General features: G+C 41.7%; 1 protein-coding gene across 3 annotated transcripts; it reads right to left on the reverse strand.

Annotated features, from left to right (window-relative positions):
• Positions 1-439: 439 nt before the first annotated feature.
• Positions 440-79,983, reverse strand: UBE3C (ubiquitin protein ligase E3C). Of its 3 annotated transcripts, none has more exons than XM_084859288.1 (23): positions 79,314-79,983; positions 70,294-70,347; positions 67,922-67,996; positions 66,622-66,768; positions 65,951-66,066; positions 65,404-65,561; positions 64,526-64,679; positions 63,907-64,127; positions 62,509-62,657; positions 58,466-58,653; positions 49,426-49,512; positions 47,187-47,347; positions 43,847-44,079; positions 36,289-36,393; positions 35,490-35,577; positions 33,488-33,585; positions 31,102-31,234; positions 27,477-27,724; positions 15,724-15,936; positions 11,841-12,029; positions 11,656-11,722; positions 6,509-6,639; positions 440-2,476 (listed from the first exon to the last, which is right to left on the reverse strand). In XM_084859288.1, the coding sequence occupies exons 1-23, from the start codon at positions 79,377-79,379 to the stop codon at positions 2,306-2,308; spliced, it is 3,252 nt and encodes a 1,083-aa protein (XP_084715414.1). In that variant the 5' UTR covers positions 79,380-79,983; the 3' UTR covers positions 440-2,305. The 3 variants fall into 3 exon arrangements, with proteins under 3 accessions (XP_084715414.1, XP_084715417.1, XP_084715416.1); XM_084859291.1 differs by having other exon boundaries at positions 67,922-67,992; positions 79,314-79,790; XM_084859290.1 differs by lacking the exon at positions 79,314-79,983 and adding an exon at positions 78,814-79,147.
• Between the last annotated feature and the right edge of the window lie 64,196 nt (positions 79,984-144,179).

Consider the following 144,179-nt stretch of genomic DNA (forward strand, 5'->3'; position numbering starts at 1 on the left):
AAAGCTGCCCAATATCCAAAGTTCCCTGGGATGTGTATAAACTCTAATTTTATTTTGGGCAGCATACAATGTCTGATAGAAGCTGGCCAGAATCTAGAGAACTATGCAACCAGTTCAACACCTCCATAGGTGCTTTTCTTGAAGACTAGCTTGTTGTGCCACATGGAAAACCACCTCTGAAACAGAATTAACAAAAGTTTGCAATGTGGCGTAGGGGAGAAAGTAAAGTTAAATAATTCATTGGGTGCATCTAAGTAGCTCACTGGCTCTTGTCCGGTGCCTTTATGTGCCATATGCTTGTGGAACAGGCGGAACTACAATTTCCAGCCATTATAATAATGTGGCACAAGTCCAATAAAATCTTGAAAATATTATGACTCAATAGAAAAAGTTTAATTTGCATTTTACAACTTACAAACATGACAATTTTAATCAAACAAATGAACCCAGTTGAAAAATAATTCCAAAAATATTTAATGCTTCGGATTATAAAATAAATAATGCTATTAAAAAGGAAAGTGTTCACGTTTTGCTTTTAAGAGAATGCAGCTGCCCTGCTAAGGGTTTCTACAGTCTTTCTGTATTACTTTCCACAGTCTATATATGTTTTTAAAAAACACAAGGCGGGCAGTCAACTGTCTTATTATTAATCTATGTAAGCCACTCTAGGAGCCTTTTTTGGCTGAAAAGCAGGGTAAACATGCTGTAAATAAATACACAAACAAACCATCAGGAACAGAAAAGGCAGAGTAGTGTAACAGTTGCCATAAATAAAACAGCTTAGGGCAAAATCAAAAAGAAAACAATTGTTTTATTTCTGTACATGGAGACTACAAATAGTATTTTTAACACTTCATTTCTTATCCAAATCATGAAATTATACATTTTTATACTAACACTAGTAAACATCATAAAATCACTCAGAGCTCTTCTGCACATTTAAAATATATTGCTGTTTACTGCTAATTAAATATGAAATTCAGGAACTTCTCCAGCAGTAAAATAATTTTCCATCTTGGGGACCACCGATGGAGTGGCCCCCGATTGTAAAGTATTCAGGTCTCTTTAAACTGATGATAAAGGATGCACTTGATTCTACCTGTTAATGATTTAGGTTCCAATTATATTATAAAAAAATAATTTAGTGAGAATTGCACGTGAAAACAAATGCTGACCCAGTGCTGTGACCCTTCTGAACCACCTCTTTTCACATGAAATTAATGTTTCCCTTGGCAATCAAACATTGTCAAGTAACACACTCCCATTCCCCATGTCCAAGCAGACTTGCTAAACCAATGGATTCACAGTTGCTTATTCATGACAAGTAACAAAGGACAGCCCAGTTTTTACACAAAGCAAGTTATTTCAGGTGAGGAAAGCTAAAGAGGGTATGTGAACACCTGCAGGCTTTCATATATATAAAAGGTAAAGCCTAATGCTTCAGTTCAAATTTATTTTAATAGCTGTTACAAGTATTTCTTTTCCAAAGTCACAACTATTGTATGTATTCTATTTGCCAAAGTGTGATGCATAAAAAAAAAGACTACAGGCACAGAGGAGAAAACGGAACAGAGCAAAGAAAAAAACAGTGCTAGTTACATTGTAACACGTTTGATTGATCATGACACAGGTTAAGGTAGTAACTGAAGAATAGGCATGTCCACTCAGATTTACTGAAGGTGTTTGTTTTTAAACAGAACACAAGTGAAATAAATTTCTCTCTCAATGCCTACCATTTACTATCATGGTAATAAAAATGCATTTTCCCCAGTTGCAATAAACGGCAGTTGCAGAAAGATTTGTAAACAATTTCTGCCTCTTCAAAAGACATGGAACTACTTTTACTAATCATATTTTAGTTCCAGGACACTTGCAAATTGTTTGCTACCCTCTCCAAGGACATCACCCTATTTCTTCCCCATGGGCTGTTTTGTACATTGCTTTATTGCCAGCTTGTGGAATTATTTATATTTGAACAGCAAGAAGCCAATGCTTCATCTTTGGTTATTTTCACTAAGATGTTACTGTGCCCAAATACACTCTTTCTCAGAAAGCCTACCAAATTGCACACAGCATTCCTTATTTGAATCAGAACAAGGTAGCGTCACTGCAGTTAAATGCTAATGAATGACAGCAAGCTAACATCTTGCTTTAAAACTGAAACCTACTTGAGAGTATTTGATCGCAAATAGGAATTGCAGAAACCTGCATGGAATTCCCTTAATCTGCTTGGTATGGGTACTGCTTATGGAGTAGGCACTGATTAGTTCCTCAACAGAGCATTCAATTAAAACTTCAGTTCAACTCAGCTTAGCTCAAATCCAGCAGCACATTCAATGGCATAAAGAAGCTTACTCCTCATAAGGTTTTCATCGTAAAACTCTGGAAGCTTTAATAAATTCATGCAGGTACTGGCAGTGGGTAGTCGCTCTAAATCAGAGCCTCCATTGTGTATGCAAAAAGCAGGATACAATTCCTGAGGGGAGGGGGAAAAGGAAAGATGAAACAGCAATTACAGCAAACTTCCCAAAAAGGAGAAGAAATAATCTCATCAGCATTTCTAAGCACCGTTTTCTTTACGGCTCTAAAGAAACTCCTAAATCCCAAATAAAATTATATGAGAAGGACAAAATATTAGTTTCTGGAGATGCAGTAACCCCTAATTGTGGAATTAATGTGAAATCTTGAAAAATGGATGACTAAAAAGTGTTTTTTCCCTATCAGGTAACTTTTATATGTCAGTTCTTCAACAATGTGATGGCTCACTAGCATGCTGCCCAATTGAGATTTTGGAAAGTATCCAAAGAACTGTGAAAATAGTTCTATGAGTGTGTTTTAGACTGTTTCCTCCCCCCTTAATTTTCCTTAACAACAGTGCAAACTGGGTGATGCAGCATGGGGGTCAACTATTAAATGCAGAATACTTAACTGGACTAGCATAAACCTCTGTAAGCTTACACAGCAATGGGGCCCCCAGCCCCTTAATTAATTAATTAATTTCTATATCACCCAATAGTTGAAGCTCTCTGGGCGGTTCACAAAAATTAAAACCAAAAAGCATAGGATGAAACAATATTAAAAAGCATTAAAACCACAATATAACAATACAACCAGAATAAAACCTAGCAGCAATGCAGAGATTTAAAATACAGATTTAAAACACCAAAGCTAAAAGACTAGGATTAAATTAAAAGAAACACCTTGATTTCAGGTATTACCGTGTGCTATGCAAACAAAACTTCTACTTGCTTGAATATTTCCATCAATTGTTGCTCAGCAAGAACATATTCCCTATAAATTAAAGTCAACTATAACTCTTTAATACATAGTACTTTGATTGAACAGACTGGATCCAATCCAGATTTAGGCATGTGAAACTGGGCTGATGAAACCAGATCTCCCTGCCCCCTTCTCTCCACAGCTGCCCTTCCAGCCCCCTGAAAACACAGAGAGACCCTGCTGAATGGGGTGAGCTGTGCGTGGGAGGAAGGGAGGTATCCCCTGAAATTGGGCAGAGGCACCTTCCATAAACGAAGCCCTTCCATCAATGGAAGGCAGGTCCTGGATCACACACACACTTAAGGTATTCAAGGCATATTACAGTGCAATTTAAAAAACATAAGAGAACTACAATAAACGAGTTTATCCACACACACATTTAAAGAATCTTAAGACCATTTTTCAAACCATTTTTCTCTTACAGGAGTACAACACTTACTTACAGAAAATTTGGGATGTCATTCTGAACAAAAGCTTAAGGACTGTTGTGGTAGTTCCAGATGTTGGGGGAGTACTTATGTGTTTATTTATTTGTATGCAGCCTTTCTACCAAAAATGACACTCAAGGTGGCTTACAGAACCAATTAAAATTGATTAAAACAATACATTAAAATGCAATAAAAACATAACAATTACAGAATATTCAGAGCTCTCACAGAGTGACAAAGGCTACCCTAAATCTTCCCAACTGTTAATATTTGTGCCCTTTATAAATGTAAACAAAAACTTATTTTCATACCGTACCCAGTATCCTGGCACTCCCAGGATACTGGAGTTAATGTAAATACATTATTTTTACAGAATACTGTAAACTTAAACCACACACAAGTTCCTTGGGGATACATGTTGGTCAAAGCCCATATGTTGCTCATTCCTGCTTTACAGAGACCACTTAAGGCAGCCTTCCCCAACCTGGTGCCCTCTGGAAATGCTGGGCTACAACTCCTAGCCATCCACTAGCCATTCCAGGTTGGGGAAGGCTGACTTACGGACTCTGCCTCTGATAGAATAAAAACATTGTGAAGTTGTAAAGGAGTTTCTCTAAGATTTTAAGTATAGTTTTTCTCATCTCTTAGAAAATATCTCTCCCTGAAACAGCGGCGTAAAATACATTTACATGTCATGTCCAAAGCTCTACTTTCCTTGGCAAGAGTATATCGATTTCATCAAATGCTTTGGTGAGTGAAAATAGATCATCTGGTTTTAGAAACTTCAAAAAGAAAAAGAGAAGAAAAGGAAAAAGAAAGAGAAAAAAAAAACCCTAACACCGCAAGCCAGTAGGTTAATGAGATTTTAAGTTAAATTATTGTTTAAATGGAGGCTTTAAAATGTATGTCATAGCTAAAATGCTGTATTTTTAGTGTTCCTTTCAAAATGCTAATTGAATTTTCCTACTTTAAGCCTTAAAAGTGTTAAAAATGAAGTTCTATATTGAAATGTCAAGCCAAGGGCACCATTTGTTGCATAATTAAATACTGTGCAACGGGAATTTGCAATTGCAGGGAAGCGAGAAGCATCATCAATTTATTGTGTGACCTGATTAGAACTTAACAGTTTCCAACTGCACTTTAATGATTTTTTTTGTCTGTAACCATCTCATTTATTAAACTTATTAAACTTTAATTAGCTTTAGCATATGTTATTGGGAGCTCAAGCTGCTGGCAGACTCTCTTTTTTTTAAAAAAATGGTGCAAGTCCTGACTGCGCTATTTATAAGTAAAGTACTCGAAGACACATCGCGTTTTTCGAAATGAGTCTGAACTAACTTTAGCAAAAGGTGAAGGTTCCACGATGTAGTATGGACAAGATTTCAAAGCCAGCCTATTAGAAAGTTATGTTCTTAACAGTAACATTTAATTATCTTCTATTTTAATACAGCTACGTACAATTAATTACTGAAGGCAGTTTGCTCTAATTGGTGCCCTCAATATGTTTTTTTCAGTAAATGAATTCACTTATTTCATGGCAAATGCTAATTACTACTTACAGTACATGGTGCTCTTCATCTTCAAAGTACTGCAGCAGCATTTATTATAGACACAGAATTATACTACTTTTCTGAAGATTCCTATACTGCTTGGGTACAGCATGGTAACACTACCTCACTTTGTGGGCAAACAATGGGTTGGATCTAGGAAGTGCTGTGCTCACAGAAAGTGCCACTGCCCAGTTTTCAGGCATTCCCCTGTGCAGAGCTCACCCCATTCAGCAGGGGCCCCTGACCCTCTGTGTAGCATTTTAAGGGGGCTGGAGCAGCTGCTGTGGGGAGGACGAGCTGCTTCCACCAGCTCAGGTGCACGTGACTGAATCTGGATCCAACTGAATAACTGCTCTTGGTATTCGACAGAAGAGTGTTATTCATCAACCAAAGTACTCATCAGACATCAGTAATAGCTACCAGGAATCTCTCATCATACATAGAACCGCCCAGAGAGCTTCAGCTATTGGGCAGTATAGAAATGAAATAAATAAAGAATGGAGGAAACAGTTCTTCTCTGCTCCACTTCCCCATGCCAAATAAGGCATGTGTAGCATTGTGTAGCTTTTACCAGGTAGGTACAAGTCCCTGTAAGGGAGTAACCAATCTCTCTTCCATAGATCCCATTCATTTCAATGGAGCCTGGTGTTACTGAAACTGCTACCCACATCATCAGTCACATAGAAACACCTATACATGGTGTCCCTCTCCAGATGTCTCTTGTCTGTGCATTTTCCGCTACAGCCCTTAGCTCTCTTTGACTGGCTATCATGTTTTATCATATGCTCATGGCTTATTTCCACCCCATCCTCATTTGGGCAATTGAAAACAGTTTTACTTTCACCCTCTAGGGCTGATTCAGTCCAAACAGGATGCTTCCCAGCTCCTGTCACCTTTCCCCTAAGATTCCGTTAAAAGCAGCTCTGCCACCTTTTTTATGTTAAGCACCAGCAGTCTGGTTCCATTCCTTGCACTGGGCCTAGAATGCTCAGTTTCTTTACAGAATGAGCTTCTTAAGCACAAAGACAACTAACAGCACAATCTTATACCCGGCTACTTCAAAAGTATTGTGTTCAATAGAGCTTACTACCAGGTGTATAGGATTGCAGTCTTTTATTTAACACACACACATAATTTCTAACACTTCATCTTGCAAATGGTGTGTACCCCCTTAGGGTATAATTTCCTTAATTCTTAAAGCATTCTTAGATTGCTAAATCATGATTGTGGCTGTAATAGGAAAGCAGATACCTTAAACCCCAAGAGCGGAGGTCGTGAGCAGCTTGTGACAAACTTGAGTAATTTACGTTTTTCATCATCAGTGAAACTTTCTACAACTCTCCAAAAGATTTTGATTACTGGATGATCTGCAGAATAGCCACCTGCAATTTTTCAAAAGTAAATCAAATTGCATTAAAATTGAGTAGCACTGCTATTGTACATCATCAGAAGGTAACAATAGTGTATTCTGATCATACTGATACATTTCAACAATTTAAATGCGTCACACAGATGCTCATTAAAGGTTGTTGCCATGCAGCATGTTACCTTACTATTCTCTGTGGCTTTTGTTCATAGTTCTTACAGTACTCAGTCCAGGAAGCCAGATGTGCAGTATGTAGTCTATACGTGCCAGCAAAGCAACCAGCATGTGCTGAGCCATCTGCCACATCTGAACTGTGCGGACTGAGAACAATAGAATGGCATATCCCATGCCATATAATTAGAACTTGTGGTCAGCTTTTTCACGGATGCACTGAATTAGCAACACTGAGATTCTACACATTTTGGAAACAGCCCAGGGTTCTGAAAAACAGCCAAATCAAAGGGAATTGATCTGCACATGAGTGAGGGAAGGGACCTCAGGTAGTTAATCTCCAAGCCTATGTAGATCTGACTCAGACCAATATTAGCAAGGGAGATAATCCTGGAACCTCAAGTTTATGGGTCTGAGCTCCATGAAAAAAAGGTTCAATACAAAATAATAATATACAATAATTAGGACTTTCAATCAACTAAATTAAACAAAAATTTAAACAGCAAAGAACTCCAAAAGGATTGCTCTAAACTAGGGATGTATGGATTTTTGTGCATAGTTAGCAGCAAAAGTTTATAGATTTTTTAATTTATTTAATAAAGGGAAACCTCTCTCCTATACAGATGTTTTGAAAACAACTGAACTAACTGTACTTTTTACCAGTATCTGAAACTGCATCACTTTCTTATCCTGAATCACATTAAGAAGGCAGCCAAGTGCCCATTTACTTCCTTTGAATCTTTTATAGAAGCTGCTGTTACTTCACATAAAGGTTCAATATCATCTATTTATAAAATCCTCCAAATGCCATTATTGGATGACAAGCCATCCCATGTGCGGGCATGGGAGACTGACTTAGGTGAGTCTTTGGAAGAAGATGATTGGCAGTGTATCTGGACTTCTTTTGCATCTTTTTCAGTCAACACTAATATAAAGGAAGAACAATACAAAGTTCTGAGTAGGTCGTACATTACTCCTGCAAGGCTTCACCTAATACATCCAAATTATAGTCAATATTATTGGAAGGGGTGTGGTCACACTGGTTCATACTTTCATCTTTGGTGGGAATATTCTACAGTGTCGGAATTTTGGAACATAGTTGCTGATTACTGTCAAGAATTTCCTTGTGTTAGACCACTGGTAACTCCTAAAGAAATGCTGCTTCATCTTTTTAAATCTAATGATCCTGGATTCCTGCATAAATACCTTCTTAAGCAATTATATACAACTGCATAGTTATGTATAGCATGTAAATGGAAGTCTTCAAAGCAACCAACTAAAGAGAAGTGGATTAATAAAATTTGGGAGACTATGAATATGTATAAACTTATTCAGCAAGTGCAGTGGGCAAGGAATCCTAACTTGAAGAACACTATTATGGCACCATGGGTTCCATTCATTTCATACGTTGAAGCACTTCAAACTTTTGATAAAGTTCCAACCAAGTACAGTTGCCTATATTTCTTCTGATTAATATATTCATACATACAAAATGACATACACTTGCACACGGTCTTTTTATATGTTGTATAACTTGTAGTTTTACTTTCATTTGGTACTGGGCTCCTACTTAGGCTATTTTATTATAGATGTTCCATATGCATATCAGTTAAAGATTAAGTTTTATAATTAGTGTATTCGTTTGTTTCTTTAGTGATTTTGATTTATTATTATGTATGTTCTTTTTTTGTTGCCTTTATTTTGTTAACCTTATTTTGAAATAAAATTTCATGATGAAAAAAATTCTGTTACATTTGCATTTCAAGGATTGTCAGGTGCCTTTTGTTCTGTTGTCTGCTCATTGACAGAATCAGATCTTTCCCAATTTCCTGCATTTGCGCAAATTCTCATTTGCTCAAATTCACAAGTGTGAAAATGCAAATATCCCCCCCCCCAAATGTACACATCTCCTCCAAATTCACATTTTCATGCTTTAGTCTAGGGCGAAATGTGCATTTTCGGCTGGTGTTTTTTTATTTTATGTATTTTCCTAAAGCTAAATTAGCATAAAATTCTGGAAAGTAAAAAAAACTGGTCCACAAGTCCATGGAATCTGTGCAATTTGGGAAAAACCACTCCACTGCAGAATCCACGGGTTAGATTCACAGAAATCTAAGGTCATTTGACTCCTTTGTGGATTTCTCCAACATTCCTACTCAAAAATGGGGGAATGGGGATTAAAATAGCAGATGTGGTTCAATGTAAGCAAGTGTAAAATGATGCCCATTGGGGCAAAAAATCCTAAATTCACATATACGCTAACACAGGAGTAGGCAACCTTTTGGGGCCTGTGGGCACATTTGGAATTTGAGAAACTGTCCTGGACACCACCACAAATGAGTGTACTGCAGCCACCTGCCTTCTACATTTCCTAAGAATGTCTCTGAGCCCCATGTGTAGCCCAGAAGCATTCATGAGAAAAAGAGACAGGCGCAGCAAGATCCCCTCCGCTTTGCTTTGAAGCAATCCCAGCTGCCAGTAATATTTTTTTAAAAGTAGGAAGGGTTAGGGCACCTCGGTGGCTGCCAAGAAACATTTCCAACTGGGGCCAACAGGCACCATGTTGCTTACCTCTGCACTCATGGGATCTGAACTGGCTGTAACTGACCTAGAAAGAGATCTTGGGGTGGGGTGGACAGCTTGATGAAAACTTTGACACAGTGGGCAAATGCTGTGAAAAAGTTAATTCCATGTTACGGATCAATAGGAAAGGAATCTGAAATAAAATTGCCAATATCATAATACTTTTATACAAATCTATGGTGCGACCACACCTGGAATACTATGTACAGTTCTTGTCACTGCACCTCAAAAAGGAATACTAAAAAGCTGGAAAAGGTGCAGAAAAAGGCAACCGAAATGATCAAGGGGCTGGAAGAACTCCCCAATCAGGAAAGGTTATACTTGGGGCTTTTTAGTTTAGAAAAAGGGTGAGGAAAGGGTAGGGATGTTGGAGAAATCAGCAACGGATTCAAATGAGTTCGGATTTCTATGAATCCAACCTGTGGATTCTGCAGCGGACAAACTTTTTCCGAGTCATGTGGACTTGCAGACTAGTTTTTAACTTTTGGGGAGGAGGGGGGGATTTGCACAAGTGTGCGTTTGTGCTAATGTGCATTAGGGCCAATGTGCATTTGCAAACAGTAACGAAATTCTCATACATCCCTTAAAAAATATATCCAATGCCATCAATGAGTGGACAACAGAATGAAGGATACCTGACAATCCACAAAACACAGATGGAATAGATTTAACAAAATCCGTACATCCTTAGTAAGAGAAGGATAAAGGTAAAGGTGTCCCCAACCAGTCGTGTCCGACTCTAGGGTGCGGTGCTCATCCCCATTCCTAAGCCGAAGAGCCAGCGCTGTCCGAAGACGCTTCCGTGGTCATGTGGCCGGCATGACTGAACACCGAGGTGCACGGAACGCTGTTACCTTTCCCGCCGAGGCAGTACCTATTTATCTACTTGCAATTTCTTGCTTTCGAACTGCTAGGTTGGCAGGAGCTGGGACTGAAGACGGGAGCTCACTCCGTCACGCAGCACCAGGGTCTCGAACTGCTGACCTGCCGACCTTCCAGTCTGCAGTTCAGCGTCTTAACCACTAAGCCACCGCGGCCCTTCAAGAGAAGGATAGAGCTATATAAAATTATACACGGTGTGGAGAAATTGGGTAGGGAAACATTTTTCTCCCTTTTTCATAATACTAAAGTCCAGGGTCATCCAATGAAGCTGAATAGTGAAATATTTAGGACAGATAAAAGGAGGCACTTCTTCACACGACACAGTTAATCTATGGAATTCACTAGCACAAGATGTAGTAATGGCCACCAACTTGGATGGCTTTAAAAAGGGATTAGCCAAATTCATGGAGGATAAGGCTAGCAATAGCTACTAGTCATGATAATGATGATCTTTATTTCTATACTGCCAATAGCCAGAGTTCTCTGGGCAGTTCATAAAAATGATGGCTATATATTACCTCCAGTACCAAAGGCCGTATACCAGTAGCTGGGAATACAAGGAAGAGGGTGCTACTGCATTACTGTGCAGCGTGGGTGTCCCACAGGCATCTGATTGGCCACTGTCGGAAGAGAATGCTGGACTAAATAGGTTTTGGTCTGATCCAGCATGGCTCTTCTGATGTTCTTAAGAGTTTCAAGATGATAGGTCAGCTGCCTTTATAACCTTTTAATTATATACAAAGTTAAGGGGTTGGGTCCAGAGAAGCTCAAGTGGAACTCTGCTCATGCAACAGTTTCCTGCTTTCTCTTTTCCACTGCAGTCTCATGTGCCCTACCACCTAGGACCCTCTGGAACCGTGTGGGATGGGGCACAGTGAGTGGCAGTGAAAGCAATAGAGGTGTGGCCTCTCAACCGAAAACTTCAAATGGTTTTTAGAATACTAAAGCTAAGATAATTTACACCTTAAGGAACAGAAGCTTCCAATCATGGTGAATGGGGAAGGACATTTTTTTTAAATATAGCATTAAAAACACAATCAAGCAACCCCCTTACTTGAAGACCTACTAATTAACATGAAAATATCAAGGCACAATGCACCAGTACATTTTATCTTCAATATTATGGCAATTGATCTCCCATTAAAACTCACTAAATTGTAACTGGGCCAGTTGTTTGAAAAAAGCAAACCTGAATATTTTTCTTAGAATTTGTGAACTGGGACATGATCCAGTTAAAAACTAAGCAGGTTTAAATCTCCTTATTTTCTATGGGAAAAAGTTAACTATTTTGTTCATTCTTCTACTGAAATCAACAAGAATTAATTGTGGTGGATTTTCCCTGGGTCATGCCCTTGATTTTGGGTTGTAAGAGCTCGTTTAATTACAGTATACTTGCCTGAATAGTTTGTGAAAGTTTTAAGGTCATCTAGATTAATAGGAACCTGTGCACCAGAAATCAAAACCTAGAATGGATGGGAAAGAAAGATATAGTTTTAGTTTCTGGCAGGACTTTCAAAACTTCGTAAAAAAACCCTGTATTACTAAAATAATTATTTTCTCCATAGAGTTATGCAATAATACCTGAATTTCTTGCTGATCAAACATTCTAAGCCATTCAAGATTAACAACGTTGGCAAGACCCTGTCTAAATGCAAGGCAATGTTGTCTTATCTGTTTGTTTAACCTGTAGTCTGCCACAAGATGGATGTATGCAATTCGGTTAGCACTAGTGACAGGAATATCTTTTCCACCAGGCTTCAGTTCAACCACCTATAAAACACAAAAATTTCTATGAAATAAATGTCACACTCTCTAGGCAACGACTTGTTCTTTTCACCCCAAATCTTAATACCATCTTTCATTACATTTTGAGGCATAGCAATCCATACATCCCAAACTTAATCAATAATGAATGTAAATTTGTATGGAATACTATTAATACAGATGGGAATTTTGAGAGTAACAAACAAAAATCAGTCCTTGCTTAGAAGTGCATACAACTTAAATTTTGGTAGTGAGGGAAACCAATGTGGCCTATTTTGTCACAACTTCTGCCACTAGGTGGCATAAGGTAACTATAGAGTCTATTTAAGACTGTGCAGGAGAACGGGCATATACTTATCTTCAAAGCTTTCATTTTCATTTTGAACACACTGAAGCCAAAAATAACTTCATCCAAAAAAGAACATTGGAGGCTTTACCAGCAAAATGCAATTAAAGTATACATGCAACATTGTTAAGAATACACTTAAAATTTTGACCACGTATATTTTAATATATAATTATGGATGAACAAAAGCCAGCAGTTCCAGTCAGGAAAGCTTTGATGGAGCAAGGAATCAAATGGTTCTACTCTAGAAAACTCCAGAGAAGATTCATGGATCTGTTATGGATTTCCCAAACATTTTAGATAACTGCAGAGGTCACATTCCAGTGGATTCTGCATCTATTTCAGGATATCACCAGGTCATGCTAGGCTGTGCTTTGTATGCTTCAAAGTTTCTGGAATAGTAAGGGCTCAGCAAAACCACCACCATGGGAATCTCAAAGCCATGTCAGATCTTGCCTCAAATGGGCCAAGGGCTTTGGTGCAGCAACTTCTTTGCAGCAACACCGTCCTTTTGCATGCAAGCACACGAAGGGGGGGCTCAAGTATCCTGAAGAAGTACCCTGAACACTCTCATTCCTGTTCCCTCCAGTCATATATTATTTCTGGAACAAAACCAGAATCTGCTGCGACTGGCACACATAGGTAGACTTAAAACTACTCACAACCTTCTGACCCCCTATCAAACAAATATGAGAACACACCCTGGCCTAGAAGTCTCCAGGGTTGGATTTCTTTTGTATAAGACTGCCAAGAAAAATATAACCACGTTCATAGTAATGCACATTTATTTGGAGCTACTGTTCTACTAAATAAGCTCTCCATAGCACGTTGGTGAGTTCCAATCAACACAATCCAAACACACTCAACTTTTTTATGAAGCCAAGTTTGTCAATACATTTTACAACTTGTTTTCCTTAAAAAGGGTAAGACTTTTAAAGTAATAGAAGGGCTGTAACGCAGTGGTAGAACACATGCTTTGAATGTAAAAAGTCCCAGATTGAATCCGAAGCATTTCCAGGTAAATATGGGAAAGCCACTTTTTTGAAACCCTAAAATGCCATTGCTGCTCATCATAGAAATAGTGGGATGGTTCACATGACGTGACAGCCCACTGTGGGTTATTTAACCCATGTTGAGGCTGTGGTATGCATGTGGCTGCCATTCGGCATATCCACCCCCCACTCAAGGATTGTCGTGTCATGTGAACCTGGTGAGCATGGGTTAAGCAAGGGCTAAACAACCCTCACATAACCCTAGAACAGACCAAGGATTATGCGAGGGTTGTTAAACCTTGGGTTTGCATGACAAGACAACCACTGAGTGGGAGGCTGGATATGCAAAGTGGTGCCTGCAGCTGTTGCAGCTCGTTGTGCGTTCAATAACCCATGAGGAGCTGTGCCATGTTGTGTGAACCATATCAGAACTTAGTCTTAGCTAACTGGGCCAGTGGTCTGATTCAGTATAAGACAGCTTTCTATATCTAATGTCTGAGAACTATCATGAACACTGCAATTCATGATGGTAGATTTATAGTGTATTTATTAGGAATTTTTTAGGAATTTGTTTATTAAGCAATTATTTATTACGCAATAAAGCTGGTTCTTAAATGAAAACCCAATTATGAGCACTCAGTATGCAGTGTAATTAAAGTATTCAGTTATTTCAAGACAAAGGCCTGATTCCGACAAACTGTGGTTCATTGTTGGAGTGTAGTATGGAACCTTTACAACTGACAAAAATGCATTGAATGCAGTCTTTTTGTACAGGCAGTTACAATAAGCATTCTTACAAGCAGCAGTACCATGTCTAAACCCTAAACAAGTTTAGGCCGGTGTGAACAGGGCTTCATTGCTGTTCTTGTTAGCTTTGTTTTCAATAGCCTTCCGTTACCTCTGATTTCTCTACCAAACATCTGATAGACTTTCTGGGGATAGATGGTTTTAGAACCCACTCTTACTGGGGTTTACTCAGAAATCCCATTGATTTCAATGGTACGTATCACCAAGTAGGTATGATTAGGACTGTACCTAAGACTGGCATTCCTCCAAGTTATAACAGCTTTTCTTTAATGGTAACTGAACTGCTTCCTTATAAATACTGCCATTTAACATATGAAATTATTCTCGTTCAATTCTTTCACAGAAGATATCCTCAGAAGAACTCACTGGAAGCAATTACAATGGGTGGGATTCAAAGAGGTGCTTTAGGTGTACCCAAGAGCTTGCTCAGACCCCCTTGCTATCACAAGCTTCTTTTCAAACTCCCCTCAGATTCAGAAAAAGTCTGCTATGCAATATAAAGGGGCTGGGGTCTGCACAAGCCCAGAACATGGAACCAATTGTGTGGTTCTTTTGGATCCAAGCCAATATACTCTTTGCAAACTAAACCCACGATTGAAACAGAGCTCAATTTGTGAATTGGCTTATTCCAAACTAACAATGGATTGAATCCAGATCAAATAAGTTGAACTTAGATCCCACTGAAATCAATGGGACAAGTTAATCATGATTTGAGTCCCACTGATTTCTACTAAGTACAAGTACAACTAACTTAGTCTGAATCTTGCCCTTAAATGTGAAATGTCTTGTCCAGAAACAGAAAATGGTTGTGGTGTTAATGTCCCAAAGATATTTACTAAATGTCTAGAGATACTGACTACTTGTAGCTCACACATTTCACTTCAGACTGCTCTTTGATAAACATAAACTTAAATGTGTATTTCAGAATTCAAATTGTTGTTGGTCATCTCAGGTTCAAAAGCTAGGACAGTGTGGCTATATTTCACATAGTGGAGGGCTCCTTTGGTAATCTAATGCTGTGTTTTCCATTCTGGTCATTATCTACCATATAAAGTTACCTATCATGTTGTTGTCCTGAATATCTCTCAATTCATTATTTTATACAATCCATGTCAGCATTTTAGAGTCATTAACTACAATAACTACTCTCTGAAGACAATTCAACAAATAATGAAACAAACATCTTGGCACTAGTAAAGAAGTATTTTCTGTATATCCAAACATATTAAGTGCTTCTGATTTAAATTGAAAAACATACCAATACAAAGCATTCTTCATCTAATCTCATGTACATCATGTAATAATTTCCCTTTTACAACAGTAAAACTTGGTATAAAAAAGCAAGCGCCCCTTGCCACATTTGCTGACTCCCTTTGGTTTGATGAGTGTCAATCCAAAGCAATGAAATAATCAGAGTCTGTATGCTTTGACTCCATGTTGCACAAACAGCAGTTGTTGCACACGTGCCTTATCACTATAACATCTGAATACAAATGTTGCTGTGAAATTAATAGTTAACTGGCTACACTAGGAATGGAAAAAAGAAGTTGCTTACTTGTGCCTCCCCCAGGTCATTATTCACCACAGTAAAGTTCAGCCCAAGTTCTTCAACATCCCCTTCATAGCTTTTCAGGAAAAGCAGGTTTTTGTACATTTCAGGATCTAGTGAAGCCAAGTGATGAATGTCCACATCTGCACTTGTCCCCAGCAACTTCGAGAGAAAAAAACTGGCAAATGGAAGCTCAACAAGCATGTTTTCATATAAAGCCTTTAAAAAAAAAAGTAGAGTTGAACATTAATTCACCCATTTTGATATACCTGAAGAATCTGAATATTTAATACATTCTTTCATTTCAGAAACTTCCATTTAAATTCACCACTAAAAAGACCAATCTTAGCAACATGGTAATTTTCTGACCTTAAAAATAATATAAGGGTCTCTCTTCCTTTATATACCCTCACCAGGCTTTCACTTTGACAGCCCTACCATCCATATATTCTAAAGCAGTCATCGTTCCTACACATTTATAGGAAGTTTTGGTGTTAAGACTGAACCATGTGCCACTTTATGTGTCAATGCTAAGAATAAAGAGCTTTCACCTAGAGATGCCCCTATCTGTGCACACAGAGTCATGCTAATGACAATGTTTAATAGAACGTTGGAAGTTGAGGCTGACCTGGTTTGCATGTTAACACCAATTCATGAGTTGTTTAACCCATGAATTGGTGGGGCTCCACCAGAGTGAGCGAGTGCACTCTCTCCCATACGCTCACTGTTTTGCATACGCTTTCATAAACAACAACCCAGGAACGTTCCTGTGTTCTTTCATGTGATGTGCGAACCCAGAACTCTGGGTTGTAGTGGGACAAACAACCCGGAGTTTTTATCCAACAACAAAAGGCAAAGTGGAAGTGGTGAGCAGGTGGAAGGCAGAGTTCTTGATCTCTGCTGCGCAGCCCCATAAGAACATAAGAAGAGCCATGCTGGATCAGACCAAGAGTCCAGCATTCCGTTCACACAGTGGCCAACCAAGTCATGGTTTGTTTAACCCATAGTTAATAGTTATTTGCAAATCAGGTCACTGTTGCCACTTTAGGTTTGTTTTGAATTATTTCTATGCTACATATTTCTAACTCCAACCTTTTAGGGGGTTAGGCATACCCCTGCACTGCATATTAATGTATATGAGGGCAGAAATGCTACATCCTATTATTTCAAAATCCAACAGTTCAAAACTTTCTGCACGCAAGATCAAGGCAATGATGAATTATAGAACCTAAAATATCAGCAAAGAGCACCAATCATCCATTGATGCCCCATCAAAGGTATCTTAACACCTAGATGCTGTGTGACACTTTAGACCTACCACCAAGGATATATGGACAACGAGATGAAAGCCAAAGAGGCATTCCATAAGCACAACTAAATGATTTGGCACAGGCATGGAAACTGAAACCTTCATTTGTGTAGATGAATTTAAAAAGTAAACTTCTAGTGTAAATCATTAATTTACAATCTGTATGGTCAATGTTTGCTGTTCTGAATTAGAAACACAAAAACGCACACACTACTACTTTGTTAAAGATATCAAAGCTACCGGAATTTAAAGTGGAATTTCATCTATGACTCACCAAATATTTCTGCAGTTGTACTATTCCCCCCCACACACACGCACACACACTTTTAAAAACACAAGTCAGGTTTAAGCCTTTAGGCATTTAATATACAAGAACTAATAAATGATGGCCCTAGACACTATGATCACATCAGCTAAATGGATTATAAATTAAATTTCCATAATGTATGCAACTGAAATACAAATGTAGACATAAATCAAGGTATTTTCTAAACACAGGTTAATTACACAGATTCAAGAACCGTCTATTTTTTATGCAAAATAATCCACTTACCATTTTTCATTTGGGTCTTAATTCTTAACCATATGTAACACTGGCTCCTAGAAGCCTATCAATAACTCCATGTCAAGGGAAAATAGCAATAGGTATATTGAAGGGACCTGCATGTTATTTTTCAAGTGTCTGTCTTTTATGAGTGTTTATTGCTGGAAATTGTGCCAAAATGATTTGAAATAAAAAGGATTAATTATAGTAGAAGCCTTTTAATATAAGTGAGTGCACTAGCAATGCAATTAATGCAAATTGTGGTGCTATCAGGAGAATAAATGTGAACAACATCACAGGCCATTTCTGTTTGCTGCCAAATAACTTTAGTAATTTACTACATTAAGAATCAATAAAAAAATAATGCTTTTCAAATGCATCTCTATCAATCTTCAGGTAGCTCCAGAGCAAACATTTATAACTTAATCTAAAAACTATACAAAGCATTTTTAGGCCACCTTGATTGTGCAATCTTGATTGTCATTTTAATTAAATACAGCTTTCCATAGCCAAGTTCTTCCAAATAAAAAAGAGGAAAGAAACATTCATAATCAAGGTAAGATGAATCGTTAATATTCCAATTAGAGTAAAAGCTAAGTTTTGTAACGAACATCTCTCAAATGCACAATAATTCTTTGTTAAGTTAATCACAGTTGAGCTCTAGTCTTTCCAGGTGGCAAAATACAACAAGCCTCACATTGCATAAATGCTCTGACTTTTGGAGTTTCCTTGGCCAAGTCAAGCTCACCTTGATCCTTTATGTTTAAGTTAAGAAATAAAAATTACATGAGAGAAAGGAATCTCATTCAGTGTTTGGACTGAAACAAACACTATACCATAGACACAAGCCACAGCCCCATTTTGGTGATGCAATCTTCTTCTAGCCCTACCAGCAACAGTTACTGCATAAAAACTGAGTTACATTGTATCTTTGCTCCCAGTACACATGTGATTTGCTAGGGCTTGCTTGCTCGCACATAATATGGTCTGGCTGAGGAGCAGCAGTGCCCTAAGACTACAACTCTAGGCATACCTAGAAGTAAATTATATAGTATATTACACTGAAAATCAAAGCAACTTGATTATGAGCCAATCCACTTCAGACTGAGGCACCTACCCCTTTTATGTTCAAATTTAAATCCTATATTCACCAGGGCCAAAAGATGGTCTTCCTAACTCCCATGGCAAGGGAATCCAAGAAGCTAGTACTAATATATAGGGCTCTAAAACCACTATGACACCCATGTCTATGGTGCTTATAATTAAAAACACAAGATGATCTCAGAGATGATTTTGCATGACCAGAAAGTTAAGCAGAACATAGGAAAAAACTGAACACCACATCACACAATCCAATGATTGCAGATGAAGCAAATGGAAAAACTAGGGCTGGAGAGTAATTAGGAGTGCCTGGGGCTCTTCAGCATGTTATGTCAGGCATGTGCACTGAGCAGGGGGTTGGACTCGATGGTTTTATAGGCCCCTTCCAACCTTACTATTCTATGATCCTATGATCACAGCAAGAACACAATGACCTTAGTTAATGACCAGATGAGCAAGATGGAATATTCCCAACTGGCAAGGGACAAGAATGAAGCAGTATGCCTTGCTCATACCTGTACGTCATTCTGACCTCTGCCAGATTCAAAAGAACTTTTCCTCGAAAAAGGAGAAAATGTGAGGATCAACTAGATCAGGCTTTCCCAACCTGATGCCCTCCAGATGCTTTGGATTCAACTTCCCAGCCAGCAGGCCAAAGGTCAGGAACGCTGAGAGTTGTAGTCCAAAACATCTGAAGGGCACCAGGTTGGGGAAGGCTAAACCATGCTTTTAACATTTTCTAACACACATTTCCCTGATGTATCACATTGCTCTTCCTGACTAATGAATAAAAATGGGCTTTATCATCTATATCCTTTTTCTTAAAAACCCAGTATTTGCACCTTTCTCCAGCAAAAAAATTGTTATCTTGTTGTGGTGCTGGAGCTTGAGCACCTCAATGACACCATGAGCTAAACTGTGAAGGGACACCCAAGACGGGAAGGTCATGGCAGAGAGGTCAGACTAAATACGATCCCTGGGGAAGGTAACGGCAACCCACTCCAGTATTCTTGCCATGAAAACTAAATGGATCAGTACTACCAGAGATATGTCGGTATACCATCGGAAGATGGGACTCCCAGGTCAGAAGATGGTCAAAATGCTACTGGGGAGGAACAGAGGATAAGTTCAACTAGCCCCAGATGTGATGACGCAGCTAGCTCAAAGCCAAAAGGACGGCTAGCAGCTGACGGTGCTGGTGGTGAACGACGAATATTCCCAATGAATATGCAGTGGAAGTGAAGAACAGATTTAAGGGCCTAGATTTAGTAGATAGGGTCCCAGAAGAACTATGGACAGAAGTTTGCAACATTGTTCAGGAGGCGGCAACAAAAAACGTCCCAAAGAAAAAGAAAACCAAGAAGGCAAGATGGCTGTCTGCTGAGACATTGGAAGCAGCCCAAGAAAGAAGGAAAGCAAAAGGCAACAGTGATCGGGGGAGATATGCCCAATTAAATGTAAAATTCCAGAGGTTAGCCAGAAGAGATAAGGAATTATTTTTAAACAAGCAATGCGCGGAAGCGGAAGAAAATAATAGAATAGGAAGGACAAGAGACCTCTTCCAGAAAATTAGAAACATCAGAGGTAAATTCCAGGCAAAAATGGGTGTGATCAAAAACAAAGATGGCAAGGACCTAACAGAAGCAGAAGAGATCAAGAAAGGTGGTAAGAATATACGTAAGATCTGTATAGGAAGGATAGTAGTATTGGGGATAGATTTGACGGTGTGGTCAGTGAGTTAGAGCCAGACATCCTGAAGAGTGAGGTTGAATGGGCCTTAAGAATCATTGCTAATAATAAGGCAGCAGGAGATGATGGTATCTCAGCTGAACTGTTTAAAATCTTGCAAGATAATGCTGTCAAGGTGATGCATGCCATATGCCAGCAAATTTGGAAAACACAAGAATGGCTAACAGATTGGAAAAGATCAACTTATATCCCCATACCAAAAAAGGGAAGCACCAAAGAATGTTCAAACTATCGAACAGTGGCACTTATTTCACATGCCAGTAAGGTAATGCTCAAGATCTTGCAAGGTGGACTCCAGCAATTCATAGAACAAGAATTGCCAGATGTACAAGCTGGGTTTCGAAAAGGCAGAGGAACTAGAGACCAAATTGCCAATATCTGCTGGATAATGGAGAATGCCAGGGAGTTTCAGAAAAACATCTATTTCTGTTTTATTGACTGTCCTAAAGCCTTGGACTGTGTGGATCATATCAAATTGTGGCAAGTTCTTGGTGGGATGGGGATACCAAGTCATCTTGTCTGCCTCCTGAGGAATCTGTGTAACGACCAAGTAGCAACGGTAAGAACAGACCACGGAACAACGGACTGGTTTAAGATTGGGAAAGGAGTACAGCAGGGTTGTATACTCTCACTCTACCTATTCAACCTGTACGCAGAACACATCATGCGACGTGCTGGGCTTGATGAAGCCAAGGCTGGAGTTAAAATTGCTGGAAGAAACACAATCTCAGATATTCAGATGATACCACTTTGATGGCTGAAAGCGAGGAGGAGCTGAGGAACCTCATGACGAAGGTGAAAGAAGAAAGTGCAAAAGCTGGGTTGCAGTTAAACCTCCAAAAAAGATTATGGCCACCAGCTTGATTGATAACTGGCAAATAGAGGGAGAAAACGTGGAGGCAGTGACAGACTTTGTCTTTCTAGGCGCAAATATTACTGCAGACACTGACTGCAGCCAGGAAATTAGAAGACGGTTACTTCTTGGGATGAGAGCAATGACAAATCTTGATAAAATAGTTCAGAGCAGAGACATCACACTGACAACAAAGGCCTGCATAGTTAACGCAATGGTCTTCCCCGTAGTAACCTATGGCTGCGAGAGCTGGACCATAAGGAAGGCTGAGCGAAGGAAGATAGATGCTTTTGAACTGTGGTGCTGGAGGAAAATTCTGAGAGTGCCTTGGACTGCAAGAAGATCAAACCAGTCCATCCTCCAGGAAATAAAGCCAGACTGCTCACTTGAGGGAAGGATATTAAAGGCAAAACTGAAGTACTTTGGCCACATCATGAGAAGACGGGATACCCTGGAGAAGATGCTGATGCTAGGGAAAGTGGAAGGCCAAAGGAAGAGGGGCCGACCAAGGGCAAGATGGATGGATGATATTCTGGAGGTGACGGACTCGACCTTGGGGGAGCTGGGGGTGTCGACGGCCAACAGGAAGCTCTGGCATGGGCTGGTCCATGAAGTCACGAAGAGTCGGAAGCGACTGACCGAATAAACAACAACAACATGCAGCAATAGAAGTAAGTCTCTGTCACTCCCTGACTATGAAACTGCGGCACTTAAACTCGTTGAACACTGTGAGGCTGCTGTTCTCTCTTCTACTGCATTCTCTGACTGGTTCTTTTTAGACATCCATAGTGTTTTCAGTCTCTTTCCTCTCTCAAATCTCACTCTGCCCTCTCACACACAGAATCTCCTCATAAAAACTCTTAGAATATCCTCAGACCCAACCTTTCTCTCTCCTATTGCAGCTCCTAAGGAGGCTATGCTTTACAGGCTTGCACCAACATTTTGTGATATGTCTGTGTCTTTAAGATATTGGAATGGCTTTCTTGGCTCTTCCTTTACCCAAGCAACAAGCCACTGGCTGCAGCCATTTTGTACTGAACGAATAAACAACAAGTTTGCTCCTTTGCACTAAAGAAACTATTACTCACATATATAAACAGAAAAACAACTATGTACCGCTATAATAACATTGAAGAATGATATGGCCTATTCTATATTGATAGCACAAATTTGTTATTTTAAGCCATTGCTCTTTTTCTCTCTCTTTCCACCCACCATTAAAAAATAATAATGAAAAGGATATGTGTCTATCAGCACCATAGTGCCAAGGCTATGAAACATAGACACCTGAAACATGGCATGCATACTAAGGGGACCCAAGGATTGTGCACCTGGGTGTTACTTTGTTTTTAAGATGCATTAATTTATTTTAATTAATTAAAATGTGTTCATCTGTTTGAAGCCTGCAGTGCCATCTTCAGTCACTAGGTGGCAGACATCCCTAATCAGCACACAGTTTTGCACTTGATACAGTTTGAACCCAGAGGAGAGGTCCAAGGACTGTTATACAGCGGCCCCCTCCCCCCTGTTGTGGGGCAGTCCCCCCTCAAGGGAATGATGTGGACAGCCCCTCCCTCAGGGGCCTATAGTAGTGCCCCATGGCAGGGGCCATGCCCAGGTCCCTGCCATGGTGCACCTGACAACAGCTGACAGAGTTGGACAAACTGTGACCATGCCATCTGAGTGAAAGTTTCAATTATCAAACTAGGAACTATTCCAGCTGATGTGAAGCTTGATCCATTCGCTAGTTCTACAATAAAGGCTGTCATGCTAATGTTAAAAAACACCATCATTTGCTCTGTGCTGGTCTACAACCAAAATGAACGATCTGAACCATTTGCTCTTGCTACCTCCCTAGCAGCTTCTGGAGGCATCTCAGTTTTTTCCAACCTGAACTACAACACATCTTCAGACCACAACTGGGAAGGCTGGTCGATTTGTACAAAAGCAAACACACATCCATATTATCATCTTCCAAGCAAAAGCTTGTAAGTCATTTCACACACCTGCACATCTCTTTCTGTGCACATAACAGTCCCAATAAGTGTAAATGCCTATATCAGTCTGCAGTTAGGAAGGTATCTTTTTATGTGCTTTGGACAACCCTGCATATATAGCAGCTGATATTCTAGAGCATGAGCATTAATGGATTAGTGTGTTCAAAAGAATTCTCCTCTTACAAGCTCATGCAGAAACGAATATGAGCTCTTAGAAGGAAATTACCGGCACAAAGTATAACTTTGTTAAATGAATCATTTAAAAAACCTGTGTGAAGGTAACTATCATTAATCTAAAACAGTGGGGACACGTATCCAGACAAATCAATATCTTCAAATCAGCAAAGTACTAATTTTCAGTAAGAGTTCAAACACGACAATTTATTTCAGTAAATATTCTGAACCTAATTGGCTTAAATGGACCTAGGTGTTTCCAGAGGCAAAAAAAGATCAGGATGCCATTACCACATACTTTAACTGTTTATTTATTCCCTGTCTAGGAAGCCTGATTTAGGAGCTATAAAATGCAATCAGTACACAAACCAGAAGCTGGAATCATCTGCTAATGGAACTTTTAATTGAGAAGTGACCACTGACATGAGGTAATTCTTTCAATGTAGAATTGCTTGCAGAGACCTTTGTGCACTTTATCACAGTAAACAATCACTAACATATGCATTAAAAAAAATTTAAATACATTATGACCCAATAAATATCACAATCAATAAATACAATCATTTCCCTCTCAAAGATTTACTGTTAAAATACCACACTTTTAGTAGTCTTTTAGTGCTGGACACATATTTGTAAATGCTGGTACTAAGTCTAGTCATTTGTAATGAAAAGATAATTGGTTATGTGAAAGAAACTAGTCTAAAAAGGACTACCAGTTGGGCTAACCATTTAAAAAATAAATGTGTATGAGGAAATAATTAAAATCTATTGAACAACATTGAATTCTCAGACTTCTGAATCATTAGCCACTTCATATTACTTGGAAATGATTTAGCTGTATTACAGAAGGACACTTTTCTTTACACAATTAACAACATGCAGGGACTTTAATCAACATAGCTAGAGCAAATAACTGAAGTGAAAGGTCAAATACAGTTTACCTAAAGAAATTAAGGTATTTTGGGGATTTATTTTAGGAGAATTAAACACTTTACAAAAGGATTTGAATTTTTATTTGATATTTGCTTCAGGTGGGAAGAATGAACCACAACCCAGGTTCTCAAGGCACAGGACAGGCTTGTATCTCTAACCTAATTCAATTTACTACAGCTCCTGTTACCTTTAGGACTGCCCATTCTTCAGTATTGGGGAAAGTTTTTGCCTATCATGAAGCTCTTAAAAGGCATAGGAGCTCTGTCACAAAAATAAAAGAAAAGAAAAAGTGGCAATTAAGGCTGTCACCCGATTAAATAAATCTTAGTTTATTAGTTATATGGGTTTTAGTCAAGTGCTTAAATCATGTTTCCATACAAGAAAAAAAAAGAGTTCTGAAACAAAAGGCTATTTTATTTCTAGATGATGCATATGTGTGTCATAGTTGGCATCATCCTAGAAGAGGCACTCCCTGCTGTGAGAGAGGGAAGACGTAATGCAGCCTTTCCCAACCTGGTGGTACCTTCCAGACTTGTTGGACTGAAACTCCCATCATTTTAAAATCTGTTGCCCAATAAATCCAGAACTCTTTCAGTCAATCAAAATGTTTCAATTATTCTAACCAATTTATCTATTAAGGCTGCAATCCTATACCGTCTTACCTGGGAGTAAGCCCCACTAAACTGAATGGGATTTACTTCTAGGTCAACATGTATAGGAGTGCTTTGTACATATCTTGCAAGCCTGGTGACAATCCTAAATAGTTAAGACATCTACGTCACAGAGATATTTTGGGGTGATAGGGTTAATATTTTTTTTTCTAAGAGCCATAAGTAGTTCTTTCAAGACCTGAAGAACATTGAAAAAAATTGCAATCACCAGAATGAAGGGTTTTTAAAGGTCTTTTAAAATTATATATTGGCATGGATTAAGTACAATCTCTTCAAAATAGAGCAAGCACAAACAGAACATTTATTATGGGTAAGAGATATTCAACACTAACTAAAACATACTTGATTATCACCACTGAGGGCGATCTGAACACAGAATATGTGTAAATTATTTGATTTTAATATATTTGTTTTCTGATAACATTGTAACATATACAGTTCTTAGCAGCAACACTCTTTTCCTTTTTGTTTTATACAAATAAGAAATTGCTGTGGATGCCAGACTGCTTCCTTTGCAACATATGCAATATATTTACACAAAGGCTTTTATTTCACATATTGCTGCATTTTAGAAATTATTTGCAAATGGATAAAATGGAGGCATTTTTATAAATGGATGAATAAGTATTCAACAAGGTCTTTAACTAAAACCACAAATCTGGCAAGGACAGAATACTAAGGCAGGGATTCAGTCGAAAGGTCGTGCCTTATCTTGCTGTTGAATTCATCAACTTTCCAAACATGCCAGCTAGAGGATATTTCTGCACCTGGGTGCAGCTAATTATTAAATAACACAGTCATTTTGTGCCTTGTGTAAATACAGGACATGCACAGCAATAGTTTGCTGCTTTCAAAATGACAGGCAACTGGGTTCCCTCTAATTTCAAAGTATACAGCAACATTATTCAGTCTTTTGCAACCAGACGTCAAGTTTGTTTTAATACTTTTAAGCAGTTAATATCCAGGCAAAATGTAATGGCTGCTGTTTTAGCTGTTGGCAACTTAAGTTTTTACAAACTGAACAATTTACCAAGTTTGAGTTACAGGTAGCTGCTTATATAAACACCATTGTGTGGAGGTCTTGATTGGGCCAGATGTTCTGGTAAGGGCCATTTCACATACCATGTAGAGGCAAGCCAAGAGCAAGGAGCTGCGACTCATCTGGGCTACCTGATGAGTGCACCTTTATTCAGCTCTATTCAGGTGTTCTTACTCACACCTTCCTGTTGGGTGAGAGCTGGACTACACTTGCTGCCCTCACATCCACCATCATGGCCCCTGCCAGCCCCACCCACATCCATCCATACCTTGGGGCGAAAGTTCTGAAACAGAGAGTTTCACAGCAAACCTACATGAGATCTAGAATCTTGATCATGCAGGATTCTAAATTGTGTGGGGAGCTTACATGTGTGGAACATCTCCCTACGATAGAAGGGACGGAGCCAGAGACTGAGATTATGTTCTCTCACACAGTGGGGAACATGTAAGAAAACCTGAATAAGACTTAAGACACACGGCTGCAAAGGTACACCTATGGACCTCACAATTTACATTTTTAGATGGACACTTCAAACATCTTAGGTGTACACCTAAGAATGAAATGTATGAAACAGACCTGATGCACCTGTCCCACTCAATGCAACCTGAGTCATTGTGTGGGAGCATACTGAATTGACTGAAAGTTAAGGGGGCAACCAGAACTCTAGGGAAACCGAAAGGCTGTGGTTAGTAATAGAATCCTGCTCACATCATGGACCTATGCTGGTGTAGTACTTCTGCTCTTCTTCCATGTATCAAAGGCAAGAGCAAATGTTACCAAAAAAGCCATCTTGATACAAAATCAAACAGCTTTTTCTTGACTTTGGAAAACGTATCACCATGAACAGGTATGAAATTCCATGAATGAAACCACACCGCAGAGTTTAGCATCGTATCAACCCATTATTCAGGTAGTAAGACAATTTGCCTGATACAGAAATTTTTTTGCAGCTTTACAATAGTGATCCTTCAGACTCTGTAGTCTATATACTGCTTGGATGGACTTTCTTTCAGTCAAACCCACCTACACAGACATTAAAAAAAACTTTTAAACTCAGTACTTTTACTGAGCTAAAAATCTGAAAAGCTATACTGGACTAACATGTGCAGCTTTTCAATTATACCTGGAACTTTAAGTAATCTTCATGGACTCAGAATGTCAAACACATAGAATGCATAGATGTGTCTACACTACAAATACTGTCAAAACAGCACTGCCATCAAAATGAAAATGTTCTTTTCCAGAAACAAAGAGGGAAGGAATGTATAGAAACCTGATACTGTTTTCCAGGTTCTCTCCATTTCAGAGAACACCCATAAAAATCTCCACTTCTATCCCATTTTGTAGCATGCAAGCAGTTCTTATGTATACGTATGCAATTTCTTTTACCTTTCCAAGCATCCTCCCAAGGAAATAGTAGTGCCTTGCATAAGAATCTCCAACAAGCATCTGTGCAGCAGGGTTAGGGTAAAGCAGTCCTTCATTAGTGGTCTTAAAAAAACCCTGGTTAGGGTTAAATCCCGATTTAAGTAGTTCATTCAGAAATTCTCGGAATATTCCTCCTCCATCGATACCAGCTTCATCGAGACCATGGGCATTAAGTAAATGAACACGAATTCGTTTTTTCAAATCCGGTTCTGGAGAAATGACAAAAAACAAGTCACATAAGAATTTGTAAACACTTCCCCCCACCACTACTATGTACATCCATCCGCTTAGAAACAACTTCCTGAAGAAATCCCAAGCAGTTATGAGCCTAAACGGTTAGCAAAATATGGAATATAAATTTTGTGTGTCCCAACTCATCAACATCATCCCCATCGCAGAACTCAATGAACTGCATAGCACAGTTACCTCTTGTTGGTTATTCATAGGAGTTACCCCACTTCCAAGCAGCCCCTTTAAACCACATTGTGAAATCCTTTGACTGGAGCAGCTTACCATATAGAGAAGTCTAGTGTTAGCAGCCCCACTAAATGAATAATTTTTGAAAAGTAGATTTGGGGCCAGACGGTGCAGATTTTTCTGCATGGCTGGTTGTTCTAGAATGATGAACAACTTCCATGCAAAAGGAGTGTTCATGTAGCCTGACTTAAAATGGCTACTATGCAAGGGCTGTTCATATGTACCTGTCCTGTATGCATCACCACTCTGTATTAGACTTGCAGGGCTTACTTCTCCCGCCTTTATGTCCAGAGCTTTATTTTAGCTCAGGAATTCATCTGACTCACTGAATAACACTATTTCATTTTTAATGCTCCCTGAACTTTTTAATATTTCAACAATGCCTATCTATCCACATTTTTTGACAGAGGGCAAGTATAGTTTTGCCACAGAAAGATTCTCTTTCCCTTTCATCTTGAAACACTGAGCAAAACTGTCTGTTATTATTATGATCTGGAGCTCCTTCCACAAGTGTTTGTCCATCCACTAGTAGGCTGTTCCAAAGACAAGTTTCTTAAACTAGAGATAGTGGGCACCCAGCTACTTATATGGCCATCTAAGAACTTACAGCAGGGGTGCACAACGTTTATGGCCTCATGGACAGCATGCAATGCTGGTTTGGGGGGCTACACGCATGCATGCACACACACGTCCCCCACCCAGTGATCCTGATAGATTGCTCTTTACTTTAAAGAGCAATTTACTTTAAAGAACAAATACTCTTTTACGTTAAAAAGGGCTATCTGTACGAGGATCTCTGGGGAAGGATGTAGACTCTATGCTGTAGAGAGTCAAAGCAGTGGGGAAACTGGTGGTGGTGGGAGATTCAGCAGTGCAGGTTTGGAGCACCCTTGGGGACACAGTAGGAGACTTAGAAGGCCGCATGCAGCTACTGGGCTGCAGGTTGGGCACACCTGTCTTACAGTATACTGATACTAGATTTCACAGGGGAAAACATTAAGTTCCCTAAACATTTTCAGAAATTTGAAAATGTTAACATGTGTGTTTTCTGTATGTGTACTAGATATTTTAAGAACTACTTGGAGATAGGAGAGGGAAAGTAGTCAAAAACATCTGGATAGCCTGAAGTTTGGAAAAGCCACACATGCCACACATACAGGGTTATGATGCCATGCAACTATCAGAGAAGCACAACATGTTTTAGATATCTAATATTCCAAGTACCAGACACACTTGCACTGCTCTCAATCGCAAACAAGCCTTTGGACGCAATTCTGGGATTGTGACAAATGGAAGCCACATTTATATGCATTTAAGAACTCACACAATTTATACTAAAGTTACCTGTGTCTTAAAATGAACAATGAAACATTTCATTTAAAACTGCTTTCTTTTACTCAAGTTCATAGGGACTGATTGCCATCATTTTTCAGATGGTGCTCTGTGATTTCTACACACAGCTACAAATCAGTTCTATGACCTAGTTAGTGTTCACAGTGCATTCAATACTCCAGACCCATTTAAATAAATTCAGTCTATTGTTTCACTACTAATCTTTGTAGGATTTCCAGGAATTTTCTAATTGTCATATTGGTAAGGCTACCTTATCAAAATCTATTACATTTGAAAAAGCATAGCCACGACAGTAAACAAATGAATTAGGGAAAATATGAGTAAACTGGGAAAAGGGAGCACATGAGAATTGCTTATGCTCTCACATACAAGGAACCTGGGATAAATTAACATGCAACAGACTTTTTAAAAAACCAAAACAAAAGCTTTGAGAACATCCTGACTACACATGTAAGATTTCTGGAAATTTTGAACCCATGGAAAAAAAACAATTTTCCCTGGGTGTTTTTTGGGGTGTGGGGGGGGTGGGGGTGGAAATTTTGGGAAAAATAGACAAATAAACAATACTTATATTTTTAGCACTCTTTATAGATCTAAAGTCACTTTGTTGCTTTAGCACAGCCTTCCCTGACTTGGTACCCTCCAGATGTTTTGGACTTCAGCTCCCATTAGCCTTAGGCAGGATAGCCAATGGTCAGGAATGCTGGCCATTGTAGTCCAAAATATATGTAGGACACCAGGTTGAGGAAGGCTGCTTTAGGAACAGGAAGCAGCCTTTATGTTCCTAAATTTATACTATATATAACTTAGTTTGCTCATAAAATTATCATTATAGCTGAACACTTTTTAAAAAGTGAACTCAGTTAGTAAATATGTAATTATTTAATATACCAAACACGATAATTTTATGAGCAAACCAAGTTATACATAGCATATTTTAAGTTCCTAGTTTATGTCTGACCAGAAGGAACTTCGGCAAGCAATCCCTGAAATATCTGCACCATCCTAGAAGCCAGAAGAAGCAGGAAGAACTGGAGACAGAGGAAGACAAGTCCAGAAACACAGGACTCAGTAGAACAAAACCCAAACTGTCAAGAATGTACATTTTCTTGCACATTATGATATGGTGACTCTATTCACATGTTGGGAAAGGGAGCATGACTTGGAGCATCCCCAAATGTCTATAAGTAAAGGTACATTGGATCAATAATTTTAATAAGACATGGAAGAAATAACTATGCTGAGAATCTTACAGAGAGGATTAAAAATACATTTTCTCCATGGCTTCATTATTTCCAGACATTTTATATCTCTAGTCTGTCTATAAAAGTCCTCTTATGACATAGATTTTAGAAATCTTGGGGGTGGGGAATAAAGGCTTGATAACAATATATAAACACCTTGCCTTAAATTCTAAAAGAAAGTATTTCATAGTCCAAAACTGTTCAATTTTTTGAATTTTTCAGAAAAAAACAAAAACAGTCCTTGGAAGAAACTGGTTTTTTTTCCAGCCCTTCACATCTCTAATCCTGACACAGAACACAGAATGGAATGCTGAATTAGAGCACACATTTTGCAGGTCTTTTCAAGACAGGAATTATTCATCTTCATATGATGCACTAACCAAAGTGGCCCACAATCTAGAAGCAAGGTTTGCATGCATGAACACAGTATATGGCTCTTATTTTTATAGTTCTCAAGACAAGTGATTTTATTACTATGAACTTATTTCAGCATTAGTTGATAAACGCTGTACCGTTTTCAGGGGAAAGTTTGTCGTATGCATCTTCATAAATATAATTTCTTCTGATAGTGACATTAATTCCATCCAGAAATGGACCTTCTCCTTGAACCTCCTGTTTGTCAGCATAGATCAGTCTTTGAAAGATCTTGTATAAAGTGAGTAGTGAAGGGAGGAAAAGTAATCCCATTTTAATATAGATTTTTAATATGCCACAATTCCACAACATTTCAACTTGCATTTACACGATAATTGCGTTACATGATAATAAAATACTAGAGAGTTTGTGAAGGCATGCAGATCAGGAAGTTTGGATATAGAATGGTTAAAAACAAGTACTATAGACTGCATTAAGAAACTGGCATGTCATATGACTGGAAATTTAAATTTATAATTCTATTTTGTACCATTTCTAAGTCTCTCACCAATGCTAAGCAACACGTTTTCCCTACATTTATCATTGTCCTTTTGGGAAACTGTGATTTATTTCCCCCATGAAACTATCTTTCATTTCCTTGATGGTACTAGCACACATCAATGGCAGCACAATTCTGGGAATTCAGTTTGCTAATTAGCTGAAAGCTGTAGAGCCAACAAAAGAACCTTATAAAGTTGTTTTTGTTATTTCAATGAAAAAGATGAAGAGAGCTTCCTTCAAACAGCAGACACTCCAAGGAATACTTCAAAGGACTGGTCATTTTCAAAGTTACAACCAAATTATAGGTTGAGGTCAGGATCTCCAAAACTGCACAATCCATTCTGGAAGCCTATTAAGGCTTTATACTTGTATTTTTCAAAAACTACCTGCGCACTGCAATCAGCACAACAAATGACTTTTGAAACACAGGGTTTCAAAAACATAGAGTTACAGCTGTGATCACATACATAAACTTGGATCTAGATTTATGCTAGATCAACTGCTCTGATGAAAGTGGATTTCTCCATACCTTCCTTCCCACATCAACCCATCCAGCCCCCTGAAAATGCTACTCAGAGAGACAGGAGGCCCTGATGAATGGGGTGAACTGTGGTGTCGTTGGCGGGAAGGAATCTTCAAAAATCAAACCAAGAGAACTTCCGCAAGCAAAGCCCTTTACTCAGGGAGGGCAGATCCTGGACCTATAGATGGCATAATATTGCCTATTCCATCTGGAGATTAAGCATAGCAATTGCAGCTTCCAGGGATTATTTATAATATAATGAGGCTGAAAAGTGTGGAAAATGATGCTAAATTAATTTAACCCATCTTCAACACTTCACAAAGAAGGTAAGCATTCCGATTATTTCCAACCTCCAATACCCCTTTTGAAATGCTAAGCTTGTAAAAGTTCAGTGCATCCTTACAAGTTTAACCATTCTTCTCTCTCAAGGAATGAATGAGCCAGCAAAAGGGCAGGTATAACCTACCGGATGGATTGCCCTCCTTCAGGGGCAAGCAGGGGAAGGAAATGCTTAGTGCAGGGATGCGGAACATATGGCCCTCCAGAAGTTGTTAGACTGCAACTCCGATCATCTCTCACCATTGGCTATGCTGGCTAAGGCTGATGGGAGTTGTGGTCCAAAAAAAACTGGAGGACTGCATGTTCTCTAATTCTTGCTTAGTGTTAAGTTCTACCATTCCTTTTTACCCCAGTATCTCAGTAGGTGGACACTTGAGCTCAGGTGAATCAAAACTCTTTTATCTGCCTGCCCAAGGAAAAGGAGAAAGAAAACTAACTGATGAAGTTTCCCTTTTTAGCCTATATTTTCACAGACTAAGAAAAACCAAACCAGAATATTAGCCACAAGAATTTTAGAACAAGAAATTGGTCTAAATTTAACCCAGGCTTATGATAATGACTAAAGTGAAAACCATCTGTTCTGCAACTTCTCATTAATATTAATCCCCAAAATGTAAGATAAATACTGGGATGCAGAAGAATTCTATATTTCCAAGATATCTTCTGAGGCCACCCCTTTCAATAATAGTCCTTTTTGACTTCCAGCAAGCCAGTCTGGAAGTGCAAGGAAACTTCAGAAGCAGCCTTCAGTGTAAATTACGCAACTCCTGATCAGGTAAGACAACCCCCCCCCCCCAAAAAAAAAAATGGAAAGCTCCAATGTGTGAGTGCATGGAGGGACCAGTGCACACCCAAAGATATCTTTGTATCCAGGACTTTAAAAAAAAAGAGAGAAAAGAAAACATACTCTGGAGCACATACATGCATACTTTAAAACAAAGATTGAAACTGAAGAACCTTTAAAATGGTAGCTGGAACAACAAGATCAGATAGAGCATTCTTGTGGGCAAAGAGGCACATTATCTTTCACGAAGTATGCAGTGCAAAGTAGCATACTTAGCAAATACATTAATTGGTTTATACTTACTGTCAAAAATACAAGCGTTAAAAAGATGAAGTACCTTTACTCTTTCTTCAAAAGGAACCACAAAAGGTAGTTCAGTCAATATTGCAAGTTGTCTTTCCTCAGATACAGAAAGAGGTGCCGGATCCAAGCCCACTGTTAAATGGGAAATGAGAGAGCCTTACCATTCTTCTCTGAATAGTGATGTCACCACCCCATACAAAGCACACAGATTTCCACTATACCAAGCTTACTGATCGAGCATAGCAAACATCAGCTAGAATCCAAAGGTCTGTCTGGAGAGCTCCTGCTCGCATAGCTGGACTTGGCCTCTCTTCCTACTGAATTCTCCACATACTTAATGCTATTCCCAAAACAAGGCACACTGGGAGTAGCTTCTGATACAAAGCAAGGGGCTGCATTTGGGAAAGGAAACTGGGTGAATTCCTAATGGGTGCATAGAAGTATGCACAGGAGGCCAAGTGTCTCTTAGTGAGACCATAAGTCTCTTTAGGTCCTGGCTATGGTCACAAGGACCTGATATTCATTTAGACAAGACAGATGTGGACTGGGTAAAACTGCACACCTCAGATAAATTTTGATGAGACCTAATGCCAACCAATATAGTTGGAAACAAGCATTCTCAAAACAAAAAGGTGCAGGACACTCAATATCTCTGTATACAATTAAAGATCTATTCTTAAGCACATATCGGCAGTGTCTGCAAGAATGGTAAAACACTCTTGGAAGAGCTGGTATGCATGACTTTGATACTAAAGCAGAGATAATGCTCAGAGTGACAATTCTTTGGCATCTTTTTGCAGCAACTGCAAACAGCAGTAGCAGCAACTGGCTGGCCTTTTGCAACAACCATCAACAGTTAACAGATGCTATACTTTCAAGCTCCAAGTTATTTTTAACTAGAGGTATATAAAAATTGCTTATTTAGCAGAACTAGAACATAACAGAGCTGAGAACTTTTGGCAAATACTAATACTGTAAACCCTTGGAATTTCTGAGTGTTTTGATAACTTTCAGTAAACATTTTTAATTACAGTCAATGTATGCTATCTATTAAGCTAAGGGTTAAAAGCATTTTAAAAACAGAAAGTGCATGTACAGCAAAGGTAAACCACTATCTAACTTCAGCAGTTCAATTATTCTGGTCAATTAGTCAATTTTATCTACACTGCCCCATCAACATTTCCATCTTTAAAGAGAAATATGGGATGGAGTCATCAATACACAGGACATTTAGAACTCAAGAGCTTGACATTTAAGTAAATGAAAAAGCGCAAATAAACATGGCCATATGTGAGTCAGTGGCTCTTTCTAATTGATTTTAGCCCATATGGAGTCAAGTGGGATTAGACAAATCATAAGCACACTGTTATGTGCCCATCTTCACACAATCATGTTGATCACATCTTTTTTTTCGTTTCAAGGGCATTCACTGATCATCAAGACAGGAGAAATGACCTCTGGAGGATGAAGCCTTTATTTCACCAAGAAATGGATGTGGGCACAAAGTGCAGCCAAAGACTGATCCTGGCTACAAAGCTATCCCCTGCGCAGGTGAGAGGACAGCTCCATAGACAAATTCTTCCCATTCTCTCCAAAATCTTGAAATGTATGCAACAGGAGATTCTCAGTCTTTGAAACTTATAAACTACCATTCATAACGTCTTCAGAAACTTATGAAATACCATTAAAGTATACTGTATGGTTGGCCTTGCCAATTGTTACATTTCAACTTACCATTGGACAGTACAAAATGATACAAGTCTTTCACGGGGTACACACACAATTTCCTATGGCTATCAAGAGTTTTACACAAGTATTACCACAGAACAGCATTATGAAGGAAGCAGAAATCCTCCTAAATTTTATATACCAACAGATTGGGAAACTTCAGAATCTGGCAACAAGCTCTCCATTTATAAGAGCTTCAGCTATTGGGTGGTATAGAAATGAAATAAATACCAGACAGACAGACAGACAGACAGACAGACGTGACATCTGAAGGTGTCCGAGGCAAAGTGGTAAATATATTGTCTTACCATCCAACGTAGACTGCAATGGTCCTATTCTTCCCATTCTTCTCACTCTCCATACATGTCTGGCTGATGGCACATAAAGCTGTGTAACCTAGTAGTTCATTAAATGTCATGGTTAGATACCTCAAATTAAAAGCCTACAATATCTCCTATAATTTAATCATTGCTAGAAACAAATTTCCAAATACAGTTACATATATATTAAAATATCACAAAGCATGTTTTAGGAAAACTGACACCACATTTTATTAAAAGGTATTAAAATAATGTTCCACCCAAATAAAGCAAATCAAATGTAAGTACTGAAAATGCAAGAATTCAGTGCTCAGTCTCCTTTAATAATCATATCCCTTTTTCTCACAGAGGCTTAGAGGGACTTTACAACCACTCCTGTTCTGCACATTCTGATTAACTGGACAACTGCACTTGGCCTTAGAGTAAGAGATCACAAGGTTAGAGGGGATGGGACAAATACCTGCAATCCTGCACACACCTACTCCCATGTACCACTGAACTCAGTTGAACATTCTTCTGAGTAAATATGCATAGGATCAGATAGTGTACTCTCTAATACTTTCATATTATAAATAGGGAACTGAAAGCAAAGGGCATCAATATTCAAAATGCCTCAAGAGGTCTGGTTAACACCTGCACTAAATTTTATAAATGTACACATATGTGGTGATTAATGCCAGGATTTAGAATGAAAAATAAATGTAAATTTAAATCTATAAACACAGTTTGATAAGACCCGCCCCCACCCACACAATTTTAAAAAGTTAAGCAACTATCTTAGTATTACCTTGTCCGCTCTAATGTTTTCCTGTTCTGATAGCCAGTGATTTGGTGGACAGAAATTCCTTCTTGTATCTCTAGATTTCAACATTTTCACTAAGTTAGTTATTACCTGGATGACAGGAATAGTGCAATATGGTTCAATATAAAGTAGTATTACACAAAAAGAAAGAAAATTACACTGTACTATAAAAGACAATACTATTATTGATCTAAATTACAGGAACGCGGCTATTGTATTTTTATTCTTAAGGGATGTGATTAAGTAAATGAGAATTTGGCCATTGTTCACTGGATAGTTTGAAGCTCAAACCTGCTTCTTCATGGAGACTACTGAAATCTCTCAACACAAAGTTAGCAGGAGTTCAAGGAAAGCCAAAATAACTAAAATAATTATTCTTAAATAGATAATTTAGAATAGGAAAGCCAATTGTAAGCCTTGGGCTCACATGTTCTCCCTCCTCCTCTGGCAAAACTGAGTGGAGGAGATCAGAAGCTCCACTTCAAATGTGTGTTGTCCAAACTCTAAATTGTGTCATCACAAGCTGTGGTGAATCTAAAACAGAAACAAACGCTTTCATGCTGCTCCTTATGGCCGCACAAGAGGGAGGAGCCAGAGGCTTGCAGCAGTTTATTCTCAACAAAGTTAGAACCTACTCATCATGAGATCCCTAGACATATGTAGTTAAAACCAGACAGAAAGCTTATAAGTTTGAACTGTTCTCTTTTACATTAGCACCTGGTAATATTAAGGTTGGTCAAAAAAGATTAAGTATATAAAAAAATCAAACATTGTCAAATAATGGTAAAGTATTTTTAAAACATGACATTTATTAGGACAACAAAAAAGATACACCAGTATACGATTAATTTCAAAAAGAAAAAATCTTCAACTGTTATTTTGTGGGGAAATGAAGTTGATTTTAAACAATATTATAATACATAATTACAACTTAATGCAACAGTGTTAGGTTTCTATAAATGTGTACAGTTCAGTGAACTGTGATTTAAGTTTCTGAGCTGTTATGCATGTGGGAACTTAAGGGGTCTTGGGCTAGTTGAGGGCAACTATTATGCTATTGAGCCCAGCACAGCCATATCCTGTTCTTGTCAATTTCATCCTCCACTTCTAGCTTCCCTAAGCAAAACTCCCTCCCCCCACATCAGATCACCAAGGGGATTTAAGTTTCTGAGCCCTTATGAATGTGGTAACCCATTCACAACCTAAAAAAATAAATTCCAGGCTCTTGTGCAAGACTGCCTGTCCAAATTTAGCCCAGCATGCTGATTAAGTCCCTCTTGTTAATGTCCTTATCAACTTCATCCTCTACTTCAGTGCTTCCCTTGCTAGTGAATACCATTTTGTTTTTAAAGTTGCTTCAGGTTCCACTGAAGTAATACCACCTACCTCTAAAGCTCCTTCTCTCCTGAATCTGCAAGCTGCTTTTGGTTCCCATCCACTCATGCACTCACCCACCGACCCACCCTTGATACTTGCTGTTTCCCTCCACTGGTCTCAGTTGCTAGCTGTGAGATGTACACAGGGTTACAAAGCTGTGAGTTGGATCGCTAGACATGCGCAAATTTCAAGGCAAGGTGGGGACTGAGCGGGTAAAGATATGCAAATTTCAAGGAAAAAAAGTAAGGTGGGTCGGTTAACATATGCAAACTACAAGGCAGATAAGTGAGGTAGATCACCAAAAATATGCATATTTCATGGCAGAGCAATAAAATGGAGAGGGAAATTGCAAAGATTTCAAGGCAGAGTGGTAAAACTGAAGGAAAAAGTATGCAAAATTCCTAACAGTGGACATTCACTTCTGTACACTTGCGCAGGACGTAAACAAAATTGTGAACGTGTTCAAGCCATTCTCCAGTGTCTTTTCTTCAAGATTTCTATTTTTTAAAAAACTCATCCTAAGGTGGAGGATGCTGAGAGGGGATGAGGGAGAATGGTGGTGGTACTAACAAGATCCCAAGGAGTGGCAGGGGTTTTTGCTGCTCTTGCTGGACAGCTCTCTAGCTGTTCCCAACAACCCACCAAAAAATCACCCTGCTGGGTTGAGACGTCATGACAAGCCATCCTGAGAACAAGCTAGGGTTGTAGTAAACAACCCTACTACAAGCCATGGGTTTCTCAGAGTGGCTTGTTTGCGAAGAACAACCACGACAGAAAAAATACTCTGCGTTTGGTCGTCACCCATGGTAACGACCCACCATGGTTTAGTGTGACATGCAAACCACATCAATATCTGATCAAAGAACTGACAGGCATCATGCCAACTTGAGTTTCAAATCATCTAGACAATCAGAAACACACAGATATCCAACGTCTCCAATGGTGAAAGATTCTACACATGACTCCTGAAAGCAAGGTTTCAGAAGGTTGGAGAATTATCTGTGCTAATTCACAGGCACATGTTGGAGCTAAGGAAAACTGTAGTAAAAGAATAGGCATCTTCTTCTCTTTTCCTGGGACTTTCCACAGGTTCAAGTATGCACGTGATGACACAGGACCAAGATTGCAGCTGAAGATTTTAAGACATTCATCTGTAGATTACAGGACTGAACTAAATCCTTGATCTCCTCTTGAAGTTGTATCAAGTTTGAAAGCAGTACAGAAGAAATATGGCAGTATGCTGAATGAGACTATGCCAGTGGGTTTTTCTAGTAATTACTTCAGTGGTGTGTGAATTGGTGCATTAGTGGGCAGATGCCAAAAGTAGCAAAAGAACTTAATGGACATTCAGAAGGATTTCCTTTGCACATATTGAAGGGTGTCTTTTTTTTAATGACCTGGTTTGATAAGTGAGGTTTTACATGCTGGAAAAACTATTTTTAAAAAACCACACCATTAGGAGATCTGTATGATTATGCAGAAATTATTTCACTACCTTGCCCTTTGTAAAATTCGATACAGGTTAGCTAAGTTGGTCACTAAGGCACTAATTCCATTAGGCCCTAACTGCTCATACCAGGAGGAGCTACTGCATGTGAAACCTTTCAGGCATCAAGGGAAGTAATTTGAAAGACATTCAGAGAAATTAAGCTGAGGCTTAGATTGCCTTCATTGCTTTTTTGTGGGGACAAAGTCTCTACAAACCTGCTCAAACACACTACTATAAATGAGGGATATTTGCAAAAGGAACCATTTTCTACTATGAAGATGACGTAAGCATCAATTTAACTTTTAAAAATTTGTTCCCCAAAATATTTTTCCCCCAACTTGATGTTTTAATAATATTTTGCACCTTTGGAAAATTGGAGGAGAAAATGCCTTTTTGATAGAAACAAAATGATTTTGTAAACTTGAAACTAGTGATGAGGTAAACAAGGGGATCACCACTGGTGATTCCTTTTGCTGTCTGTGGAAAGGGACTTACCATTTCAGCCATCTGTCAGATTAAGGGGCATGCACAAAAAATTGTTTTGAAGCTACATGATGCCTCTCTCTTTTGGCAACCCTTTGGCACAAAGGCTGACCTTGTTGCAAACTGCCTCCTTTAATATGGCAGTTACCACTTCAAAGGAGGCAAAGCATAGGATTCCGCCCATTCCCCCCACCCCCTTCCAGCAACAAAATGAAAAGGAGCAGTACATGGCTGGGCACATAAAAACTTTTTTTGGTTTTTGTTTTGATGAGGGGTGGCTTGTCTTTTAGTGGCAGCTTTACACACCCACCCACACACATTCATGACAATGTTTGCACCAGAAATGGAAACCCATGCAAATTTGGTTTAACACTTTAAGCTCTCGTTCACTTTTACTATATGATCCTACATTCACAGAATATCACAGAAGTGAAATTATAATAGAGGATTTGGTTGTTCCAAAGCTGCCAGCCCCGCCAATGGTCATAGAAAACTTTGAGCAGAATCCAAAGGGACGCTTACACCCCTGCTGGTTCTTTTATGCCCTCACCACTTGCGCAATGTTGATTCAGCACTTCTGGTGCAACCTGAAACTAGTGGAAACACTCATTTATGGAAGTAGGCAGGTCAGCGGAGCTAAGCTAAAGGAGTTCAGCCAACCTGCCTCTTTCCAGAAATGAGCATTTCCGCTTGTTTCAAGGCTTCCTCTAGGCTAAATCTCCCTTGCATAAGCAGCACGTCCCCCTTGTGCAATGGAATCGGCATGACCCACCACTCGCAGAATGGAATCAGTGGGGGCATAAACTCCCTGCTGGATTCTTTCCCTAGTTAATGTTTTCCTTGATTTAAAGAAAATCTACTCATTGCTATAGTTTTTAAAAGGGCAGGGAGAGATTTCAGGGTCATTGCCTCCATATTTTTCACTGGCTTTTAACAAATGAGGCTGCAGTCCCCACAGCACTGTGACCTCTCCCTTTTCTTTTAGGCCACCTGTTCCCACACACAGGATGAAACCAATTGTCAAATCTGCCACTTTTTGTTTGAGCCACATTAATAATGAGGAAAAAGACTGAAGTTATTTTTCTTAAAATACAAATGGGCTTTAAAAGTTTAAGTACTTCAGCCTTAGCTCTCTACTGTTTGGCAGCAGGGCACTTGAAGGACCATGAGTTCCATACAAACACACCTGTTCTTTAAGAACTTCTTCAAAGGTCCTGCTCCGGGTGTTACCATGTTCTATGGAAAGGTGGGTACTGACAAGGGGCCTTCTCTGTTGTGGCAGCCTAGTTGCAAAATTCTTTTCCCCAGGCAAATACGGATAGCTCCTACTCTGCAAGACTTTAGGCACTACTTAAAACAACGTTGTTCTCCCAAGCATTTTACTGTGCTTTCATCACCATTTAGTGCTCTTAGTGTAGCCTTTTATATTGTGATAGGTTTGCTAATATGCTGTTTTATTATGATTTAATGTTTTTGCTGAATGTAATGTTCCTAATTTTAATTAGTTTTAACTTTTTCCTACTTTATTTTTGTTTATTTTGGTACCTGGGAGACCTTCAGGTTGAACACATTTATTTCAAAAGGATAAAAACCTTTTGAAGAAATAAGAAGCTGAACTTCACCCTTGTATACACATGCTATAGAAAACTGTTTATACTAGTCAAAAGTTATAGTTAAAAGATGAACTGCGAGATGTGTGCAGTTCATCTTTTAAATGACACAAAACACATGCATATTAAGATAAACATACTGTATATATTTCTTCTGGTAAGTCCTTCTAAATTTGGTAACATTATTTTGCGACTTGCTTTACTTTGTATGCTTTTTCATTATCCAAATTCAGTGTCACACATGAAATGATTCCAAATTTTAACTGAACACGTTTGTAAAAAAAAAAAAAAAATTGGACAAAGGAATCATCTTTGTTGTATGTTTCAACACAAGAGAGTTAGCAAAATGGATGTAGTAATGCATAGTGCAAAGATATAGCATGTTTTCCTAACATACAAAACCAAGTATATTGGGCCTCTTTCGTGGCTTCAAAACTGCAAGTTTACTGGATAATGAAAGGATATATAATTAAATAAAATTACGCAAACACATATTAGAGCTGCAAAAACTCGAAGGTTAACTATGCATTAGTACAGCATTCAACACAATCAAAACATTATCAGTTACTCTCATCACTAGTAATGTCCATAATGTTCATGCTCATAAGTGAAATGTGTTGTAAAAATCGGGCAAAATGGGCGGGATAGAGGCTATTGTAGACTCATAGAATGAATAAGCATTCCTTAATTAGCCCATCAGGTTAAGTGCAAGCATTAATGGGCCTTTCCTAAAGTCTAGCATGACATCTTTCTCCAAACATGGCCAAGAAGAAAGTTCCATTAGCAATATTAATACAAGCTTAGTTGATCATTTTCATTCAATTAACTTCTTTCAATTAAATAGATAGCTTGACAAAAGCAGTGATAAAAGACCTGAAGGGACGGTTGATGACTCGAACGGAACATTAGTGAGCGAGAGGTCGCCGGCATTAAACGGACTGTAAATCTAGCATTCAATTTGGAAAATGCATTTCTTCTGCTTCCACTCCTTTAATGAGAAATTTTAGCTGACTATATGTGTTTGCTGCAGAAATTTCATGGCAAATCAAGCACTTTTTTGTGCAACAGTTATATTCTTGATTCGTACCCCACCTCCAGTGTTCCTCAACCTTGGGATGCAGAACTGGGTAGGATACTGGTGGTTATTTTGAAATGTTTAATACAAAGACCACATTCCTCTACAATCTTAGTTGTGAACAGTCCCCTGAAAAACTGTGGCTAAGAGGCAAATTGTCTTTTAGGACTGTAGATAACATTGGCTGAAACCACACACCAGCTGGGCTCTGTAGTGTGCAGTTACTATTTCTACCCTACCTTTCTCTTCATAAATACTCAAAATGGTTTACAAAATACCACACACATACACAGAGGAGTACATGAAGTCCGTTCAAGATCACCCAAGGACCAACTGGGGTCAGCACAGGCTGAAGCATCTAGATGTCTAGACTATTTAGAGAGAAAGTTATTGAATTTCCGATAACTAAATACTAGCTAGGTTTAGACTCAAGTAACCCAAATCTAGCCATATTTGAACTCAACTGAACAGATATTCATTCTCAGGTTAGGTTTGTCTCCACAGCAAAAAGCAATCAAGGAATCTATTAACCTTGTGGACTCAATCACTAACAAAATGGTTTCTAGTTCTTAAAATAAGTGGTCCAGTCAACATAATTTATTTTTGTAAAGCACCCATCTCTAAAGTCCTACCCTCCTTGGCCCTTTTTGATGCATTGCTCCCAACTACCTGAAAGCACAGTAATAAGATCTCTCAATATGTCCAAATAGTCATCGATAGGACAATGACTGAAGATCACAGAATCATATAGTTGGAAGGAGCCATTTAGGCCATTGAGTCCAACCCCCTGCCCAGTGCCAGAATCCAGTTTAGCGCATCCCTGACAGATGGCTGTCCAGTCTCTACTTGAATACCTCCAGCAAAAAAGGAGCCCACCACCCCTAAGCAGTTGGTTCCATTGTCTGACTGCACTGACTGTTAGGAATGCTTTCCTAATGTTCAAGCAAAATCTGCCTTACTGTATCTTAAGCCCCTTCTTTTGGGTCCTACAGTCTTGGGTGAAAGCGAACAGGTTGTGGCCCTCTTCTGTGTGATTCTCCTGTGGTATTCATTCCACAAGGGCATAAACTACCTCTTAAAATATGGAAGAAGTTCCAGGAATCATGACGTCCTACCCATAAATCAAACATGACCTGCTGAATCAGAACCAAATGTAGCACCCATGTTCTACACCAATTCTCTCTTCTGCATAGAAGCTTTTCAATAAAAAGACTTGTTCAGTGATACAATCACATTCTTCACAATACTAGGATCTAACAACATTTGCAACTGCCAAAAATGTATGTTTTGTAACAACTACTACAACCAGAGAGAAAAACAGTGTAAAAGTTTAAGCATTTATATATTGTAAAACTGTAAGCATTTGAAGTTGAATGTCTATTATCTTTGTCATAGAATCAGGTGTTTACTGTAATTTTAGATTGCCATCAGCCATGTTTCTCCATGTTTAAAGTGCATCAAAAGGGAATTTCTGCCATTTCTTTTGGTCCATTCTATAAACCTATATACCTTAAAGAGTTGAATCCACCGCTTCTGTTCTGTTTGGATACACTGTTGCATTTCTGTATTTGTGGTAACTCCAACACTTCTAAATGCTGCAATGTATTCTTCACGAACCTCTGGCTTTGTTTCTGGATATGCCAATTTAATAATTCCTAAGCACGCATCTCGAAGGCATCGTGATAATATTACCAGTTCTTCTAATGTAAAAGGCATCATTGATGATTGTCTTTGACCTACAACTACACAGAATACAGACCATCGTTAGGAATTAACTTTTGTTCTCTTGGTCCCAAAATATAAGGAAGAATAGGAAAGGTGATAATTTGGATCTCTGCTAGCAAAGCTGTTTAGAAGTGTACATCTTTGTTTACAATGTAGCTGAGAATTAGTTACCTTTGGGTAAAATCCAACACAAGTCCTGCTTAGAGCAGACCCATCAAAATGAATAGGACTTATGTTAGTCATGACTAACTTAATTTATTAATGTATACATTTATATTTTACCAGATAAAGAATTAAGATTGAATTTAAAAGTTGCATATACCTATGCTATGCAAGCACCTAAGTCAAATAAAATCTTCCCTACTGTATATTATCTATAACATTTTAGTAATTCAGTTTAGTGATTTATTTATTCCAGCCCTGCACAATTTATACGTGAACCACTCAGAGATTTTAAAAAATATTACATGGTATAGAAGTATTATTAACAAATCAAAATAAGCACATAAACTTGTAATGTAACAAGCGAAACACAGACCGCATTCACACGACACCCACCCTGCAAATAAGCTACACAGTGTGGGTTATTTTCACAACAACCCACAGTGCACTCAGCAGACAATCGGGCTCACCGTGGGTTGTTCTCCTGCTCCTTCCCCCTCAGGGTCCTGCACAGCAGAACCTGCCTTGTCTGCCCATCCCATCCCTCTCCCCTCTCTGATCACAACCTCTTTTCATTCCCCAGCTTTAAAAAACATGGGCCAAGATTTGAGTAAATGGAGCTGTAATATATATTTTTACATTTTTTTGGTTGCAAGAATTTGCGCAAACGTCTTCGTAATTTTTATTATTGTTGTTGTTATTATTATTATTATTGGTTGGTCTTTCGCAGTTGCGTAAGTACGCACTTGAGACTGTCAAATATATATAGCTTTTCCTTGCAGCTGACACTTGTGGGTGCCCTGCTTTCATTCCACATTTCCCTGAGTCTCCAACAAGTCCTTTTAAGAGACATCTATCCTCCCCCACCCCTATTCATGGCTCCCATTCGGGGAATCTTGTCCCTTTTTCTCAATATGCCACAGCCAATGGCTGTCAAATCAGCCTATATGCAGTCCCATCTTAAGAACGTAAGAAGAGCTATGCTGGATCAGACCAAGGGTCCATCTAGTCCAGCATTCTGTTCACACAGTGGCGAACCAGCTGTCAACCAGGAACCCACAAGCAGGGCATGAGCACAACAGCACCCTCCCACCCACGTTCCCTAGAAACCGATGTACATAGGCTCACTGCCTCTGGTATTGGAGGTAGCACATAGCCACTGGGAGCCATTAATAGCCTTTTCTTGTCAATTTCCTTGTAAGTCTGATACCGCACTTCATTCCCTTTGACAGGCAAAACATACAAGGGCATTGACAAAGCAAAGCTATATATATTTGACAGCCACAAGGGTGCACTTGCGCAACTGTGAAAGACCGACAAAAAAAAATTATGAACACATTTGCACAAATTCCTAGGGCCAAAAAAATAAAAATATATATTAGGGCCCAATTTGCACAAATCTTGTTGGCTCAATTTTTTTTTAGGGGTTGGCAAATAAGTGACAGCCCCTCCAAAGTGCTGTTTGGGCATTGGTGCAGGGTCTGTCACTGCAGCACAGGCAAGATTGCACAGGAAGACCAGGAGAGTTTTTTGCTGCTCCTGCCAAATGGCTCTGTACCTGACCACCACAACCCATGATGGGTTGGCTCTGCTGGGTTCAGATGATACGCTAACCCATTGTGGGTTAAACAACCCCTAGAACAAGCCATGGGTTGTCAGGCTGGCTTATTTGTGAAAAATAAGCCACCTTGTGGGAAGCAGTCCAGGTTCAGATGACACAACAACTCACTGTGGCTCATTTCAAACAACCCACGATGAGTTATCATGTTGTGCAAACCCAGTCACAGACTACTTGCCATGTATGGCAGCCCCATACTCTCCCTTTACTTCCTGCTTGCTTGGGATTGCCAAAAATGATGGTGGACCAGGTTTGCAGCTTGGGTGTACTTTTGGAACCAGCATTGCTCATGGAAGGCCAGGTGGCTGCTGTGGCCAGAAGTGCCTTTGCCCAACTTCAGCTGGTGTGCCAGCTGTGTTCCTTCCTAGGGAAGGTGGATCTAGCCTTAATCCCCTGTCATTTAGACTAACGGTAATGCAGTCTACATGGGGCTGCCCTTGAAAAGTGTTTGGAAACTACAGCTACTGTGGCAGTCAGGCTGTTGTCTAGCGTACACTTTAGAGACCATATATCACCCGTCTTGAACAAGATGCACTGGCTTCCAATTTGTTTCAGAGTCCTATTCAAGGTGCTAGTTTTGACCTAAATGGCGTGGGGGCAGGGTATCTAAATTACTGCCACCTCCAATATGAATCTGCCCATAATTTGAGATCTTTATCAGAGGCCCTGTTGCATGCCCCCCCATCAAGAGAGGTTAGGTTAGTGGGTACATGAAACAGGGCTTTTTCTGTAGCAGCACCTCAGCTGTGTAACTCCCTGCCAAGGAAGATGAAGCTGGCTCCATCCCTACTGGGCTTTCGACAGGCAGTAAAACTGTACTTTCGCCAAGCCTTTGGCTTTTAACATTGTATTTGGCCTGTTTTTAAAGAATGCTCTGTTTTTTGTTTTTATGTATATGTTTCACATCGCTTTGAGGGGCCTGGTGGGCATTAAAACAATATACAAATACTTTGAATACATTTTTTAAAATGGCTATCTGGTAGGCTATATTTGGCTTGATGGGTCACAAATTGGGCAGGCCTGATATAAATCCCTAGAGTGAATTCAAGGTAATTTTTCCTGTGTTTACAGGAGACACTAAAAAGGGAAAAGGGAGAAAACACAAAAACAAATGAATAAGGGTGTACTGCAAAATAGAGTAATTATTACTTTTTTACTGTATAATTATAGCAAAAAAAGAATATATTTGTAGCACACTCAAAAACATTCTACAATTCCAGCCTGAGGGTTGATATCCTCAGGCTGCAAATTCACATAAACACACATATACCTGTCTTAATAGTAATATGAGTTTTGAAAGGAAATAGTGCTCTAGACAAAACCTACAGATGATGATGCTCTTACCTTCTATACTAGGATCACCAAAGAATTCATTATCATGTATAGAAATAAGTGAATGACTAAACAAAGAACTAAAAAGGTAAAAGAGAGGGATGATCCGACTAGAATCTTCTAAAGACATAGGTGAGCCACGTGATATCACCTGAAGAAGGGGCACCATAGACCTTAACAGAACAAAACAAAAGATACAGAGTGGTCATAAATTTAGACATATGACTGGGGAGTGGAAAGAAAGGACTTGAGGGCAATTTTTTCTGATGCCGCAGTATGGAACAAGTTACGAAATATTCTCTTTTAAAAAAACAACACAGAACCTTTTTTTAATATTTAAAAGGCAGCCTACAAAAGTTAGACTAATGAATTCTTTATCTTGCAGCAGCGATTCTAGTGAAATAATGCTGACACTTTACTTATCTGTTTATATTGTTTATATTATTCTCATGACAGTTAGTACACAGTTGCTTACTCCCTATGGAACATTAAGTATAGAGGGGTACCTGTGTTAGTCTGTTGCAGCAAAACCAATAAAGATTCTTGTGGTACCTTAAAGACTAACGAATTTATTCTGGCATAAGCATTTGTGGACAGTGTCCATGAAAGCTTATACCAGAATAAATTGATTTCATTAAGGTGCCACAAGATTCTTTGTAGGTGAATGAAGAATTTAATACTGAGCCAGGCATTAGAAACATTAACATTCATTTTATGAACAGCCACAGAGAAGACACTACTATACAAGATTTTACAGATACTCACACTAAGGCATCTTAAATGGCATGTTCTAATTGGAAAAATGAGGCGTGCTGAAGTTAAGGCACAAGTTAATTTTCAGAGGGGTATGTGACTATTATGGGAATATTACTGTGTCATAGTACATGCAGAGATAGATCCAACTTTGAGATCAAGACCTCATTCTCATGTAATGTGAGCATGCTGCAGGCAGCACGCCTAGTCTTTTCTGCTCATCCCCAACAGCCCATGGTTTGTTTAACCCATGGGCTGTTGTTATATGTGAACAGACTCCAAGAGTCAATGTTTATTAGGCCAAAATATGGTTGGGGGAGTAACAACTATAATTTCATTTCAACTTATCCAAGTTCAATTGGGCCAACAGAAGTAGCGGCTTGCTCACTGCTGAAATTCTATAAATGGTAAAGGACCGTCACTCAATAAAAGAAATCTTAGGTGATTAATTGTGTAAGTTTTAGTTGATCAATTAGTAGTAGTAGTAGTAGAAGTAGTAGTAATAGTATTTTAACACTTATAAAGCACATAACATTTTCTAAGCACTGTACAGATATTGAAAGATAAGATATCCCCTGCCCACAGGCTTGCAATCTAACAAACACAATACAAAAGAAAAAAAAGGAATGGGAAGGGAAGAGGAAAGCAAGGCTGATAGATGGGGCCAGGTTGGTCTCTCCCTGATCATGACGTTATTTCTGGGAGGCAGGAGAAGCACCCTTCCTATGGCCCAGGGTCTCCTGGCCAGTGTCCAAGGCCAGAGTGACAAGTGCATCAAGCTCAATAAGCTTATGAAGCTTATGAAGCTGCCCCATCTTCCTTGGTACTCCCCCCATCTTCCCCCCAGCATCCACATACCACCAATATCAAAAAAAGATACAACAAAATATAATCATATCTGGTCTACCACCTGGCAAAGGGTCCTGCCCACCAAACCTGTTGCCCTCCACAGGTTTTGGACCACAACTCCCAGAATTCCTGACCGTTTGCCATGCTGGCTGAGGCTGATGGGAGTTGAAGTCCAAAGCATCTGGAGGGCACCGAGTTAGAAGAAGCTGCTCTAAAGCAAGATACATTCCAAAAACAATAAAGCAGCAAACAAAAAAGCACATCTTCTTTTCAGATGATGCACACGTGTACTGAAAAAGCAGTATTTTAGAAGAGGTATTCCCCCTTCTAACACACAGGCAGGAGAGGGAATGCCCCTTAAGAGGGCACTTGCCATCTTCAGCTTGGATAAGTATTAAAAGTAATTAAAAAATTAAAGCTGCTGCCCAGTTAATAATGGGCACCTTCTTAGTCAATCAGATTTTATTAAAAAAATAAATAAATAAACTGCTGCAGCCCTAATAAAATTATTGATAATCCTTTATATAGCCCTGTTTAGCATAAAGTAATTTTGCTACTCATCTTTCATTTATTCTCACAACATTGTTTCATTCTGCGTAGCACATGCTACTTTATTTACATTTAGTTTTTTAATAAGAATACTACATACCCAGTAATCATTCGTGTTGTCATTGAGGAGATTAAATACCAAAGATGCCTCAGGAACCTAGCATTAAAAGCTAAGCTGTACAGAAGTCTAAAACAGAAAAAGCAAGAGTATTGAATTACTTGGGTCATATAAAACATCTCTTAACTTTTCTTTCAATATAACATTCAAAGTAACATTCAAAAGTAAGTACTATTTCCAGTATTAGTCAACTAGTTTTATTACATATCAATCCTGATGCTTTTTAAAGTAAAGGCTATAGTGCCCATTTATCATGCTAAAAGTAATCAGAGGTGACCTGCTTAGTTAACCTGTTCTTCTATGCTTCACCAATCATTAAGACAGCTCTTCCACAATATAATGTAGTTATTCAAATGTAAAACCCTACAATTATTTTAAGAAAATATCTAACTATTAAGTAAAAACTGCATTCAATATCTTAACTGAATGCAGGTTTTACTTAATAGTTAGATATTAGTTAATAGTTAGATATGTTAGATAAGGGGAAAATCTATAATAGAATTTAGACTTCTTATAACTTCTCAAAATTATTAATATTTTGCTCATAAATTCATTCTCATTCACATAGTCTAGCACAGGAGTGTAGAATCTCAGACCCAAATCCAGGCCGCCTGGGGGCCAAATTTGGCCCTTCAGAGTTCCCCAGATGGCTGTTTGCTGGCTTCCTGGCTTTTGTGCAGTCTTTTCCTAATTCTAAAAGGTTGAATGGCCTCTCCATAAGGCTTTGCTACTGGCAGTAATAGCTTTAAACTAAAATATGCTTGTCTTTTTTTGTGTGATTTTGGTCCCACTTCTTTTGCCCTACCCCTTTTGCCTTCGGGCCCACCACCAATGGAATCCTGCCCTTGAAAGCTTCTCTGAAATGGAATTTAGCCCCCTGGCTGAAAGAGGTTCTGCACCCCTGTTCTAGCAATACTACGTATGTAAGTTTTTTTGGTCTAGTAACCCATAAAATCCCTATGAGATTTCCAAGAACATTATCACTAGGAAAACCAAGACCTTAAATGTTACACATCCAAGAATGATTAATGTAAATCTCCTGAAAGAAAGAAAAAGTCCAGAAAATCCATAAATCTCTTCCACAAAGTATTTGAATTTCCAGTGCTCTTCCTACTATTACCAGTTCCAAAAGGAGAAGTTCCAAAAGGAAATTCCTGGCAAAGTTAAATCTACCATTTTGACCTTATTTACAACCACAGCTTTATAACAATTAAAATTAGTAATTGGATTCCAAGGAAATTAAACTATTTTTAAATAGTTTTTTTCATTTCTGGAAACTATTATAAAGTAGGATTGGCATGCCACTGAATTTTATAATTATATACTTTCCAATTTGCATGCGTTACAAAGTCATCTTTGGAATTTCCTTACATTTCTTAAATCCCTAAATACTTAGGTGCAACAATAAAATACATCTCTCCCAGCACATATTATCCTGATTTGCTAGCGCATTCTCCCAAACTGAAGCATCAATCCTTTTCATACACACGCATTTGTAACTAATAATTTCCTACTTGTATAACTTTTGCTTTACAATTAATAATGAAGTAAAAACATGCAACTTCTCCTTTGGAACTCCCTATCCCAGGAAATCTGTTAACCAACTGCCATCATAGCATTTAAGTGACAAATAAAGACATTTTTACAGTACTTGATTATATTGCTGTTTTATTACGGGCTGCTAATTAAGCCTGTTTTAGTGTTTTGATTTAATTGCTGCGATTTTAATATTCTATAGTTTTTAAATGTTATTAGCCAACTTGAGAGATTTTTTTAAGTTAAAGGGTCCTGTAGCTCTGTCCCTTTATACAAAACTGCCATTTTATGAGAACTCTGCAGATTCTCTAAGCAGGCATCTAATTGTTCGCAAACAGTACATGATTTATGTGTATTCGGCAGAATGGTATTTTGGACACCCTTGGCTTTTCTTTAAAAAAAAAAAGTGTCAAATTCTTTCTGGTGCAATGGGAGAGATTAAATGACCCATTAAGCTTTATTTAGCTGAAGCACAGCTATAAGTTAATTAGTTAAACACAGGATTTTCAGTCTAGGTCATAAATTGGGCCCAGTTTCCCACTGAGACCATTTAACTTAATGAAGAGAATACAATACAATGAGACAAGCTCATACAGTTGGATAAAGGTCACTACAGCAGGGCAACATATTTCGACACTTCCTTTAAAGTGGAAGGTGCCACAGGTAGAAGGTAACAGATGTGACTGCAATTACATGAGATTAAGTGAGCCATTCAGCTTCACTGCCATACAATTGTAAATGAATGTTGCTTTTCTGCTAGTGCCCCTCTGGGACTTCTATCCTGCACAAATAAGCGAAATGCATGCTAAATATTTTAATACAGTAGCATGGAGATTTTACAAAAAAAATGTTATTTGCTTTTTTTAGATGTCAGAAGAATAATTTCATGATACATTGTTAAATGCCATTTTCAAGGTGAAAACATTTATAGGAAGTACAACTGCTCCGCAGGGGTCCTGAATATCTTCACCGAATACATGGGCGTAGATTCCTTATGATTTAACTACCTTGCCAATAGTCTAGAGTCTCATCGGCCTTAAGGGGGGAGATCAGGAGTTCTCTCATAACAGAGGAGTAGCAAATGTATTAGCATGAATCAGGTACACTGAAATTTAATTATTCAGAAGATGTATAATGATCAAGGTGCAAATCCTAGTATTCAGGTACTTAAGGAATACACAGTCTCCTTGAATAAAGGGGCCAATGCTTAAATACAATGTTGACTCACAAGTGGGCGCAGCATTGCAGGAAAAGGCCACTACTGCAGAGTGATGACCTGAGGAAGGGCTCCCACACCCTTACCAGTGAGTGTTGCAAGGTGCCAAAGGAACTTCTCCAGCAACACTGTGCAGCACACAACTGTGCCACACCCACACCCTCTTGTGAGCACTTGCAGCTTATAAATGTTAAGTCCTTGAAAAGAAGGGCAGATCAAGATGCAAAGCACATATTCACTGACCAGGTTTGGACGACACACCGGGGCTTGTCATGAATTAAGCCATGGCACCCAGTTGAATATTTATTTAAAATATTTCTTGGCTGCCTTTCAGGGCAGAAGCCCTCCCAAGGCGGCTTACAGCAGCAGAATACATAAAAACAGTTCAAATATTAAAAGCAATAAAAACAAACACAATAAAATATGTAACCCCCAGTCAGGGGTTGTTGCGTTGTCCAAACCCGGCAACCATGGGTTATGCAAGGGTTGTTTAAAGATCCTTGCATAATCCACGCTCACCAGGTTTGCATAACACAACCCCCAAGTGGGAGCTGCATATTCAAAATGGGAACCGCACATGCTACAGCCTGTTCGTGTTGTGAGAATAGCCCCATTAAGTCACAACACCATTAATCCTCATCAGAATGACCAGAAGAGGCCTGTTAGATGCTCATTTAATGCAGGACCAGATTACCTGAAAGACTGTCTTCTCCCACATATGCCTACCTGAACCTCAAGAGCCTCTTCGAAGACTCTGCCTTGTGTCTTTGCCAAGTGAAATCAGGTGGGTAGCGACTAAGAAGAGGGCCTTATCAGTGGTGGCAACCCAGCTTTAGCATAGCCTCCCTACAGAGGCTTCTCTGGTGCCTTCTTTGTTGTCTTTTCAGTGTCAGAAAAGACAATCCACCCAGGCCTTTTAAACAAACTTGTGTTTTAAACAAAGCTTGAGCTCTTGCAGTTTTAGGATGGCTTTTAAGCTAAGATACTACTAATTGTTTTCTATCCCCATTAGAAGAAATACTTTATGCTGAGTTTTTGTTGCTTTTAATTATTTATTTCTTCACTACATTTCTATACCACCCATTAGCTGAAGCTCTCCAGGTGGTTTACAAGACAAATTATTGTATTTTTTAAAAAATATTTTATGTTGTATACTTCTGCTCTGAAAGCCACACAGGGAATTTTTGTTGGGCAGACATCTAAGTTTAAATAATATGAAATACTATTACTACTATTACTACAGGCAGCTGCCTTCTAACAAATCAGACCATTGGTGTTATCTAGCTCAGGTGTGACTACACCAGGGGTATGCTATCTTTCTGGGCCATGGGCACATTTGGTAATTTGAGAAACTGTCCTGGGCACCAAAACAAAATTTCTGCCATGGGAGGTGTGGCAAAGGACAAGTAACCTGCACAAAAGATTGAGTACAAGGCAGAGATGGGGTCTGAGCTCCAACAGACTGAAGAACTCCTTTAAACCCACAGTTTTCAGCACCAACAGAAACCTATTTCACAGCAATCCCAGCTGCCAGTAATAAACTTGTGTTAACACTTTTTTTTAAGTGGGAGGGGTTGGATACCTTGGCTGACGCCAAGAAAGGTGTTTGGGGGGCACGTTGCCTACCCCAGGTCTACACTGACTGGCAGCAGCTCCCCAGGGTTTCAGTCTTTTCCAGCCCTACCTAGAGATGTCAGGGATTGAACCTGGGACTTTCTGCATGCAAAGCACGTACTCTACCACCAAGCTATAGCCCTTCCCTCCACTGAGCCACAGTTCTCCTAAAGTTAATCAATATATACATTGCTCCATGAGCACAAATGCTGCCCCATTCTTCTCTGAATCTAGGACTGCTCTAGCCTTGATGTGTGAGATCTCCATAGTCCCAGGAACGCCAGAGTTTGAATTGGGAATCTCACTGTCTGGAACGACCTGGGAATTTGTACACTCAGGCCTCAGAGCTTAGAAGAGAAGGGGTGGTCAGGTCTCATACTGGTCAGGTCTCTCATAAACATGAGAAGCCAGATCTTCTGCTTTTGCGTGGTCAGTAGAATAGGGCTGCCTTCTGCCTTTCAAGCTCCATGTGTTGCTGACCTCCAGCACAGGGGGAGCACTTCCTCAGGTCTAAATTTGGTTATAGCTACCCACAGCTCCAGCCTAGCCTTGACACAAAGCAGGTATGGCACCGGTCTATATCTCACACTAGAGAATAGAGCACATATAGAGCTTCATGTCCTCATGGAAAACTGTCCTATGCCTCACACTTCCACACATTTTTCCTTGGGAAGCAGAGGAAAACATAGTGAGGAATTTCTGAAATATTCAACTATTTTGGAACAGTATAATGTGCATCTAATTTTAAGTAAACAAAAACTACTGCTGACTTAATGAATAGTAGCTGAAGTATGTACATTTACCACTTCAAACAAAGTTGAAGTTCAAATTGCTGTACCTCATTAAATAGAATAAAAGCAGTAATTCATATTTTACTTCTGGGTTGATGTTGTGGAAATATAAATTTCAGCCTAAACTGAGTTTCTCTCCACCTAGAGGCAATAAGTAGACATGAAACTAAACTAGAAGGCAGACAATTCCAATTAATTTTACCCCCAAAATGGAAGAGAACTCGAGATAAAATGAAATTAGCAAGCAATCCAAATAATTGTCACATGGCTTTTATAGTTTTATGAGCAATGAAAATATTCAGTTATTTTAACTAGAATGGCAGGTTGACAAAGATGGATTATAGGCATAAGAATTAACTGCTTAAGAACAAATGGCAGCTTCCTTTAAAATGTAGTTTATCTCATAGTCATCTGTTTTTAAAAAATCCTTCTCCCTGAGCACGTGGTACGTGATAATGCTGAAGAACTGACACGCAATTAAATGAATAGTGTGATATAATCTAACTTACTCTGATATCTTCTTAAACACTGGTAGGAAAGGAGGAGAACAATCCAATGTCCCCTAGACAGCGTCTGGGGGACATAGGGTATTTTGGATTCCTGGATCTGAGGCTGGAGACAGCACTCTGACCTCGGAGCCAGGAAACTAAGCTCTCCACTCCCTCCCCCTTGCAGCTGACACAGAGAAAAGGGAGCGTGTCAGTGGGAGGGGAGGGGAGGAGCGTGGGGACGCGGGGATCTGAGCTATCCCCAGCCTCCTTCCCTCCCCAAAGCCTCCACTAGCAGGGTGAAAATGCCTGTCTAGCTACAATGCAGAACGAGAGGTGCAATGCACCTCCTGCTCTGCATTGGATACACGTAAGCCTCCGAGTTCAGAGGCTTATGCATATCCAGGGCAGATCTGATGGGATTATGCCCGAAGGCTACAATCCTATAACCCCTTGCACGGTAAGTTCCTTTTTTTCACCAGTTAGAAGGGTGTGAGTTCTAAATTTGAATATTCTACTTTTAATTACAGGACACATATTTTGCTGAAATAAGCCCACGTTAACATTACTCTAAACTGCGTAATTCACAGTACAATCCTACGCTTAGGTTTAATGGGGCTTACAACCAGCTAAGTGTGTTCATGATTACAGTTTGTATGAAGTTTTGGTTTCTGAAAAGGTTACAACTGTATTCTCATGGAATATTCAAAATGAAAAGTTCTCCATTTCATCCCAAGTTACGATCCACAGGTTTCCCTCGAGAGGGAAGCCATTACACTTAAACCAAGCTCAAATCTGCATCGTATACCGATATAGTGTGGATTTCAGTTTGCTTTAAGTGCTACGGCTTCCCTCTCTAGGGAAAACTGGGGATTGTAGTTTGTGAGGAAGCTGAGAGCCCTGTGTGCCTTCCCATCACATGGGAATTCAATTTCTATTTGTTACATTTATATCCTGCCTTTCTTCAGGAACAGCAGGCTGCAGGTATCTAACTGGAGCTGCAATATGCTGTAAGCCCCGCTCTCTGTGCTTATATTGGCCCAGCTGCTAAGGTAGTAACAACAAGCCTTCCATCTACTACATGGTTGTAAAGATGAGGAATTTTAAAAAGTTTCTCATCTTTACAACCATGTTTTGCAAGTTTTGCAAGTGTGAGTGCAATAGAGTTTATAAGGACTTCATTCTTAACCTGCTCTTTTGTGTAGCTCTACTTTCTGCATAAAGAGTAGGCACATTTCTACATACCAAATAAAGATAAAAATCAAAGGTCTTTTTATAAAAAGTGCTTAGAACAAGATTTTAATCTTCTGGCAGAAAACAACATTGCCAGAAGCTCAACAGGAAAATCTGTATGTTGCTCTAACTTAATACATTCGTCTTCGACTGGTGGGCTGCACTCCCAGCTAGGGTGGATTGTTGCATCAGTAGTACCGACACCATTTTCTCTTTTGTTTAGGATTCTGCCCTCCCCCCAAAGTAAAAACACAGACAGAGGTGGGGGAAGAAGGTGGACAAAAAAGGAGGATAGTGCTGTTACTTTTATTTATTGCACAGAAAAGTGCATATAAGCATACATACACTTCCTGTGCCAAGCTACACCTGCCAGAATTCCTTCCTTTGTCACCCTAACTAAAAAAAAAACCCAACCAGATAAGTGGTAACCTTGTAGCAGCTTTGGGTTAAAGATGAGTCCTGGGTCTGAAAAGGTTGCTAGCTTAAAACACAACACACTTAAGTTAAGCAGTTCCATAACCTGGAAGGAAAACCAAATAAATTCACACAAAGACCTGCAGAATGTTAAGCACAGGTTTCTGGAGGAAATTGAGGCTGTAGTCACACAATTAAAGCTATAGAAACATCACTAATTAAGCACCTTTCCTAAACAGTTCACCAATAAACCACAAGTCAGAGCTATGGTGCATTTAAATCCCGTAATTACTATCTAAGGCAATAGAATAGTTGCAATAAAGGCAGGCATACTAATTCAGCTTCTGCTATGATCTCCAGATCTCACATCCTGCTCTAATGCAATTAGTTGACAAAGAACTAATTACCCTAATCAAGTGATCACAGTTTCACTGACATCTTACTTCCTTGAACAGCTATAAACACCAGTAGGCTAAAGAGACAGCACCAATTAGTTTTCTGTACCATTGTTTACAAAGCAGTTTGAATTAATTGACTTTTATGGCATTCCAAAAATACCGGGAATATCTACATTATTCCCAGTAACACTGTGTTATTCACTCTGCAGTTCACCATTTCTGATGCATTAAAAAGCACGAAGACGTAGCTGCACCATTTATTTTTGAAGACCTTTGACCACAAGCTACCTGACGCTAGTACACGCTTACATTTTTCGGTATTTTATGGAGGCCCCACACATTTAATATTTCAATTGTCTAAATTAGCATCTCTAACATTCAGCTAGTTTCTTAGAGATGAGGATCTGCATTTTATACTTTTTTTCTGTGAACAGCTGACTCCGCTCCCAATGCTATAAACTGTTTTTGAAACTTCCCCCACAACGAGGCATTTGAGGCTGCTGTCTGAGCAGTCGAATGCCCACTTGGGCTAGCAGAATTAGCTTCATGGTTATTTAGATAAGGGCTGCAAATCTCCATCTTCTCATCTAAGCGTAACTGGCATTTTTAGAAAGCTTGTAGTGCTGCATCTTCAATCCTAATGTGAACAGGCCATTCCAAAGAAAGCAAGAAAAGCCTTGATATAAGCAGTGCACACCTGCTTTATTACGCGAGTCATACGTATGCTTAATACAAATGGGACAGTTTCCAATGCCAAACACACATATGTTCTTCAAAGGGCTTGGGATCGTGTTCTTCTGCATGACAGGACAGGTGACACATGCTCACAGTGGCTTAACTGCTGATCTCAGCAAAAAATTAGTAGTTTATAAAGCAGAAAAGAGGCATATAAATCCTGGAATAAGGAATTTCTACTCAGGCACTAGAAAGTGAAGAAAAATGCTTAACTACATGGAAGGTGCTACTATTGCCATTTCAGGTATTCAAAAGACAAGCCTATGGAAAATATTCTAAAATCTAAAATATTGTAAAGGTGGAAGGCTATTTTCCTCCTGGTTTTCAAACATCTACAGAACATCAGTGCAGCCTTGTTTTCAAGATTCTCTCAGCATGCATATGGTAAATAAATAGCTAATACAATGTTCTCTTGGGATATAAAAAACTAAATGTCCTCCATTTTATAAAAGTCTCTAAGCCAAAAAAAATTGTCCTTTCCTCTTGTTTATGGTACTTGGAGGTTTCGGCTTTAGGGCTTCTGGACCGTAAACTGTGATAAAGTCATCCTATGATTAATAGGTTTAGGTCTATAAATGTACAAATCTTTTAACTTGCCTGACTTTGGGCACCATCATTCGGTGCTGCACCATCAGCGTGTGACAGATGGAAGCCATCAAAGTGAAGACTTCTTCACTAGCTGAATCTCTCCAAACCATATTTAGCAGAGTGTTTGTCTGCTGTTTTGTATCCAGCTTCGAAAGACACTCTTCAGTTATATATTGGACTGATATTCTTCCATCTCCCTGTAAAACAGAAGAGGGCTTACATTTCAATGAGTCAAGTGTTTTCAATATTGATTCAGTTTCTCCACTCCCCCAAAGAGGCTGCTTCAATGTGCAAGACTCAAAACATGTACTGCCATGTCAAATATTTTCTTCCACCAACAGCAGCATACCAGCTCTGCTTTTTAGATAGCGCCAGAAATACATGGATATACTTCTGAAGCCAAGAAGTGGCTTCTGTGCTAGCCCCCTTTCTGTACCTGGCAAGCCATACCACCAAAAAGAAGTGGCAGAAGAAATCAGCCACAGATCAACAGCAGTTGTGCAGTCTGCCTGAGCAGGTTTCCTCAAGGTGAGGAAAAGACAATCTTCTTTACTAAAGAAATATTTCAGTGTCCTTTCTGGGCTTCCAGACTAGTGCCATTGTACTAAAGCAGTAATACAGAAGGCTGCTATGCAGATAAACCCTACAATACTTTATAACAATTTTGCAGTTTACAGCAAGGTATTCCATAGTACAGTTCCATAGTCTGGTCCTCTCTGCTGCACTCCCCAGTGTTTTTCAAATTTAATCTAAGTGGGCTTCAAGCAAGCATTACAAGCTTATTTTACATGCACATAAGTAGATGTGGGCAATGAATGCCTTTAAGTATCGATTTAGCCAAATGCAGTGATGAGATCATGGCTCTGCAAACATGTCTGGATAAGTAAAGAAGAAACCGTTATATGGTCAACCTAATGGCTGAAAATCTTAAGTGGTCCATACTGCATTGTGGCTCTTGTTCTACAAGATTTCACCTAATGTTTTGGTTAATTATTGAAAGTTATTTACCAGATACACTATTTTTTCAGCAAATAGTTTGATTGTAAATCCCTTTAATACATACAAGTTTTCAATTCTTTCAGGTTTGTATCCTTTTAGCATTTAAAAAACAGTATCTGAAGACATGTAAGAATGAACATACAGCATGTGAGAGACAGTGTGGTATAGTGGTTAGAGTGTTGAACTGGGACTCAGAATATCTGGGTTCTAGTCCCCTCTCAGCCATGAAGCTCACTGGACGACTTTGGGCCAGTCACTGAGTCACAGCCTAACCTACCACACAGGGATGTTGTGAGGGTAAAATGGAGGAGGAAAACCACGTAAGCTACCTTGGATTCCATGCAAGAGGAAAAAGGTGGGACATAAATGTAATAAATAAGGCTCCAAAACTGGCAGACTGATCTTAAGGTGTTTTTAACTGAGTATTTTCAAGGCAAGTTTTCCATAAGCACATATAAGAACCTAAGCCCACAAACCTATGCACACTGATTTAGAAGTAATCTCCACCGAACTCAATGGGAGTTACTTCTAAGAAGACATGTATAGGACTGTGCTGTTAATCATGGTTAATAATCCTCAGATTGGAACAGCTGTTAAAGTAGATACTAAAATTGAAATAGTAGTCATGAGCAGTTCGTAGTTGTCAAAAAAACGCTATCTACTAGCATATGTCCAATTGCAATGTCTGATGCTAATACAAATAGCTTTAATATTTCTTCACCACCTGAAATTGACAAATCAGAGTTCTATTTATGAATCAATATGAAGAACAGTAAGGCTTTTATATACAACCTCATTGCTGATCTTTCTGAACAGCCATTAAATTCTATGCTTCCATTAGAATTCCATTCTCTTCCACAATAAATCACAATACATTATGTAGCCACCTGTGTAATGTTCTACTTGACTGCAATTGACATGCCTAGCTATATAAAAGCTATTGTAAGCAGCCTGAAACAAAACATCTTGGGGGGCTGGGGGGCAGGGAGAGAAGAGATGGTGTATATACTATACAAACACACACACTTAAACTTCTGTGCTTTCCACTGAATACAGGGAAACCTGCACACTGTTTATTTGTGAATGGGACCAAATCAAATATAAATTAAGAGGACTATTGCTAATATATTTCATTGCACCCGCCACCCCACCCCACCCCAGAGTTACAGCAGAGGAAGTCTGCTCCAGCTTGAGTATTGCCATTATAAAATTTCATCAAGACCATTTTAATAGTAAAATCATCCAGGGTGGGTTTGAAGACGTGGACTTCAGAGAAAGTAAATGCCTTCTTGAACAAGGATGTGGTCCTTGCCATTCGTATAGATGCAGTTGTGCAGCCCTTACTAAAGAAACCAACTTTACCCTCAAAACCTGGATAGCTACCATCCAGTCTCTAACTATCCCTCTCTGGGTAAGGTGTTGGAGGGAGTGGTGGCTTCTCAGCTCCAACTGGTTTTGGAAGAAACCGATTACCTAGATCCATTCCATTGTGGGTTCCATGCTGGTCTTGGGATGGAAACAGCCTTGGACACCCTGGTGGATAACTTACACAAGGAACTGGAGGGTGGGAGTGCAACCCCCTGGTCCTACTTGACCTCTCAACAGCATTTGATACCACTGACCATGGTGCCCTCCTGTCTCAACTGCCTGGACTGGCCTTAGGAGGCACAGTACTAGAGTGGTTCTGGTCCTCCCTAGATAGTATGTTTTAGAAAGTAGCTTTGGGTGATGTTTGTTCTGCCCCCATTGCCTTTGTTCTACCAGGTACCACACAGTTCTATCCTATCCCTAATCCAACATCTGTATGAAGCTGCTGGGACAACTCACCCAGAAGTTTGGGCCTTGATGTCATCAATATGCTGGTATCACACAGCTCTACCTTTCTTTTCTACCTAAAGATTCTATGGAGGCTGTGGAGCTCTTGAATAGACATCTGGGTTCAGTTCTGGGGTGTTGGAGGGAGAAGTTAACTTAATCCTGGGAAGAAGGAGGCTCTGATTGATTGATTGATTGATTGATTGCATTTATACGCCGCCTTTTTTCCTCTTGCAAGGAACCCAAGGCGGCTTACATTATCCTCCTCCTCTCCATTTTATCCTCACAACAACAATCCTGTGAGGTGGGTTGGGCTGAGAGTCTGTGACTGGCCCAAAGTCACCCAGTGAGCTTCCATGGCCGAGTGGGGACTAGAACCCAGATCTCCCAGCTCCTAGTCCAACACTCTTGCCACTACACCACACTGGCTCTCTGTGGGTTGGGAAGCCAGCTGGTCGGGATAGAGGTGTACAACAGGTCCGCTACACTCCCCATGAAGGACCAGATGCACATCTTGGGGGTACTCCTGGATTCTCACTTTTGGGAAGGCACAGATGGAGACAATGGTCAGGAGTGCTTTTAACAAAAACCAGTCTGGAGCAGCCAGACCTGGACATGGTTGCCCATGCTCTGGTTACCTCCAAAACAGACTGCTACAATGTGCTTTACATGGGACTGTCTCTGAAGATGGTACAAAATGCAACTGCCCAGATGCTAGGGGGGGCCAGAAAATCTGAACACATAACTTTAATCTTGCATCAGTTGCACTGGCTACCAGTATGTTTCTGGGCCCAATTCAAAGTGCTGGCCTTGACATTTAAAGTCCTAACAAACTGATACCAGGTTATCTGAAGGACCACCCTCATCTAGACCATATGCTCATATGCTATGATCTAGCTCAGGGGCCCTTCTTGAGTGCCTGCTGTTAAGATCAGTGAGGCTGGCATGCCCTAGAGACAGCCCTGCTCAGTGGTGGCCTCTTTGGAACTCCCTTTCAACAGACATATGCCTTGACCCTACTACTCTAGCATTCAGGTGAGCCTTGAAAACCTTCCTCTTCAAGGCTGCCTTTGATTGAGACCATAGTACCTTATGTTGGTACAGCAGCTTCATGAAGTAATTCTCAGCATCTGTTTTGACGTGATCACCTTTAAAAATTGCATCTGATCTCACTTCTTTGGGGAGGGCATAGTCCTAAAAAGCATCTTTAAAAATACTTAAAATAAATCAATACCTACAGGCATGGAAGTCATCTTACTAATTTCTTCATCTTCAGAGTCACTGGTTGAATCTTGACAATCTGTACCTGATGTAGATACAGGTAACTGAGAAAGAAATGTCTGGAGTACCCGCAAATACACAAGTAGCCCTTCTTCTGAAAGAGATCCTATAAGGGAAACAATTACAATTAAATACATTATAGAATACTGAAATGCTGAACAGGGATAATTAGCATAACTTTATTTCATAAGAGATTGAACAAGTCTAATATTACAAACTTAATATTCTAAATTGTTCATTTTATAAAAACACTATGGCAGTCTTCTCCAACTTCATGCTCCTCAGAAATGTTGGACTACAACTCCCATCATCCCTAACCATGAGACCATGCTTGCTGGGTATCATGGTAATTGGTAGCCCAAAACATCTGGAGGGTACCAGGTTGGGGAAGGCTGCACTATGGGCTGCATCCAGACTACAGTAGTTGCAATTAGGTCCCATTGAAATCAATGGGTCAAGTTACTGACAATTTAGCTTGAGTCTCATTGATTTAAATGGAAAAGAAATGAACCTATCTTGGTGTTGATCCAACCATATGTTTATACCGTAAATTATAGAAACATTTTGGGTGTGAGGAGAATAGAACAAATATGGTTATAGGCTATATAGTATACACACTTTTAAAGTCTAGAGAATCAGAGCTATCATTTTTAAAACAAGAAGTTTCTAGACCTCATTGTTGCCAATATAAATTTGAAACCTAATGGCAACAAATACTAGTCTCAAAAATTGAAGGCACACTTAAACAACCAAAGAGTAATGATAGAATTGTTAAGGTCATGATTATGCATTTTTCAAGTTATTTTAGTGTTGAGTCAACCACGGAGGCCTTCTAGCTTGCAAATTTTCCAATGTGGTGTTCAGTCAGGAAAACCTGGGCTCAAATTCTCATTCCGGCATGAAAGGTCCCTTGATCTTAGGCCACCCACCAGCTCTCAGCTAAACATACCTCCAAGAGTTCTTGTAAGAATAAAAAGGATAACTTCAATGAACTCTGCCCTGGGGCCTGTGGAAGAAGGGCAGGATACAAATACCAATAATAACAATTATGATGATGGTTCAGTGGTAGAGTGCATGCTTTGCATGCAAAAAGTCCCAGGTTCAATCCCCAGCATCTCCAGGAAGGGCTGGAAAAATTCCTGCCTGAAACCCTGGAGAGACATTGCCAGTCAATATCAACAATACTGGGCTAGATAGACCAATGTTCTGACTCAGCATAAGGTCTCTTCTTATATTCCTAACAACAACAACAAATGTAGTAGTAGCAGTAGTAATTTTAAAGAACGTAGGTGGCTATTTCAGACACAGTATATAATAAACTGATACTTAAAACTGATTAAATATGCTTTACATACCTAAATACGTTTCACCAACTGTTAGAACAAAGTAAAAAAGCCAAGGTGCTCTCTCACTTTTCCTCGAACGCCTGCTTTCTGTTAATAATAGTGCATTCAGAAAGAGTTCATAAGGGAAACAGGTGTGTACATCTGCAAATGCTGGAATGATGAAATGGAATATCTGGTCTGTAAAAGGTGCTGCCAGGAACTCTTCCGTAAAAGCAGCAAAAATCTGTTGCCTGTGGCAGGTAAAGAAAGGATTCTCTTTATTGAAAATGCAAACATTGCTTTTCAGCAGTACATCCACAATACAATCAAGCTATAGGTCTGAACATATATTTTACCCATCAATTAAAAGTGATAAAGCTACATTTTTTTAATGCTATATTAGACTCAACTTGTCAGTGTCACCCATAGCGTATGTCAGTCCTATTACTGTTGTCTGTTTTTCTTTGGCTAAATAAGCACACTGAGGGGCTATTTTAAGACTAGAAATCACTATAAAAAGTTGCTCTACTACTTCTACAATGCTCTTTATATTGTTTCCATTTAAAGTACTATTACCTATTTGTGCATCGCCACAGTAAGTAGAAATACTAATATGAACAGATGCACAACTAAGATGGCCGGTACATACCTGGCATCTTCAGGACAGGAGCTATAATTAAAGTGCAATGGCTTCAGAACATTCTCTAGCAATATTTTTGCAATAGGAACCCGAGAAACATCAGAATACTCAATACTTGATGGAAGCTTGTTATTTATTAGCAGATAAAGAGACCTGTAGTAACCTGAAAGAAAAGACAGCCTATTTTAAGATGCACACTTATTTTTAAATGAGTATAAGCACTTGGAATATATTTCAAAAGTATAGCCATGTCATCTGTTGGGGTGAGAATAACGAAAAGTCTGGTGGCATGTTGAAGACTGGCTTTCATGCCCACTGTCAGATGCACTTTACACTACAGGAAATATAAACTCACTCACAGTGCAATCCTAAGCATGTTTACTCAAAAGCAAGTCCCACTGAGTTCAGCGGGGCTTACTCCCTAGTCAGTGAGTTTAAGATTGCAGCCCTAATCATATTCAGAATTAGTTTTTTTGCATATATAAAACCGTGCTATTTAAACACATTGACTCTTCAGTACGCCTACCAACTTTGGTGTTCCATGGCATTATGGAAATTATAGTAGTCAATTCACAGTCACAAAAATATTTTTAACCTATCAAAAGGACTTCACATTCTCCAATACTAAATATTTATTTTCAACATGTACATGCCATTCTTAAGTGCAAATATTTAAGAAGGAGCAATATTTAGGGAGCATTGCTTAATTTAAATATTATTGCAATGTTTATTTTATAGTACTTATGTACCATTTAAAATAATAAATGCTCTAAGCAGTTTACATTAATATTCACAATTATTATTGTACATGTAGCTCAAAGCCACAGTTGGTAGTAGTTCCATATTCAAAGTTCAATATAATTTTGAAAGCCAATCATTACACTAACCTTTTTGAATTACGTAGTGCAAGATTTGTTCAATTATTGATGCTACACGGTTAGCCTCTTGTAAAACGGGCAAATAGGTATTCTCAGATGAAAATACTTCAAGCATCCTCATAGGAAGTGCAACATTCAGACTGTCATCACTGCAGTTTTGCAGCAACCTATGACAAGATAAAAAATGTTACTCAAATGGTACAGAAGCTTTTCCTTATAGTGAAAAAGAAATACCACTCCAACTTGCAATTAACTTTCAGACTAGTTTGAAGAAAACTTAAAATGTAACCACTGAATACAAGTGATCACAGAATAAGTATATGCTGGCGATGTGCAGGAGTTTCCTTCCTGCCAAAAATGCCTCAGTGCCAGAACTTTGGAGGGTCTAACAATAATGCATAATGCTCTGGTGCTGCCCATGCAGCTGACTGTGGCCTAAAGACTTCAGGCTGGCCATTTAACATTTAATACAGATCTGTGGCCTTAAGTGAACCAAGCAAGCTATAAGAACATGGTATATTCTATACTAAATTGATCTGGGTTTGGTTGTTTTTACCTGCAACATAGGCCCAACAGCCTTTTTATCTGGAACAGGCATGTAAGTTTGTCAGGGCCATCAAGCTGCTTCACAAACTGAGAATTTTGTTTAATCAAGTTTTGACATATCCATATCTGGAGGGGGGAAACAATATTCACAGATACAAGTGTTAAAATGCTAAAAAACACACACCTACTGTTCTTGCTTTTTGCAAACTGGATAGTAACAGACCTACTAAATCTATACAGTAAAATAGCAAATCAAAACAAAAACTCATCCCTCCAGTTCTCCTCCCACCGTGACATTAAGCCAACAGGACAGAGACTTGCAATTTTTTGGGAACAAGTGCAGTCTTCTAATTTGCAGGAAAAAGTCAAGGAAATAACATCTTCAAGAATTAAGTAACTTTAGCCTTAAAAAAAGAAAAAGAAAAGCCAAATCTGCATTTCCAAGGAAAGTGACAGAGTATGTATGTATATAAAGCATGCACTAGTAACACGTAACAAGATCACCAGCAATTACCCAGAGATCTATCTGTAGATTCTAATCTACCTTCTGCCCATCCTTGGTCTGGAGAACAAACAAGAAGCCATTCATATACTACTGCCAACCAAAGCAATTCAAAATGAAATTACTGAAAACATGTGAGAAACTAAAAGCAATCTCCTTAATGAAAATTCAGTTCTTACCAAACGTTTGGAATCCTCATTATGTCTATAGAAAAACAGAAGTTGGCGAACTAGGAGAGTCAGATTTGCTCCATTGGCGGTGGAGAAACTTCCTCCAGATTGTGCTAAATTAGCATAGTGATCAAATTCGCTCCTCTGAATGGAATACTTAAAATTGAAGAATAAAGTGGATGAAATTTACTGTCACATATTAGGATACAGAGGCAGGATTTCACCACATTCATATAACACTGCAAGCTTCATTGGCAGGTCAATGAAAAATTAGGGGTTGAAATTCAGCCTTCAAAGGTTTCTTCAGCATTGATTTTTGTTTATAATCTGGGCTGCATTATTGTACAAAAACCTGGACAAGCACAATTGTTGAAATAAATTTTTTTGAATATGTAGATAGTAGCAATAGGCACAAAAACACAGATGGCATGGCATTTTCAGTAACTTTTAAAACATAATTAATCAGAACTAATATTATCTGTGCACACCCGCTCTCACAAATTCTATGGAAACAGAGGGACTACCTGTGCATTAAAAGAAAAGAATTGGGGCCCATTTGGAAACTCAGAATGAGCTAAGAATAAATAAATGTGTAGGAAGTGTTGGTCTTTGATGGATTTGTGTTCTATTATATTATTTATCATATTGCAAATAATAACATTAACATGAAGAAATATTCCAAATTAAACCATGTATGTTTTTGCAATTTTATTGCATTTTTACATAGACCAAGATCCAAAAGGGCTATGTGCGGAGCTTCTTCATGTCCACTGTGGTTTCTGATCACTCCATAAGCCTAGGCTCCAAAACCTCCTGTATAGCAGGCATGAACAAAATGTGCCCCACCATGGCCATTTCTGTGCCCCTCCCTAGGTCCTCCCTGCCACCGGCTGAAAAATTTCTGTTGGTGCTGGAAGTTGCTGTGCCACCATAGAAAGTCTTTATAAATAGGGGTGGGCTACAAATTGACTTTGAAATAATTTCCCATAAAGCTGTAGTGTAATCTATTAGCCCAGCCCAGAGAATCATGTCTAACATACAACCTCATTCACAGGCTGCCATGTGGCTACTACTTCTTTCCTCCCCTCCTTTTCTAAGCAGCAACAGCTTTTGTACATCCACTGCAGCAAACCCAGATGCTGAACTTGTTTTTGCACACTGATAGTGACTGCTGGATCTGGGCCAACATCCAGTACAATAGAAGGAGGGCTGGAATAGTGACAGTGGCAACTGTTTTGCTTATCTTATAAGTTTACCCACTGGGCAAACTCAATAACACTTAAAAATGTAAATCATGCAAAATGCCTACTTGGTGTTTTCTGTCCCTATACCCTCGAACAAAGGACTGGATGATTACTGCATTTTTCAGCCTTCTCCTTTCTTCCTAAGGAGACAAGACAAAGGTCAAAATAAAATTTGCTGCATTGTAGTTAACAGTACAAAGCAGTGGCAAGAAAAACACCTGCGAGTTCACTAAACAAACTGACATATTCAAGAACATCTTCATTTAATTTTTTCATTAGTATCACAGAGGAATATGGGTGGCAGGGTCTGTGGTAAACAAGGGTTCGGCTCTCAACTTAATGTGGGCTTACACTGCACAACATCATGCAGTAGCCAAAAAGAGCTAAGGCTCTCATGAGCCACACACACCACACACATTTTATTTATTTACTGCATTTACATCCTGCCTTTTTTCCTCCAAGGCATCTTACATGGTCCTATTCCTCTCCATTTTATCCTCACAACAATGGAGGTAGGTTGGGCTGAGAGTCTGTGACTGGCCCAAAGTCACCAAGTGAGTTTCCATGGCCAAGTGGGGACTAGAACTTGGATCTCCTGGCTCCCAATCCAACACTCTAACTGCTACACCACACTGGCTCTCATTTACTTATTTATTTACAACATTTCTATACTTCCCATCAAGTTCTCTCGACAGGTCACAAATAAAATTGAAATATCTTGTTACCTATCAAGAGCCAGGTGCTTTTTCAGACTTTACACTGATCTCTCTCTCTCCTTTTCACCAGGGCTCTTTATCATATGTATTTCCAAAAGACCAGCTAATGATAATATAACTCCCCCATCCCATCCCCAGTATCCATGTACTATCTTGCCCCAGTCTCTGTTATTTATCACTTGGCTGCCATCTTGAATCTTGACCAGACACTGCTAAAATGTCCATAGACTTAATGGTGGTGGAATAAATCATTCAAAGATAATAATTTGTAAGATTTTCCTAAGAACAAAGAGTTTCTTGAGGCAGAATTTATATATTTTTTACACTACTGTGGCTGCATCTGTGTGAGAAAGATGAGTGAAGAACAGTGATGGAGACAACAGATATAAGGCAGTGAATGAGGAAATATTTGGCAGAAAGTGGGAAAAGGATATCCACGTGGAATGGAAAAAGCAGACTCCGGAAACAGAGAACTGCTGCTCAGTTTGGGCTGTTTTAAAAACAGAAAAAAATCAATTGTGATCGCATAAGCTACTGATTTTCCATATCACACAGTTGAATTACAACATGAGACAGTTCTATTCTGCTCTGTAGGCATAGGTTTCATCCAAGAATACATAATTGTCAATTAGTGACCCATTATTACAAATGTTGGAAGCCTGAGGTCAATGCTGCAATATCACTACATTCATTTTTAAAAGCTCTGTTTGATTTTATTCTCAATACTGATGTTTTCTTCCATTTTATAAAATGTATGGTATGAACAGATATGTTATCTCTTGAAAAGTATACTTGCATAACATAATACATTCCTATAAATACACAGTGCCTTATATGTTATTCACATGTTCTGCATCAAAGCCTTACAGATAACTGTAGAAGCAAATTATTCATTAGTCATTTAAGGTTGGTACACAAATAATTTCCTTGATTATAGTTAATCAAATTACAATGACTGGGGTTTTTACACGATGTTGATGCAGTCCCAGCAATAATAGTTTCACAATCACCGATTCCACAAGTACGCATACATACAGCCTGAAATACCTTCAGTACTTCACATGGCTGAGTCTGACGTTGCATCTCAATGTTGTTAATCATGAAGTATTACCACGAAAATCTATGAAAATATTGCCATGGTACACAAAATCCACGAAAATATTGCCATGGTACACAAACAAAGAGTGTGAATTAGCCTGCAACCAATTTTGCTGCTGGTGGATCTACTGTCATGGTAGGAATTTTAGCATACCATATTTGCATAAACCATTCCAGCAAGTTAGAATTCAATGCAAGCATCACATAACAAAAGTAAGCCTACCATTTTAGCCTTCAAATATTCAGCAACTATAAAACAAGCAGGACATCAGGTTGATAAAGGAAATAGCCAAACTGTGAAACTAATCCTAATTGTTTGCTCAGTGGTAGAACACATTGGGCTAGGAAAGAGCTAATGCCAGTCAGTGCTGACAAATGGTCTGACTTGTTATAAAGCCACCTCCAAAATTCCTATGTAGGCCAAACTGTAATTAAGCAAAATGTCAGCAATAACTTTTCTCATGGTTCATGCTAACCAGATTCTAAGTTTAACCAGGATCTGAAATCATGGTTTACTGTTAGTTTCAGATCCTTTCACTGTAATTTTTCATTTTAATTTCTAACTTATAGAATGCAATTTCAATCAGCAACTGATGTTTTAGAAGCCTCTACTTATATCATACCTCTCGTTTCCGTCTCTCCTCCTGTGTACGATGCAAAAGAGAGGCCTTTGGCTCCTGGAGAAGAACAAACACAATGTAGTCTTTCTAGCTGAACAAGTATATTTGAAGTTTTGAATGAGATATATATCTCCTTTTCAATGTAAAGTACATATTCTTCCCTCAGTATTATGCCCGAAAGTTACATTTATCCTCCCTGCTATATGCTTGGACCTAACACAGTTAATATGACGCAATACCACTATCACCAGCCTAATATCCATTCACTATCTACCTCATAACATCCCTTACAAATACAAGTCTGCTTATCTCTTTCGTTACTGTTTTAAACAGAGTAATTAGATTCAACCTGATTAAAAATGCACTTCAGTAAATTCACGTAACTAATTACCTAAAGTTTGTGTGTGAGAATAAATGAAAACCACCTTCTGGGGGGAGGGGAGCACTACATACATTACACTTTCCAACTTCCTCAAGTCCACAGACTGCAGGAACAGTTAAAATCATTCATACCTTCGCTGAACCACTCATATAATCAAACTGTAGTAGATGAAGAAGCCACATGGTGACAAAAGGCGCTTTTGCCACGCAGGTGTCTTTCCAAGCATTCTATATTTGGAACTATGCTAGACATATATTGGATTGGATACAGGGTTGACCCTCCATGACAGGAAGGGTTTCTTCCATTGGCAAAGGGAACTGGGATCCAGTGGAGCCTCCCTGGTGGACGAAAGGAGGGCAGGATGATTTTTGCTGATTTCTCCTTCCTCCTGCAGCCACTTGCACCACTACACATGCCATTCTGGAATGTCCCCCAACTCTCCAGAGCAGATTTTTGGGAGCAAAAAGGGGGGAGAATGGCAAAAATAGCCTCCCCTCTTTTTTCCTGTGGGATTATCAGGCTTGAGAAGTTCTGCTCCATATACTCTAGATCCAACCCACTGTTTTCTCCATTAAACTGCACGAATAGTTGTTTTTGCCTACCCATAACCCCCCATAGGAAAAAGATATAGAGGAAAAGAAAAATATCTGATGGATGTAAGCACCAAGATGGAATGTACCTAAGGTACTATTATGTGGATATATAGTTAAGGGATTGAATTGAGAGCATTTAAAACACACACACACACACACACAGTAGAAAAAGTCTTTTAACAATCTAAAATGGAAGCTTTTGGTTGCAGTATTTAGTTTTCTTATTTGGATTAAGTAAATAATAAATCAAACTTGTCTGCTAGGCAGACCTAGGCATCCTTGGAATTCTTTTCCAGGCAATGTGGTGAACCCTACACACTTTAGATATTTCAATACAGACTACAAAGGTGCAGTAATCATTTACAATGGCAAATAAGCCATTGGAGAAGTGGCAAGACTGAAAAGTTCATTTGTGTTTTGACAGAGAGGTTGAATGATTACTAGTTTTGCTTTTCAGATAGTTTCAGTAGGTTACTTGCATTACAAAGTGCATTTTTATTTATCCAGGTGTTTTTTATTTCCAAATTCAGAATTAGGTCACTGGGAGTCGGGGGGATGAACAAATTTCACTGGCTTTTACAAAGTCTATCACCAGTTTTTTTGAAAAAAGCCTCATAATAACCAATCATGAAGACTAATATCACAGAGATCTATAACCTCATTACTATTGCTGAGCCATATTTAGTCTTGTGTATTTTATTTGTTACTTACAACTTTAGACTGCTTAAATAATCTTATTTCTCCTGATTGCTTGCCTGAATGCTTATACACATCAGACAGGGATCTAAACTCTAGCCCACACTATTTACAGACGAGTCTCCAGACATAGCTACATAGCAGCAACTAAACCATGTGTGATACCCAATGAAAAGATGCTTCAGTTTGACTGAATAGAATTAAAACAATGGAAGCTCCCTCTAAGAAGCAAGTAAGTATGAGGCCCATTACAAACATATCTACCATGTCCTTCTACATCTATGTATTATTTATATAATTATTTGTATGCTGCCTTTTAGGACCCAGTGCTCACAAGGCAGCTCACATAATAAAAAATCAAATAATGTACACAAAAGCAGAACCCCATTAATAAAAATTAAAATACAGACTAGTTCAAATAAGATACTCCAACAGCAGGACAAAGAAACCAAGAGCAATTTTAACTTGAAGCAGTAAAATGCAAGTTAAAAAAAAAGTTGAGTTTGTAAAGCTCTCTTAAAATGCATACTAATACAGCAATTTAAACCACAAATTTAAAAAGACCACCGGCAGCTAGAAACATCCTTCCAGTACCTAACTCAGTTAGAAACATAAAAAGAGCCCTGCTGGATCAGAGCAAAGGTCCATGTAGTCCAGCTTCCACCATGGCTAACCAGATGCTTCCAGGAAGATCACAAGCAGGAGAGGAAGGTAACAACCCTTCCCGCGCTATTTCCCTCCAGTAACCTGGTTTGCATGTAAAGATGATGGTTGGTCAGGGCCATGCAGGAACAAGAGAACATGCCACCTCTCACCAGCTCATCACTTCAACTTTGCATCTAACAACAAACCATGGGTTAAAACTGAGTTCTTTCCCCTTTAACAAACCAGAGTTTTAGGTTTGCACATATCCAAACCGGACAGAAACCAGAAGTGGCAAGCGAGTGAGAGGTGGCACACCTGCTCCTGCACAGCCCTGACAAACCATGGGCTAAACAACACATGGGTTGTTATTATGTGTAAACTGGGTCAGTATTCAGTGGCATACTGCTTCTGAACATGGAATTTCCCTTTAGGGGCTACCATTAATAGCCACTGACAGACATTTTCTCCATGAATTTGCTTCAAAATGGAATTACACAATCTAAATCCATGGCCGTTATCACATCTTGTGGCAGCAAGTTCCAGAAATTACTTGTATTCCAGAAAGATGTTCTCTCTTTTGTCTGTCCTGAAATGTTTGCCAATCAATTTCAGTGGGCAACCCTACATTCTAGTGTTAAGAGATAGTGGAAGAAAACATTATCTGTAAGGGATCGTGCAGGGGTGGAGACTCAACTGGGCTGGCTCCCAATGTTGCTCCACCTGAAGATTATAGTGTTCTGCAAATGGGTGGGGGTGGGACACCAGGAACAAGCTGCGAGTCCAAGCCACAGAGACTGCTATATAAAAGGCGTGGGGGAGAGACAGACAAGAGAAAGGCAAGGAAGAGTGAGAACTGGAAGTCCAAGTTGTGGAGACTGATGAGAACCAAAACAAGCTTTGTTTTCCTGAGGACTGATGGAGATTACAGTGTTAGGAGACACATTTACTGAGCCACGGAGGAGGTATAGTAAAAGCATTGACCTGTATGATGAGTTAGCCTAGGCTAAGGTCAAGGCTAGGAGATATTTAGGGGAATATTTTCCACTACTCATTTTCTCCACATTGTGCTTTTATGTCCTCCTTTCCTTAATCATCCCCCCCACACACACACAATAGGGGGTTATGGTAAAGATGAAGGAAAGGGTCTCAGATTTCTGTGTTTCTTACAGAAACCTGATTACTGGATAGCACCATCGTTTCTATACACTACAGTTTAAACCAGCCTTCCCCAAGCTGGAAACTGGTTTATTACAGACCATAACTGAAAGCTTTAAATGACTACCCTTCATGAACAAAAGGAAGAAGGGGATATGATATTCACAGCTTGTTATGTCTGAAACAGGCCTTACGTTTAAGCCTGTGTTTCTATGTCAAAAAAGAATAGGGGAAGGTATCTGAATTCCAAGGTTAAGCATTATATACAACAAAATACATTAGATTTATTATTGTCCTACAGGACTCAGGAACTAAGAAGTCATTATAGGCATTACTACCCAGGAGATGGATCCTGACTCTCACCCAGATTACTCATGGAGTTCACATGGATGGTCTTCCAGCTCTTGGAATTCAGCTATGCCTTCTGTTTTCAAAGATATTAATATTTATGATTCTATCAAAACAATATATTTACTTTTTGCTTCATTGAGAAACTATTTTGCCCAGTAACCACCAGTCTTGGCTTCTGAAACATTCTGAGCACTTACAGCCCAATCCTGTACATATCTGCTCAGACTCAACCCAAATCAGTCTGAACTGGTTCACTTTGGCCTTACTTCCAAACATATGTATAGGATTGCAGCCTTAGAGCGCAATCTTGTGGCCACTGCACAGCGGCTAGGTTTTTGGGAACTGACCACAGAGCCCTCTGAGGCTGGTTCCCAGAAAACCGCCTCCCTGCCCCTGCCGCCTCGTAAGAGGTGCGTATCATCCCAGGCTCCATGCTCAGAAGAGCAGCATGGAGCAGGGAGAAAGGGGATGTTCCTGGGGACGGGGATGGCGAAGCGTCATTACAACACTTCCTATGCGTCATCCGGCCAGGACCCCCTGCATCAAAGCACTGTGGCTAGACAGCTGAAATTGGCCGTCTAGCCACAAATGCAGGGTGGCCAGAGCGCAAAGGTGAAGATCCCCTCCACTCTCCACCCTGCATTAGATAGGCGGTTGCCTCAGAGTTCAGAGGTGGCTGTCTATCCCCATAGGATTGCTCCCTCTGACTTCAAGTAAGTGATCTTGCTTAGTATCTTTGTATTTGTATAGAGAGCACCAAATTGAAATCTGTTTCTTATCTCTAAGCAGACATAATTCTGTAATGCATGAAGGACCAAAAGTTTTGAATTACTCTCCTAGGTACTATGCAGGGTCCATTTCATTGCAAATCAGTATGTTTTGATTGTCACTGCAACCTAAGGAGGCTTACAGCAATAAAATATACTGATACAATTTCATAAAAATGACAATTTAAAAGCAATAAAAACACACACATAATCAGGGGAAGGCCAGAGTAAACAAGTAGGTTTTCAGAGCCTTCCTAAATGTCTGCAATGTTGGGGCCTGACAGGCCTTTGAAGGCAACCCAAAGGTGTGGGGCCACTGAAGAAAAAGTTCTCTCTTGTGTACTTGCCCACCTAACTTCCCTCAAAGGTGGGCAAGTGAGAAGGGCCTGTGTTGCTGATATTAAAGCGCGGGTAGGCTGATATGGGTGAAGGCAGTCCTTTAAGTAATTTGGTTCCAAACAGTTTAAGGCGTTAAATGCTCAGAAATGTACTGGTAACCAGTGCAGGTAGTGCAGTATAGGTGATATATGACCTAACCGCCTCACCCCCACTAACACTTGGAAAGCTGCATTCACCACCAGCTAAAGTTCCTGAGCTGCTTCAAAGGCAGACCCACATACAGCACATTACATTAGACTATCTTGGATGTCACCAGCACATGGATAATTGTGGCAAGGTCTGTCCTCTCCAGATAGGTATCTCCAGATAGATATATGCTCCAGATAGTACACCAACTATAGCCCTAAGCTGGTAAAATGCACTCCTGAACACCGCAGCCACCTGAGCTTCCCAATTAGTGCAGAAACCAGAAGGACTCCCAAACTACACAATTGGCCTTTGAGGGGGAGTGCAACCCCATATTGTATTTTTAATATTTTAACCTTTCTAAACTGCCCAGGGAGCTTTGGCTATGGGGCAGTATAGAAATGTAAATAATAATAATAATAATAATATCTAAAAACACTTTAAACCTCCATCCAGAACTTTTCATTTCCCAGCACACAGAAGGTCTGGGTCCTCTTATGTTGCCTTTTCATACTGATCCAAATGTGTTTGGTAGTGTCATATTATTTTCTGTTTTGTTTCAGTACCAAGTTCCTATGACATCATCAGTGTCCATATGTCTTGCTAGTTTTAATTATTTAGTTACTTTTTCTGCTGGAGCTGTATTCCATATATTATCGTGCCATTAGTCTACTGATGGTGTCATGTTTGATTGCCTGGATTTAGGGTGCCATCCTATGGGTTGTGTCCTTGATAATCGTAAGTACCCGAACTCAGAGTCTTACTATCATGCAGTGCAGAGAGAGAACAGCAGCGGAGGTGAACTTCACCTCCCCATCCTCCCACCCTACATTTTCACTGGGTTGGCTTTTCAGCCTGTCTAGCAAAAGCACTTTGGAGGAGAGAAGGAGGCTGGGGAGGCCTCAGAATAGTTCATATCCTGGTTTCTCCAGTCTCCTCCCTTCCCCACCCACCGAAACACCCCTTTAACCCCTCTCCAAGGTTGGATTCTCAACCTTGGAGAGGCAGCTGACATGTTTTTTTCCACGCAGGTTATGAAAGGGAGGGGGTTGGAGCGTGGATTCCCCCCTTCAAGGTTGGAATGCTGCCTCCAACCTCAGATTTGGGAATCCAAAGTATCCTTTGGCCCCTCAGATGTTGTCTAGGGGCCACAGGATTGCTCCCCCTGTTATAACTTGTCTAGACACCACAACTCCCATCATCCCTCTTCATTAGCTATGTGATGGTAGTTGTAGGCCAAAACATCTGGAGGGCCACTAGTTTCCCACCACTGCACAAAGAAGTCTTCATATTCTTTGTGTGATGCGTCTTTGTTCTGTCCATCACAGACTGACAATCATGCACTTTTAGTTCACAATATACATGGCTATAATTTGACAATACTTCACCAAATGCCAACACCTAGATTTACTGCAGTGGGAAGCAAAGCCTGTATTGGGACCTTCATCTAAGTTCACTAAAGTCTCAAGAAATCACACTTGGCATTACTCAACATTTTTTTCTAGCCCTTCATTGTTGTTTAAAATCCAACAGTGGTTTCAGCACCATAGTGGGAATATATTATCCCCACCCGCTTTTCTGAGCAAAGCATGATCTTTAAGTGGTATTATTAGCATTCATAATTTGATGGCAAAAGATGTAAAGCACCTAAGATACATTCCTGAAAGGCAGACCATGCTCTGGCAATTAGCATTTTTTACATATTAAGATTTATTCTATCTTCAGAGCAGAAAGCTATGTAGTATCATGTATGTGATCTAATGAGCATAAATGGCTTTTAGCTATCAGAAATATATCAGTAAAAAAGATAGTTCCTCCATCACTCAGTGTCATTCAATTCACACATAATGACAACCCATTGGTTTAAAAACTGATGGCTTGTTGGGGATGTATGGGAGCACTGCTTGCAACGTGCCCGCCTCTTCTGCTTTAGCATACAACCCATGATTGGCTCTTTTGTAGGTTGTGCAGTGTGACATTCGAACCCACACTGCTAGATTGTTTAGGAGCTAAATAACACAGCGGTTAACCTAACAACAAACCATGAGCGAACCACTGGATTGTTTAGGGGTTTGCAAGTCACGCTACACAACCTACAAAGGAGCCAATCATGGGTTGTGCTGTATAGAAGAAGAGGCAGGTGCACTGCAGGCAGTGTGCTCACATGCCCTTGGCAAATCATCATTTTTTAAACAGACGGGTTGTTGTTATGTGTGAACCAGGTCATACTTAACATATTTATGATGTGCATCTGCTTCATGAAAACGTGGCTTAGATAACACTGCATAATAAAGTGAATGATGTGGTACTTGTGGCAGATTAGACAGAATCCAAATAATATTTTCATTACTACTAACTGACATAGTACTTTTGGCATGCAAATTAGCATCACAATAATTTCATGAGATCTTAAATTTGTTACCTGGATAACTTTAAACCAGCCTGACCAGTTGTTGTTTTTAGGTCAACCTCAATCCTAAATGATGGGCACATTTAAACACACATGCAATCACAGTTAACATAAGCAAATGAGGAATGACTGGATTTGTATTGCTTTGGGAGAGATGGTGATTCTGCTGCTATGCATAACAATCCTATGAGGCAGGCTTTGCCAACTTGGTGCCTTTCAGATGTTTTGGACTATATCTCTCAGCAACCCTGACCATTGGCCATGCTGACTGCGGCTGACGGGCACTGAGGTTCAAAACATCTGGAGGGCACCAACTTGGAGAAGGCTGCTATGAAAAAAGACTAAAATTGGGAGCTAGTGACTTATATAAGGCCTGTAAGTGACTCCAGAACAGAAAAGAGATTTGAAATCAGGCCAAGTTTCAATTGTGCCACTGTTGAATCACAGTATTTCAAAACACACAGAAACCTAATCTAGATTACAGGAAATACAGTTTACAAAATCATTTGTTTCCACAGCATATGCTTCTTTTTAAATAAAACTCTGGAAATTATAGATGGCTACCATATTACTCATGTTCATTTTTGGTGGGCTCTTGGTGCTACATCAGTAAAGAGAGACCTCCCTTTTAAAACAGTGCTGATAAGAACGATGATAAAAGAAAGAGAAACCAAAATGAAAAAGACGGAACGTATCCCTTGCTGACCAATCTGCTTCAGCAATCTGGCCTAGGTTCTCTTAAACGTATTAAAAAGCAATGCAGGAAATCAGTGTCCTGTATAGTACAAGAATACAATGTGGGAATTTAGGAACTAGAATGTTAATTAAACTCACGCCTGTATGCCTTCCCCACCCCCCTAATTACACTGTAGTGCCACACAGCAGTGAGGCCTACACGTTGCTCCTTACTGCCCCTTACTCTCCCCTCCCACATTTAATTTTTCACCAACTGGATGCAAAGTTGGTGGGCGGTGACACAACGGTGACCTGGCAACTCACGAGGAGACGCTTGCACTGCATTTCGAGGTAGCTTCACAAATGGGCGATGGCCGTTTTCGTGGATATTCTGGAACCCAAGACATTCCCATCTCAGTTTCTCTTTCTAAACCCTAGGAAGCCCAAGCCCGCGCAGCAGATGAATGCCCTTCTCCAGACGCCTTCCTCATAACAACAGAAATTGAACCAGTCGCCAACACATTGCTTCTGGATACACCAGCAGCTCCAACAGGCCGCTGGCTTCGGGTGGTGGTGGTGGTGGTGGTGGTTGGGGGGTGTTTTTGGTAAAGCAAAGGTTAAGCGGGGGGGGGGGCGGAAGCACCAACAACGTGAGAACAAGGGGCGAGGCGATCGAGGTTTCCTCGGAGAAACCTTAGTCACCCCTGCTGCGCAGGGGCCCACCGGAACCTCTGCGCGGATCTGCAGCGCACCCTGGAACGGGGCACGACTCATCGGAAGAGCAAGAAGTCAGACATTGCGCGAGAAAGACGAGACGGGCTTACCTTCTTACTGGCTCCTCCGAGAGACACCTTGGGCCTGGTTTTGAATTCCCCTTCAAAGCTGAACATGGCTACAGCTTATCCTCCCATCTAGAGAGCAGCCCCCGCCTCCTGTGCTGGCAGGGCAAAGAGCCAGGGAAGTGGGGACAAGGGAGGGGGCCGGCCCCAGGAGAAAGCGCCAAGCCCAGCCTCGCATCCACCCCCGTGGCCACTGGAAGCGCCCCCCACTCCCTTCCTCTCGCCCAGAAGCGACACCCAGGAAGGCCTCCTCCCCTCCCCTCCCCTCCCCACCCCACCTCCAGATAGCCTTTTCCCGTCGTGTCCGCCCGAGCGCCCAGCAGCTACAGCTCAGAGAGCGGCAAAGGGGCTCGCTTGGGGCTGCCTCACTTGCAGTGTGTGTGTGTGTGGGGGGGGAGAGAGAATCAGCCGGTTCCTGGAAGAAGATGGCGGCCGACGGCAGCTCCCGTTTCTCAGGCGCGCTCGCGCTCGCGCGCTCCCGCTGCGAGAACGCGCGCCGGGCGCTTCGGAGAGGATAACAGGCGAAGCAGAAGCTCGAGGCGGGGCCGGAGCAGGTTTTTCCTGCGGGGCCCGGCCCTTCCTTGCCGGCAGCCGGGCCTCGTTGCTGCAGCTGTTGTTGCTCAGTCGTTCAGTCGTGTCCGACCCTTCGTGACCCCGTGGACCACAGCACGCCAGGCCTTCCTGTCCTGCGCTCTCTCCCGGAGTGTGCTCAAATTCATATTCATTGCATCGGTGATGCTATCTAGCCATCTCATCCTCTGCCGTCCCCTTCTCCTTTTGCCTTCAGTCTTTCCCAGCATCAGGGTCTTTTCCAGGGAGTTTTCTCTTCGCATTAGGTGGCCAAAATATTGGAGCTTCAGCTTCAGTATCTGTCCTTCCAATGAGCACTCAGGGTTGATTTCCTGTAGGATGGACTGATTTGACCTCCTTGCAGTCCAGGGGACTCGTAAGAGTCTTCTCCAGCACCACAGTTCGAAAGCATCAATTCTTCGGCGCTCAGCCTTCCGTATAGTCCAGCTCTCACAGCCATACATTACCACTGGGAAAACCATAGCTTTGATTAGACGGACCTTTGTCGGCAAGGTGGTGTCTCTGCCTCTCACTATGCTGTCTAGGTTTGCCGTAGCTGTGCCGCCCCGCTAGTCTTCATAGCAGCCCCGCTTCTGAAAAAAACAGGGTCAAAGAGGAGACATTTTCGTTTGCCCACTTCCTCTCAGGCAGCCTCCCTCCAGTCCAATCCTCGTCCTTGGACCATCACGAAGTCCCAGTCTCTGAGGCAGCAGCCGCAACTGGGATTTCCAAACGAAAATTATGTTATATCGCCGATTCTTCCTGTGCTGGAATGGTCACGCTCTTTATTTTGCACACACACAAGCTTGAATTGTTTGAAACGGTCACAGGCTGCACTTCTCTCTGTGTGTATCTCACTGCCACTAAACACCACTGTTTGCATTCGTTTTCCATCTAGCCCCATGTGTACCCTTCTTAGCTTATCTCAACCCGTTGTTGTTACGAGCTTAAAATGGCTGCGTGTGAAATACCCATGCGGGCTGTCATGAGCTTTTTGAAAGAAAGGTAGGGTGGCTACAAAAGAGAGGACCTTCTCAGTGGTGGCCCATTGCTTGTGGAAGAAACTCCCCAAAGAGGTTTGCTTGGCACCTACGTTCTTATCTTTTCGATGCCGGGCAAAGAACTTTCTTTTCTCCCAGGCATTTCAGAGACCCAGCTGTAGGTTATTATGGCTGTTCAATCGATTCCTGTGCTGTTTATTGTTTATAATATTGCATTTTATTCTTTTAAATATTTGTATTGTATTTTATACTTGTAACTGTTTTAAAACGACATTTTAGTTTTTTAACTGGTTGTAATCTGCCAAGAGAACATTAGGTATTGGCAGACTAGAAATATACGGAGGGAGCAATCCTACCGGGATAGGCAGCTGCCTCCATACTCGGAGGCAACCGCTGATCCAATGCAGGGCAGGAGAAGCACAGAGGGGATCGTACCCTCCGCACTTCAGCTGCCCTGCATTTGCGGCTAGACAGCCGGGAAGGCAGAGAGGGGGAAGCGGCGCCCGGATGACATGCTGGATGTGTCGTACCAGATTTCCGACTTCCCCGCCCTGGAACACCCCCTGGAACACCCCATTTTTGCTGCTCCACTTTTCAGCACGGGGCTATTGCGCACTGCCTACGAGGCAGTGCGGGACGGGATGAAGGTTGGTTCCTAGGGAACCGACCTCGGAGTGTGGGCTCCAAGGTCGGTTCCTGGGAACCAACATATCCTATGGCTGTCTAGCCGCTCATTAGCGGCCATAGGATTGTGCCCTAAATAGATTAAATAATATATATTTAAAATAAATTATGTATTATATTTTTATCCTGTCCTTTCTCCAAGGAATTCAGGATAACATAAATGGTTCTCTCCACACTTTAAATCATCACATCAATCCTGTGAGGAAGCCTGGCCAAGAGATAAAGACTGGTCAAGGATCACCCAGTAAGCTTCATAAACGAGAGGGGATTTGAACCGGGTCCCCTCAATCCTAGGCCAGTACACTAACCGCTCCACTATGCTGGCTTTCACTCCAAAAGTAAAGTGATTTTTCCATTTATCTGTGGCGCTGGCTGATGAAGTCTCAGTTACAGGGATCCCACAGTGGATGTCTGCAAAGATAGACTGCACACACATACACTGAAGTTTTAGCAATACAAAAATCTTCCCCACACCATCATAAGAACCTGAGACGAGCCATGCTGGATCAGACCAAGGGTCCATCTAGTCCAGCATTCTATTCACACAGTGGCCAACCATCTGCCTGTGGAAAAGCCACAAGCAGGACATGAGTGTAACAGCACCCCCTGTCCATGTTCCCCAGCAACTGATGTACATAGGCATACTGCCTCTGATACCGGAAGCAGAATATAGCCATCAGCGCTAGTAGCCATTGATAGCCTTATCCCCCACGATAGTCATTTTGTTAGTCAAAAATAGTCCTGGTATCAGCTGAGGAAGGTATAAATTTATTTCTTGCCCTTCTGACCAAACCAGCATTATTGGTTTTGCCTTGGCACATGAAATGCTCTGAATGTCTGTTGTTCAGAAAAAGGCCTGCATTTAAATAATTCTGATCTTGGCCTGTCAGCCTTTGTGGCACCCATGCCAGAGCAACAAGCTGCTGAAATGGTGATTGGGCCTTTGGCAGCAATAGAAACAAAGCCTCCTTCCCAGGGAAGGAGTTGGAATTAATGGACTGCTGAGTGGTAATTTATGGGTGTAATGTAACACTTCCTGAGAATAACATGTTAACTTTATAATCTTGTAGCTGTTAGTGACTGATTGTTACCTTAAGCTACAGGCGTGGAGTCTGACTTTGTTAATGACAGGTTTAATTGTTTTCATAAATTTTCATTCAATACGATTTTAAAGAAAAATCAAATAGCAAGAAATATAGTGCACAGTAGTAATTTTACACCTTGATTAATTCAACTGATGAATTTTATTAGGACAATTTATTAGATCATCAGATGAACAGTGCTTTGAGCTTACGATAAAAATTCATTAATACTAAACAAAAGTTTAACAATGCTAACATATCACATAATGCTGACAGTGCTAATCTCTTCAATGGGAAGTGGTGGGAGGTCTTGTAAATAGCAGTAAGTGCCTGGCCCAGAACTGGATGAGAACATCTCTGGATTGGGACCAATGTGTTTTTAGAAAACAGTCCCAGAGCTTAGCTGAAATCCATAGCAGGCCTTTAAGGGCGCAGTCCTATGGAGAGGTGACCGCCTATCCAATGCAGGGCAGGAGAAGCACGGAGGGGATCATTCCCTCCGTGCGTCTCCTGCCCTGCATTTGCAGCTAGACAGCCAATTTTGGCTGTCTAGCCGTGGGAAGGTTGGGGAGGAGGCTGCCGGATGACACCTAGGATGTGTCACTCCACACTCCTCTTTGGAACACAGGGCAGTTCCGCGCTGTCTGCAAGGCAGCGCGGAATGGGGGGAAGGTCGGTTCTCCGGGAACTGACCTTGGAGTGCGGGCTCCGAGGTCGGTTCCTGGGAAACCACATATCCTATCGCCGTCTAGCCACTGACTAGCGGCCATAGGATTGCTCCCTAAAAGGCTGCTGAATTGCCACCAAGTTTAATAACAATATTTCCAATATATTAACATATTGTGATGAATATTTGCATTTTTATTCATTTGGACTTTAACCCTACAATATTTTTAGAGCTCAGGGCAAGTCACCCTGCATTGAGAACTGGATCCTAGGAATAGGATCCAAAATACAACATGGAAGATAAAACCACATGACATCTGTGGTTTTGCATTCTGTATTTAAAGGTTGTGAACTTAACAGTGCCCTTTCGTTAATAAGTCCTATAATCCATTTAGCTGATTGTCACTTATTCATGATTAAGTGCATTCAGAACTGAGAAGTCAAGTTGGAAGATTATTTGGGGCCTGGTATTGGTGCATCAGAGAAATTAATATAGATAATTACATTAAACAAGAATACAGGCTGTGGTTACCACTAAGGGGTTTAGATGACTGATTGCCATTAATGTTAATTAACTGAAGTTAATTAATGGGTCCTTTAAGCCATTTGCCATGCTCAGTCAGAAACACCAAATGCTAACTAGTCAGCAAAAATAGGCATTTCTCTACTTAGCACTGAAGCATTTAGCATTCCTACCTTAGCTCTAAGTTCTAGAGACAACTAAAATTGGTGCAATTGGAAAAATTTCCTCTTTATATAAAAAGAGGAAATATAAAAGTCCGTTTTATATAAAATATGTTTTTTTTTCCAATTTCAACATGTTCCTGTCATGCTAACCATGACACATTTTATTCATGGCAATGAACATCAACTTCCTGTTAAAGGGAATTCTATCTTATTGATTTATTTATGACAGTAAAAAAAGCCTAAAAGCAGCACCATCAAGAAAACCCCCCAAATCTATTCAAAAAGGTAAATTAAAGAGTTTTGTTCTGATGGAGGAAGGCAGTTAATTAGATGGCCTGGTGGACTTGCCTAGAGAAACTATTCCACAGAATTGGAGCCATTACTGAAAAGGTTCTGCCCCTGCATCCTAGGAGATCTACTGTCACGATTCTCTTAGCCCCCCACTTCACTTCAAATGCCCAAACATACACAGACCGAGAGGCTTTAGTCTGCAGCTTTTAATCCATTACTTCACAGGGTCATACAGATGCAAATTTTCAGAGAAACTCTCCATCTACAAGGAATGCCTTCAGGGGACCCAAATGGAATTTACGAGAGTTGCCCGCCGGTGGTCTCACTAGCCTAACTTAAGGCGGGGAGGTCCCTCTCTTCTCATGAGGCCTCTAAGCACAGCTTCTCATGCAAAGCCAATCAGGTAGACCGTCTAAGTTCCACCCCTGCCTTCTCTCTCTTTGCTCTGCGCCTGCATCTATTAGGTCAATCTCCTGTTCGCTGCCTCTCATGGGGGGAGGGTTTGTGTGAGGAGGGACCCTCAAGCTCAGCCATCTGTACGTTTGTAACCTGAGAAGCCGGCCTTCTCATATCTGGACTAGCCTGGGAAAACACCTCTCCCATGTCTGATGGTTCTCCTTCAGAATCTGAACTGCTATCCCACTCCCTGCACTCACAAACACCCCTGACATCTATCTTTGCACATAGAATGCACATCATGGAACACAGTATCTCCAAATGACCTGAGGCAATGAGGAGGTTTATATGGGATTTTCAGTCCTTAAGGTGCACTGGCCCAACTCTACAGGACTTTAAAGGTAATAATCAGCACTTCATATTGAGCCTATAAGCTCATTGGCAGGCAGTGCATGGATTTTGGGAAACAACTCAGACATCAGACCGGGGCCTAATGATGCTGGAAAATCTCTGATGCTGGAAAATCTCAAAAAGAAGAAACAGCTGTAGCAGCCTCTGGAATGGTGCACATTGTAATATCATTTGCAAATCTGTAATGTCATTGGCAGCAGCTGTACCATGCTAGTGAGGCCTTCTTCCCTTAACCACAACTGGCAATAGCTGTTAGATGCACTGACCCTTCCAGCTTGCTTTCCCACTGCTCTGTTATGTAAGAGCCCCCTGGACTCTTTACCACTGCAAGCTGCTTGTTCACCTGCCTCTTGTTCTGACCCAGACACTGTGGCAAGGAGGAAGAGGAGTAGATGCCACTGCCTACTTGCTCATTGGCTCTCTGCCTGGCAAGCAAGCAAGTGATATCAATGATGAAAAAAAGGAAGAGCAATAGCAGCTGTTGGCAATGATGGTGAGAAGGTAGATTCCCTGAGGGAGGGGCCCACATGTTTCCTGTTCAGCGTGGCAAGGTCTGAACTTAGGAGGGCTGGACCATAGAATCATAGAATAGTAGGGTTGGAAGGGGCCTACAAGACCATCGAGTCCAACCCCCTGATCAATGCAGGAATCCAAGTCACAGCATCCCTGACAGATGGCTATCCAGCCTCGTCTTGAATGCCGCCAGTGTGGGAGAGCCCACCAACTCCCTAGGGAATTGGTTCCATCGTTGTATTGCTCCAACAGTCAGGAAGTTTTTCCTGATGTTCAGCCAGAATCTGGCTTCCTGTAACTTGAGCCCATTATTCCGTGTCCTGCACTCTGGGATGATTGAGAAGAGATCCTGGCCTTCCTCTCTGTGACAACTTTCAAGTACTTGAAGAGCGCTATCCTATCTCCCCTCAGTCTTCTCTTCTCAAGGCTAAACATGCCCAATTCTTTCCGTCTCTCTTCATAGGGCTGTGTAGTCCCCTGGTCATCTTTGTTGCCCTCCTCTGAACCCTCTCCAGTTTGTGTGCATCCTTCTTAAAATGTGGTGCCCAGAACTGGACACAGTACTCCAGATGAGGCCTAACCAGTGCTGAGTAGAGGGGAACTAGTACTTCCTGGGATTTGGAAGCTATGCTTCTATTAATGCAGCCCAAAATAGCAGTTGCCTTTTTTGCAGTCACATCACATTGTTGGCTCATATTCAGCTTGTGATCTACAACAATTCCAAGATCCTTCTTGCTTGTAGTGTTGTTGAGCCACGTATCCCCCATCTTGTAACTGTGCATTTGGTTTCTTTTTCCTAGGTGCAGAACTTGGCATTTATCCCTATTCAATGTCATTCTGTTGTTTTCTGCCCAGCGCTCCAGTCTATCCAGATCACTTTCAATTTTGTTTCTGTCTTCCAAAGTATTAGCTATCCTGCCCAATTTTGTGTCATCTGCAAATATGATCAGCATTCCCTGCACCTCCTCCTCCAAGTCATTAATAAAAATGTTGAAGAGCACTGGGCCCAGGACTGAGCCCTGCGGTACCCGCTCATTACCTCTCCCCAGTTTGAGAAGATCCCATTGATAAGCACTCTTTGAGTGCGATTCTGTAGCCAACTGTGGATCCACCGGATCGTTTCATCTAGCTCACTTTGAGCTAGTTTGTTCATCAGGATATCATGGGGCACTTTGTCGAAAGCTTTGCTGAAGTCGAGGTATATTATGTCTACAGCATTCCCACAGTCCACAAGGGAGGTTACTTGATCAAAAAATGTGATCAGATTCGTCTGGCAGGATTTGTTCTTGACAAATCCTGATAAATATGCACCCATCAACATGACTCTTTTGTCACTTTTGTTTAAGACCATCACCAAAATCCCCCTGGCTATCTTGCTCACCTGGCCCTGTGAAAGCCAGAAATATGCACCCATCAACTCCCATCTTTTCCACACATCAAAAAAGAAAGAGAATCCCATTGTGTTCTTTCTTCTCTTAATGTCTGACACCTAAAGATCCATTTTCCAGCATCCATAAATACTCTTGGAAGAAGGGCTTGTTTTGTTTTATTCTGATTACTAAATCCTAAGAGAAGAAGGATAAAAACAGCAACCCAAAGTCATAGAGCATGCAGAGAGGGAGAGAAGGAAAGAGGACTCCTTCTATCCTTTCTGCTCAGAAGAGCAGTCCCGCGCTTTTCCTCCCTTCTTTATCCCCTTCTTTCCCAGAGAAGGAATTCAACAGAGCTTCCCATCACTTCACAAGTCAGCAGATAAGGAGAGGTAAATCTTGCATCATCTATTCTCCTTCTCTCTTTTCCTCCCTTTTCTTAATATTCCATCCCATTCCAAACTCCAAAACCCCTTGGCTTTAAAGCCTGTTGCTCATTATTCTTCTCCATCCACTTTCTTCCAAAAACCTGCATTTGCTCTTAAACTCTTTCACAATCCCCGTCCCCAACAGTCTTTCTCCCCCATTCAAAAATATCAAGCTGAAAGTTCCCTCTCCCAGCCCCTTTCTCTCCCTCCATGATCAGCTACACACACACACACACACACACACACACACTTTTCTATGAATCGCAGTGTAATTCACTATTGACTTTAAATGCTTATCTTTAACCTTCTGAGTGTCACTGTATGATTCTAATTCCTCAAATGTATGTATAGTTCTCATTCCCCTGATGTGTGGTTTTAATTCATTTGAAATTTTGCTTTAATAAATCAAAGAATTGCTTTCAAAGACCTTGCTGTGCTCTCTGACTTTCTCAGCTTTGGGAGGTATCAAGTTTTCCTAAACACCCAGAGTTCAATGCCAAAAGATCCCTCATGTATGTGTTTAGTTTACATGTACTGTATGCATGCCCATGTAAATTAAAGCATACTTTGTAACAGGGTGATTCAAAAATACATAAATAAAATAATAAATAAGTGAGAATATAACATCAATGGATATATATTTGTTTCCTGCCAAAAGAGAGTCATTATTATCATTTCTATAGGCACCTTTTGGAAGAGAAATGCTTTGCACAAAGATGCTATAAGATAGAAGGGAGTGAGAGATTATGATCCCTTCTGTTGAGGGGTCACTAAAGAGGGACTTAAACCCAGGTCTCCCACAGGCTCACACAACCCCTTATTATTATTTATTATTTATTATTTATTATTAAATTTATTAATCGCCCATCTGGCTGGTCACCCAGCCACTCTGGGTGATGTACAACATACAATAAAACAGTTTAAAACAATAAAATTAACAATAAAAACATTTTCTAAAATACCCTAACCCACCCCAAATGCCTGCCTGAACAACCACGTTTTTAATGCACGACGGAAGCTCATTAAAGAGGAGGCATGGTGGAGTTCCCTAGGGAGGGAGTTCCACAGAGTGGGGGCCACCACAGAAAAGGCCCTCTCCCTCGTCCCCACCAGTCTAGCTGTCCTGGCAGATGGGACAGAGAGAAGGCCATCCGAGGCTGATCTTGTTAAGCGGCCTGTCTGGTGCTGCTGGAGGCACTCCTTAAGATAGGCTGGGCCAGAACCATATAGGGTTTTAAAGGTCAAAACCAACACCTTGAATTTGTCCGGGAAAACAACTGGTAACCAGTGCAACTCCTTCAGCACTGGAGTGATGTGATCTCGCCGGCGGCTGCCTTTAATCAGGCGAGCCGCCGCGTTATGTACCAGCTGCAGCTTCCGAACCGTCTTCAAGGGTAACCCCACGTAGAGCACATTACAGTAGTCTAAACGAGAGGAGACCAGGGCATGTACTACCTATGGGAGCAGATGGTCGGGAAGGAAGGGGCGCAGCCGTCATATCAGATGGAGTTGATACAGCGCTGTCCAGCTCACAGCTGACACCTGAGCCTCCATGGACAGCTGGGAGTCCAAAATGACCCCCAGGCTGCAGACCTGGTCTTTCAAGGGTAGCCATACCCCATTCAGCACCAGGTCAACATCCCTCAGCCTCCTCTTGTCTCCCACCAAAAGTACCTCGGTCTTGTCAGGGTTCAGCTTCAGCTTATTCCTCCCCATCCAGCCACTCACCGTCTCCAGACATTTGGACAGGGATTCTACGGCCAACCTTGGTGAAGATTTGAATGAGAGGTAGAGCTGTGTGTCATCCGCATATTGATGACACCGCACCCCAAACCTCCTGATGATAGCCCCCAGCGGCTTCACATAGACGTTAAATAGCATTGGGGAGAGGATGGAACACTGTGGCACCCCACAAGTGAGTGGCCACAGGTCCAAAACCTCCTCTCCCAGTGCTACCCTCTGGTACCTGCCGGAGAGGAAGGACCGGAACCACCGCAATACAGTGTCTCCAATGCCCAACCCCTCCAGGCGGTCCAGGAGGATACCGTGGTCAACGGTATCAAAAGCCACTGAGAGGTCGAGGAGAAGATCAAGGAAGGAGCATTCACCCCTATCCAGAGCCCTCCTCATATCATCTACCAAGGTGACCAAGTCCGTTTCTGTCCCATGCCCAAGCCTGAAGCCCGACTGAAATGGGTCTAGATAATCAGTTTCTTCCAACTGTGCCTTCAACTGCATTGCCACCACCCGCTCAATCACCTTGCCCCAAAATGGCAGATTTGAGACTGGGCGAAAGTTGTTCAGAACTTGAGGATCCAAGGAGGGCTTCTTTAAGAGCGGTCTTATCACTGCCTCCTTGAGGGCCGATGGCATCACTCCCTCCTCAAGGGAGGCATTCACCACCGCCCTGATCCCCTCACCCAGTCTCTCTCTGCAGCCCATAATGAGCCAAGATGGGCAAGGATCAAGTAAGCAGGTGGTTGGCCGTACAGATGAAAGCACCTTGTCCACTTCATCAGGAGGAAGAAGTTGGAACCGATCCCACAAAACCGGTTTGCCACAGGCCGCCTCTTGCTCACTAACTGTATCCACAGCGTGCAGAGTAACACACCTAATCTGATCAATTTTATCTGCAAAGTGCCTTGCCAAGGCCTCACAGGAGGCCTTAGAATGCTCCAGTGGTTCCGGAGTCACAGGACCGACCAAGCTCCGGACCACTTGGAACAGCTTCCTGGGACAGCACTCTGCAGACGCGATAGAGGCAGCATAATATTCCTTTTTTGCTACCTTCACCGCCATGTGATAGGCTGAAGATACAGCTCTAGCCCGTGTCTGATCGTCTTTGGAGCGAGACTTCCGCCACCGGCGCTCTAGCCATCTCACCTCCTGTTTCAGAGCTTGTAACCGCGGATTGAACCATGGTGCAGTCCGAGCCCTGTTCAGGGGGAGAGGGCGTTTTGGAGCCACCTGATCTAATGCCCCAGTGATTGCGGCATTCCAGCCACCCACCAGGGTCTCGACCGAGTGACCGTTGGCGTGCCCCAGAGAATCCCCAAGCGTGGTCAGGAATGTTCAGCACCTTGGACAGCTCCTTTAGAGTTCTGGCTGAAACCCAGAGGAGATTCATTGCCCCATGACTTTGCAGCCACCAGCCTCCACTGCTTATCAGATACCAATGGTGGCAGCTATCACCCTGGCCCTGTGACACACAGGTGGCAGCTCCAGGTTTGATGAGGCCCTCAGCCTGAGGTTGTCTCATGGGCCATTTCATGTCTGCAGGCAGCCCCTCTCTCCCCGGCCCCTCTTTATTTCTGCCTGAATGCAGAGTTGGACACATGGGTGCACTTACTGTTAGAGAAGGGCAGTGGTGGGCCTGGCAGTCCGCTGATGAGGAGCAGAGTATTATGGGATTTATATCCCATTTTTAAAGTTTCTTATGCTTCAAGGTAGCTAACAATTGAATTAGGGTTCAGTGCTCTTTGCAAGTTTCCTCTCCCAGGAACAGGAACATTAAAAGAAGTGGGGTCTGTGGGACATGGAAGGGTATAGCACTGGGTGCTCGCTTGGAAAGTACAGGATCTCCACGTCCTTCCTCTGCCAATGTATGATCCATATCCATCATCCACCCCTGTCCTATTGCACTTTTTGTGTCTCTGGTGCCAATGGAGCAGAAAACAAAAGAGTCTTAGGTTACAATTCTATGCATGTTGAGTCAGAAAAAGTCCTACAACTCCCAGCATTCCCCAGCCAGCATGGCTGGCTGGAGAATGCTAGAAATTACAGGATTTTTTCTGTCTATACATACATAGGATCACATCCTTAAACTGTTTTTCATTCATTCACCATAATTCTCTAGCCCCTGCACTTACCCTTCTGAAATGTTGGAGAGTTCTTGCCTAGGGACACCACAACGACATATACCATATTAATATAAATTGCCCCCCACACAAAAAAAAATGGGGGGTAAGGGGAAATGCATCACTCCCCCTGCAAATTTGAGCACCACCTTTCCACAAAAAACACCACACCTATCCTTCTGAAATTGTACAGGTTTCTTAGCTAGGGCCACTCTATGCTGTATGTCATTTTCATAACAACTGATCCCCCACAAAAAAGGGGGATAAGTGCAGCCTTTTTTGGAAACCCCTAAACTGTAAAAGCCGGTCTTGCACAAGCTCCCTCCACGTATTCATCTGAAACTTGGCAAGCTTGATACCCTCAGCAGGGGCAATTACCCCTGAGAATTTCATCCATTCTGCCAAGAAATCAAAACGTTATCAGCAGTTCCCTTAAAAAAAAATAAAAAAAAATAAAGCAGTGTAGCAGACCACCACCACCCCGCATCTATTTGTCTGAACTTCATAGGAATAATTGCCTCATAAGTGACTACTATGCCTGCAAACCTTCATCTAATTCTGGCAAACATTAAAAATGTTGGATAATAGGAACAACTCTGCATGCTTCCAGACACTGGAGGCGATAGAGAATGTCCTTGTGTGATCAGTGTGTTCTTCCTGCTCCCTCCTCTTCATCTTCTTTTTTCTTCCTCTGCCTCTTCAATGAACAAGCACCATGTCCGTCTATCTAGGAAGGAAGCAAGTAACCATATTTCATGCCTTTGCTTGCTTACACACCCAGCGTTAGGGGGTACTTGTAGTTAAACAGTGTTAGGGAGCAATCCTATGGCCCCTAGACAGCTTCTGGGGAGCCATAGGATAGTTTGGAGTCCTGGATCTGAGCCTGGAGGCAGCGCTCCGACCTTGGACCCAGGAGCCCAAGCTACCTCCCCCTCCCCTTTACAAATGGTATGGACAGAACCATGCCAGCTGCCTCTCCAAGGCCACAAAAGGAGGAGGGAAAGGGCAAGGAGGGGAGGGGACTGGGGAGGCAGCCTTATGAAGAATTCTCCAGCCTCCCTCCCTCTGGCTCTACAGAGTCGCAGCTAGACAGGTGAAAAAGCCTGTCTAGCAAAATTGCAGAGTGGGAGGCCTCTGCACTCCTCCTGCTCTGCATAGGATGCCTGTCAGCCCCCAAGCCTGGAGGCTGACAGGCATCCTGATAGGACTGCACCCTTAGATAGCCTTCTCTGATGATCTGTATAAATGCACTAATTAGTAAGTTGATCTGAACTTCTCTTAAACTGGTTCTAGCCTGAGTTTATTGCCCCCAATACTATATGCTGTGTTGCCATACATTCTCTATATAAAGCAACTCTGCTCTAAGTCATACCAGACTTTCCAACAACAAAAAAATATTGATTTGCAATTATAGTCCATGGCGGGCATGAAGATATGGATTTCCAAATCGAGATTCGGACCTGAGCCAAAGCGGGCAGCCTCTGAATTGGTCTGAACCAAATCAGGCAGTTTTCTGAATTAGGTCCAAATCAAATCTTGAAGTTGGTGAACACCCCTAGTCAATATTGTTGTCCTGTTACTGCGGGGTGGGGGGGACTGAGGCTGAGAAGGAGTGGCTCATCAAAGGCCAGTTGAGTTCATGACAGAGGCAAGATTTAAACAAGTGACTCCTGATCCATACATAGCTCAGTCTCTTAGCCCTATGCTCAGTCTCTGCCATTTTTATTTTCAAGCTAGTTCTATTCAGCTGAATTCCACTCAGGCAAACACTTTCTTAACTTGTGAGCTATTCAGGCTGCAACCATGTGAAGAGCTCCAAAAGGATCTCTCCAAACTGGAAAAAGGGGCATCTAAATGGCAAATGCCGCTCAATGTAAGCAAGTGTAAAGTGAAGCATGTTGGGGCAAAAAATCCCAGTTTCAAGTATAGCTTGATGGGATCTGAGCTAGTGGTGACTGACTAGGAAAGAGATCCTGGGGTTGTGCTGGACAGCTCAATGAAAATGTCAACCCGTGTGCAGCTGCTGTAAAGAAGGCAAATTCCATGTTAGGCATAATTAGAAAAGGAATGGAGAATACAACTGCCAATTTCATACTGCCCCTGAACAAATCTATGGTGCGACCACACTTGGAATAGTGTGTACATTCTGGTCACCACACCTAAAAAAAGATATTGTAGAGTTGGAAAAGGCGCAGAAAAAGGCAACTAAAACGATCAAGGGGTTGGAGCATCTCCCCTATGAGAGAACAACTGGGATTGTTTAGCCTGGAAAAAAGGAGGGTAAGGGGAGACATGATAGAGGTGTACAAATTATGCATGGTGTTGAGAATGTGGACAGGGAGACATTTTTCTCCCACTCTCAAAATACTAGAACTTGGGGTCATCCTATGAAGCTGATTGGTGAGAGATTCAGGACAGATAAAAGGAAGCACCTCTTCATACAGTGCATAGTTAAACTATGGAATTTGTCACCACAGGATGTAGCGATGGCCACAAATTTTGATGGCTTTAAAAGGGGATTGGACAAATTCCTGGAGGAGAAGGCTATCAGTGGCTACTAGTCTTGATGGCTATATGCTGCCTCCAGTACCAGAGGCAGTGAGCCTATGTAGACCAGTTACTGGGGAACATGGGTGGGAGGATGCTGTTGCGCTCATGCCCTGCTTGTGGGTTCCTGTTTGACAGCTGGTTGGCCACTGTGTGAACAGAATGCTGGACTAGATGGACCTTTGGTCTGATCCAGCATGGCGGTTCTTATGTTCATATGCATAGTCCTGGGAGTAAGTGGCACTGAACTCAATGGGACTTACTTCGGAGTAGACATGCCTAGGACTGCAGAGTTAGTCACAGGTACTAGCAAAACATAATTTTTAGTCACAGGTACTAGCAAAACATAATTTTAAAAAGCCACAAAAAATCAAACACTTCTGACTTAAAAAATAATTATTATAGCCCATTTTGTGAATCAATTTTTGTCAGCCCATCAGAAACATTTTTCATGAGGTTCTGAAATGTCTTTAGTGATACGAAGTAGTGACCCTTTTCCGGCCTAGTTTTGGGCATTCCTAACACATCTCCACTGGAGTTAGATAAATCAAGAACCTTAATTAACAAAGACTGGCAGGATTGCAAAAGCAATGAATTAGTTTGTGCACTACCTGAAAGATCACAATTTAAAAAAAAAGTATAGTTACAATTAATGGATTTAATTTTAAATGCAAGGGTCTCTGTCTGAAAGTGTCTGAGAAGTCCATTTTGGCATTCTTATTGCTCTTTAATTATAATTGATGTACCTAGGAAAAAATGTCAGGGAATGTATATTTTAACACAGGTACTTGTCTCCTTTAAGAGCTCACAGACCTTGTTTGAAATAGTCAATGATATGCAACAAGAATGTGATGAAACCCAAATTTATTAGGGTAGTTAAATGTAATTATTAATTATTTCTTTGGCACAATAGATATCCATGAGCTAGAACTTCTTTTTTTAAAGTACAGGTGGCAAGTTTTTTAAAGGTCAGTTTTAAGTGCTTCTTAATCCTAGCTTTATCTATAAACTACTTTGGTTCCTCCACCCCTTCTTTGTGTGTGTGTGTGTGTGTGTGTGTTTAAAATTTTTAAAGTTTTTTTAATCTTTCTTGTTTAAAAAACAACTGCCTCTTGTTTACTTTTTAAATCCCCGTTCCCCTACAAAACTAATACAACACCCATCTGCAGTACCAATCAGTACCCTTCTGTCATAACATGGAATAATTGCAGAATAATTTTTGTATAAGTGTTGGTAACATACGAGACATGCTAATATACATGTGGTGGAAATGTAAGTTTGTTCACGAATTGAGGGTAAAAATGCTTACAGAAATAACAGATAGGACCCAACAAGTGATAACACCAAATCCTTCTTTGGAATTGTTATCTATTTATGAAGTCTAACATGGAAAACGAAGACTAATCCATTTATGACGACTAATCATATGAACAGTTCCATTGATTTCGATGGGTCTGCTCTAAGTATGGCTAAATCTGGATCCACCCCCCCCCACACACACACATATAGGGTGCACAGCCTTTTTGACTCAGAGGACCCCATTGGGTGCCTGCAAAGGTGGCACGTTCACATACAACTGGCACACATATCCCTCACTCGGTGCTTGTCTTATATACATTCTAATCGTTAAAAAAACCTTCCATTTAAGATGGGGTGGGCAACTTGTGCTGCATCTGTTTAGGGGTAACCTGGCAGGGGCCCCTATGCCTCCCTCACACACACATCCACTGCCCTCACTGTTCTCAGTCACTTTGAGTTACTTCTCCTCACTCACTCACTCACTCACTCTCACACACCTTCTCACTCACAGTTTTAGCCCTTCCTTTTACTTCACCACTGCTGAAAAAAGCACAAGAAGAAAAAATGCTCTATAAACAGGCTCTATGGTTCTTGCCATTGTCATAGAAGCCTCGTTCCTAGCGTATATCAGGAAACCTTCAGAGGCGCATTTTGTGGTGACAGGAGAGAGGGCCTTTTCGGTGGATGCCCCCAGGCTGTGGAACTCCATCCCAAGCTAGGTTTGCTCCCTCTCTGCTGTACTCATGCAGGCGGGCAAAGGCCGCTTTGTTCTAGAAGGCCTTTAGCCTGTAAGTGGGTGTGTTGGTTTGGGTGCCAGCTTTTAGTCTCAATTTTTTAAAAATTCAGTAATTGTTATTTGTATTATATTTTAATGTATGGTTTCAATCAATTTTAATTGTGTCTGTAAGCTTCCTTGAGTGCCATTTTTGGTAGGCCTTACTCTAAACTTCTATTGCAGGCACCATAGAACCTATTCCTGCAGGGTTTTTCTTCTTTTTGACCTTTTTTCAGTGGCAGCAGATGCTGGGGGTTTGGGGGACTGCCAGACAAGGCTTGGGGGATCACCTGTGGCCTGTACTTTTTATGCTGCTGATATGTAGGAAAAAATTTTTTTTGTATAGATGAGACGGTAACACATTCGTTACACAAGAAGCTTTTCCCACATCTAATGAGTCATGAAGGGTGTAGATATATTACGGGATGGTTGCCGCTTAACTTCAAGCATTAATCAGGGATCTCATGATGTGATGCCAATGGAAGCTTCCCTCCTGGGGTGAATACCAGCATGGGAGAATGCCATTTTTATAGGGATGGCAGCATGGGAGCTGTGGAAAGTTGAAGTTGCAATCCTATACATATTTACCTGGCAGTAAGTCCCATTGAACTCAGTGAAGTTTACTTCCAAGTAGACATTCCAAGTAGGTTTTCAGAGTGTTCTGAAAACCTGCCTTCCCAGCATGCCACAGTCCTGATCTTGATCTCCCCCTGCCCCATGGCAATCTACATTTTATAAATTAGGCATGTTAATTGCAGCCACACAATAAATGTCATGTCTATTTTGGCACTCGGGTCTTGTATTTTGTGAAAAACGTACTTTACTTGCTTTTCATTTTTAAAGATGTGCAGAATTGTCCTGCCAATTGCAATAAATAAATATCCTCATATTGGAGGTTGGGCATCAATGGACTGTGGTTGAAGGCAAGTGGCGTATGAGAGCCCTGCAATGTAGTCAACTGGCGACATTTCAGGTCAGAGATGGTGCTGAGGTTGGTTTGGACCTCCGCCAGCCAAACATCTCCCATAAGAAACACCTCTCCAGGTTGCAGCAAAGGTCACCCTGCTCAAGTTGCCCCCTCCAGGCATCTCCCACTCCAAATCTACTCCTCAAGCCCACGGAGAAACTTTGAATACTCCATTGACTTTCAGGCAGACACATTGCACTTTTAAATGTTTTCTAAAATTATATACATATATTCACACAAAGTAGACATCAGATATAAAGAGCATAAACTCCCATCTTTGCTGCTACTTTTTGTTGTGGGGGGTGGGAGATGGGGAGAGAACATACAGCTGTGCTAAAACCCTGGATTTCTTCATTGTTTTCTAAGGGCAGCTCTCACTTCTGCCAGGTGGACAGGAGAATGGAATAGTGGGGCCACGTGAATTGCCCAAAGAAGAGGACAAAAGAGGATACCAATATGCATAAAATTTGCAAATGCTAAAGTATATGTGTAGATGCCAATTTAGAAATAACTATTATCATTTAAATAGAAATACAGTACATCTTATGATACAATGGAAGACTTCCTCAGTCTGCTGTCCAGATACTGTCGAGGAGCAATTTAAAGCCCAAATCTTCCTTCTGGGAGTTCTTTGAGCATCTCTAAACCAGCCTAAAATCCCGCATTTAATACGGGGCTTTCTGCTTCCGTTTTAAATGCAGGATCACAATGAACTCCCTTTACATGCGCTTCCTTTCACCCCTCCTTTCCCCTCTTATCTGAGTTTTCCATATGTTTCATTATACAGCCGCTAGATGGTGCTGTGGTCCAGCTCCTTATTGTGGATTTTCGTCTTTTCACAAGGGAACTCAAGCAGAACTCAAGCGCTGTAATTTGATAGCTCATTATCTCCAATCTTTTAAAAAATGGAATAAAGGTCATTTAGTGCAGGAGACACCCTGGAGGTTGACGACATCATCTAAAGGGCCCTCAAACTTCCGTGAATGACCAATCTCAACAGCAGGATAAAAGCTCCGTGTGAAGAAGCCCTACATCTTTAAACCAGATTTGGACTGGACAGCCCTTCATATAGAAGATGCCTCCAAAATAGTCCTCCAGCAGCCCTTCAGATAGCAGATTGTTCTCTTTAAAAGAGGGCACATGGCCACTCTAGGTAGTCAAAAACTGAGTAATCTGTAAAAATCTAGCAATTATGTCTATGTTGGGAAAAAGTAAACAATTGGATGGATCAGTTCTTGTTCTGTACTTCTGCGTGTCTCCGTTATCCTGCTTCATTGGATGTAACACATGGATTTGGCTTTCTACTTGCTCCCTGACTTTCTACTTTCACCTAATTCAATGGTGGGCCATATAGGGCCCTGCTGCCCCCCCCCCTGGAATCGCACTGCCACATCTGGCAGCGGCAGCGAAAAGACTGGCACTATCCCACTGAACGTTAGTGGCGAACCACTGCCAAGGCCAAAACGTTCAAATATAGCTTGTTTTGAAGCTACACTTGTCTGTTTTAGTCTTCCATAGAGGTTTGTCACCAACATTTTCCAGCAAGCCACCTTTATTTGGTTTTTTTGCTGCCGCCACTGCCGCCGCCACCACCACCGCCACCACCACATTCAGCAGCACAGCAGTGGCAGAAGAACAGCCTGTGGGACAAAATGCCCCCAGGCACTCTGATGTTGCTCACCCCTGACCTACTTGATTAAGTACTATTGGCTATTAGTTTGTTTTCTTGGGTTTAATCTCTGGGCTATCTAAACCAAATTATTTCACTTTTGTGGAGGGCTTCGTTGACCCTTCAAAGAGCAGCCCACTGTCCTGTTCTTTTAAATTGCATTTTATTAATCTTAGTACAGACTTATCATTTCCCAGTAGTAATGTATGGCTGTGAGAGCTGGACTATAAGGAAGGCTGAGCGCCAAAGAATTGATGCTTTTGAACTGTGATGCTGGAGAAGACTCTTACGAGTCCCCTGGACTGCAAGGAGGTCAAATCAGTCCATCCTAAAGGAAATCAACCCTGACTGCTCATTGGAAGGACAGATACTGAAGCTGAAGCTCAAATATTGTGGCCACCTAATGTGAAGAGAAAACTCTCTGGAAAAGACCCTGATGCTGGGAAAGATTGAAGGCAAAAGGAGAAGGGGACGGCAGAGGATGAGATGGCTAGATAGCATCACCGATGCAATGAATATGGACTTGAGCACGCTCCGGGAGAGAGCGCAGGACAGGAAGGCCTGGCGTGCTATGGTCCATGGGGTCACGAAGAGTCGGACACGACTTAACGACTGAACAACAACAACAGACTTGTCAACCAATAAACCTATATGAATATATCATCCCCATTTAATTTACCCCTCCCTTCAATGTAGCCCTTGCTATTTCAAATCCTCTGTAAAAGTTTCTTTCTATTTAAAACCTTTTTTAAATGAGCCTTTTACATAACCAGCTACCAGTCATACCAACACACAACAAAGAGATAGTCAAATAAGCAGGATGAACCAGATTTGACATTGTGCTGTTTCAGTTCTAGCCTAGATGCAGCAGGGTAGCAGTCCACATTTACACTGTCATCCTTATACACATTTACTTGGGAGTAAGTCCCATTAAACTCATCAGGGCTTACTTCTGAATAGATATATAGAAGATGGTGCTGTTACGGTGAAATCCTATGCATGTTGACTTGAAAGTAAGTCGCACTGTGTTAAATGGGGATTATGTCCCAATAAAACATAAGTTTGAACTTTAAAATAATTGCAAAAGAAATAATTTTTTGGAGAGAACAATCTGACTAGTATAAGAAACAACATACTAAAAGTTACAATGTCCAACTTGGTGTAAAACAGGTATTTTTCACCACAGTTCTTGGAAATGGCTGAAAAGTTACAGTTACTTGATACAACACACACGATAATAGAACCATAGGATTCTTTTATGTTAACTCAGTTGTGAACATAACATTAACAACAGTTAGGACAACTGAACTTAATTTTAAATAGGCCATTAAGCACACATTACACTTCCACAACTTTAGTCTTAAGATACATGACTGCCAAATTTACAGCTCACCATTCTTACAGGCTTTTTATAAATGCCTGCCTGCTGAAAGCATGCATTGGCCTTATACAAAATTACTGTATAGTTTAAAGGCCCCTTAAGTTTAGTAAAGCTGTATTTTTAAAAAATCTACAGTAAATATATTAATTAAAGCAATTAGAGTAATGCTTCAGGTTAATCATGTGCCAAATGCCACCATGTCTGCCTCCCAGATTTATTAAGTTGATCCTGCTTCAGTGGAAGTCAAATGGCAAATGTCCCATTGCCTTTTATGGCTTCCCAGGAACCTGAACAGCTTTACCTCCCTTGAATTAGTGATGTGGCATTTCCCAAGGGATCCTTTTCCCACTGTTCAGCCAGCAATTGTTACAGCTGTTCAGTTCATTGGTTAACCTGTCCTTCAGTTGGCAGTGAAGTACAGTAAAAGCCCTTAAGTGCAGAAACAGCCTGCAGGTTATATAGTGTGTGTATGCACACACCAAAATTCTGTGCAAAGGTAAACAAAATTATGTGAAAAGAAACAAATAGCCTGTACCTTGTATAAAGTTTTGCAAATGTATATAATTTCTTATTTTGCATAATATGTTTTCGAACATTTATAATTTTGTATAACATATTCTGCTTTTGCTAGTCCTGCAGAGGGGAGAAAGGATCTCTACAGGGCACCCTCTGACCACTGGTGATTTCAGCAGTTCCCCCTGGCTTCTGAGATCACTCAGAAGGAAGGCGCTCCCTCAGTTCAAACCACAGCTGCCATGTAAAGAAGCCTTTCCTTATCCTGCAAAGAAACTGAAAGCGGGGGGGGGGGGGGGGCATGTGTAAAGGCTGTCAGTTGTGATCCTGCATTTAAAACAGAAAGCCCCGTTTTAAATGCAGGATTTTAGGCTGGTGTAGAAATGCTCTCGGTGAGTTCTGACCAAAGCAGAATAGGGATATATCCTTACGTCTCACATTTCTGTTGAGGCGGCCTAGAACTGTATTAGCCATTTTTGCTGCCACATCACATTGCTGCCTCATTTTTAGCTTGTGGTCTACTAAGACCCCTAGATACTTTGTACATGTTAGCACAGGTGTCACCCATCCTATATATGTTCATTTGATTTTCCCTACTAAAATACAGACCTCAGTTGAAACTGGCTTTTTTTTTTTTTTAGTTTTCCCTGTATTCTCCATTCTATGAAGATTGTCTTGAATCTCGTTTTTGTCTAAGGTATTAGCTACTCCTCCCTGTTTGTTGTCAGCTCTTGCAAATTTGATTAGCATCCCCTTGCTTCTTTAAGTTATTAATAAAGAAGTTGAAGAACACTGGGCCCAGGACAGAGCCTGGAGGCACCCCTCCTGTCACATCTTTCCAGGCTGATGAGGATCATTGGTCCATCAAACAGCTAAAAATCCACCCAATTGTAGCACCGCCTAACCCACATTACTGAGTGTCATCTAGCCCACTTAGCTGGGAGCAAGCCCAGCTGAACCCAATGGGACTTACTTTTAAGTAGGCATGTATAGGACTGCAGTGTCAGTCATTGCAATGCTGATCATATAGTGGGATGATCTTACATATCAGTTGTCATGAGCTAGGGAACATGTTCTATTCATGCCCCTCCTCAGGCTAGAAAAATAAAATTCCAAGGAGAAGGGCAACATGTTGAGGTTGGCATGTGTTGATACGGCCATGTGAATTGCTTCTTAATTTTAAACTATTTTGAGTTGAAATAGCTTTTGGGCATTCTCCCAAAGCGTAATATATACTAGTAATGGATCGTTGCAAGTCATTAGCTACAAGTGTAATGTAGAAAACATATCCTGGGAAACAGCTGCCCTTTACACATTGCATTTGGTAGATTCCACTTTCACTTCAATAAATTTATATAATGTGTTCCAATGCCAAATACTAATAACACAGCTGGCTAAAGGGTTACATTGTTTCCTATATCATCCTGGTTTTGGGGGGTGGGGGGAATAATCATAGCAAAGTGAGTGTACAGAAACTATAATTATCTTCAAAGAGCAGTTATTGCTGTTCTTGCATTAACCTTGCAAAGCTCGCACCTCAAATGTCTATATAATGAATTTAACCTTGGATTTGATAATGAAATATGATTAAGAGCTTGGCATAGTATGACCGTTTCAGATGGTAAGGGACCCCCCTCCACTTTTTATTACCTCTTTTTGTTGTGAAATGGCAGAATTGTATGTACTCTTTTGGGGGGAAGTTTTTAAGATCCCCCATCCCGCCTTAACTCTTTGTGCACAGGGAGTGTTAACTTTTTTAAAAAATAAAACTTTAGAACTTGAAAAAATAAACCTACTTCTACAAACAATGCAAATCTCAGAGAAAAAGAAAATTGCACATACACTTTGGACACAATCCTATGCATGTTTAGATAGAAAAAAGTCCTACAATTCCCAGTATGCTCCAGCCAGCAGGGCTGACTGGGGAATGCTGGGAGTTGTAGGGCTTTTTTCTGTCTAAATGTGCCTAGGATTGCACCTCTTATCCTTATTATAACTAATTTTATTTAATCACAGGCGATTAAATAAGTGATTAAATATTAAATAATTATGATTAAATATGATTAAATATTATGTGATTAAATATTAAATTAATTCTTTAATATTAAATTAAATAATCACAGGTGATTAATAAGCTATTAATAAAAATAGCTTATTAATTAGTAGCCTCCATGTGATATCCAGTCTTTTTCAATGCACTTAACATTCAGATATTTGCTCCACCACTAAACATTCCCGCAAGTAGACTGCACAATGTATTTATGCAGTTTGAGACTCAGAAAAGAAGCCAAAGGACAGATCCTTAAAAAAAGAAATCAAAGTGACTGTCCCAAAGGTCCCTGCTTCGCCAGTTAAGTGGTCCAACTCTTCTGCTGCAGAATTTTAAACTTGTCACTTAGCTTTCTTGGACAGAGAGATTTCTTGTATTCCTGTATACCGCTAAAATATTGAGCAACTAAATTCTTTGTGTGACCTTGACAAAAGTCTCATATTGTCACTTCAGATAGCAGGTGAGCCATATTGTTTTTGACCGCCCCCCCAAAAAACAAACAAATAACTTCTGCAACTACACAACTAGCACATTAGGGAGAAAGGTTTCAGGCCAGCCCTCTCTTTGCTAGTAGTTTTCTGCTTGCTGTGTTGTTGCAGTTGTTTTTAATATGGATAGTTTCAGGATGTCCCCACCAAGTTCTAGCAGCGGGCTGGCTGCCAGAGCAAGGGCCTTTTCAGTAGTGGCACCCCATTTGTGGAATACTCTTCCTAGAGATACTTATCTGACACCTTTTGGTCAGTGGAGGCTGGTGGCTCTGATGTCAGTGGGGTGGTGAATCCGCTCTGGGTTTCAGTCAGAATCAGTCGGAACTCTAAAGGTGTGAAGCACCTTGGAGAGCTCCTTTAGGGTTTTGACTGGTTCTGACTGAAACCTGGAGGAGATTCACTGCCCCACTGACAACCGAGCTACCAGCCTCCACTGCTTTTGGCACCGGCTGAAGACCTTTTTATTTTCCCAGGAGTTTAAAGAGCCTTTCAAGGTCATTTGAGGATTTTTTTAAAGACCTTTTAAGATCACCAGTATTTAATTTTCTGCTGTGGGTATTGTTTGATGGTTGCTGGTTTTATTTCATCTTTTTAGGGATTTGTATGGTACCAATTAATTCACTTCCTCAGTATACAGAATTGTCTGTGGTGCTGTTTTAGAATCTATTTCATGTTTAGGTCTGAGTGTTTTTCTAATTTTAATTCTGCAAGGGCACAATCCTGTGGCCACTAGTCAGCAGCTAGACGGCCATAAGATAGGCCGGTTCCTGGGAACCAACCTCGGTCCAGGGTCAGCTCCCTGAGAACCAACCTCCACCCCCTCCTGCACTGCCTCGTAGGCAGTGCAGATCAGCTCTGCGCTCATAGGAAGAATCTGGAGCAGCAAAAACGGAGCGTTCCTGGGGGCAGGGTGGGGCGGGGACGGCGGAAGTGCCTTTCCAATGCTTTCTATGCGTTGTCTGGCATCCGCCGCCCCCCTGCTCTGACTTCCCGTAGCTCGACAGCTGAAATCAGCTGCCTAGCCACAAATGCTGAGTGGCTGAAACGTGGAGGGGACGATTGCCTCTGCGCTGCTCCTGCCCTGCATTGGATAGGCAGTTGCCTCCGAGTTCAGAGGCGGTCACCTATCCCGATAGGACTGCGCCCTAAACTGCCCAGAGGACTATGTTGAGTGTTGCAAATAAATAAAAGGGAGAGCATTCAAATGTAACATCCCAACATCTGCCCTCAGGAGTGGCCTAGGCCGTTGTGAACTCCTCAGGCCTCTATTACCTCATTCCAGTGCAGGGTGGTGGCTCCGACTGGTGGGGCAGTGAATCCATTCTGGGTTTCAGTCAGAACTAGCCAGAACCCTGAAGGAATTTCCAAGGTGCTGAACCCATTTGGGGGGTAGGCTTCAGCATCTTGAGTAGCTCCTTTAGAGTTCTGTCTGGTTCTGACTGAAACCCAGAATGGATGCACAGCTACCAGCCTCTACTGCCTCATTCTACTGCATGTGTAGATCAGGCCTGACATGTCTCCATGGTGTCATCCTCAATGCAGATCTGACAGAATCCTCAGTTATACCAGTCATTTATGGCATTTAATCCAACAGACATTAAAGTTTATTGCCCTATTCTCCAACCACAGAATGGTCAAGGATGTTGACCAGGAAACCCCCCCCCCCATCTCTGTGTGTGTGTGTGTATGAGAGAGAGAGAGAGAGAGAGAGAGAGATGAAATTTGAGCAACAGGTGGGGACTCCCGTTCAGCAATGACAGCACTTTGTTCCATTCTTGGCTTTGTGTCACTATTGCGATTATCAATTAGTCAGACATTTTAGGACCTACAAAGATTACAGTGGGAAATACAGCTTCATCAGTCATTTTATAACAGCAACAGCAGCAATCTGAGGTGTTTTAGCACTCCTCAGGTCAAGACTTTTTAAAAAAGAATTATTTATTACTGCCGATTTAGGGATTTGCATGGTGCCAATTAATCAATTTCCTCAGTATTCAGAACTGACAATTAATTGACATTTCTCTCACAGTCTGGCAATGCTTTTGCAGATTGGGGCTGATGTTTTTTAACTTCCTGAAGTGAGAGAACTCAGAAAGAAAGAATGAAAAGAAAAAGAAGTAGTTGGATATGAGGCATATTTGGCAGGGGCCAAGTACAGGAGGCTGCAAATTCCTTGACAACAGTTTTTGCAGATCCACGCAGGCAGAAAAAACTGGAGACTTATCGTGTCCTCTTTTTGCACCACCAAATATATCTGCTGGGCTGCATTATGCATGGTAAATTTCAAGTTGTACAGAAGTGATGATTAATTACAGCAAAGAAGATCAGTTCACATTTTAGTTTGGGCCCTTTTAAGTTGCTCTGGTACTGTAATGCAGGGGTACCCAACCTTTTTTGGCCTGTGGGTGCATTTGGAATCCTGACAAAGTACCATGGGCATCAGTGACAAAATGGTTCCCATGGAGAGGGCATCGCCACTCACCAAATGGCCACTGTGGGGTGTGTGGCTACTCACAAAATGGCCACCGTGGGGGCATGACTACTCACAAAATGGCCACTGTGTGTGTGGGGGGGGTCAGGTCAGAAAGGAGTTGGGTGGGCTAGCAGGGAAAGGCTCTGGCTCCCCCCCCCCCCGCCATAAAAGGCCTCCACCGCATCGCACCACAAAAACCAAACAAACAGGGCTGGGTCAGGCAGCCAGCAAGCCCAGAAATCATTTATTTATTTATTCATTCATTCATTCATTCATTCATTTACAGTATTTGTATACTGCTCCACATCCAAAGTCCTTGGAGCGGTGAACAGCAGACAGGATAAAGGGTAAAAATAATTTTAACCACGTTAAAATAATTTAAAATTTTTGAACAAAACAAACAGTTCTGATAAAACCAAGTTTAATAAACTGCGGCCAGTCACCCAAGGAAGGCATCCTGAAATAGCAGTGTTTTCAGGAGGTGCTGAAAGCAACACAATGTTCATGCCTGCCTGACCTCCAAAGGCAGGGAATTCCATAGGAAGGGGGCCACCACACTAAAAGCTCTTCTCCAGGTGGACTCCAGTCAGGCCATTGGTCCATGTGGAACTACCAGGAACATGCCTTCTGATGACCTCAGTGACTGGGCAAGTTGGTAAGGAAGAAGGCACTCTCTCTGGTATTCTGGTCCCAAGTTATTTAAGGCTTTGTGCACTAGTACTAAAACCTTAAACTTGGCCCAGTAGTGAATACGCAGCCAATCTAGCACACATAATGAACAAAAATAGCGCAGGTGTGTGAACGAGCTTGCAGCAAAATCCTTAACTTTTGGGGGTGCTCTTGGATCCAGAACTGTCACTTGAGGCACAGGTGAACTCAGTGTCACGGAGCACTCTTTATCAGCTTAGGCTGGTATGCCAGCTACGCCCTTATCTGGACAGAGATAGCCTAGCTACAGTTATCCATGCTCTGATAACTTCTCGTCTGGATTACTGCAATGCATTACACGTGGGGCTGCCTTTGAAAACGGTCCGGAAACTTCAGCTGGTCCAAAATAGGGCAGCAAGATTGTTAACAGGGACTGGCCTGCGAGCTCATATTACGCCAGTACTTTTCCAGCTGCACTGGCTGCCAGTCCATTTCCGGGCCCAATTCAAAGTGCTGGTATTAACATTCAAAGCCCTTAATGGCTTGGGGCCAGGTTACCTGAAGGATCGCCTCCTCCCAGATGTGCCTGCCTGGACCGTAAGATAATCTTCAGCGGCCCTCCTCCATGAGCCCCTGCCAAAGGAAGTGAGGCAGGTGGCTACTAGGGGGAGGGTTTTTTCTGCTGTGGCACCCCGGCTGTGGAATGAGCTCCCTAGTGAGGTTCGCCTGGCACCTACGTTGTATTCCTTTCGGCGTGAAGACCTTTTTATTTTCCCAGGCATTTTAGCATTTTAGCTCTTTAGACTTTTAGCTTTGCTGTTTAAAATCTGTATTTTAAATCCCTGCACTGCTGCTAGGTTTTATTCTGGTTTTATTCTGGTTGTACTGTTTACTGTGGTTTTAGTGTTTTATATATTTTGTATTGTTTTATTGTGTGCTCTTTGGTTTTAATTTTTGAGAACCGCCCAGAGAGCTTCGGCTATTGGGCGGTATAGAAATGAAATGAATAAATTAATCAAATAAATAAATCAAATAAACTTTGCACATGTTCCCCACATGCACCAAATAACATCCAGAGCGCCAGAGCAAACACAAGGCAGGCGGCCATGGGGAGAAGGGGAAATGCCTCCGCATCACCACCACCCCAAACACAAAAACCTGGCAGTAAAGCAAAGTGGGCAGATGAGTAAATGTGCTAGAAATTCCATTGCTTTACCCACCCACCCCCAACAAACAAACAGAAGGGCACAGAGGGCAAGCACCACACCTCCCAACACACAAAAGGAAGGGGTTGGAAGCCAAGCACCATCCTCTCACCCCCCAAAATGAAGACAGGAGGAGAGCAAGCGCACAGGAAATGCCCTCCCTTTGCCTATGCTCCCCTCTCAGATGGAAAAGACCTCAGCACCCTCAGTCCCATCCCCGTACTGTTGGTTTGCATTCAAGGGGAACACTTATCTTTCCCTTCCAATACAGCCACCCACCGCCTACTCTTAGCAGGTACAGAATGGGAGTAAGGACACCAGTTTGTAATGTATTATTTTTACCAATCAGAGAGCAAGGGGGCATGTCAAAATGACAAGTGGAGGTACGTAGACTTAAAATTATAGAGAAGTCAGGTCCATAGACTTAAAAATATAGAGCAGCCAGGAAGTTAGCAGACATGCCTTGTATATATAGAAATCACCATGAGGGTACAACTAAAGGCCTCAAGGACCCACCTGCTCCCTTGGAAGCCCTGTTGGAGACCCCTGCTATAATGGGATCTTAAGACTGTCATGCATGATATGCTGGTGCATATTCATTATGAATCTGAACCTTAAGAACACAAGAAGAGCCATGTTGCATCAGACCAAGGGTCCATATTTCCAGCATTCTGTTCACATACTGGCCAACCAACTGCCTGTGGGGAACCCACAAATAGGACATGAGTGCAACAGCACCCTCCCACTTATGGTCCTCAGCAACTGGTATACATAGGTATACGGCCTCTGATACTGGAGGTAGCATATAGCCATCAGGACTAGTGGAACCCTTGTTTCTGAAGCTCAGCCTGTGTCCATGGGCAAGGGTAATTTCTTCCAATCAACATGTTACATGTTTTTGTTTTCATCCCAGACATGCTGGTAGAAAGGGGGAAATATTCAGAAGCCTACGAAAGTGGTATAGAACAGAAAAGAAAAATCCTGAAGCATTTGCATAACATCTAGTAGTGGAAAATGGAAGCACAAATGAGAACATTACCATTTAAGCTGATTGTTAAATGTCTAGAAACCAAAACAGGCACAGAAGAGCAATAAAGCCACTTTTCAAATGTAACTGGAGGATGTCCATAAAGAGGATTTAACGAAAAGAACTGCCCAAATGTGCAAGGATAATATAGTTAATGTATTACTACTTTTATTATTTTATCATCTTTCATTAATTGCTGGCTTTGTTCCTACAGGACTCAGTTCCATGAAAAGGGCTTTTAGTCAAATGTCTTCATGAAACGACCACTTAGAACCCAAGAATAAGGCTGAACCAAGGTTCGCTTGACTTCTTTATAAAAAACAGACCCCTTCCAGTTCCAACCCTACTATTCTATGATTCTATGGTATATCCCTCATGGTGGTGGGGACGTATGAAACGGATGAGATTTGTGTTGCTTTCACATTTACATGATCGGAGCATCAACTTCAGAACCACACAGAAAGGGATCTAGGATAATATACTCAGGATAGGGGTATCTGTTCATAACACAAGTACTGGGATAGTAGGCCTACATAGGATATAAGTTTTCCAGTCCAATCCAGCTGCTGTCAGTGTGGTTAGTCCAACTCCATTGCTATGGAAAAGACAGCAACAGTGCCAACATGTTCAAATCTATATACTACATTATAAGCTTTTATTGGCCATGGCTGGTTCTTGAGAAGAGGATGCATTGTCATTGCCTTTGACACACTACTGGAAAGATAACAGAGAAATAAAGTAACACACATGTTTGAGGAATGTGTACATAAGACATTGGTTCATTTAGGGTGCAATCCAATGCATATTTAGACAGAAAAAAGTCCTACAGCTCCCAGCATTCCCCAGTCAGCCATGCTGGCTGGAGAATGCTGGGACTTGTAGAACTTTTTTCTGTCTAAACATGCATAGGATTGTGCCCTTAATCTCTACTGGTATTCTGAAATCAATTGGGAGGATATCTTGGATTCCTGAGTCCCTCCTGGCAATAGTACCCTCTATGGCAAGAAAAAGCTTCAGAAAAGTGAGGAGGAATGTGTATTTGCTCCCATCGTCTTCCTCTTCAGGAAGGCTCTCATGAGCAGTGGGGGACTCCCCTTGGCAATACTCATGTGCACAGTCTCTATGGCCTTCTCTTCCCCCTTCTGTGTCTGCGCTATATAAAGTGACACAAATATCCTAACTGCCTGAAACACTGTGAAACTTCCCATCAAGGAGTTCCTGTCATACCCACAGCCATTCCAGTGTGCCCAGTGGTCTCCTGCTAGTAATAACCCACATCCATCACAAATGCCCCAACCTCTGGAGCCCAACCACCGATTTTCCCCTTCCTGACCACAACTCTCTTGCCAGCTCTTTCATACCTTATTACAAAACACATCATTGCAGAGGTAAATCCTACTGAAATCAATGGGACAATTCCAGGTGCAGAGTATGATTCAAAACCTTGCACATACAGAGGTGTCCTATTCTCTTTGCTGAAGTGGCATCCTTTTACATGTATGAAGGTTCCTGATTGTGAACAAGGACTTGCACAAGAAAACAGGAGTTCATTGAATCCACTAGCACCACTAAAGCATGGCAGTGCTTAAGATCGGTTTCTCAATTGGTTATCATAGATAACTGAGAATCCTGTCTGCCACAGCTGACAATGACAAATGTAGGGTTTGTTTGTTTGTTTGTTTGTTTATATTTATTTATTTATTTATTTATTTATTCATTCATTTCTATACCGCCCAATAGCCGAAGCTCTCTGGGCAGTTCACAAAAATTAAAGCCAAACGGCACACAATATAAAATATATAGAACATTAAAACCACAATATAACAATGTTGTTGTTGTTGTTGTTGTTGTTGTTGTTCAGTCATTCAGTTGTGTCCGACTCTTCGTGACCCCATGGACCATAGCACGCCAGGCCTTCCTGTCCTGCGCTCTCTCCCGGAGCGTGCTCAAGTCCATATTCATTGCATCAGTGATACTATCTAGCCATCTCGTCCTCTGCCGTCCCCTTCTCCTTTTGCCTTCAGTCTTTCCCAGCATCAGGGTCTTTTCCAGAGAGTTTTCTCTTCGCATTAGGTGGCCAAAATATTGGAGCTTCAGCTTCATTATCTGTCCTTCCAATGAGTACTCAGGGTTGATTTCCTTTAGGATGGACTGATTTGACCTCCTTGCAGTCCAGGGGACTCGTAAGAGTCTTCTCCAGCACCACAGTTCGAAAGCATTGATTCTTTGGTGGTCAGCCTTCCTTATAGTCCAGCTCTCACAGCCATACATTGCTACTGGGAAAACCATAGCTTTGAGTATATGAACCTTTGTCGGCAAGGTGATGTCTCTGCTTCTTACTATGCTGTCTAGGTTTGCCATAGCTTTCCTCCCAAGAAGCAAGCATCTTTTAATTTCATGGCTACAGTCACCGTGTACAGTGATCTTGGAGCCCAAGAAAATAAAATTTGTCACTGCTTCCATTTCTTCCCCTTCTATATGCCAGGAAGTGATGGGGCCAGATGCCATGATCTTAGTTTTTTTAATGTTGAGTTTCAAACCGGCTTTTGCACTCTCCACTTTCACCCTGAACAAGAAGCTCTTTAGATCCTCTTCACTTTCTGCCATTAGGGTGGTATCATCTGCATATCTGAGGTTGTTGATAATTCTCCCGGCAATCTTAATTCCGACCTGTGATTCATCCAACCCGGCATTTCTCATGATGTACTCTGCCTATAAATTAAATAAGCAGGGCGACAATATACAGCCTTGTCGTACTCCTTTCCCAATTTGGAACCAATCGGTTCTTCCATGTCCGGTTCTTATTGTTGCTTCTTGACCCTCGTACAGGTTTCTCAGGAGACAGGTAAGGTGGTCTGGTACTCCCATCTCTTTCAGAATTTGCCACAGTTTGTTGTGATCCACACAATCAAAGGCTTTAGTGTAGTCAATGAAGCAGAAATAGACGCTTTTCTGGAATTCTCTTGCTTTCTCCATGATGCAGCGAATGTTGGCGATTTGATCTCTAGTTCCTCTGCCTCTTTGAAACCCAGCTTGTACTTCTGGTAGTTCTCGGTTCGCATACTGCTGAAGCCTAGCTTGTAGGATTTTGAGCATAACCTTGCTGGCATGTGAAATGAGTACAATTGTACGGTAGTTTGAACACTCTTTGGCATTGCCCTTCTTTGGAATTGGAATGTAAACTGACCTTTTCCAGTCTTGCGGCCACTGTTGAGTGTTCCAAATTTGTTGGCATATTGAATGCAGCACTTTAACAGCATCATCTTTTAGGATCTTAAATAGCTCAGCTGGAATACTGTCATCTCCACTAGATTTGTTGTTAGTAATGCTTCCTAAGGCCCACTTGACTTCACTCTCTAGGATGTCTGGCTCAAGTTCAGTGACCGCACTATCATGGCTATCAGGGACATTCAGATCTTTCCTGCATAGTTCTTCTGTGTATTCTTTCCACCTCTTCTTAATCTCATATGCTTCTGTTAGGTCCCTGCCTTCTTTGTCCTTTATCATGCCCACCTTTGCACAAAACATTCAATACAACCACAAAAAAAGCTAGCAGCAGTGCAGGAATATAAAATACAGATTTAAAACAGCAAAGCTAAAAGTCTAGAAAGCTAAAATGCCTGGGAAAATAAAGAGGTCTTCACCTGGCGCCGAAAGGAATACAGTGTAGGTGCCTGGCGAACCTAACTAGGGAGTTCATTCCACAGCCGGGATGCCACAGCAGAAAAAGCCCTGCCTTTGGCAGGGGCTCACAGAGAAGGGTCACTGACGATGATCTTAAGGTCTGGGCAGGCACATATGGGAGGAGGCGATCCTTTAGGTAACCTGGCCCCAAGCCATTAAGGGCTTTAAATGTTAATACCAGCACTTTGAATCGGGCCCGGAAATGGACTGGCAGCCAGTGCAGCTGGAAAAGTACTGGCGTAATATGAGCTTGCAGGCCAGTCCCTGTTAACAGTCTTGCTGCCCTATTTTGGACCAGCTGAAGTTTCTGGACAATTTTCAAAGGCAGCCCCACATATAACGCATTGCAGTAATCCAGATGAGAAGTTATCAGAGCATGGATAACTGTAGCTAGGCTATCTCTGTCCAGATAAGGGCATAGTTGGTATACCAGCCTAGCTGATAAAAAGTGCTCCGTGCCACTGAGTTCACCTATGCCTCAAGTGGCAGTTCTGGATCCAAGAGCACCCCAAAACTACGAACGTGATCCTTTAGGGGGAGTGCAACCCCCTCCAGAACAGGTTGAATATCACCTAGCTGTGCAGACAAACCACCCACTAACAGTACTTCCGTCTTGTCTGGATTGAGTTTCAGTTTATTGGCCCTCATCCAGTCCATTACCATACCAAGGCCCTGATTCAGAATAGCCACTGCCTCACCTGGGTTTGATGAGAAAGAGAGGTAGAGCTGAGTGTCATCCGCATATTAATGGCACCTCAACCCACACCTCCAGATAACCTCCCCCAGTGGTTTCATGTAGATGTTGAACAGCATGGGGAATAAAATAGAGCCCTGTGGAATCCCATGGCATAGTTGCTATGGCACTGAGCAATAATCCCCCAGCACCACTTTCTGGAATCAGCCATCCAAGTAGGAGCGGAACCACTGTAGTGCAGTGCCTCCAACTCCCAACCCAGACAACCTATCCAGAAGGATACCATGGTCGATGGTATCAAAAGCAGCTGAGAGGTCCAGGAGAATCAACAGGGTTGCATTCCCCCGTCCCTCTCCCAGCAGAGGTCATCCCACAGGGCGACCAAGGCAGTTTCCATTCCAAAACCAGGCCTGAAGCCCGATTGAAATGGAACTAGATAATCCGTTTCATTCAAGAGTGCCTGGAGCTGTCCTGCAGCCACCCGCTCAAGCACCTTGCCCAGGAAGGGGATGCTGGCCACTGGCCTATAATTGTTAACATCCTCTAGGTCCAGGTTAGGCTTTTTTAGGAGTGGTCTGATTACCGCCTCTTTTAAAGGGGCCAGCACCACTCCCTCTCTCAAAGAGGAATTTACAACCTCCTGGACCCAGCCGGACAACCCCTCCTTGTTTGATTTAATAAGCCATGAAGGGCAAGGGTCAAGCACACAAGTGGTCGATCGGACTTGGCCAAGCACCTTGTCCACATCCTCAGGCCTCAATAACTGAAACTCATCCAATAAAACTGGACCAGATGGTCCTCTGAATGCCTCTACCAATGAAACTGCATTAATCGTGGTGGCCAATTCATGATGAATCTGAGCAACTTTATCTTCAAACTGCCTTGCAAATTCATCACAGCGTGCCATCGAGGGTTCCACCATCTCTCTCCCTGGCCCAGAATGTAACAGGCCACAAACCACTTGGAAAATCTCCGCTGGACGACACTGAGAAGATGCCACCCTCACCACCACAGAGTAGACTTGATAATGAGCTCTAACCTGTGTTCGGTTAGACTCAGCATGAGTTTTCCTCCACTTGCATTCTAGCCGTCTCCCCTCTTGCTTCATTGCCTTCAGCTCAGGTGTATACCAAGGAGCTGGCCAGGCTCTGCTCAGAGGGAGAGGGCACTTGGGCGCAATCGTGTCAACCACTGGAGTCATCTCTGCATTCCACAGAACGACCTGGGCTTCGACAGGAGCACCAGCCATACCAGCAGGAAAATCCCCCAGAGCCCTCTGGAATCCAACAGAATCCACTAGCCTCTGCGGGTGGACCATTTTAATAGGTCCCCCACCCTTGCAGGGGGGGAAGGCTGCCAAGAGTCTAAACCTCAACAGGAAGTGATCTGACCATATCAAAGGGACAGATGTTAATTCCTCCACTTTCAGATCACCATCCTCCTGCCCAGTTGAGAAAACCAGGTCAAGTGTGTGTCCTTTTACATGCATTGGGCTGATGACATATTGGGACAGCCCCATGGTTGTCATGGTGGCCATCAGGTCCTGAGCTGCCCCAGATACAGCGGCCTCGGTATGGAAGTTGAGATCCCCCAGGACCATCATCCTAGTGGTCCTTAACACCAAGTCCGAGACCACCTATGTCAGTTCAGGCAGGGAGTCTGATGGGCAGCAGGGTGGGTGGTACACCAACAGAATCCCTAATCTGTCCCAGGTACCCAACACAAGGTACAAGCGCTCAAGATCTACACTCGAATGAGCAGGAAGCCTAGAGAGGGAGATTGAATTTATAATCGTGTCAGGGGAAAATCCTGCTTAAAAGCACTGCAGAGTTATAAGGCATGATTATCTGATAAAAATAAAAAGATGATACTTTGATTAAAACCATGGTGATCCAAATGTCGGCTGATACCATGTTACAGTATCACTCACTAAAATGATCCAAGAAATAAAGTTATTGACCATTCCCTTAAAAACAAAAACAAAATATAAAGGAACATAGCACAACTCCCACCCCCCTGCATCTATTTTTCTGACATTTGTCAGGTGTATTCCCCTTCTAAGGGGCTACTACATCTGCAAATATCACCCAATTCTGACAAAGAAAAAAGAAGTTACAGCTCTTTTTTTCCATGATAGTTAATGGGAGGTGCAAAGCCTCTGATTTTCGAATCTCAGCACAGGTTCAGTACCTGAGTTGAAGCAGATGGCCTCCAAATCAGTCTGAGCAGAATAGGGCCATCTTCTGTGGGACCGAACTGGGGTTGGAGTTGAATCTGGGGCATGGTGCAGATGTCTAGAATCTAAGGGTTTGTTAAATCTCCTGGATTTTTTTAAACCTTGTCAAATTAGGGTACATTAATATATTTGAGGGTTTTTTTTTATTGTGTTCATCTCTTTCTCCTGCCATCACCCTAACCTTGAATGGTCATAACTGGGAATGTGAAGTCCCAATGAAATGGAGCACACATGTTATTGACAGATTTACCTCCAGAGAGCTGTCCATAGTCCTGGCTCCATGTCCTCAAACAAACAGAGCAACCCTTCATGTATCGGCACATACCCGTGGAAGTCAGAAGGGGGAGGATTTATAGCAACTTTCCACACATTAACTAGTTAAAAAGGAACAGTGCCTCTTAGAGCAACTCATGGCCAACCCCTCTTCTGCAGTCTGCAATGGAGCAATTGCATTAATGACTACTCTAGTCTGTATTTTGGATTCAGTAAGCTGTTTACTCATCACAGCAGAATTAACGTGGGCCTGCATTACCATGAAATAATACGAAGCAGTCTGCACAAGGCAGCAGAGTCTAGAGGAGGCAGCATTTTTTCTGCCTCCAAGATCCAGCCATGCGTGTCATTCAAGAGAGAGAAAGGTCCAGTCCAGAGGGAGGTGTGAGTAAAAATTTCTAAGACCAGCCAGAGGAGGCTGGTGGCTCTGATGTCTGTGGAACAGTGAATCTGCTCCAGCTTTCAGTTACAACCAGTCAGAACTCTAAAGGAGCTATTCAAGGTGTGACCTTGGATAGCTCCTTTAGAGTTCTGACTGAAACCCAGAGCGGATTCGCCACCCCATGTCATTGGAGCCACACTGAGACCAGCACTACTCAGTACTGGGATTTTAATTGGTAAAGACTACCTTGCTTACAAATACCCATCTCTGAGCATTAATCTGTGCATTTGATTTCTCAGCTGTCAACATACAGTACTAACACTTTGTTCCACTTTTTTCACTTTATTCCATTTCTTCATTATTGTATTTTAATGAAAGCCAAGTGTCTGACCTCAAGGACAATCCTGAGAACTCCAAACACTGTAGTTCTGTTACCTTGGTCTTACACCACTATGGGCCCTGTACCTGAGTGGGTGAGGTGGGGGAGTCCTTGGTGAAAGTCCACAATTGTCTATATGTTCCCAAGACCACCCATCCTCCTCACTACAAATCACCCTGAAATCTTATGTGCAAGTCCAAATTTTCCCCAGAGACTTGGGTCTGGGTACAATCCTTCCCATGTTTGCATGCTTTGCAAGCATGATGATCATATTTGACAGTTGGTCACTGTCATGTCTGTCAGTCACTGGCAGCTGCTTGGGCTTTTGAGTTCAAGTAGCTTTACTGGCCCATTGCCTTGCTCCACCTCGTGTCCACTGCACTTTCCTACCCCTATAGGGACTTCCCTTAGCTGATAGCAGTCTTCCTTTGGGGAACAGAGCATGCAGCAGAGATTCAGTTCCCCACTCTGCCCTTGCCTCTTCCTGTATCACTTCCCGCTTCTGCAAGCCGTTCCTTGGTTCCTTGGCCCCATCAGTTTCATACCTTTATCTCTCTCTTTCTCCACACAGTTTCATGAATTACCTTTCATGAAACTGACCTCTGCTTGCTTCTACACCCCACAATTTTGTTTTGCCCCTTGTTCAGATAACTCAAGTGGCTAAGAAATGCCCAAATGGGCAAAGATCCAGCTCCTCATTCTTTCCTGTTATCATCATCGTCGTCGTCGTCATCTTTATTTCACTCTTCAGCTAAAAAAGGTTCCAGAATGGCTTACATACAGTCAATAAGTCCCTGCCTTCAGGATTGCAGTCTAAAAAGACATGACACAAAAGGAAAAAGGGAGGGGGAGGGAAGAGAGAAAAAAGTAAGTGCTTTTTTAGCAGGGCTGGTGGAATGGCTGTGCTTCCCATGTCATCTCCCTCTGCTGCAGCCTGCTGGAATGGCTGCTGCTTGGTGATAGTTGAGGGAGGAGCATGATGGAGGTGGTATAATGTCTTCTAAGTTAGAAGAAGCAGGTGGCAGATGACATAAAAGACCTCTGCCTGAGATTCCAGACAGCTGGTGCCGGTCAAAGTGGAGAATTCAGGACTAGATGGACAGATAGTATGGCCTGGTATAAGACAGCTTTATATGTTCCTGGGTCTGTCCTTCACTGGATAACTGCATCACCTTACTGAAGTCATATACATCTTAAAGGAGCATCTGCTACTGTGATTCTAAATTCCACACCAGTGCAAGCTGGAAGTTTTATTAACTACATTTCCAAAAGCTATCAATTTATTTCCTCTTTCCCCCTAAAGCCTGTTGAAATTATAGTGCTCATAAATCTGAAGGCCTGACAGAAGAGAGAACAGAAATTAGTTTGGGCCTGGCACAGCATCATCTTTCAACTGAACACTTACCTAACTATCGATCAGGAGAAATCCTTTGCATATACTCAGATATATTGACACCTGATTTCACAGGGAATATCTGTCCAAGGTTTAGGGGCAAATCAAAACATCTTTTGGAACACAGGTCCTTTTGGAGCCAGCCTATTATGCCATGACACCTCCTGTTTTTCTTGCACTCCATGTGGTCTTGCATTCCCACTCCCCCATCCCCAATCCAAAGTAGTTTTAGCAAATATTCTAGGATTCACTCTGTGCTAGTACCACATATCCCTTGCCATTATTGTCCCAACAGCAATGGGCTCAGTTGGTTGCTAGCTACACACTTGATGGCCTCTAGTATTTGGGATCCACCTGCCAATTCCTTCTCTTGAGCCAGAAATCACCTCCATCCACATACCTACCAGGTTCCTGGGTGTTCGTCCTGAGCTCATAACTCGAGCAAAATTGCTCTATAGGAGCTGCTAAGCCAGCAAAGGTCTGGAGAAGACTGAGAGCTTATGATTCACCAGTTGCAGCTGGGTCTGCCCCATCAGTAGCCACAGCTCCACGTTCGTCCTCCTGAATAGACCCTTGCTTTTTAATAGACCCTGTGGAAAAGTGTGTTCTGGCATCCAGGCGGGCACTGTGGCAGTGGTTCTGAGTGTCTCTCCTGGTCTGTCACTAGTGGAGAAGGGAGGGGAGTCTAGAACCACAGCTGGGGTCAGGACAGGTTTGAAGGAGTTCTTGTGGACCTCAGGTGAGGCATCCCTGCCACAGGACCCCTCAGGTTGCCCTAGGTCTACTGTAGGATAAAGGTGTGCTGAGGGATCAAAGTTCTCCTCCCCCGAAGAGATCTCCCCTGGGCTTGGGTTGGCCAGGATCCTGAGAGTGTTCCACATGATTGTCCCAACACCAATTTTTGCCAACCTGATGACCCACTCAGAAAATACTTGTGATCTGCTGCTTGGTCCCAATCAATCATTTGAGAATCTTTGCCCCATATTACATGCAAAAAGAGATTTTTATTGATCCATTGACATTACTCTATTTCTGAAAGAATTACATTGCCTATTCATTTCCACGTCCAATTCAAGGTGCTGCCATTCTGGTGCTTTCCTTTAAAGCTCTAAGGGAGAAATCCTATGGCCCCTAGACATTGTCTGAGAGGCCATAGGATAGTGGGGATTTCCCCCTCCGAAGATGGAGCAAGGGAATGTCAGAGATCCCACACACACACAGCTGGCATGGAAAGAACTGCACCAGCTGTTCTCCGAGGTTGGAAAAGCGACCTTGGAGGAGGAGAAAAGGGGATGTTCTGGTGGATAGGGAGGGGAGGAGACCAGAGAGGCCAGTATATGAGATATCCTAACTTCCTCCAGCCTCCTCCTCTCCCCCTCTGAAGCACCCTTGCTAGATGGGCAAAAAAGCCCATCTAGCAAAAAACACAATGAGCTGAGGACAGGGAGGCAAAGATCTCCATAAGATTGTGCCCTAAATGGTTTGGGACCAAAATACCTTAAGGAGAACTTCCTCCCATACCAACCTGCCCATGCGTTAAGATCCTTCAGATGAGGCCCTCCAGTAAGAGAAGTGCATTGTGAAGGGATGAAAGAAAGGGCCCTTTCTGTGGTGGCGCCCCAACTTTGGAATGCTGTGCCAAGGGAGATTGGACTGGCAAGAACATTGTATTTGTTTCAGCACCAGCTTAAAACATTTTGATTTGCCTGGGGCTTTATTTTCAATTTATTAGTAATCTAATCTGATTGCCTGGTTTTTTGCTGGCTGAAGACTTTTTTTGTTTTGTTTTTATTCCTTGCAGTTTTATGTCTGATGTTTCATTGTGTTTTTATGATATTGTTGATGTGTAATTGTACACCACCATGGAACCCACTTTTGTGGATGAAAGGTTGTCTAGAAATGTTTAAATTAAATACAACTCCAGTTAGGGAAGCATCTGCAAACAGAGAAACACTGCTGGCAGATTTTTTCATTTGAAAGCAGTGTTCAAGGCCCCATTAGCAGAGCCAAATACAGTCAGTAGCAGTTTTAAAACGACCTCATAAACATTGTTACCACTGTTTTAAATGGGTGTGAGTTGAAATGCTTTGGTGTAAGTAGTGGCCTGGGCTATTCATTAATCCTGCACCGATATTACCCTTTCCCTTTTTGCAGAGTCCGGTGTGCGCTCCCAAATTTACCATCATTTTGAACAATACTTCTGGTGATGTTACAAAGATCAAGTATGCATCCATCAAATGTTGGGCTCAAACATCTGTAGTGCCAGACTCCCATAACAAAAGTCCCAGGGCATCATTTGAAGGTACATAGTGCAGCAACCTAGCTGAAGCAGCATCTTTGGCATGGCTATGTGGGCCATGATCCCCTTCATGGATCACTGCCTTGTTGTGGCGAAGGGGCTTGCGTAACTCAGTGAAGCCATAAGCTATGCCGTGCAGGGCCACCCAAGACGGACAGGTCATGGCAGAGAGTTCTGACAAAATGTGGTCCACTGGAGAAGGAAATGGCAACTCACTCCAGTATTCTTGCCAAGAAAACCCCATGGAACGTATCACAAGGCTAAAAGATATGACACCGGAAGATGAGCCCCTCAGGTCGGAAGGTGTCCAATATGCTACTGGGGAAGAGCAGAGGGTATTTCCAAGTAGCGCCAGAAAGAGTGAAGCGGCTGGGCCAAACCCGAAAGGACACTCAGCTGTGGATGTGTCTGGTGGTGAAAAGAAAATCCGATGCTGTAAAGAACAATATTGTTTAGGAACCTGGAATGTCAGATCAATGAATCAAGGTAAGCTGGAGGTGGTCAAACAGGAGGTGGCAAGATTGAACATCGACATCTTGGGAATCAGCGAACTAAAATGGACAGGCATGGGAGAATTTAATTCAGGTGACCATCATATCTACTATTGTGGCCAAGAATCCCTTAGAAGAAATGGAGTAGCACTCATAGTCAACAAAAGGGTGGGAAAAGCAGTACTGGGGTACAATCTTAAAAATGATAGAATGATCTCAGTACGAATCCAAGGCAAACCATTCAACATCACAGTAATTCAAGTCTATGCCCCAACCACTGAGGCCGAAGAAGCTGAGGTTGATCGGTTCTATGAAGACCTACAACACCTTCTAGAACTAACACCAAAAAAAGATGTCCTCTTCATCATACGGGATTGGAATGCTAAAGTAGGAAGTCAAGAAATCACCGGGATAACAGGCAGGCATGGCCTTGGTGTACAAAATGAAGCAGGACAAAAGCTAATAGAGTTTTGCCAAGAGAACATGCTGATCATAGCAAACACTCTTTTCCAACAGCACAAGAGGCAACTCTACACATGGACGTCACCAGTTGGTCAATATCGAAATCAGATTGATTATGTCCTTTGCAGCCAAAGATGGAGAAGCTCCATACAGTCAGTAAAAACAAGACCTGGAGCTGACTGTGGCTCAGATCATGAGCTGCTTCTTGCAAAATTTCGGCTTAAATTGAAGAACGTCGGGAAAACCACTAAACCGTTCAGCTATGACCTAAATCATATCCCTGATGAATATACAGTGGAGGTGAGGAATAGATTTCAGGGATTAGACCTGATAGACAGAGTGCCTGAGGAATATGGACGGAGGTCCGTAATATTGTTCAGGAGGCAGCAACGAAATCCATCCCAAAGAAAAAGAAATGCAAGAAAGCCAAGTGGCTGTCTGATGAGGCTTTACAAGTAGCTGACGAAAGAAGGGAAGCAAAAAGCAAGGGAGAAAGGGGAAGATATATGCAACTGAATGCAGAGTTCCAGAGAATAGCAAGGAGAGACAAGAAGGCCTTCTTAAGAGAACAATGCAAAGAAATCGAGGAAAACAACAGAATGGGAAAGACTAGAGATCTCTTCAAGAAAACTGTAGATCTCAAGGGAACGTTTTGTGCAAAGACGGGCATGATAAAGGACAAAGAAGGCAGGGACCTAACAGAAGCAGATGAGATTAAGAAGAGGTGGCAAGAATACACAGAAGAACTATACAGGAAAGATCTGAATGTCCCTGATAGCCATGATAGTGCGGTCACTGAACTTGAGCCGGACATCCTAGAGAGTGAAGTCAAGTGGGCCTTAGGAAGCATTAGTAACAACAAAGCTAGCGGAGATGACAGTATTCCAGCCGAGCTATTTAAGATCCTAAAAGATGATGCTGTTAAAGTGCTGCATTCAATATGCCAACAAATCTGAAACACTCAACAGTGGCCACAAGACTGGAAAAGGTCAGTTTACATTCCAATTCCAAAGAAGGGCAACGCCAAAGAGTGTTCAAACTACCGCACCATTGCGCTCATTTCACATGCCAGCAAGGTGATGCTCAAAATCCTACAAGCTAGGCTTCAGCAGTATGCGAACCGAGAACTACCGGAAGTACAAGCTGGGTTTCGAAGAGGCAGAGGAACTAGAGATCAAATCGCCAACATTCGCTGCATCATGGAGAAAGCAAGAGAATTCCAGAAAAACGTCTATTTCTGCTTCATTGACTACGCTAAAGCCTTTGATTGTGTGGATCACAACAAACTGTGGCAAATTCTGAAAGTGATGGGAGTACCAGACCACCTTACCTGTCTCCTGAGAAACCTGTACGAGGGTCAAGAAGCAACAGTAAGAACCAGACATGGAACAACCAACTGGTTCAAAATTGGGAAAGGAGTACGACAAGGCTGCATATTGTCACCCTGCTTATTTAACTTATATGCAGAGTACATCATGAGAAATGCCGGGTTGGATGAATCACAGGTCGGAATTAAGATTGCTGGGAGAATTATCAACAACCTCCGATATGCAGACGATACCACCCTAATGGCAGAAAGCGAAGAGGATCTCAAGAGCCTCTTGTTGAGGGTGAAAGAGGAGAGTGCAAAAGCTGGTTTGAAACTCAACATTAAAAAAACTAAGATCATGGCATCTGGCCCCATCACTTCCTGGCATATAGAAGGGGAAGAAATGGAAGCAGTGACAGATTTTACTTTCTTGGGCTCCAAGATCACCGCAGACGGTGACTGTAGCCATGAAATTAAAAGACGCTTGCTCCTTGGGAGGAAAGCTATGGCAAACCTAGACAGCATAGTAAGAAGCAGAGACATCACCTTGCCGACAAAGATCCGTCTAATCAAAGCTATGGTTTTCCCAGTAGTAATGTATGGCTGTGAGAGCTGGACTATAAGGAAGGCTGAGCGCCGAAGAATTGATGCTTTCGAACTGTGGTGCTGGAGAAGACTCTTACGAGTCCCCTGGACTGCAAGGAGGTCAAATCAGTCCATCCTAAAGGAAATCAACCCTGAGTGCTCATTGGAAGGACAGATAATGAAGCTGAAGCTCCAATATTTTGGCCACCTAATGCGAAGAGAAAACTCCCTGGAAAAGACCCTGATGCTGGGAAAGACTGAAGGCAAAAGGAGAAGGGGACGGCAGAGGATGAGATGGCTAGATAGCATCACGGATGCAATGAATATGAACTTGAGCACGCTCCGGGAGAGAGCGCAGGACAGGAAGGCATGGCGTGCTATGGTCCATGGGGTCACGAAGAGTCGGACATGACTGAACGACTGAACAACAACAATGTGGGCGGGGGGGATCTTTTTCATTCCAAGGGCTGCGTACCAATCTGGGAAACATCTTGGGGCTGCATTCCATATGTGGGCTGGGCCAAAATGTGCTTCTGACCCATTTTAAGCCTAGTCAATAGTTATCAGGACAAGCCTCTGCATGCCTACTCAGAAGTAAGCAGGACTAACTCACTCAGCAACACTTTCAAATACCATCCCAAATACCAAGCTTCTCACCTGTTAGGATCTGGATGGGAGACTGTACAGGAAACCGCACATGAATCACCTTGATTTCCAGGATGGAAGAAATAACTGGAAGTGGGACAATGATGATGATAGGGTTTAGACTTTTTCTACTATTGTATAAAAGAGGAGGGCTTATATGGTCTTTTTCTTAATTGGTTTGATTTTCTTTTTCATCTTCCTCATTTTTTTTCTTTGCAAAATTGACTAGAGGTAATGTCAATAGAACAACCTCAGAACACTGCATATCTGTGTGTAAAGTTGTGGCCGTGCAGCATGCGCGCATATATATATATATATATATATATATGGAAGGCTAATTACCTAGATAAATGGAAAAAATCTATGTTCATTTACAAATGGACATCAAATGAAGCCTCCATTATTGTAATGTATTTACACTGTCAACTCAGCCTAAAAGGATATTCAAAATTATTGCAGGAGGTTGAAACCTTAGAGCCCACCTCGACAAACCATTCATCACATTGGTGGTCTTTACCCATTTGAGTTGCTCCATTTGAGTACAAGGATTTACAAGGGCCAGCCTTTCATTTTGCAGACATACGCTAGCAATGCTTAGAACTAAAATGGCATTTATTACTTTAAAAGATGCACAGGGTAAATAATTCCTTGCTGGCCCAAGAGGCATACATATTTGGTTGCAATGATCTAGGGCAATTTTGCTGCGGTGTGAGTCGACACAATAAACTCAACAGCAAATCTAAATAGACATTTCTCTATATTTATTGCTCCACAGGGACCATCAATGGATTTCACCTCACTTTCCTATGCCACGAGCAAATTATGTTGAAATCCTTCCAAGAACTGAAATGATACGTTTATAAATCCTCCTTCTTGAACTCCTGGCCTCAAGTAACTTTATTATAATAAAACATTTAGGTGGGTTCTCTCCTTTCATTTATTTTGGAAATGTCTTCTGCTTACAGTGAAAGAGTTGTCAGCCTTTTTGTAATTTCACCTCCATGTGCTGAATTTTGTGCTGCAATACAAGCATGCATCAAAATAAAATCACACCCCAGTGTATCCGATATGTAATGAATTTCTGCATGTGCTGTCTTATTCATTAGGCTGATTTATGGACACTTAAAGTACATAGCCGCCTTAAACAACTTAAGGTTGATTGGTCTGAAGCTGTACTGTGATCCAAGATAACACTGGATCTCTGCCATCATTTGAAACAATAGTCTGGATGCCTGTGGGAATAAACAACCTTGGTTTAAAGGGTTTAGGTGATTCAAGAAAAGGATGCCAATTCTATTTATTTAAAATGAAAGTACCAGGACCCTGGGGCCTCGTGTGGTGCAGAGTGGTAAGCGGCAGCATTGCAACCGAAACTCTCCCCATGACCTGAGTTCGATCCCAGTGGAAGCTGGGTCCCAGGTAGCCGGCTCAGGTCGACTCACCCTTCCACCCTTCCGAGGTCGGTAAAATGAGTACCAGCTTGCTGGGGGAAAGGTAGTCATGACTGGGGAAGGCAATGGCAAACCACCCCGCTACAGTCTGCCATGAAAATGCCAGCGAAAGCGGCGTCCCTCTAGGAGTCATCAATGACTCGGTGCTTGCACAGGAGGAACCTTTCCTACAACCAGTACCCTGAACCAGGCAAGAAGACTGAATTTGAACAGAACTTGCTCTCTTCTATAGCGTATGCTCTTCAAATAAATGCCCAGCTTAGGTGTCATGTTGGGAGATATGTGATCAGATCTCCTGGTGTTTTTAAAAAGTTGAATAGCAGCCAATGGCAGGGGAGAGATCCCATATAGATGGTGGTGCTGTGAGAAGGAGAGAATCCTTTTGCCCATGCTATTTTTCTAATTAAAACCTGTGTAGGTTGACAGCAAATCATTAGACTAGCCTTCCACAACCTGGCTGGGGGATGCTAGGAGTTGTAGTAGAACACATCTAAAGGGCACCAGGTTGGGGAAGGCTGAACTAGGGTGCAATCCTATGCATGTTTAGACAGAAAAAAGTCCTACAGGTCCCAGGATTCCCCAGCAAGCATAGCTGGCTGGGGAATACTGGGAGAGGTAGGACTTTTTTCCTGTCTAAACATGCATAGGGTTGTGCCCTTAGATACTAAAACTAAACAACATTAAAGACTAAAACTGAAAATAATTAGCTGTTGCTTCTGCAGCTCAAGCATTTTGTTTGTTTTAAGGAGTTTAGACATTTCCCAGTATCTGCTACTCAAGCCTTCTAACTGGAAAGCTCATTCTCTGCCCAAGACCCTGCAGAGATGCTGCCAACCAGAATAGACAATACTGGGCTAGATGGATAAATACATGCTAACCTGATGGAAGGCAGCTTCCTATGAACTCCTCACTAGTGAAAGGAAATCTGCACAAGTTCAGGAGTTGTGTTGCTGCTCCCACAAACCAATCCTCCCTATAGATAACCAGCTCGGCGTAGTCTTGGCACCATTGTTTCATTTCATAAATTGGATAAAGGTCACTAACGAAACATGTTTTCTTTCTGTTATTTTCTCTCCAGTGTAGGCCAATAGGCCAGCCACCAGCAAGAGGTGCCTCACAGGTGCAGTGGCCCAAGGGCAATGCTATAGGCACATCTGCTAGTGTTACTGGTCAGAGGGCTGATCGCAGCATTTGGAAATCATATTTCTGAAGGCTTTCCTCCCTTGAAAACTCCCTGCAAGCAGAAAACCAGAACAGCAAAGAAAGAGCTGGGCTACAACCCTCCCCCTCATTATGTGCTAATTCTCTATTATCAGGCAGGGTTTGGGGTGGGGTGGGGATTGTGGAAGAGGATTCAAAAGTGGTATCTCACTAGCACTGGCTGTATTAACAATATGGGAAGAACAAAATGTAAAGGTGACATCTAAGGAATTAATCGTGTTCATGCTGATGGCAGTTCACAGGGTAGCAGCTTAAAGTTGGGAAAATGCAGAACTTTTAACACTGAAGTCGTGGTACATGGAGCTATAGAAGCCATGACAGAAAAATGGATGTTTCAGCCTGATTAACAAAAGGCAAAGTTAAAATACCTGATTTGTATGCATTATTGCATGGTTTTATTTCATATACAAATCAGGGACATAATGCAGTAATGTCTGTCGAAGACTTTCCTCCAATTATGGAAAAGAGACTAAATATAATTTGCTATTATGAAGAACCATAAAGAAAATCTCCAAGTGGCCATTGGATTCACCCATATTTTTGCCTGTAAAGATGTTAAATGTTCTACCCCTGTCAACAACCAGACTTAACTTGATATAATTTTATTTTCTTTATTTTTTGTTTGGTTTTGTATTTGAAAAACAAACAAAATTGAAAAATACAAATCTGAAGTGGTACTGAATACTCTCCCACCTCATGCTGTTGGATGTGTAGACCCATCCTGAATATGTGGACAGCCTCCACTGGAAAGCACTGCATTTGAAGCAACTTGGGCAGTATGAAAGTTCTGTTTGTGGTGCTATATCTGCAATGGTCCATCCACACACATGCTAATCATCCCTTCAGGGTGCAGTCATCAAAATGAAGGTGCATTTATTAACCAGGCCTATTTCTCATCAGTTTCACACCCCAAAGATCCATTCAGAGAAATACAACAACAGCAGAAAGTACCTTTGTTGGTCCATAAGGAAAGTTCCAAAATCAGAGGTTCAGAGAAGTGTAGAACAAGAGTGGGCAGAAGGGAGAACTCCAGATGTTTTGAACCAACTTCCAGAAGCCCCTTCCAGCATGGCAAGTGGTCAAGAATGCTGGGAGTTGAAGTCCACCCTTGGTGTACAAACCCATTTGGAAAAGGTGTCTAAAGAACTATGGGATTGTTGTTCCTGGATGCCTTTCTTATGTGATGTAGCCAATAAAAAATTCAAATGAATAAAATATAGAATAATAGAATAGTAGGGTTGGAAGGGGCATATAAGACCATCCAGTCCAATCACCTGCTCAATGCAGGAATATAAGTCAAGTCAAGCCCAAACATTGTTCTATTGAGATCATTAGGACTAGTAGCACAACCTTGCATATCTACTCAGTGGGACCTATTTCTGAGTTCAATGAGCATAGGATTGCAACCTCAAGCATTAAGGTCAGGTTAGTACCTACTCCATCAATTTTGGTGCAACTTAGTCATCCTTTGCTTTCTCTGTGGAAACAAGAGAAAGAGAATAAGGGAAGAAGAAGAAGAAGAAGAAGAAGAAGAAGAAGAAGAAGAAGAAGGAGGAGGAGGAGGAGGAGGAGGAGGAGGAGGAGGAGGGGAAGATTATTTGCCATTTTTAGGCTGCAGTCTGATGCACACTTATCTGGGAGTAAATCGCATTGAATGTATGTAATGGAATGTGCTTTTGAGTAGTCATGCATGGACTTGCACTGTCAGCCATGAGTTTGTCAAGAATTCCACCAATTGCTGAAATGCAAGAATGTGTTTTTGTTTTTCCTGATAAATGCCTCCAAGTAGACTCCTGCATTGAATCCTTAAATCAGAACAGTAGTTTTCACCCTTCACCAAAGATAGATCCAACAATGGCTATTAGCCATGAAAACTAATAGAACCTCCATGGTCAGAGGCCGTCTATCTTGAAATATCAGATCCTGAGGGTAAATGACAAGAGAGTCTGTTGCATTCATGCCTTGTTTGTGTGCCTCCTGGAGGCCCCTGGCTCACCGCTGTTCAAAACAGAAAGACCCTTTGGTTTGATCCATCCTGTAGACCCCCTCTGGTGCGCTTTACCAGAGCCAGCCCAAAACATTTTGCTGCCTGAATGAAGAACAAGATGGCACCCACTCCCATTCCATATACAAAGGCCAACATGGCACACTGCTCTCTCCTCCAACATGTTGCTGCCGCCTTCCCGCATCTGCCACCTGAAGCAACTGTTTCACTCTGTCTAATGAAAGGGCTGGCCTTACTCTTTACCTTTTCAGGCCTGGCATTGTCTTTTAAGACTTTATTTAATGTAGGGTGTTTTAAAATACAATTTTAAACTACTGAAAACAAGGAAAGGAAAGGAAAGGAAAGGAAAGGAAAGGAAAGGAAAGGAAAGGAAAGGAAAGGAAAGGAAAAGTTCCTCTTGTGCAAAGCACGGAGTCGTTACTGACCCCTAGAGGGATGCTGTTTTTCCTCTACGTTTTCCTGGCAGACTGTATAGTGGGGTGGTTTGCCATTGCCTTCCCCAGTCATGACTACCTTTCCCCCAGCAAGCTGGGTACTAATTTTACCAACTTCGGAAGGATGGAGGGCTGAGTCGACCTGAGCTGGCTACCTGAAAACCAGCTTCTGCTGGGATTGAACTCAGGTCGTGGGGAGAGTTTTGGTTGCATTACTGCCGCCTACCACTCTGCGTCACATGAGGATCACTGAAAATAAACATTGTTAAATTCAACAAACTGTGTCTTTCTAAAAATAAGAGTCGAAATAACCAACATAACACTCTGATCTGTCAAGGTTTATCTACTTTTTAACCTCATTCAGCAACACAGAATCCACTCACAATGCAAACCTATACATGTCTACTCAGAAGTAAGCTCCAATAAGTTCAGTTGGACTTACCTCCAATTATGTTTGTATAGGATTGTAGCCTTAGTGTTGTTGGTTTTTTTACTTTATAACAGCACAATCATATGCATGTTTACTCAGAAGTAACTACCACTAAATTCAATGAGGCTTACTCACTAGTAAGGGTGTTTAAGATTTCAGTCTTACAGTGCCTATACTTGTATATTCAGAAACAGGTCCCACTAAGTTCAATGAAGCTTATTCTCAGGTAAGTGGGTATAGGATTGAAGCCTCAGGCTTACCTGGAAGTAAGTCCCACTGAACTCAGTAGGTCTTACTTCTGAGTAGACATACACAGAATTGCACTATTTGTGTTTCTTCTCCTTTTCTCTCTCTGTTCCCTGTCCAGCCCAACTTTCTTTTCCCTCTCCCCTCTTAAAAACCAACTTAAAAATAGAATATTCACAGTATGTCCTGGTACTACCCCCTTGTGGGTCGACATCCACCTGCTGAAAACCAACAAATTATAAAGCAATTTGTAGCACCCCATCTCACAGAATTTAAAATGATCACCAACTTATTACAGTTTGGCAGCGTAAATATGTTTTGAGTTAATGCAATAGTAACGCCTTTTAATCTTATCTACCTTACAAGCTTGTGCCCAACCTCTCCAGTGGGTTGTAACTAAGTGCCCTGGCTACATCAATTACATTTCCATTAGCATTTTAGATATCTCTTTTGATATATAGCATTATCTGAGTGCAGACACAGGAAATGTCAATATTGTCTTTCCCTTCATTATGCTAATCGCACTGTGTAATTTAACAACTTATGGTTCTTAAAAAGGAGACCGAGATATTTATGCTGAGATAACATTTCCAAGAAGCTGGCCTGAATGAACAGTGCAGGAAACTACAAGTATGCAAGAGGGGCGAATGGTCAGAATTGAGAATTACTTGTGGCTTTGGTCATCCTATAAATACGTTGGTTCATGTGCCCGGCCTGATCCAGCAATCTGCTATTGTTTTATTGATTTAAAAATATGTATTCCAGTGGAGGGTGGTGGTTCTGATGTTAGTGGGGCAGTGAATCCACTCTGGGTTTCAGTCAGAACTAGGATCTATCTAAGGTAATTAGGGGCCATAGCTTAGTGTGAAAGAGCACATGCTTTGCACACAGAAGGTCCCAGGTGTGATCCCCAGCTTCTCCAGGTAGGGCAAGGAAAGAATTCTGCCTGAAACCCTTGAGAGCTGCTGCCAGTCAGTGTCGACAATACTGGGCTAGATGGACAAATGGCCTGACTCAGTATAAGGCAGCTTCTTATGTTCCTAAGGTGCTCTGCACCTTGGATAGCTCCTTTAGAGTTCTAATTGAAACCCAGAGTGGATTCGCCACCCCACTGGCATCAGAGCCATCAGCCTCCCCTGATGTATTCCTAGCTTTCCTATCAGTACTCAATGCAGCTACACCAACACAGTGTTCTATGATGACATAGGAGAGGGGTAAGGACCATCTTTCAACCTGAAGGCCACATGCACTCCAGTGGGGGGTGGAGCCAAAGACAAAGGGGGTGGGGCCAAAAATAAAATACCAGAATATTGTGAGTTAATGCTTTTACTAGCAGAAACTAAGTCTTAGAAGAGGCATTTCAACCTTTTAGAATGGGAGGGGGGAAACCACCAAACAATTTGTGATTGGGAGAAAGGAGTGTGGCCAGGGGAAAGGGGTGTGGCCATTGGGGCAGCCCTGGAAGTCCAGATTGGTATCCTGGGGGGGGGGCAAAATTTGGTGCCTGGCCCTGAGGTTCCCCACCTAGGACTATCCCTTTGTTGGCTTCTCAATAAAGGGGGCAGCCCCGTACTCATATCTGTTCACACATGCTGTGTTGCTCCCCTCCAAAGAAGCTAGTAAGCCAGTCTGCACACTCAGGAGATCTGTGTTTGTCCTAAAATTCATGCAGGGTTTTGAACTGAGGCACATGCATACTTATATTCAATGCAAGTGCCAAGGAAAGGGCAGTGAAGCAGCAGGGGCAGCTGTCACTTATATATGGAGCTGAAAGAAAAGGCAGTGGTGAGTGAAAGAAAGGGGATGCAGTGCATTAAGGAGTTGAGAGATTTGTTTGGCCTCTAGCAGGAGCTCTGGCAGCAGATGAGGTAGCAACCCCATGTCTGGACAATACCACTTGGGAGGTAAAAAGACTCTCATGCCTGAATATTCCTACATACAAAACTGTCTGCATATAGAAAACATGTCTAAAATCTTTTGTTCCTGACATGCTAGCTTGCTTTGTACAGGGAATTATTGGAGGAGCATTCAGTTGTATGAGCTCCCACCTGAAGTGACACAGTCCACACACAGGTCTACCATCCCATCAGTTGCTTGCGTCAAGGCCCTAATTCTTTGGCTCTGTGATTTCCAGCTTTTGTCTATAGCTATTATGTGAATAGAAGAAACCAGAGAGTCTCAGGACCTGATCAACTAGCAAATATGCGGAATGCAATGAAATAGGAACATACAAAGTTGCCTTATATCAGGTCAGGCTGTTTGTCCATCTAGCCCATTATTGTCATCTACAATGACTGGCAGAGACTATCCAGGATCTCAAACACAGATCTTTCCCATTAGCTGCTACCCAATCCATTTGATATAGAAATGCCAGGGATTGTGTGAACCTAGGACCTTCTGCATGCAAAACATGCATGCTACCACTCAGCTGTAAACCCTCCCCTAAAGTGGCAGGATTAAAGTCTACCTGACAGTTATTACCTCTGACCTGAAAACCTTTCCCCCCCGGACACAAGTGCAATTGCCCAGTAGCAATTGGCTGGGCAAGTTTCTTCAGAGTCAGGCACATCTTGAGAAAGCTGGGTGATGTGGTACTGTTAGGCAATTTTAGACTCTGGAATTAATGAAAATAAAGAGCAGACTGTGGAAGGAAAGGTGGCAGTCTCCCCTCTAGTTTAAAAGGCTGGTGCCTTCATGCTACACTCCCTATTAATCTGCTAATGGAGTGAGTTATAAGGGCTCCTAGTAACTGCAAGGCTACTGAGTTCAAATAGAAGAAGCAGGCTTGTATTAAGGTAGCTGATGGCAACTGGGGCAGCTCTAAAGATCTTGGGCACAGCTAAGAAGATCAGGAGCCCATGCCCAGGTAGGCCTCTTCTAAAGCCGCCCATGCCCTCTTCCAAAGTTGTTTTTAGGAAAAGACACTTTGCACATGCTCAGGGGGCTCTTTTCTTTACTACTACCACCACCACATGTTTTTCAGGGTTGAGCCCTGATGGACCCTGCTGCAAATTAAGCCCTGGACATGCACTCTAGAAATGGGCTGAGATATAGAAGGGCAGGGACTGGACTGATTATTTAGGAGTTGTCTAAAGGCTTCCTTGCTATTATGGCACCAGCTACATTGGTACAAACCTGTGCAGGTAAAATTTGGCTGCAAGATATTAACATGAAGCTATTGCTGTCTTTTACAGTACAAAAGGATGGGCCTGACGACTTTGCCTTTCACAGGAGCTGCCGCAGCTGCATCCATCACGGCACCATATATGTTTGGAATTAGGGCATCAGAAAGTCAGATTCTCTTCCAGAGTCACATGAGCCAAGCCAATCAGTTAAGTATAAAGCTTTAAGAAAACTCAGTCTCACACTATCATTTTGTCAATAAAATGTCATCTCGGCAATAGAACTTCCAGGTGGCTGAATACTTTATTTGCATACTTAATTCTACAGATGCATTAAGCACTGTTATACATTGCATCAATCAAAAAGAATGGTCAATATGGAGATCATATTTAAACCACTGATGACTGATGCTACAAACATGCTCAACAGTAAGCTGTCTTTCCTCCCACCCGCCCCCCAAATTGAGTCCCAGTCAACATAGCTCTTTATGAAAGCCATCAAGGGAATGTTACTGTGGCAGAAAGTGTGAGGTTGGACTATTACAGAGCCTTTCAAAGTGGTCAGCTTACGAATGCAACAAATATGTAATTGTTATGTATTTGTTCAAAATCCAGGTATTATTGTGCAAAATCCAGATATTGTCATTTAAGGATTATCAATTCCTATTGGGGAAAAGGAGGGGATACGAATGTATTTTATTTATTATTTATATCCCACTTGTCTATACTTAAATGTGTTCAGAACAGTGCACAATTAAAAAAAAGATTAACCCAATAATTTCAGCATAAAATCTGAGACAATAGAACATTGCTGAGAACAGCAAATAAAACACAGCAGAATAAATGACTCATTCCTGGTTTAAAGATCAAGGGGCAGATCAGCTTGGCCCCACCCATTGGCCAGAGAAGGTGCAGCGGCCAGCGGTAGGGAGCTTTATCATCATTATTATTAAAACCTGTTGTAAGCTGCCCTGAGAATCATTTGATCAAAAGGTGTGGTTTAAATCTCCAAGCTAAACTAGACAGCATGAGAAAACTAAAAAGGTATTTGCCTGGTGCCAAAATTACATGAGAATAGGTGCCAGGCAAGTCTCCCTTAGAAAATAATTCCATAACTTGAGCATTGCAACCAAAAAGTCCATCTCTCTTAGAAATTGGAGGGGGCTGTTCTCTATATCTAGGTTCTAAACTGTGTATGGCTTGAAAGAAAGCAGCAGCACTTTGCATTGTACTCAGAAATAGACCAGGAGTCAGGGGAATTGTTTAATCCCTGGAAATATGTGATCCCAATGCCCAGTCCCAGTTAGCAGTCTGATTGCCCCCATCCCTCCCCCCGGACCAAGCCCAGCAGACTGGATGATGTCGAGGGGGTGGTGCCCCTTCCCAGAGCCCCTCCCCTCCCCTGTTGTTATCAGTGGCACCCTGCCCGCTTATTTCCTTCTCTGTATGCTGAGGGGCACAGAGCTTCCTGCCTCTCTCAATGGAGGAAGTGGCTCCGACAGCACTTGCAGGAACTCCTGCAAGTGCCAGTCGAGTTGGATGCCTCTTTCCCACACCACTTGCATCACAATTGTGCAAGGGAATCTCAACTGGGACTTGTGTCCCAACTGGGTGGGGAAATCCCTTTGTTATCTCAGGTCTCTGACCGGAGATAACAAAGGGATCTCCCTTCGCAACACTCACTTTTCCCCAGTGGGAGGGCAAACAGCACTCAGGAGAATCTGCTTGTTATCTCCAATGAGAGACTGGAGATAATGTGGGAATTCCTCTCCCCAGGACATGGAATCCATAGCTGACAAGTTTATACTGTCTAAGTCCTTGCTACTGGATTTCTTGGACTCTTGGCCAACCAGTTCCCACAAGTGTTCCAACTGAACTCTCTCAGAGAGAGACAAACCACGGCCACCCTTAGATAGAACAGCCTAAAAGATGCTGGACACTTTGGTTCTGTTACTTATCTGTTGCTTATTTTTTTCCAGTCTTAAGCATAGGTCCATGCCTCACCACAGGCGACAGTCCTCAAAAGTCTCATTTTAAAAGGACACTTTTTTCTATTACCACTAAGACCCAATCATCAACTGTAGGAACAAGACAACAGACCCAGGGAAAGGTACATTTGAACCCCCATTTGTCTTTGGATGTCTTTCTACAAATGATAGCCCCCACCCTGCACCTCCTTTTCTATGGTATGCGTGCGTATAATTCGATCTAATCTTTCACTGCATTTGGTCAGAGTCCCAGCCCCTTTGGCACAACTTGCCCTGGTGTTCCAGTGGCAAGGATCACAGCCAGCGCTCCAATTTTTCTTTGAGCTGGTCCCCCCCGCGTCCTCCTCAAGCCATCACTACCAAGACAAATTCTCCCAGAGGAACGACTTTGATACGCAGTGTGTTTTGAGCCCCTTCCTGCCCAGTTCATTTCTAGAAGAGGAAACAAGATGAAGCACACAGAGCACCCTGAAGTAGTATGACTGGCTCGTGAGTTCCAGATGAGAATGTCAGTGGAGTAGTGAATCCACTAGGGGTTTCAGTCAGAACTCTAATGGAGCTGTCCAAGGTGCTGAATATCCAGCACCTTGGATAGCTCCTTCAGAGTTCTGACTGGTTCTGGCTGAAACCTGGAGCAGAATCACCACCCCACCTATATCAGAGCCACCAGTCTCCACTGCTCCAGATAGACTCCTTAAGTGCTCCCTTTTTGGTACAGTGACTGTGTCTCATAGAATCATAGAATAGTAGGGTTGGAAGGGGCCTACAAGGCCATCGAGTCCAACCCCCTGCTCAATGCAGGAATCCAGGTCAGAGCATCCCTGACAGATGGCTGTCCAGCCTCGTCTTGAACGCCTCCAGTGTGGGACAGCCCATTACCTCCCTAGGTAATTGGTTCCATTGTCATATTGCTCTAACAGTCAGGACGTTTTTCCTGATGTTCAGCCAGAATCTGGCTTGCTGTAACTTGAGCCCATTATTCCGTGTCCTGCACTCTGGGATGACTGAGAAGAGATCCTGGCCTTCCTCTCTGTGACAACTTTCAAGTACTTGAAGAGTGCTATCATATCTCCCCTCAGTCTTCTCTTCTCAAGGCTAAACATGCCCAGTTCTTTCAGTCTTTCTTCATAGGGCTTTGTTTCCAGTCCCCTGATCATCTTTGTTGCCCTCCTCTGAACCCTCTCCAGTTTGTCTACATCCTTCTTAAAGTGTGGTGCCCAGAACTGGACACAGTACTCCAGATGAGGCCTAACCAGTGCTGAGTAGAGGGGAACTAGTACTTCCCAGGATTTGGAAGCTATGCTTCTATTAATGCATCCCCAAAAAAGCATTTGCCTTTTTTGCAGCCACATCACATTGTTGGCTCATATTCAGCTTGTGATCTACAACAATTCCATGATCCTTCTCGCTTGTACTGTTGTTGTGCCGCATATCCCCCGTCTTGTAAGTGTGCATTTGGTTTCTTTTTCCTAGGTGCAGAACTTGGCATTTATCCCTATTAAATGTCATTCTGTTGTTTTCTGCCCAGTGCTCCAGTCTATCCAGATCACTTTCAATTTTTGTTTCTGTCTTCCAAAAGTATTAGCTAACCCACCCAATTTTGTGTCATCTGCAAATTTGATCAGCATTCCCTGCACCTCCTCCTCCTCCTCCAAGTCATTAATAAAAATGTTGAAGAGCACTGGGCCCAGGACTGAGCCCTGCGGTACCCCGCTCGTTACCTCTCCCCAGTTTGAGAAGATTCCATTGATAAGCACTCGTTGAGTCCAATTCTGTAGCCAACTGTGGATCCACCAGATAGTTGTTTCATTTAGCCCACTTTGAGCTAGTTTGCTTATCAGGATATTATGGGGCACTTTGTTGAAAGCTTTGCTGAAGTTGAAGTATATTATTTCTACAGCATTCCCACAGTCCACAAGGGAGGTTACCTGATCAAAAAATGAGATCAGATCATCTGGCAGGATTTGTTCTTGGACAAATGTCGATGCCAACATGGACAAATCCATGTTGGCATCGAGTAATCACTGCATTGTTTTCAAGGTGCTTACAGATGGATTGCTTTATCATCTGCTCCAGAATTTTCCCAGGGACTGATGTCAGATTGACTGGTCTGTAGTTCCCAGGTTCCTCCTTTTTACCCTTTTTGAAGATAGGGACCACATTAGCCCTCCTCCAGTCATCTGGCACTTCCCCCGTCCTCCATGATTTCTCAAAGAGAATAGACAGCGGTTCTGAGAGTTCTTCTGCCACTTCCTTTATTACTCTAGGATGCAGTTCATCTGGCCCTGGAGTTTTGAACTCATTCAAAGTAATTAGGTGTTCCTTGACCATATGCCTATCAATCTCAAGCTGCGATCCTGCTCCTTCAGCCTGTACTTCACCTTTGCTAGGGGGGTCATAGACCCTCTTTTGGGAGAAGACTGAGCCAAAGTAGGAATTGAGCACCTCTGCCTTTTCTTTGTCATCTGTTATCATTTTGCCGTCCTTATTTAATAGCTGAACCACCATTTCTTTCCTCTGTCTTTTAATATGCACATATCTGAAGAACGCCTTTTTGTTGCTTTTAGCATCCCCCACTAACCTCAGCTTGTTCTCAGCTTTAGCCTTCCTGACGCCATCCCTGCAATTCTGTGCTACCTGCCTGTACTCTTCCTTTGTTGCTTGGCCTTCTTTCCACTTCCTATATGTGTCCTTTTTTTGTTTTCAGGTCATCTCTAAGCTTTATGTGAAGCCACATTGGCTTCTTCTGTTGTCTTCCACCTTTCTTCTTGTTGGAATTGTTTGTAATTGTGCCTTGAGAATTTCCTTTTTTAAAAGCTCCCACCCATCTGGACTCCTTTCCTCCTTAGAGTCGCTTGCCATGGGACCTTACTTATAATTGTTCTGAGTTTATTAAAATCAGCTTTCCTAAAATCCAGGGTACGTATTTGACTACATTCGGCTTTTGCTTCCCTTAGAACCAAGAACTCCAGTACAACATGGCTGCTTTCCCCTGGAGTTCCGTAACTGCTACTTTATCCACTAAGTCATCTCTGTTGGTTAGGATCAAGTCAAGGATAGCCGATCCTCTAGTTCCTTCCTCTACTTTCTGTAGGAGGAAGTTATCTGCCATACAAGTCAAGAATTTCCTGGAGGGGCCATGTTTTGCAGAATTTGTCTCCCAACAAATATCAGGGAAATGGAAGTCCTCCATTACTACTACATCATGCTTCCTTGAAACATTGGCTATTTGCTTTTCAAAAGTTTCATCCTCGTCTTCTCCTTGATTGGGTGGCCGGTAGTAGACTTTGACCACCAGGTTCCTTTTATTCTTTGCTCCATTTATTTTGATCCAGATGCTCTCGATGGGGCTACCAAACTGATCCTCCTGTATTTCTGTGCAGAGATATGTATTTTTCACATACAGTGCAATCCCATCTCACTTTCCGTTCCTCCTGTTCTTTCTGAACAAGTTATATCCTTCAATTTCTGTATTCCAGTCATGAGAGTCATCCCTCAGTTACACCTATCAAGTCATAATTTCCCTCTTGTATTAAGAGTTCAAGTTCGTTCTTTTTGTTTCCCATACTCTGGGCATTAGTATATAGACATCAAAGACCATGTGTTTCATAGTCTAGCTTTCTTCCTACATGTGTCTGAAGACTATTATTGGACGCTATTAGAGCTGTTCTCTCCATTGTGGTGCATGAGCCTTCGTCCATTGTTACCCCCAACTTTACATCTCCCTTCCCCGTTAGGATTCAGTTTAAAGCCCTCTTGATGAAGTTCTTCATGCTCTGGCCAAACACATTCTTCCCATCCTTTGTGAAGTGCAACAACCCATCCCTTGCCAACAGCCCATCTTCCAGGAAGTATAGCCCGGCTCAGGACTAGCTTAAGGGCTTCTCCACATCAGGGTGTTTATCCTGCAACTTTACCAGGGCTTCTGTTTCTGGATTCTTTGCAGAATTCAGACAGACTCCTTCATACACACTTCCTGGTTTTTTTGTTTTCCAGAGAACTGACTTTTTCTGCAAGTTCTATATGTTTCATTATACAGCCACTAGAAGGCTCTGTTGTTATAGCACGACTTCCTCTTTACATGAACAAATTCAAACCATTTCTTTCTATTACCTCATTTCCTCTGTTTCAAATAAAGCCATGGAAGTGGTCAGAAAATATGGGGGAGGTGCTGGAAGTTGACAATGTCCTGTAAAGGACCCACAAACTTCTGTGAGTAACCAATCTCAATTGCAGGATAAAAGCCCCATATTGAGAAGCCCTAAGCTTCTTAGGAATAAACTCCCTCAATCCCTTCTTTCCCCTCTGCTCTCGACGCTCACCCCAAACCTTTCTTTTCTGCTTCCAAAAGTATAGGGACCCCAATTCACCCAATCCTTACACTGACAAACCCATCCTACTGCAGGTTGAACAGTCAGCACATGACTGTGGCCTAATTTAAACTCCGGGGTTAGTCTCTGAAAGAACAATGCTACTCCCCCCCCCCCAAAAAAAAAACCCCAGTTCTCTTTGAAGGCTTTGAAAGGTCTAATATAGGTCTGTATGCTTGTATTTGAAATACAGTTGCTCTACCAAGTTACTTTCCCTAAAGTAATGAGTGTACACCAGTGGAGGCTGGTGGCTCTGATGTCAGTGGGGTGGTGAATCCACTCCAGGTTTCACTCAGAATCGGTCAGAACTCTAAAGGATAGCACCTTGGATAGCTCCTTTAGTGTTCTGACTGGTTTTGACTGAAAACTGGAATGGATTCACTGCCCCACTGGTGTACATTTTAAATTCTTGCTTGTGTTTAATAAATTCCCATTGTTTGAAGGTTTGTGCGTCTGTGTGTATTATTTGGCAAGACTGTACCTATGACAAAGAGGGAGAATCCAATGTTAAAAAGATCTTTTGACAAATGGGTATCTTAAGACATGTGCAAGTTTGAACATGTGCAAGTTTGTAGATGTATCTAAAAGGTGCAGATTCAGTAACACAATAATTGGGATTTGCCCTTCAAAATAATGCAGCTTATCTGGAAAGTAATAAAATGAACTTTAAATGATCTTCCGGACCCCTCTTCAACTAAGATGATGTCCTGTGAAACTTCATCAGAATGGCCATTAATTCAGTTGCTTTCTTGCAATTGCTTTCCAAAAAGAAAAGAAAAAACAACTCAAAGCACGGAAATTAATGTGACAAAATGTTACCTTCCCCCGGGAATGTATGGATGTCATGACAACAAATTGCTGCCATCCACACAAATAAGCTGGTAAAGCAGCAGAATCACTGAGATTTATTTTATTTGTGTTTGATATTTTCAGTGTGTCTGCATTTTAAATGCATTTTAATGTAAAGGTTAATGCAGTTTTAATCAAGGTCATATGGCTACTCTAATGGCCTACTCTTTTAAAACCTCTTTAGCTGGCTAGACAGATATTATTAGCATTGAGTGCCATTAGGGCGGAAAAAGCATGGGTTTGAGTCAAAATGATTCTTACACATTAAATTAATTTTCAACCCAAAATTACATTCATTACATACATTTTCAAAAGTTTAAGAAAAATTGCATTATCAATATATTTCCCATCATATGCTCCTGTGAACTGCCCACCTATTATCTATAATGGTATTAACAGGCCAGCTGCTACTCCACCTATTAAATATTGTTTCCTATCCCATGGTGTCAACCTCCAGCCCTCTGCAGAATGATGTCTGAGCTGCAAAATTAGGACAATTAAACTGCCCCTTCCCAGGTTATTGATCATTTCTGAAGTGAGAGATGATCATATTAGTACTCAAATTGTAGGCTAACCCAATAGTATTATGTCATTATGGCATGCCCATTTTTGTGTCTAAGGACCTGTGCCCAAGGCACAGGAGACTCAGATAACTTTCACCTGGAGCCAAATATGTATGGTTGGCAACAGGTAAAGCCTGCTGTGTCTGAATCAAGCAGAATCACATTAGTTTAACTACAATTTAAAAGTAAATTGGCTTCTATTCAGTTTGGGCTTAATGAGAACAATGGGTTTCTTTCCCAGTAAAGGAGCAATCCTATCCAGATAGGCGGCTGCCTCCAAACTCAGAGGTAACTGCCTATCCAAAGCAGGGCAGGAGAAGCATGGAGGGGATCGTTCCCTCCACGCTTCTCCTGCCCTGCTTTTTTGGCTAGACAGCTGATTGCAGCTGTCGAGCCGTGGGAGGACGGAGCAGGGAAAGAGGCTGCTGTATGACACATAGGATATGTCATGCAGGCAGTTCTGCCCTCCCTGCCCCAGAACACCCCCAGCCATGCCCCTTTTCAGCCGCTCCACACTCCTCTTGCGAGTGCGGAGGATAGGGCTGTTCTGTGCTGCCTCCGAGGCAGTGTGGAAGTGCAGGGAGGTCAGTTCTCCGGGAACCCACCTCGGAGCGCGGGCTCTGAAGTTGGTTCCCGGATAACATGATATCCTATGGATTGCTCTCAAAATGTATTAAATTAACATAGCATAGCTAGAATAAAGTATTATCACAAGTAACTGGTTATGAATTGATTCTTCTGTTCTGTGTGTGTGTGTGTGTATTTGAGTTCCATGTGGAAATGTCTCATATCTACATCTTGCATTTCATGGCCTTGTGGGCCCTCTGTTTACATTTTCCCCCATCTGTACCAGTGCATATGTATATGTATCCGCCAACAAAGGATAATGCTTCATATATTTGAAGTGGGTTCTACTCCAAGAAAGCTTATGCCACAATAAATGCTAGGCTGAAGATGCTACAAGACTTGTTAGATTGGTCCATTTGGGGCAGATGAACCATACAGTGGGACAATTCATTACTACATTTGTTATTAATAATACCACACATTTATATGGTACTTCAATGGTGCTCTCCACGTATGTTATTTAACATTTAAGCACACACTTAAATTAAATCCCGTGGGCAGTTGCATTAAATTCTATGACACTGTTTACATGCTTTGCTTGTGGAAAGGGTGCAAGTCACAATTACTTATACTGTAAGTCTCCTCAAATCATGGTATCCTATAAAATCACTATAGGCAGCCAGAAAATGACTGCCACCACTTTGCTGAAAGGGAGAAGATTAAGTGACAGATGCCAGGAGACCCTTTGAAATAAATCAACTGCCCAAGACGTTCTGCATTGGAAACAGTCTCTTTCACATCTCAGTTCCAGTGAAGTCTCCTGCTTCTTGGGACTGGGTGGTGCATCTTGATACATTAGGAGATTGCATTATTTTGGGAGAAGGGCAAGAGAGTTGGAGTAGGTAGGCAGGGCTGGATTAAGACACGCTGAGGCACTAAACCATGTCAAGATTAACCCCCCTATACTTTTTGTCATCCCCCCCCAACCACTGAGGTTGGCTACAGGACTGTGTAGTGGTATATGGAGGGGTGGGGTGGGAATGTGGTGAGGAAGGGATTAGCGGATATGATGCCTGGTGTGGAATGGGACTTTAGAAGGTGTTGGTAGGCTTGCTACCATGGTCTCCTCTTGAGGCCTGAGGTGAGGTTGGGCAACCTGTGGATGATGAGACTAGTCCAGCAGCCTTGGAGGGGAAGTTGATGGGATTGGGTGAGAATTGGGATGGGTTCAGAATTTTGATGGTGGGTTTTCTATGAAAGGTTATTTAAGCCAAAGTGATTTCAATTATAATACATCTTCTCAGTTATCGCAGATATATTTAGAGGCCCCTCATAATATGAGCCCCTTCATGGATCACTGCCTTGTTGTGGCGAAGGGGCTTGCGTAACTCAGTGAAGCCATAAGCTATGCCGTGCAGGGCCACCCAGGACGGACAGGTCATGGCGGATAGTTCTGACAAAATGTGGTCCACTGGAGAAGGAAATGGCAACCCACTCCAGTATTCTTGCCAAGAAAACCCCATGGAACGTATCACAAGGCTAAAAGAGATGACGCCGGAAGATGAGCCCCTCAGGTCGGAAGGTGTCCAATATACTACTGGGGAAGAGCAGAGGGAATTTCCAAGTAGCACCAGAAAGAGTGAAGCGGCTGGGCCAAAGCCGAAAGGACACTCAGCTGTGGATGTGTCTGGTGGTGAAAAGAAAGTCCGATGCTGTAAAGCTCAATATTGTTTAGGAACCTGGAATGTCAGATCAATGAATCAAGGTAAGCTGGAGGTGGTCAAACATGAGATGGCAAGACTGAACATCAACATCTTGGGAATCAGCGAACTAAAATGGACAAGCATGGGCAAATTTAATTCAGGTGACCATCATATCTACTGCTGTGGGCAAGAATCCCATAGAAGAAATGGAGTAGCACTCACAGTCAACAAAAGGGTGGGAAAAGCAGTACTGGGGTACAATCTCAAAAATGACAGAATGATCTCAGTATGAATCCAAGGCAAACCGTTCAACATCACAGTAATTCAAGTCTATGCCCCAACCACTGAGGCCGAAGAAGCTGAGGTTGATCGGTTCTATGAAGACCTACAACACCTTCTAGAACTAACACCAAAAAAAGATGTCCTCTTCATCATAGGGGATTGGAATGCTAAAGTAGGAAGTCAAGAAATCACCGGGATAACGGGCAAGCATGGCCTTGGTGTACAAAATGAAGCAGGACAAAGGCTAATAGAGTTTTGCCAAGAGAACACGCTGATCATAGCAAACACTCTTTTCCAACAGCACAAGAGGCGACTCTACACATGGACATTACCAGATGGTCAATATCGAAATCAGATTGATTATATACTTTGCAGCCAAAGATGGAGAAGCTCCATACAGTCAGTAAAAACAAGACCTGGAGCTGACTGTGGCTCAGATCATGAGCTGCTTCTTCCAAAATTTCAGCTTATATTGAAGAATGTAGGGAAAACCACTAAACCATTCAGGTATGACCTAAATCATATCCTTTCTGAATATATAGTAGAGGTGAGGAATAGATTTAAGGGATTAGACCTGATAGACAGAGTGCCTGAGGAACTATGGACGGAGGTCCGTAACATTGTTCAGGAGGCAGCAATGAAATCCATCCCAAAGAAAAAGAAATGCAAGAAAGCAAAGTGGCTGTCTGAGGAGGCTTTACAAGTAGCTGAGGAAAGAAGGGAAGTGAAAAGCAAGGGAGAAAGGGGAAGATATATCCAACTGAATGCAGAGTTCCAGAGAATAGCAAGGAGAGACAAGAAGGCCTTCTTAAATGAACAATGCAAAGAAGTCAAGGAAAACAATAGAATGGGAAAGACTAGAGATCTCTTCAAGAAAATCGGAGATCTCAAGGGAACGTTTTGTGCAAAGACGGGCATGATAAAGGACAAAGAAGGCAGGGACCTAACAGAAGCAGATGAGATTAAGAAGAGGTGGCAAGAATACACAGAAGAACTATACAGGAAAGATCTGAATGTCCCTGATAGCCATGATAGTGCGGTCACTGAATTTGAGCCAGACATCCTAGAGAGTGAAGTCAAGCGGGCCTTAGGAAGCATTAGTAACAACAAATCTAGCAGATATGACAGTATTCCAGCTGAGCTATTTAAGATCCTAAAAGATGATGCTGTTAAAGTGCTGCATTCAATATGCCAACAAATTTGGAACACTCAACAGTAGCCACAAGACTGGAAAAGGTCAGTTTCCATTCCAATTCCAAAGAAGGGCAATGCCAAAGAATGTTCAAACTACTGCACAATTGCGCTCATTTCACATGCCAGCAAGGTGATGCTCAAAATCCTACAAGCTAGGCTTCAGCAGCATGTGAACTGAGAACTACTGGAAGTACAAGCTGGGTTTCGAAGAGGCAGAGGAACTAGAGATCAAATCACCAACATTTGCTGGATCATGGAGAAAGCAAGAGAATTCCAGAAAAGCGTCTATTTCTGCTTCATTGACTATGCTAAAGCCTTTGATTGTGTGGATCACAACAAACTGTGGCAAATTCTGAAAGAGATGGGAGTACCAGACCACCTTACCTGTCTCCTGAGAAACCTGTACAAGGGTCAAGAAGCAACAGTAAGAACCGGACATGGAACAACCGATTGGTTCAAACTTGGGAAAGGAGTACGACGAGGCTGCATATTGTCGTCCTGCTTATTTAATGTATATGCAGAGTACATCATGAGAAACGCTGGGTTGGATGAATCACAGGTCAGAATTAAGATTGCCAGGAGAATTATCAACAAGT

Source organism: Heloderma suspectum, chromosome 5 (assembly GCF_057233095.1).
Source record: "Heloderma suspectum isolate Gila_16-S chromosome 5, 16-S_ref, whole genome shotgun sequence".
Classification (NCBI taxonomy): Eukaryota; Metazoa; Chordata; class Lepidosauria; order Squamata; family Helodermatidae; genus Heloderma; species Heloderma suspectum.

Bases quoted from the DNA above. Each gene is read 5' to 3' on its own strand.
- UBE3C (XM_084859288.1), bottom strand. From the start codon at position 79,379: ATGTTCAGCTTTGAAGGGGAATTCAAAACCAGGCCCAAGGTGTCTCTC. The intron at 31,235-33,487 runs GTACTTCATCTT...ACTTTATACAAG, and splicing joins CTTTTGAAGAAAGAGTAAAG to ATCTTTCAAAGACTGATCTA. The intron at 2,477-6,508 runs GTATCTGCTTTC...CCCTCCCCTCAG, and splicing joins CTCCGCTCTTGGGGTTTAAG to GAATTGTATCCTGCTTTTTG.